The 144179-nt window shown below is 46.0% G+C and overlaps 1 protein-coding gene across 1 annotated transcript; it reads left to right on the top strand.

The window, feature by feature from the left end:
• The first annotated feature begins 53414 nt into the window (after nucleotides 1-53414).
• On the top strand, nucleotides 53415-128428 carry LOC134943812 (NXPE family member 2-like). The gene is made up of 6 exons (XM_063932429.1): nucleotides 53415-53526; nucleotides 105648-105752; nucleotides 123046-123761; nucleotides 125037-125098; nucleotides 126291-126509; nucleotides 126666-128428. Exons 2-6 carry the CDS (start codon nucleotides 105669-105671, stop codon nucleotides 127208-127210), a joined length of 1626 nt encoding a protein of 541 aa, XP_063788499.1. The 5' UTR covers nucleotides 53415-53526; nucleotides 105648-105668; the 3' UTR covers nucleotides 127211-128428.
• The last annotated feature ends 15751 nt before the right edge of the window (nucleotides 128429-144179 follow it).

Raw genomic sequence — 144179 nt, 5'->3', positions numbered from 1 at the left:
GGTTCTTTGACCCCTCGTCAGAGGGGGGGTACTGTTAAGGTCTCCTGCCCTGTGCTGCCACGTCGTCATGGCAACCGGGAGACAAGTGCTAGCGGAGTAACCTGAGCGCAGCTGATACTCCGGTTCGGGTCTTTTGCTGTGCAGTGGTTATAGGCTCTGTGCACGGCAGGGGATCCGGTGCTGGTTTTTGTGCTCACAGTCTGTGAGGTCTGAGTGGGGCGTGGACAGCACCTGCTTTATAAGGCCTCTTCTCAGGGTAAGCAGATGCTGCTGAATCTTTGTTGGTTAGTCAGTTCCTGAAAGTTAACCAGTACTGTGTAGCTTTGTATTTGTTTGTTGCTTACTGCAAATAGGCCTGGGGATTTGGTATTACACTCTGCCAATCCAGACCTAGCAGTAAGACTGGAGTCAGTCGTTTAGCTTGCTGGGGTTCTGTTACTACTCTGTGAACTTAGCAAGTTTGCGGCTGTATTCTAAGACTTGCCTGTTTAATCCTGTCTCACTGTGCTAGGTGTCAGGGGTCAGTTTAGTGGCAGTAAGCTGAACCTGTGCACTGCAAGTGAGAATTAGGATTGTGGAGACTCTCCTTGTGTCTATCATTCCATCTCTGACCAAGGAGTTTACTGCCACACCCGTTGGTAACCCTTTAGGGTTTTGCTGTTGCCCTTAGCAACAGCATTTCGGGTTCTCTACGTATTAAAACACAACATCTTGCTTTTCCCATCTGAGAAGTTCTAATACAAGGGAGATACCCAGTTCCTTAGCCTCTGGGCTTCTCTGTTCACTTTGTGTGTATTTTGTTACCCTATCACCTTCTGTGTACGTTATGTCATATTCCCCAGTCTGTCTGTGAGTCCATTTGTTTTGCATAACAGTTCAAACACCAGTACATTCCTGCAGGCACTGGAGTGCATAACAGTTTTGACACCAGTACTTTCCTGCAGGCACTGGTGTGCATAACATGAAGTATATGAGCAATCATTTTCTTCTCCCACAATACATTGTTCAATACTGTTCAATGGTCAGGAGTCATCATCACCTCTCCCATTAGATTTACTCTGAAATAGAATGTATTGAATACTAATACCCAGAACCTGGAAGTCTAGATCAGATTAGGGTACCCAAGTAGAGCATCCCAAAGTATCACCACCACCACAGGTGGTAATATGAACACATGGACTATAACAGGATCAGATATCCTGTCCAGAGTGTTTGGGAGGTCTATGTCCATATTATTGGAATAACAGTAGGACACTCGGGAACACTGGGAATCTATACACTCTCGCACATATTCATTTACATTTTCTAAACTTATTCAACCAGAATACTTACCAATACTTACTAATATTCATCAAATCCAGATGAGGGATTTTTGACAATTTAATTTATTGATGTGAATACTGTACCCTAGAGGAGACCTGACAACTAGCGGAAATAATATGAACACCTGAATTATAATAGAACCAGACATATTAATAAGTATGGGGGATTATAAATGATCTCACCCCTGAATTTCTGATCTCCTGTGTCTGGTCCTCCCCTGGCGCTTTCAGCCTTTTGTTGCAGTCATTACTGGAGGGACCTTCAGATGTAACTTTCAGGCATCTGTATAGGTGAGGGAGTCCAAACAGCTCCAATCAAGTGGTGCAGAAATGAAATATATTGTTTTTTTTTAAATTCAGGGGTGAGATTATTTATATTCCCCCATACTTATCTGGCCAGATATTACAACGCTGTGTAAAAAGAGACTTTTCAGGATATACCGAACTGAATGTGATCACACATCTGCAGCTAAGATTGAATGCTGTAGAGAGGACTGTGTTTAAACAGCGCTAGCCCCTGAACAGCTAGGGTGGGCTGAACTGACACCTATTGGATACAGGGGCAGATGTATTAACCTGGAGATGGCATAAGGAAGTGATAAACCAGTGAAAAATGCAAGGTGATACACGCACCAGCCAATCAGCTCCTAACTGTTAATTTACATATTGGAGCTGATTGGTTGATGCGTGTATCACCTTCCATTTATCACTGGTTTATCACTTACTTATGCCTTCTCCAGGTTAATACATCTGCCCCACAGTGTATTAAATAAATGACAAACATTCCTGCAGCTGAAGAGAACTGTTGCCAACTTCTTACTGTTAAACAATTTAAATGAGAGGAACTGGTAACAAATAATTACAGTGTCTCCTCATTGATTTAAGTCACAGCAAGGTACAAGAATCTCTTCTTATTAACAAAGACATACTGCTGTGAGTAAGCTGGTTTAAACAAAATCATATAATTATAGGATTAGGGAAGCTAATATTGCTATTATGTGCTTTTAGAAATGAAGCTTTGAATATTTTACTAATATAATATATTATTTTTAGTCGAATTCATCTGATTTGCTGTCTTTACCATATATTATAATATCGACTGGTGGTTGTGGATTATTCGATATAGATTCTGTTTAGAAAATCTTTTAATAAATTATAAACATCAACAATTCCTGTGCGCTGTAATACTTTTATGCTATGTTTCTTGTGCCAACTTTAAGGGTCGAGTAACCCCTTCATTACTGGCTGTACAGGACTTGTTTTGGGGTTAAGCGCTTAATTTTCTGTGTGTGTTTATTCTTTGATAGGGACTCTGCCTGCCGCAATGTGTGATAGGGACTCTTCCTGCCGCAATGTGTGAGACTCTGCCTGCCACAATGTGTGATAGGGACTCTGCCTGCCACAATGTGTGATGGGGCTCTACCTGGCACAATATGTAAAAGGGGACTCTGTTGCCACAATGTGTGATAGGGACTCTGCCTGCCGCAATGTGTGATAGAGACTCTGCCTGCCGCAATGTGTGATGGGGCTCTACCTGGCACAATATGTAAAAGGGGACTCTGCCTGCCGCAATGTGTGATAGGGACTCTTCCTGCCGCAATGTGTGAGACTCTGCCTGCCGCAATGTGTGATAGGGACTCTGCCTGCCACAATGTGTGATGGGGCTCTACCTGGCACAATATGTAAAAGGGGACTCTGTTGCCACAATGTGTGATAGGGACTCTGCCTGCCGCAATGTGTGATAGAGACTCTGCCTGCCGCAATGTGTGATGGGGCTCTACCTGGCACAATATGTAAAAGGGGACTCTGTTGCCGCAATGTGTGATAGGGACTATGCCTGCCGCAATGTGTGATAGAGACTCTGCCTGCCGCAATGTGTGATGGGGCTCTACCTGGCACAATATGTAAAAGGGGACTCTGTTGCCGCAATGTGTGATAGGGACTATGCCTGCCGCAATGTGTGATAGAGACTCTGCCTGCCGCAATGTGTGATGGGGCTCTACCTGGCACAATATGTAAAAGGGGATCTTCCTAGTTTGTATAAGGGGTACTACTGTGTGGTGTATTGTGAATTGGTACTATTCTGCGGCCACATCCCTTCCCGTGGTGCTGGGGGGGGGGGGGGGGGCGGCCAATATCATTGTGACTAGTGGCAGCCTGACCCCTAAATCCGACTCTGTCGAGGGCCTGCTGCATGGAGAAGGGGGGCCCGCTGTGCTGAGGCCGATACTTAATTTGCATAGGGCCACAGCATATTATAAGGAATAGGTCCCAGTCTGTGCGATATTTCCTTTTCCATAATTAGGGTCACCACCCAGGCAGGGATTACAAGCCATTTGGATTCCGGGTAGTCTGGCGGATTTCTGGACTGCTCAGAATCTAAATGGCTTGTAATCCCTGGATCTGTAGTCAGAGATAACGGGTGGTTGACTTATGGATAAGTGATGGGTCCATCCATGAATGTGATGCCACAAAGTCAATTTTCTGTCTTTATTAGAGTGGAAAGAAAACAGTAGAGATGAGCGGGTTCGGTTTCTCTGAATCCGAACCCGCCGAACTTCAGCTTTTTTTACACGGGGCCGAGCAGGCTCGGATCCTCCCGCCTTGCTCGGTTAACCCGAGCGCGCCCGAACGTCATCATCCCGCTGTCGGATTCTCGCGAGGCTCGGATTCTATCGCGAGACTCGGATTCTATATAAGGAGCCGCGCATCGCCACCATTTTTCACACGTGCATTGAGATTGATAGGGAGAGGACGTGGCTGGCGTCCTCTCCGTTTAGAGTGACTAATAGTACTAGAGAGAGAGAGAGACACAAATTTTGGGGAGCATAATATAGGAGGAGTACTACTTGCTGCTGATAGTGTGACCAGTGGCAGTGACCAGTGCCACCAGTTTAATGAATCCGTTCTCTGCCTGAAAAAAAACGATACACAGTGTGACACAGTCACACATACCATATCTGTGCTCAGCCCAGTGTGCTGCATCATATACTGTATATCATTATCTGACTGCTGAGTGCTCACTGCTCACACAGCTTAATTGTGGGGGAGACTGGGGAGCAGTTATAGCAGGAGTACATATTTTAAGTACAGTGCACACTTTTGCTGCCAGAGTGCCACTGCCAGTGTGACTGACCAGTGACCACTAGTATTGTGATTGTCTGCTGACCACCAGTATATTGTGATTGTCTGCTTGAAAAAGTTAAACACTCGTCGTGTGGTGTTTTTATAAACGCATTCTGCAGACAGTGTCCAGCAGGTCCGTCATTACATAATATATACCTGTCCGGCTGCAGTACTAGTGTGATATATATATATATATATTTTAATTTTATCTCATTATCATCCAGTCTATATTAGCAGCAGACACAGTACGGTAGTCCACGGCTGTAGCTACCTCTGTGTCGGCAGTCGCTCGTCCATCCATAATTGTATACCACCTACCCGTGGTTTATTTTTTTTTTCTATCTTCTTGATACTAGTAGCTTACTTTAGGAGTCTGCAGTGCTGAGTCTGACAGACAGTGTCCAGCAGGTCCGTCATTACATAATATATACCTGTCCGGCTGCAGTACTAGTGTGATATATATATATTTTTTAATTTTATCTCATTATCATCCAGTCTATATTAGCAGCAGACACAGTACGGTAGTCCACGGCTGTAGCTACCTCTGTGTCGGCAGTCGCTCGTCCATCCATAATTGTATACCACCTACCCGTGGTTTATTTATTTTTTCTATCTTCTTGATACTAGTAGCTTACTTTAGGAGTCTGCAGTGCTGACAGACAGTGTCCAGCAGGTCCGTCATTACATAATATATACCTGTCCGGCTGCAGTACTAGTGTGATATATATATATATATATATATTTTAATTTTATCTCATTATCATCCAGTCTATATTAGCAGCAGACGCAGTACGGTAGTCCACGGCTGTAGCTACCTCTGTGTCGGCAGTCGCTCGTCCATCCATAATTGTATACCACCTACCCGTGGTTTATTTTTTTTTTCTATCTTCTTGATACTAGTAGCTTACTTTAGGAGTCTGCAGTGCTGACAGACAGTGTCCAGCAGGTCCGTCATTACATAATATATACCTGTCCGGCTGCAGTACTAGTGTGATATATATATATATATATTTTAATTTTATCTCATTATCATCCAGTCTATATTAGCAGCAGACACAGTACGGTAGTCCACGGCTGTAGCTACCTCTGTGTCGGCAGTCGCTCGTCCATCCATAATTGTATACCACCTACCCGTGTTTTTTTTTTTTTTTTCTATCTTCTTGATACTAGTAGCTTACTTTAGGAGTCTGCAGTGCTGACAGACAGTGTCCAGCAGGTCCGTCATTACATAATATATACCTGTCCGGCTGCAGTACTAGTGTGATATATATATATATATATTTTAATTTTATCTCATTATCATCCAGTCTATATAAGCAGCAGACACAGTACGGTAGTCCACGGCTGTAGCTACCTCTGTGTCGGCAGTCGCTCGTCCATCCATAAGTATACTAGTATCCATCCATCTCCATTGTTTACCTGAGGTGCCTTTTAGTTGTGCCTATTAAAATATGGAGAACAAAAATGTTGAGGTTCCAAAATTAGGGAAAGATCAAGATCGACTTCCACCTCGTGCTGAAGCTGCTGCCACTAGTCATGGCCGAGACGATGAAATGCCAGCAACGTCGTCTGCCAAGGCCGATGCCCAATGTCATAATACAGAGCATGTAAAATCCAAAACACCAAATATCAGTAAAAAAAGGACTCAAAAATCTAAAATAAAATTGTCGGAGGAGAAGCGTAAACTTGCCAATATGCCATTTACCACACGGAGTGGCAAGGAACGGCTGAGGCCCTGGCCTATGTTCATGGCTAGTGGTTCAGCTTCACATGAGGATGGAAGCACTCAGCCTCTCGCTAGAAAAATGAAAAGACTCAAGCTGGCAAAAGCACCGCAAAGAACTGTGCGTTCTTCGAAATCCCAAATCCACAAGGAGAGTCCAATTGTGTCGGTTGCGATGCCTGACCTTCCCAACACTGGACGTGAAGAGCATGCGCCTTCCACCATTTGCACGCCCCCTGCAAGTGCTGGAAGGAGCACCCGCAGTCCAGTTCCTGATAGTCAGATTGAAGATGTCAGTGTTGAAGTACACCAGGATGAGAAGGATATGGATGTTGCTGGCGCTGGGGAGGAAATTGACAAGGAGGATTCTGATGGTGAGGTGGTTTGTTTAAGTCAGGCACCCGGGGAGACACCTGTTGTCCGTGGGAGGAATATGGCCGTTGACATGCCTGGTGAAAATACCAAAAAAATCAGCTCTTCGGTGTGGAAGTATTTCAACAGAAATGCGGACAACATTTGTCAAGCCGTGTGTTGCCTTTGTCAAGCTGTAATAAGTTAGGGGTAAGGACGTTAACCATCTCGGAACATCCTCCCTTATACGTCACCTGCAGCGCATTCATAATAAGTCAGTGACAAGTTCAAAAACTTTGGGCGACAGCGGAAGCAGTCCACTGACCAGTAAATCCCTTCCTCTTGTAACCAAGCTCACGCAAACCACCCCACCAACTCCCTCAGTGTCAATTTCCTCCTTCCCCAGGAATGCCAATATTCCTGCAGGCCATGTCACTGGTAATTCTGACGAGTCCTCTCCTGCCTGGGATTCCTCCGATGCATCCTTGCGTGTAACGCCTACTGCTGCTGGCGCTGCTGTTGTTGCTGCTGGGAATCGATGGTCATCCCAGAGGGGAAGTCGTAAGCCCACTTTTACTACTTCCACCAAGCAATTGACTGTCCAACAGTCCTTTGCGAGGAAGATGAAATATCACAGCAGTCATCTTGTTGCAAAGCGGATAACTGAGGCCTTGACAACTATGTTGGTGTTAGACGTGCGTCCGGTATCCGCCGTTAGTTCACAGGGAACTAGACAATTTCTTGAGGTAGTGTGCCCCCGTTACCAAATACCATCTAGGTTCCACTTCTCTAGGCAGGCGATACCGAGAATGTACACGGACGTCAGAAAAAGACTCACCAGTGTCCTAAAAAATGCAGTTGTACCCAATGTCCACTTAACCACGGACATGTGGACAAGTGGAGCAGGGCAGGGTCAGGACTATATGACTGTGACAGCCCACTGGGTAGATGTATGGACTCCCGCCGCAAGAACAGCAGCGGCGGCACCAGTAGCAGCATCTCGCAAACGCCAACTCTTTCCTAGGCAGGCTATGCTTTGTATCACCGGTTTCCAGAATACGCACACAGCTGAAAACCTCTTACGGCAACTGAGGAAGATCATCGCGGAATGGCTTACCCCAATTGGACTCTCCTGTGGATTTGTGGCATCGGACAACGACAGCAATATTGTGTGTGCATTAAATATGGGCAAATTCCAGCACGTCCCATGTTTTGCACATACCTTGAATTTGGTGGTGCAGAATTTTTTAAAAAACGACAGGGGCGTGCAAGAGATGCTGTCGGTGGCCAGAAGGTTTGCGGGACACTTTCGGCGTACAGGCACCACGTACAGAAGACTGGAGCAACACCAAAAACGCCTGAACCTGCCCTGCCATCATCTGAAGCAAGAAGTGGTAACGAGGTGGAATTCAACCCTATATATGCTTCAGAGGTTGGAGGAGCAGCAAAAGGCCATTCAAGCCTATACAATTCAGCACGATATAGGAGGTGGAGTGCACCTGTCTCAAGCACAGTGGAGAATGATTTCAACGTTGTGCAAGGTTCTGCTGCCCTTTGAACTTGCCACAAGTGAAGTCCGTTCATACACTGCCAGCCTGAGTCAGGTCATTCCCCTCATCAGGCTTTTGCAGAAGAAGCTGGAGACATTGAAGGAGGAGCTAACACGGAGCGATTCCGCTAGGCATGTGGGACTTGTGGATGGAGCCCTTAATTTGCTTAACAAGGATTCACGGGTGGTCAATCTGTTGAAATTAGATCACTACATTTTGGCCACCGTGCTCGATCCTAGATTTAAAACCTACCTTGGATCTCTCTTTCCGGCAGACACAAGTCTGCTGGGGTTCAAAGACCTGCTGGTGAGAAAATTGTCAAGTCAAGCGGAACGCGACCTGTCAACATCTCCTCCTTCACATTCTCCCGCAACTGGGGGTGCGAGGAAAAGGCTCAGAATTCCGAGCCCACCCACTGGCGGTGATGCAGGGCAGTCTGGAGCGACTGCTGATGCTGACATCTGGTCCGGACTGAAGGACCTGACAACGATTACGGACATGTCGTCTACTGTCACTGCATATGATTCTCTCCCCATTGAAAGAATGGTGGAGGATTATATGAGTGACCGCATCCAAGTAGGCACGTCAGACAGTCCGTACTTATACTGGCAGGAAAAAGAGGCAATTTGGAGGCCCTTGCACAAACTGGCTTTATTCTACCTAAGTTGCCCTCCCACAAGTGTGTACTCCGAAAGAGTGTTTAGTGCCGCCGCTCACCTTGTCAGCAATCGGCGTACGAGGTTACTTCCAGAAAATGTGGAGAAGATGATGTTCATTAAAATGAATTATAATCAATTCCTCCGTGGAGACATTGACCAGCAGCAATTGCCTCCACAAAGTACACAGGGAGCTGAGATGGTGGATTCCAGTGGGGACGAATTGATAATCTGTGAGGAGGGGGATGTACACGGTGATATATCGGAGGATGATGATGAGGTGGACATCTTGCCTCTGTAGAGCCAGTTTGTGCAAGGAGAGATTAATTGCTTCTTTTTTGGTGGGGGTCCAAACCAACCCATCATTTCAGTCACAGTCGTGTGGCAGACCCTGTCACTGAAATGATGGGTTGGTTAAAGTGTGCATGTCCTGTTTATACAACATAAGGGTGGGTGGGAGGGCCCAAGGACAATTCCATCTTGCACCTCTTTTTTCTTTAATTTTTCTTTGCGTCATGTGCTGTTTGGGGAGTATTTTTTGGAAGGGCCATCCTGCGTGACACTGCAGTGCCACTCCTAGATGGGCCAGGTGTTTGTGTCGGCCACTAGGGTCGCTTATCTTACTCACACAGCTACCTCATTGCGCCTCTTTTTTTCTTTGCGTCATGTGCTGTTTGGGGAGTGTGTTTTGGAAGGGCCATCCTGCGTGACACTGCAGTGCCACTCCTAGATGGGCCAGGTGTTTGTGTCGGCCACTTGGGTCGCTTATCTTAGTCACACAGCTACCTCATTGCGCCTCTTTTTTTCTTTGCGTCATGTGCTGTTTGGGGAGTGTTTTTTGGAAGGGCCATCCTGCGTGACACTGCAGTGCCACTCCTAGATGGGCCAGGTGTTTGTGTCGGCCACTACGGTCGCTTATCTTACTCACACAGCTACCTCATTGCGCCTCTTTTTTTCTTTGCGTCATGTGCTGTTTGGGGAGTGTTTTTTGGAAGGGCCATCCTGCGTGACACTGCAGTGCCACTCCTAGATGGGCCAGGTGTTTGTGTCGGCCACTAGGGTCGCTTATCTTACTCACACAGCTACCTCATTGCGCCTCTTTTTTTCTTTGCGTCATGTGCTGTTTGGGGAGTGTTTTTTGGAAGGGCCATCCTGCGTGACACTGCAGTGCCACTCCTAGATGGGCTAGGTGTTTGTGTCGGCCACTAGGGTCGCTTATCTTACTCACACAGCTACCTCATTGCGCCTCTTTTTTTCTTTGCGTCATGGGCTGTTTGGGGAGTGTTTTTTGGAAGGGCCATCTTGCGTGACACTGCAGTGCCACTCCTAGATGGGCCAGGTGTTTGTGTCGGCCACTAGGGTCGCTTATCTTACTCACACAGCTACCTCATTGCGCCTCTTTTTTTCTTTGCGTCATGTGCTGTTTGGGGAGTGTTTTTTGGAAGGGCCATCCTGCGTGACACTGCAGTGCCACTCCTAGATGGGCTAGGTGTTTGTGTCGGCCACTAGGGTCGCTTATCTTACTCACACAGCTACCTCATTGCGCCTCTTTTTTTCTTTGCGTCATGGGCTGTTTGGGGAGTGTTTTTTGGAAGGGCCATCCTGCGTGACACTGCAGTGCCACTCCTAGATGGGCCAGGTGTTTGTGTCGGCCACTTGGGTTACTTATCTTAGTCACACAGCTACCTCATTGCGCCTCTTTTTTTCTTTGCGTCATGTGCTGTTTGGGGAGTGTTTTTTGGAAGGGCCATCCTGCGTGACACTGCAGTGCCACTCCTAGATGGGCCAGGTGTTTGTGTCGGCCACTAGGGTCGCTTATCTTACTCACACAGCTACCTCATTGCGCCTCTTTTTTTCTTTGCGTCATGTGCTGTTTGGGGAGTGTTTTTTGGAAGGGCCATCCTGCGTGACACTGCAGTGCCACTCCTAGATGGGCTAGGTGTTTGTGTCGGCCACTAGGGTCGCTTATCTTACTCACACAGCTACCTCATTGCGCCTCTTTTTTTCTTTGCGTCATGGGCTGTTTGGGGAGTGTTTTTTGGAAGGGCCATCCTGCGTGACACTGCAGTGCCACTCCTAGATGGGCCAGGTGTTTGTGTCGGCCACTTGGGTTGCTTATCTTAGTCACACAGCTACCTCATTGCGCCTCTTTTTTTCTTTGCGTCATGTGCTGTTTGGGGAGTGTTTTTTGGAAGGGCCATCCTGCGTGACACTGCAGTGCCACTCCTAGATGGGCCAGGTGTTTGTGTCGGCCACTAGGGTCGCTTATCTTACTCACACAGCTACCTCATTGCGCCTCTTTTTTTCTTTGCGTCATGTGCTGTTTGGGGAGTGTTTTTTGGAAGGGCCATCCTGCGTGACACTGCAGTGCCACTCCTAGATGGGCCAGGTGTTTGTGTCGGCCACTAGGGTCGCTTATCTTACTCACACAGCTACCTCATTGCGCCTCTTTTTTTCTTTGCGTCATGTGCTGTTTGGGGAGTGTTTTTTGGAAGGGCCATCCTGCGTGACACTGCAGTGCCACTCCTAGATGGGCCAGGTGTTTGTATCGGCCACTAGGGTCGCTTATCTTACTCACACAGCTACCTCATTGCGCCTCTTTTTTTCTTTGCGTCATGTGCTGTTTGGGGAGTGTTTTTTGGAAGGGCCATCCTGCGTGACACTGCAGTGCCACTCCTAGATGGGCCAGGTGTTTGTGTCGGCCACTAGGGTCGCTTAGCTTAGTCATCCAGCGACCTCGGTGCAATTTTTAGGACTAAAAATAATATTGTGAGGTGTGAGGTATTCAGAATAGACTGAAAATGAGTGGAAATTATGGTTTTTGAGGTTAATAATACTTTGGGATCAAAATGACCCCCAAATTCTATGATTTAAGCTGTTTTTTAGTGTTTTTTGAAAAAAACACCCGAATCCAAAACACACCCGAATCCGACAAAAAAAATTCGGTGAGGTTTTGCCAAAACGCGGTCGAACCCAAAACACGGCCGCGGAACCGAACACAAAACCAAAACACAAAACCCGAAAAATTTCAAGTGCACATCTCTAGAAAACAGGTCAAAGTCCGAAAATAAAAAGTTTGCACTACGGTTTTGGTCACACCTCCTCATTAAACACCCTGTCTGGGAATCTGAAAATAAAAAGGTGGTGATCCTATCCATATTTTTTTTTCCTCTGTCACAAAAAATCTGAAAAATGTCAATAAAGACAGTTTGGTCAAATAAAACCCCAACATTCTAATGTTTCACAGCAGAAATTGGGAGTCGTTACTGACTTGGGGCCTGATTCATGTTTGTATGTAAAGCAAAAAAAACAAGCAAATAACTTTGTGTCTCAAACAAATCATGTTGCCATGCGGGGGGGGGGGGGGGGGGGGGGAGAACCCCGGTGGGCCCCACCGTATGAGGGCCCTCCTCCTCCACTAGGGATCAGGTTCCAAACTGTGCATTTTTAAATATACATATGTTACATTATACTGCACAAAACCGTGGCATGTTTTCTGCAGTGCATTGCTGTCCTGGTACATTATAATGCATGCACTAGCAATATTTACTATATATTTTTATTAAAAAGCCCAGATTATGCACTTTCTAATGGTTACCCAAGCATCTATGGCATACTTACCTACTTTTCTAATCTCCTCTCTCCGGAAGAGTGCCCACTCTTCCGGGGCTGTGGGGGGACTACCCAAGAATCCGGGTGTCTCCCGTAGAATCCAGGAGAGTGGTCAAGTATGCTCTATGGAGTCTGGCCACGCCCCTTCTGGAGGCTGATCATACCCCTAAGTATGGGCCGCTATCATTGCAATCATCCGGTGGGCCCTTCATGCCCCAGTCCAACACTGTTTAGTTTTACACTGCAATTTCGATTTTAGTTTGAACACACCACTCCAAAATGTAAATCTCTCTGCACATGTTACATCTGCCCCACCTGCAGTGCAAACATGGTTTTGCCCAGTTGCTTGCTTTTTTTATATCTTTTCTTACAAGCATGAATCATGCCCTCGGCTGCAATAAGGCTGTGTACATATACTAGCGTTACCTAGACATGTATGTACAACTGGCCTATTGGAGCCATCTAGTGGCCAAATCATTCAACAGCACAATTCAGGTGATTTCACTGCATTCTTCTTCTTCCTCCTCCTCCTCTTCTTCTTATGATTATTATTTTTTTATTATTATTATTATTATTATTATTATTATTATTATTATTACTACAGGAGGGGATTAGTCGGAGGACCTACTGAGTTGCTTCTAAGACTGTGAGTGTGGCAGAACTGCAGTGCAGCTAATGGTCCTGATTCAGATGTGGTCCCCAGTAAAACATTGTGTGCAAGCGCCCAATAGTTTTCTACTGTGCATGTTTTCATGATGCACTGCGCATGTGTCCTGATGCTTACCGATGGGGGACACATATTGGAATTGCATGGAGATCCATGCAATTTCAAAAGCCATTCCAGGGCAGTGACAGGGGGTGGTGGCTAATGGCAGGGGGCTTGCGGTGTCATGGACTACAGTACATTGAAACAGAGCCGGCCCTAACTAATATGATGCCCTAGGCAAGATTTTGGCTGGTGCCCCCTAGCACCGCCGCTAGTTCTGCAGGAGATGCCTGGCATGAGTCAGCTGGCAGCTCTGCTAATGTCGGGCGCCTTTTGTTTATGAAAATGCATCTCATTTGCATTACTTTGTGGCTAGGATGCACAAGCAGCTTCTGCTGATTAAAATGATATGCAGCATGCCTATATTCTGTGTGCGACTGCAGCTGTATCTGCATACAAAATGCTACATTATAGTGATTTCCAGGAATACGCTGTAACGTATGCAGATACAGCCACAGTCACACACAGAATATAGGCATGCCGCATATCATTTTAATCAGCAGGAGCTGCTGGTGCCCATAAGCATACCAAATGCCCTAGGCATTTGCCTAGTTTGCCTATGCCTCTGCATTGAAAGACACAGTTCCTCTGGTACCAGTAGCAATGTTCTGACGGACATTATGAGCAACCATAGGCCGATAGTGCATCCGATTTATGATGGATGGAGAGTCGGATTCACGCTGCGACCGATGGGAATCTCAATAAGATGCCCATCGGCTGTGTCCTTAGCATAAAAATGCAATAGCGGCTGTGACTTTGTCCCATCTGCTTCTGCAAATGCGCCCATTTCTGAATCACCTCCAGTGTCACTAGAGGATTAACTCACTAAACCCAAGACCAGACTATCAGAGATGAAGAGAACAGGACATTTGTGATGGCAGATTCCAGGGAACTCCTATGCTAAGGTCCTACTTGACTACTCTCCCGGAAGTTGTGGAAGACTTGCAATTCTTTAGGCCAGTCTCCTGTACTCCTGTAAGAGTAGGTGGATCACTTGTTTCCTAATGAAGTGGGCAGGATAGGGAGATAGGTAATGGCGCTCTGTAGAGTTCCAACCAAAGATGTGTGTACATTATATAATATGATAATACACTTACAGTAGACCAAATCACTTGTGTTGTGATGAAGGTACTGTAATCCTCTCTTCCTCCTCCTCCTCCCAGAAATGGTTACACTTGTACATACAGAGAGAGAAAAAAACATCGACTCATGGTACAGTATGTCTTAAACAATATTTTGGGCACCCTGGTTATTGTTTGGAATCTATTAGAGTGGTAAAGGATGTAGATAAGAAATAACGATCCCTCTAAAGTGACAGCGTACCAAACTCACAATGGAGTATCACAGATATTCTACTTTGAAGAAGACCCCACGTGAGGTTGAAACGTATTGGCAGAGAGTGCATGGGCTCTTGCTATTTGTTCCAGCCAATTCACATCTCCCTAGTGGTAGGTCCCTGGCCAGCCTTCATCAGGGATGTGCAGTGATGTAAATGGCTCAGGAGGCACTGGCTAGTACCAAAGCCAGATTTACACACAATATATTAGCCAAAGGGTTCATGTGGGCATTGTGCAAAGGTGTACCAGTAGTAGGAAATTTGGTGAGTTTTGATCAGGGATGTGCAGATAAGATAGGCAGAGGGGAGGGGGGGGAGGGAGCACTGCCTCACCTGCAATAGACTTTTTACTCCAGGGTTTTGACTATAAAAATGATTAGAATAATATAAAGAACATATTTCTAACATATTCTTTGGTTTTTTTTCATATACTTTATACAGTCAAAACTCTGGCACAAATATTAGTATGTCAGGAAGGTCTCTTCCTCATCTGCCTCACCCCACCGCACGTCACTGGCCCTTCATGCCACACAGGGACACAGGAGGAAGACAGGATTACAGTACCTTCATCACAACACAAGTGATTTGGTCTAAGGGGGGAATTCAGTGGATATCGCCTCCCAATCTTGCATCTAAAGTGACAGGTGATCGCAGGGGGGTTATTAAATTGATGCCTCTTATCGCACTATCATGCCCATTAGTGTCGGGTTTAGCCGTGTAAAGCAGCTAAACCCGACTAAACTAATGCCGCACGGCATACATAGAGAAGGGGGCTGGCAGAGCGGCTCTACCTCCCGGCACTCTGCTCGGCCAACCGACATACAGAGACAGGGTATCCAGTCTATAGATCTACACTAAAAAGGTCTACAGTGATTAGATTGACCACTAATGGTCAACATGCATTAGGTCCACAGTGTCAAAAGGTTGACGGTCAAAAGGTTGACGCATGTTTTTTATGGTTTTATAAATTTTGCTGCATTTTCTATCCATGTCACAAACTATCACCTTTAGTAACCTTGTGGCAAGCAAAGCAGGGAAGCATTTCTAAAAATTGGGGTAAAAACTGTTCAAAAACACAAAACACCCACATTTTTTGTCAACCTTTTGACCCTGACGACCTTTTGATTGTTGACCTTTTACTGTCGACCTAATGACAGTCTATCTTTTTAATGTCTATTTTCTGTATCAGAACCCGAGAAACGGGGGCTTGCCACGAGACCAGGCCCCCTGTGGCTCATAGCATGTCCCCTTGTCGTGTACAGTATAATGCCAGGGTTCTTTTGGAGCCCCAGTCCGTCCCTGCACTGACACTACCTGCCTAATGATGACACTTCAGATATTTTTAATAGATTGCATTTTTTATTTTTGTATAAGCATTCTGTTGCATTTGTTACTTTATGGAAGATTTGACTTGTTAAAATGTCAATTTAAAATGTATAATAATAATAATAATAATAATTGCAGTGCAAATCTGATGCAGCATCTCCGACCATCAAACCTCTTTTCAGGCTGTCCACTGGTACTTTTACTAAAAGAACTTGCATACAGTAGGTGCCCTACATAGTGCGATGCCCGGATATTGCAGCATGAGGCATGTAAATGACTGCTAGACTTACAGAGACTTTTACTAAGCCTTGGATGGAGATAAAGTGGACGGAGATAAAGTATCAGCCAGTCACCTCATAACTGCCACGTTACAGGCCGAGGGCCAGATGTATTAACCTGTAGAAGGCATAAGGAAGTGATAAACCAGTGATATGTTCAAGGTGATAAAGGCACCAGCCAATCAGTTCCAATATGTAAATTTAACAGTTAGGATCTGATTGGCTGGTGCATTTATCGCCTTGCACATATCACTGGTTTATCACTTCCTTATGCCTCCTCCAGGTTAATACATCTGCCCCTGTGTTTGAAAAATGTCAGTTATGAGCTGATTGGTTGGTACTTTATCTCCACCCAAGGTTTAGTAAATAGACCCCTTAATACTACCCCACTGTCATTTACAAGCTCCGTTCATTTTACATTTGCAATTTAGACCAATTACTTCTGGGAAAAGAACATACATGAATGAGCTATCTGCATGTTACCATTTCTGATAACTGCTAATCTTTTGACTCCAGGATCTCAGTGCCATCGCTTGTATGTTGCTTTTGAATTCATTGGGAACTTATTAACCAACAGGTCTTCCCCACAGTCAAAACTATGTCATTATTATTCTTTTCATGCACCCCCAAAAAGTATGAATACATCCATACAGTACAGTATGTAAACCTTCCTAATGCTTCCCCATTGAGAAACACCTGCAGTCCAGCTATGTATCAGATAGTCAGTCTAGCTTCCCCATAAAACAACGTTTTATGATTGTGCTGCCAGAACAGGTTGAACCTGACATGAATTGTGACTTACGCAGAGTTCTACAGAGCCACACACAGCCAGCGAAAGCAACTTGTAAGACTGGGGAAAGCAAGCTACAGAGGATGTTTATATTCAGAAGAAAATGATGGCAGAATGTTAAGCTGGAATTTCTTTTTTTTTAATGAATAATAAGGTACTGTACTATACTGTATTATTTATTATTATATACATTTTATGCTACATTTATCAAAGGATCCCTGAGTCATTTTTTTACAGCAATAACTTAAGGATTTTAATTTTATTGTATTTATTTATTATACTAATTTCTATTTATGTTAGTGTCTGATCCCACCTCACCCACCTCTTCCCATTACATGGTCTTTGTACCACCCTTGTCGGTTCTATATCCTACAGGTACAGGTTTATGCTCTGCCTTTATCTTGTGTTTATACTGCTTGAAGGTCCTGTACTTAGTCTAAGTGCTTGTATAATGATTTACATACGTCGCTGCAGACTTTGGTGGCACCCTATACATAAAGCCTCACAATGCTTATGCGTAATGGTTATTTTCAAATAAAGAGAAATGTATCAGGGTTATTTATGATCAGATTGCACTTTTATCCAAAATGCCAGTTAGGAGCTGATTGGTTGGTACTTTATCTCCACCCAAGGTTTAGTAAATAGACCCCTTAATACTACCCCACTGTCTTTTACAAGCTCCGTTCCTTTTACATTTGCAATTTAGACCAATTACTTCTGGGAAAAGAACATACATGAATGAGCAATCTGCATGTTACCATTTCTGATAACTGCTAATCTTTTGACTCCAGGATCTCAGTGCCATCGCTTGTATGTTGCAATGACATTTGAGGGTCCTGGAATGATGTAACATGTTTTGACCTTTGCTTCCTATCACTGGTTATTGCTGTAAATACTGTACGTTAGGGATATACTGTAATAAATAAATTTTATCTCTGCATTGTGAGAATACCTTTAGTGAGTGCACCGTTCATATATTATGTATATTTTGAAACCCAAAGCAATGTACTGTATTCAATGATATAGTTTATTTTGGACTAAGGCTTGGCCACTGGCTGTCTCTATATAAATAAAGAACTAGACAGCTATGTTGCTCGAAATCAAGCAAAAAAAGCTACTGTGTGTTCTGCAAGGCGTTCATATAAAGTTTACTGTATCCCGAAAGTTTACTATATACCAAAAGTCAAAACAAACAGGGTGAAGGTGCACTGAGGCCCCTCCCGTCTCCCCACTAATATAAAGTTAGTAATTTAGTATAATTTGCACCTGCTGCAAACCATTAAAAACCAAGTATTGCTGCTTGGTCTAGCTAAAAACATGGAAAACAGATTATGGCAACGCTGGGAAATTAAATGGAATTACACCTGTTCTCAAGGAAGAATTTGATTAGCTTCTCTTTTATAGAATACACAACATTTATTACAAACAATACAAATAGTCTCTTTGAAAAGGAGCTAAGGGCCTAATTCAGACCTAATCGCTGTTGTGCAAAATTGCACAGCGGTGATTATTGAATGAGTGCACATGCGTATGCACCGCAATGCGCAGGCGCAAGCCCCAACAGCGACAGAATGGTGCAAAAATTTAAATCGCTAGACGTATGCAAGGTGATTGACAGGAAGAAGACTTTTGTGGGTGGTAATTGGACATTTTCTGGGAGTGTCAGGAAAAGCGCAGGTGTTCCCAAGCATTTTCAGTGAGGGTGTGTGACGTCAGCTCCGTCCCCGATCAGCCTATTCTCATCGCACTGGAGGAGTAAGTCTTGGGCTGCGCACAGACTAGAAAAATCATTAGATGGTGAGTGAGTTGCGAACGGATTTGCAGATGTCCGCTGTCTGGTGCAGTTTTCGCACGGCGTACACATGCATTCGCACACTTGCACGGGGCGGGTGTTCACTCTATGGGCAGCGGCTATCTGATCGCAGACCTCTGCAATAGGAGCAATCAGGTCTGAATTAGGCACTAAAACCCCTTGCTGTAAATTGAATTTAAACAATACACATACTGTACATATGCAGCAGCATATTTATTGCACATAAAACTTAAAGATACAATGGGTTTTTTGTTTTTTTAAAGTATTAACTTATGGCCAGGAGCTTTAAAAACAATACTAAGGATCCTTCATTTGATTTAAGTGTGCCGGATGTAATGACGCCAGACTTCAGCGGCCATGCGGAATGCCGGCCGAAATTGGACTTTTTTTTAAAGGGGCGATCACTTACAAGGCAAAATCATGCCTTGTAAGTGATTGCCACTTTAAAAAAAAAAAGTCAGAGTTCGGCCGGCATCCCGTACGGCCACCGAAGTCTGGCGTCATTATATCTGTTCCTATGTACCTAGAAGCTCACCAATGGTTTTTAGTTTGTATCACTTAACTCACCACCGGGTTGGAAAAGTCTTTTGTATATTCAGAGTTAGCAGTGGCAGTATAGCAGAGGCGCCACGAGGTGTGGGGCACAAACTGGATCAACATGCTCACGGCTGCACCTAAAGGGGCATGGTTGTATAAAGAGGGGCGTGGCCTCGAGGGGATCCCGAGATCATCACTCTGGAACATGCCATGCTGGGCTGTACTGAGCTGCCCCCGGAGACTGTCTTCCTGCGCTGTCGGCTCCTCATCAATGACAGGAGCCCGGTGCTGTAGGAGACTGTCTCACCTGTCTCCTGTCACTGCGGAGTAGTCGGCATTTTGGTTTCACCCCCTCTGAGCGTGACACCTGGGTGCGGGCTGCACCCCCCTTGTGATGCCACTGCCGTATAGGTATTGCAGCACTGACAGGCTCCGTTGCTTATTGTTAGTGGCAATTGATTTGTAAAAAACCCCGCAGCGCTTGCTTTCCAAATATAGCTGTTAAATCGGCTTCGCCACCTGTTATCTAGTGGATATTTGCAGATGGACTCCAGTCAGGGCCGAACTGCCATCTGGTAAATACCAGAAGTGCCGATGGGCTGGTGGGCCGGTCCTGTTGTGGAAGATCCCCCGCCCCTCTGCCCGTCTCCATGGAAATGGAGGCGTGCTGTGAGTCCACGCCCCCTTGACTTGTGGCATGCCTCCGTCACTAGTGTCCGCGCGCCCTCTTTAACAGCGCGCGCGCCCCTGTCATGTGCATTTCTCCCCCCAGTCCGTCTCTGGTGGTGAATAAAAGTGGTTTCTGCTGGTAGTGGCAATAAAATAAATTCACAGCACGGCTAATGGTACATACTGTACTTGTAGAATACTTATCTAGCTAAATATTAAGCTCTAAACACCATGTACTTGCTTGACACATGAAAAATTAAAAGTTTACTATTTACACAGTAATTTGTTGGCTGTGCAAAAAATATTCATATTACATGGGCACTACGTGTAACTACATTAAAAGGAGATTTATGGTAGACTTACCATTGTTAAATCTCTTTTTGCGAGGTACATTGGTTCCACAGGGAAACATCGGGGGTGTAGAGATGGATCTTGATCCAGGTGGCCAACAGGCTAAAGCTTTAGACTGTCCCAGGATGCATTGGGGCCTCCTCTATAATTCCGCCTCCAGGCACTGTGAGCTCAGTTTCGTTAACCAATCCAATGCGGGAGCAGGTAAAAGAGAAGGTAGATGTTAGTCACATAGAACCAAGTTCTCACGACAGGAGAAGGGACTAGCAGCTAATGCCATAAAAACCCATAGAAGCTAGGTGCGTCAGGGTGGGCGCCCTGTGGAACCAATGTACCTTGCAGAAAGAGATTTAACAATGGTAAGTCTACCATAAATCTCCTTTTCTGCAGTGGGCTACATTGGTTTCCACAGGGAAACATCGGGGGTGTCCTAAAGCAGTTCCTCAAGGGAGGGGATGCGCCGTTGTGGGTATGAGAACCCGGTGTCCAAAGGAAGTATCCTGTGAGGTGGAAGTATCGAAGGCATAGAACCTAATGAATGTGTTCACTGAGCACCACGTAGCCGCCTTGCAAATTGTTCAGCGGACGCGCCTCGGCGGCCCGCCCAAGAAGGTCCCACAGACCGAGTAGAATGCGCTTTAATAGCAGCAAGAGCTGGGAGACCAGCCTGTGCATAGGCATGTGCAATCACCATTCTAATCCATCTGGCCAAGGTCTGCTTATTTCCAGGCAATCCACGTTTGTGAAAACCAAAAAGTACAAAAAGGGTATCTGACCTCCTGATAGAGGCAGTCCTCTCCACGTATATACAGAGAGCATGTACCACATCCAAAGACCGCTCTTTGAAAGACAAACCAGAAGAGATGAGAGCCGGAACCACAATCTCTTGGTTAAGGTGAAAAGATGACACTACCTTAGGTAAATAACCCGGGCGAGTTCTGAGAACCGCCCGGTCACGGTGAAATATCAGAAAGGGTGGACGACAGGACAAAGCGCCTAGGTCTGACACCCCTCTAGCAGAGGCGATAGCCAGTAGGAACAGGACCTTGACCATAAGCCATTTAAGGTCCACTGACTCAAGAGGTTCAAATGGAGACACTTGCAGGGCATTCAGATCAACAGACAGATCCCATGGAGCCACAGGGGGGACATAGGGAGGCTGAATCCGTAAAACACCCTGAGTGAAAGTATGAATGTCAGGAATAGACGCAATTTTTCTCTGAAACCACACCAAGGCAGAGATATGAACTTTGAGGGAGGCCAGACGAAGGCCGAAATCCATGCCTTGTTGTAGAAAAGCCAGAAGTCTGGAAGTACTGAATTTGTAAGCATCGTAATTCTTAGCAGCACACAAGGTGAAGTAAGAAATCCAGACCCTATAATAAATCCTAGCAGAAGCCGGTTTACGGGCCTTTAGCATAGTTTGGATTACCGCCTCAGAAAATCCTTTGGCCCTCAGGAGGGAAGCTTCAAGAGCCACGCCATCAAAGCCAGTCTGGCCAGGTCCGGGTAGACATAAGGGCCCGAATGAGGAGGTCTGGGCGTTGAGGAAGTAGAAGAGGACGCTCTCTCGAAAGACCCTGCAGGTCTGAGAACCAATGCTGTCTTGGCCACGCTGGAGCGACTAGAAGTAGTATTCCTCCTTCTTGTTTGAACTTCCACAGTACCCTGGGCAGGAGTGACACAGGAGGGAACACGTATGGCAGCCGAAAATTCCATGGAATTGCCAGTGTGTCCACGAACGCTGCTTGAGGATCCCTGGTTCTTGATCTGAAGACAGGAACTTTGTGATTGTGTATAGACACCATCAGGTCTACATCTGGTAGGCCCCACTTGTCCACTAGGAGTTGAAAGACTTCCTGATGAAGACTCCATTCTCCGGCGTGCACGTCCTGACGACTGAGAAAATCCGCTTTCCAGTTGAGGACTCCTAGAATGAATGGGTGGTCTTCAGTTTGCCACCTGTCGGGATCCCGGCGCACAGTATACTGGCGCCAGAATCCCGACACCCGGCATACCGACACCTTTTCTCCCTTTTGGGGGTCCACGACCCCCCTGGAGGGAGAATAGATAGCGTGGCACACGTAGCACGCCACCGTGCCTTCAAGGGGTTCATTTGCGCTTGCCCTATTGTTGGTATGCTGGCGATCGGGATTCTGGCGCTGGTATGCTGGCCAACGGGAGCATGGCTGCTGGCATACCATACTACACCTGAATGAACACTGCCGATATTGCTGGCAGATGGCGTTCCGCCCAACAAAGGATTTTTGACACTTCCATCATTGCCATGTGGCTTCGAGTGCCGCATTGATGGTTTATGTACGCCACCGTGGTGGCGTTGTCTGACCGTACTTTAACGGTCTGTTCTGTATCAGGGCAGGGCGAGAGACAAAGCATTGAACACTGCCCGCAATTCCAGACTGTTTATCGGGAGGAGTGATTCCTCCATGGTCCACCGACCCTGGAAAGAGTGTTGCTCCAGCACCACGCCCCAATCCCTCAGGCTGGTGTCCATAGTCAGTAGGACCTAGTTGGCTATCCAGAAGGAACTGCCCCAGCTCAACTGCTGGTCCTGTAGCCACCAGGTCAGCGACAGATGAACTGGAGTCAAGGAGATCATGTGAGACCTGATCCCACTTGGAAAGGATTAACCTCTGCAGAGGGCAGGAATGAAATTGAGCGTACTCTACCATGTCAAACACCGACATCATGAAGCCTAGTACTTGCATCGCTGAGTGTATCGACACTCTTGGGCAAGAGATGAAGTACCTGATCCTGTCCAGAAGTTTCAGGACCTTCTCTGGAGACAGAAACAGCCGTTGACTGTGTGTGTTTAGCAGTGCACCCAGGTGCCCCATACTCCGAGCAGGGACCAGCGAGAACTTCTTCCAGTTGATGAGCCACCCGTGGGCTTGTAGGAAGTCTATAGTCAGTTGTAGATGACTGAGGGGGTCATCGTGGGAGTTTGCCAGAATCAGCAAGTCGTCCAGATATGGCACGATCCTGACTCCCTGGTGACGGAGATGAGCCATCATCACGGCCATAACCACGGTGAAGATCTGAGGGGCCATGGCCAGTCCAAACGGCAGAGCCTGGAATTGATAGTGAAGGTTGCCAATAGCAAACCGCAGATATTGCTGATGCGATATGGCAATAGGTATATGCAGGTAAGCATCTTGTATATCCAGGGATACCATATAATCTCCAGGTTCCATAGCCAGTACAATTGAGCGCAGTGTTTCCATACAGAGCTTGGACGCTCTCACAAACTTGTTCAGTGATTTGAGGTTGAGTATAGGCCGGAAAGACCCATTGGGTTTCGGGACGAGAAACAGGGTCAAGTAGTATCCTCTGCCCCTCTGGGACAGAGGTACTGGCACTACCACTCCTGTATCCAGGAGGGAACGCACAACCAGATGTAGAGCTTGCACCTTCAACAGATCCGAAGGGATAACCGTTGTGCAGAACTGGCGAGGGGGTCATCTCTTGAAAAAGATTGTTAGAGACAACTTCTTGCACCCATGCATCTGAAGTGGTCTTTAACCAGACCTGGGTGAATCGCAGAAGTTGGCCTCCCACCCTGGGGTCGCCCAGGGTGAGGCCCGTCCCGTCATGCAACAGGCTTGTCGTGTTTAGAAGCAGGCTGACGGGCGGCACAGGATTGTTTTGTCTTGGGCTTGGTGGTTTTGGGAGCACGAGATTGTCTCGGGAATGCCTGACCTTTTGCTTTCCCTTGAGGCCGAAAGGAGCGAAAAGTGGTACCTTTTGCTTTCTGTGCATAATGATTAGTATTCGGGAGAAATGCAGTTTTAGCAGCCGCTAAGTCATAGAGATCTTCGCCAAATAGGATGTCTCCCATAAAAGGGAGTACCTCCAAGGTCTTTTTGGAGTCCATGTCCACCTTCCACGACCTTGGCCTTCGATGCCTTGGCCGCTAACACATCTCCTTCAGGGGGCGCCTCCTGTATGTAATAGGCGGTGGTGGTAATGTGAGACAGGTACTCACATTACCACCACCGTCCGTGGATTACCCACCCTTTGTGTTAGACATTTTAGTGAATGTAACCGCAGAGCGTATGTGTACGATGCAGCCAGACAGACTACAATACCTGTGAATCAATCCCCTAGTATGTGACAGCGTACACAGTACACAACACCAGCATCTAAATCTGGTACTATGTGACTGCGCACACAGTACACAACACCAGCGAATAAATCCGTTATCATGTGACTGAGTACACAGTAGAATACACTTGACGGTTTATACTGTGAAGCACTATATATGGACCCTGACGCACCTAGTCCCTTAGGGTACAGAATACAGTGATAGATATAGCTGGGATACACTGAAAGTGAAATCCACACAGCAGATACAGGCACACACAGTCACAGTGACAATGCAGACAATTATTTTAGTAAGAATAAAACTGCACTGGACTAGTATATGTATATATATAACAAACCGGATGTATATATCAGAATACTCGTACAATATATCCTGATACAGGTACACTTGTTCTTAACTAACTGTAGAATACTTAAGTGTCTGTAAAATCATGGCGCTGATGTACAGGTGAATTTATAGAGGAGACCTTGCCCTGCAGTCCCGGAGACCAGTCGCAGCTATTCATAGAAGATGGCTCCCAGCGTCTCAGTCAGGGAGTGAGGGACAGTGTGAGGCAGCTCCAGGGCGGGAACACCAGCAGTAGATGGCACCCGGAGCTGGGGGAGGGGCTACAGGTCAAGCGCCTTCTCCCCTCACCACCTGGTACTATGGAGTCTTAATAAAGAGGATATTGATATATCCGACCTGTACTCCTATGCCCTGCTGGATATAGTGGGGTTCCTGCTCTGTTACAGTGCCCATGCCAGCATCGCAGTACATCTCCTTAGACTGTGACCGGAATGCGATTTAATGGCGGGTCCCGCCTGGGGGACCCTCTTACCTCCTCCCTTCAGTAGCAGCCATGTGAACTGGGAACAGAGCCAGCAGGAGTATGCAACGCTACTGGGGAGGTGATGGAGCCGCAGCATAGAATGTCACCCTGACATGTAAGTGCTGCAGCCTTTGAAGTCTTCTAAAAGATTTTTCAGGGCTGCCCAGTGCAATGTACCCAGCTGCAGAAATATAATGTAACTTTATGCAATGAAAGTGCAGAAAATTAATATTGCAGCAATACATTTTTGCTAGTGCTGTTGCAGAACTAGGCATATTGATGGATTCCTGGTGGGTGGAGTGGTCTGGGCAATTATACACAGGGGTTAAAGTGAGCCGGAACGGGGCAGAACTGCGTTCCGTCAGTTCCACTTGGAGATGGAACGCAGTTCCGCCTCCTCTGGCTCACCTAACCCGATGTGTGCCGGCGCCGCAGGAAGATGTCAGGCGCCCGCTGAGATTCTGTTATCAGCGGGGCCCGGCTCTCCCTGCACTACTAAGCTCCTGCTTCCGGCTCCCGGCTCAGTGCGCACTATGAAGAGAGACGTCATGACATCTCTCTTATAGTGTTGCGGAGCGGAGTGAAGCGGACGCCAGGAGGATCACAGCGGGAGCGGGGATTGGTAAGTATGGGTTTTTTGGGGGTTTTTTTTTAACGTGTGACTACTACTGGGGGGCTAAACTACAGGGGCTAACTACAAGGGGGCAAGCTACTGGGGGCATTACTACATGGGGGCTAAACTACAGAGGCTAACTACAAGGGGGCAAGCTACTGGGGGCATTACTACATGGGGGCTAAACTACAGAGGCTAACTACAAGGGGGCAAGCTACTGGGGGCATTACTACATGGGGGCTAAACTACAGAGGCTAACTACAAGGGGGCAAGCTACTGGGGGCATTACTACATGGGGCAAACTACAGAAGCTAACTACAAGGGGGCAAGCTACTGGGGGCATTACTACATGGGGCAAACTACATGGGACAAATCTACAGAGGCGCATTACTACTAAGGGCATAATTACAGGGGCTCAATACTAGTGGGGGCATAACTACAGGGTCGCATTACTACTGGGGGTATAACTACAGAGGCATTACTACTGGGGGCATTACTATTGGGGGTATTACTACAGGGGCTAAACTACTGCGGGCATTACTACTTGGGGCAAGCTACTGGGGCATTACTACTGGGGACAAACTAAATGGGGCAAACCTACAGGGGCGCATTACTACTGAGGGCATAACTACAGGGGCACATTACTACTGGGGGTATAACAACAGGGGCATTACTACTGGGGCTAAACTACTGGGGGCATTACTACCTGGCGCAAACTACATGGGGCTAAACTCACGGGACGCATTACTACTGGGGGCATAACAACAGGGGCGCATTACTACTGGGAGCATAACTACAGGGGCATTACTAGGGGCAAACTACTGGGGGCAAACTACATGGGGCTAAACTACAGGGGCGCATTACTACTGGGGGCATTACTATTTGGGGCAAACTACATGGGGCTAAACTACATGGGCTGAACGACTGGGGGCATTACTACTGGGGCTAAACGACTGGGGGCATTACTACTGGCGACATTACTACTGGGGGCAATACTACACAGGGGCATTACCATTAAGGGCATTACTAATGGGGGCACTACTAATGAGGGCATTGTAAAGGGGGCACTTCATAAGGGGCATCACTCCTGGGGACATAACGGGCACTACTACTGGGAGCATTGCATAAGCAGCACCACTACTATGGGCTCTATATAAGGGGCACTACCAGTACAGTGGACATTGCATAAGGAGCACTACTACTGTGGGCATTGTAAAAGGGGCGCTACTGCTGCGGGCATTGTGTATTACAGGGTGCTACTACTGTCGGCATTATGGTGGTCTTCCGAGTTGATCACTAGCTGCATTCGTTTGCTGTGCAGCGATGAGGAAAAAAAAACGTCACTTCTGCGCATGCGTATGCTGTGCAATGCGCACGCGCAAAGTACTATTCCAACGAACGATGTAGTTTCACACAGGGTCTAGCGAAGCTTTTCAGTCACACTGCTGACCGCAGAGTGATTGACATGAAGTGGGCGTTTATGGGTGTCAACTGACCGTTTTCAGGGAGTGTTTGGAAAAACGCAGGCGTGCCAGGAAATACGCAGGCGTGGCTAGGCAAACGCAGGGCGTGTTTGTGACATTAAAACAGGATCTGAACAGTCTGAAGTGATCGCAAGCGCTGAGTAGGTTTTAAGCTACTCTGAAACTGCACAGAAAAACTTTGCACGGCTGCTAAAAACTGATAGCGCGCGATCAACTCGGAATGACCACCTATGTGTATTGGGGGTGCTACTACTGTGGGCATTATTACTATTGTGTGATCACGCCTACGGCGCACGCAATACATTTATTGCATGGACGCCAGGGAAGGGGGGGGGGGAGGGGGGAATTCCACCACCTCTCTACGACCACTTTAAGCACTGATTATGCATATAGTAGATTACAGCAGATTAAGGTGCAGAAAACGACTTTACCTGCCATGCACCATTTTGCCAATGGTTTACGTTAGAAATGTGCGGTTCGGTTTTCTTAAATACTAATAGACAGCTAGTAATGTAACTAAGTCAGGACTGAATATAACCCATCTTCCCCGTCACAAGGGAACAAACTGTAGACGCAACCCTTCCCCGCAGCCCGGCCAACAGCCACTACATACTGTACAGCATAAAGGGTGGAATGGAACTATTGCACATTTTTCTACCAACTGTACTTGTTCTGTAAGTGTGTCACTGTTTGTGAATCATTGCCCCAGGGAGAGAATCTGGTATGTGGCTTACCTTGATCATTAGGCATGCATACAGATGGAGCCCTGCTTATCTATCCCTTTAATGGGATTAATTGAACCAGTGCTGTCAGACTTAATCCCCTGCTGTAATGACTTAGGCCCTCATTCCGAGTTGTTCGCTCGCTAGCTGCTTTTAGCAGCCAGGCAAACGTTAAGCCGCCGCCCTCTGGGAGTGTATCTTATCTTAGCAGAAGTGCGACCGAAAGGATCGCAGCGCAGCTACAAAAAAAAGATTGTGCAGTTTCTGAGCATCTCCAGAACTACTCCTAGCTTGCGATCACTTCAGACTATTTAGTTCCTGTTTTGACGTCACGAACACGCCCTGCATTCGGTCAGCCACTCCTGCATTCCCCCGGCACGCCTGCGTTTGTATCTGACACGCCTGCGTTTTCCCACACACTCCCTGAAAACGGTCAGTTACCTCCCAGAATCGCCCACTTCACGTCAATCACTCTGCGGCGAGCAGTGCGACTGAAAAGCGTTGCTATACCTTGTGTAAAACTACTTCGGCTTTTGCGAAAGTACGTCGCGCATGCGCATTGCGCCACATACGCATGCGCAGAAGTGCCACTTTTTTGCCTAACCGCTGTGCTGCGAACGAAAACAGCTAGCGAACAACTCGGAATGACCACCTTAATCCCCTGCTGTATTCTACTGCAGCTGAGAACAATAGATGAAAGGTTTATACTAATAAACCTTGGTGCACCTAGGTGCAGCAGAGAAGGCTAGATGAGCGAGGCTCCATCTGTATGTCTGTAGCACTGTATTGGGGCAGACTGTAGCTTGTTACATGCTAAATATGCATCATTCATGGGCTGGCGACATTCTCTCTAAACGCCCATCATTTGGAAACCCCCATCTAGAAATCCTGCGTTTGCCCATGGACGCGCACGTGATACTCTTTGTTCGTCTGATTAATCACCTCCCAGTCACTACCCAGGAATGCACAGCACATTTGCAAGACACTGATACAAGACCTCGTCGCAATTGCTATTGCGCCTCTGGGGTGCACGCACTGTGTGACTTTTTAGTGACGGCATGTGTGGTTGAAAAACATTGGTCATTGGCATTGCATGCGACTCAGAATCAGGTTTATTGGGTGTATTTAGTTTTCAGAGATGTGCAGCCATCTTTGAGGGGATATTTACTAAACTGTGGTTTGCTGGCTGAAAACTCAAACTTGCTGCATCATGGCAAAGTCACAATCCACATGGTGTTTAGGCCAAAGCACCAGAAACAAGGCTGATTGTTTAGATGTGGTTGTGAGAGGTGGCAACACACGGAGAGCTATCTGGAAAAAATAAGAATTTACTTACCGATAATTCTGTTTCTCGTAGTCCGTAGTGGATGCTGGGGACTCCGTAAGGACCATGGGGAGTAGCGGCTCCGCAGGAGACTGGGCACAAAAGTAAAGCTTTAGAACTACCTGGTGTGCACTGGCTCCTCCCCCTATGACCCTCCTCCAAGCCTCAGTTAGGATACTGTGCCCGGACGAGCGTACACAATAAGGAAGGATTTTGAATCCCGGGTAAGACTCATACCAGCCACACCAATCACACCGTATAACTCGTGATCTAAACCCAGTTAACAGCATGATAACAGAGGAGCCTCTAGAAAAGATGGCTCACTACAGCAATAACCCGATTTTTTTGGTAACAATAACTATGTACCAGTATTGCAGACAATCCGCACTTGGGATGGGCGCCCAGCATCCACTAGGGACTACGAGAAACAGAATTATCGGTAAGTAAATTCTTATTTTCTCTAACGTCCTAAGTGGATGCTGGGGACTCCGTAAGGACCATGGGGATTATACCAAAGCTCCCAAACGGGCGGGAGAGTGCGGATGACTCTGCAGCACCAAATGAGAGAACTCCAGGTCCTCCTCAGCCAGGGTATCAATTTTGTAGAATTTTACAAACGTATTTGCTCCTGACCAAGTAGCTGCTCGGCAAAGTTGTAAAGCCGAGACCCCTCGGGCAGCCGCCCAAGATGAGCCCATCTTCCTTGTGGAGTGGGCATTTACAGATTTTTGGCTGTGGCAGGCCTGCCACAGAATGTGCAAGCTGAATTGTACTACAAATCCAACGAGCAATAGTCTGCTTAGAAGCAGGAGCACCCAGCTTGTTGGGTGCATACAGGATAAACAGCGAGTCAGATTTTCTGACTCCAGCCGTCCTGGAAACATATATTTTCAGGGCCCTGATAACGTCTAGCAACTTGGAGTCCTCCAAGTCCCTAGTAGCCGCAGGCACCACAATTGGTTGGTTCAGGTGAAACGCTGAAACCACCTTAGGGAGAAACTGAGGACGAGTCCTCAATTCCGCCCTGTCCGAATGGAAAATCAGATAAGGGCTTTTACAGGATAAAGCCGCCAATTCTGACACGCGCCTGGCCCAGGCCAGGGCCAACAGCATGACCACTTTCCATGTGAGATATTTTAACTCCACAGATTTAAGTGGTTCAAACCAATGTGACTTTTGGAACCCAAAAACTACATTGAGATCTCAAGGTGCCACTGGAGGCACAAAAAGGAGGCTGTATATGCAGTACCCCTTTTACAACGTCTGAACTTCAGGGACTGAAGCTAGTTCTTTTTGGAAGAAAATTGACAGGGCCGAAATTTGAACCTTAATGGACCCCAATTTCAGGCCCATAGACACTCCTGTTTGCAGGAAATGTAGGAATCGACCCAGTTGAATTTCCTCCGTCGGGCCTTACTGGCCTCGCACCACGCAACATATTTTCGCCAAATGCGGTGATAATGTTTTGCGGTTACATCCTTCCTGGCTTTGATCAGGATAGGGATGACTTCATCCGGAATGCCTTTTTTCCTTCAGGATCCGGCGTTCAACCGCCATGCCGTCAAACGCAGCCGCGGTAAGTCTTGGAACAGACAGGGTCCTTGCTGGAGCAGGTCCCTTCTTAGAGGTAGAGGCCACGGATCCTCCGTGAGCATCTCTTGAAGTTCCGGTTACCAAGTCCTTCTTGGCCAATCCGGAGCCACGAATATAGTGCTTACTCCTCTCCATCTTATCAATCTCAGTACCTTGGGTATGAGAGGCAGATGAGGGAACACATACACTGACTGGTACACCCACGGTGTTACCAGAGCGTCTACAGCTATTGCCTGAGGGTCCCTTGACCTGGCGCAATACCTGTCGAGTTTTTCCCAACGGTTTATAATCATGTGGAAGACTTCTGGGTGAAGTCCCCACTCTCCCGGGTGGAGGTCGTGTCTGCTGAGGAAGTCTGCTTCCCAGTTGTCCACTCCCGGAATTGCTGACAGTGCTATCACATGATTTTCCGCCCAGCGAAGAATCCTTGCAGCTTCTGCCATTGCCCTCCTGCTTCTTGTGCCACCCTGTCTGTTTACGTGGGTGACTGCCGTGATGTTGTCCGACTGGATCAACACCGGCTGACCTTGAAGCAGAGGTCTTGCTAAGCTTAGAGCATTGTAAATGGCCCTTAGCTTCAGGATATTTATGTGAAGTGATGTCTCCAGGCTTGACCATAAGCCCTGGAAATTCCTTCCCTGTGTGACTGCTCCCCAGCCTCGCAGGCTGGCATCAGTGGTCACCAGGACCCAGTCCTGAATGCCGAATCTGCGGCCCTCTAGAAGATGAGCACTCTGCAACCAACACAGGAGGGACACCCTTGTTCTTGGTGACAGGGTTATCCGCTGATGCATCTGAAGATGCGACACGGACCATTTGTCCAGCAGGTCCCACTGGAAAGTTCTTGTGTGGAATCTGCCGAATGGGATTGCTTCGTAGGAAGCCACCATTTTACCCAGAACCCTTGTGCATTGATACACTGAGACTTGGCTCGGTTTTAGGAGGTTCCTGACTAGCTCGGATAACTCCCTGGCTTTCTCCTCCGGGAGAAACACCTTTTTCTGGACTGTGTCCAGGATCATCCCTAGGAACAGAAGACGAGTCGTCGGAACCAGCTGCGATTTTGGAATATTGAGAATCCAATCGTGCTGCCGCAACACTACCTGAGATAGTGCTACACCGACCTCCAACTGTTCCCTGGATCTTACCCTTATCAGGGAATCGTCCAAGTAAGGGATAACTAAAATTCCCTTCCTTCGAAGGAATATCATCATTTCGGCCATTACCTTGGTAAAGACCCGGGGTGCCGTGGACCATCCATACGGCAGCGTCTGAACTGATAGTGACAGTTCTGTACCATAAACCTGAGGTACCCTTGGTGAGAAGGGTAAATTTGGACATGAAGGTAAGCATCCTCGATGTCCCGAGACATCATGTAGTCCCCTTCTTCCAGGTTCGCAATCACTGCTCTGAGTGACTCAATCTTGAATTTGAACCTCTGTATGTAAGTGTTCAAAGATTTTAGATTTAGAATCGGTCTCACCGAGCCGTCCGGCTTCGGTACCACAACAGTGTGGAATAATACCCCGTTCCCTGTTGCAGGAGGGGTACCTTGATTATCACCAGCTGGGAATACAGCTTGTGAATGGCTTCCAAAACTGTCTCCCTGTCAGAAGGAGACATCGGTAAAGCCGACTTTAGGAAACGGCAAGGGGGAGACGTCTCGAATTCCAATTTGTACCCCTGAGATATCACCTGAAGGATCCAGGGGTCTACTTGCGAGTGAGCCCACTGCGCGCTGAAATTCATTGAGACGGGCCCCCCACCGTGCCTGATTCTGCTTGTAAAGCCCCAGCGTCATACTGAGGGCTTGGCAGAGGCGGGAGAGGGTTTCTGTTCCTGGGAACTGGCTGATTTCTGCAGCCTTTTTCCTCTCCCTCTGTCACGGGGCAGAAATGAGGAACCTTTTGCCCGCTTGTCCACGAAAAGACTGCGCCTGATAATACGGCGTCTTCTCATGTTCCAAATGCCGTTTGAAAACCGCATCACCTGACCACTGTCGTGTCCATAACCCTCTACTGGTAGAAATGGACAACGCACTTAGACTTGATGCCAGTCGGCAAATATTCCGCTGTGCATCACGCATATATAGAAATGCATCTTTTAAATGCTCTATAGGCAAAAATATACTGTCCCTATCTAGGGTATCAATATTTTCAGTCAGGGAATCCGACCACGCCAACCCAGCACTGCACATCCAGGCTGAGGCGATTGCTGGTCGCAGTATAACACCAGTATGTGTGTAAATACATTTTAGGATACCCTCCTACTTTCTATCAGCAGGATCCTTAAGGGCGGCCATCTCAGGAGAGGGTAGAGCCCTTACAAGCGTGTGAGCGCTTTATCCACCCTAGGGGGTGTTTCCCAACGCACCCTAACCTCTGGCGGGAAAGGATATAATGCCAATAACATTTTAGAAATTATCAGTTGTTATCAGGGGAAACCCACGCATCATCACACACCTCATTTAATTTCTCAGATTCAGGAAAACTACAGGTAGTTTTTCCTCACCGAACATAATACCCCTTTTTGGTGGTACTCGTATTATCAGAAATGTGTAAAACATTTTTCATTGCCTCCATCATGTAACGTGTGGCCCTACTGGAAGTCACATTTGTCTCTTCACCGTCGACACTGGAGTCAGTATCCGTGTCGGCGTCTATATCTGCCATCTGAGGTAACGGGCGCTTTAGAGCCCCTGACGGCCTATGAGACGTCTGGACAGGCACAAGCTGAGTAGCCGGCTGTCTCATGTCAACCACTGTCTTTTATACAGAGCTGACACTGTCACGTAATTCCTTCCAACAGTTCATCCACTCAGGTGTCGACCCCCTAGGGGGTGACATCACTATTACAGGCAATCTGCTCCGTCTCCACATCATTTTTCTCCTCATACATGTCGACGCAAACGTACCGACATACAGCACACACACAGGGAATGCTCTGATAGAGGACAGGACCCCACTAGCCCTTTGGGGAGACAGAGGGAGAGTTTGCCAGCACACACCAGAGCGCTATATATATACAGGGATAACCTTATATAAGTGTTTTTCCCCTTATAGCTGCTGTATCTTTAATACTGCGCGTAATTAGTGCCCCCCCCCTCTCTTTTTTAACCCTTTCTGTAGTGTAGTGACTGCAGGGGAGAGCCAGGGAGCTTCCCTCCAACGGAGCTGTGAGGGAAAATGGTGCCAGTGTGCTGAGGAGATAGGCTCCGCCCCCTTATCGGCGGCCTTATCTCCCGTTTTTCTATGTATTCTGGCAGGGGTTAAATGCATCCATATAGCCCAGGAGCTATAGTGATGCATTTTTTTTTTTTGCCATCCAAGGTGTTTTTATTGCGTCTCAGGGCGCCCCCCCCCAGCGCCCTGCACCCTCAGTGACCGGAGTGTGAAGTGTGCTGAGAGCAATGGCGCACAGCTGCAGTGCTGTGCGCTACCTTGTTGAAGACAGGACGTCTTCTGCCGCCGATTTTCCGGACCTCTTCTGTCTTCTGGCTCTGTAAGGGGGCCGGCGGCGCGGCTCTGGGACCCATCCATGGCTGGGCCTGTGATCGTCCCTCTGGAGCTAATGTCCAGTAGCCTAAGAAGCCCAATCCACTCTGCACGCAGGTGAGTTCGCTTCTTCTCCCCTTAGTCCCTCGATGCAGTGAGCCTGTTGCCAGCAGGTCTCACTGAAAATAAAAAACCTAAAACTAAACTTTTCACTAAGCAGCTCAGGAGAGCCACCTAGTGTGCACCCTTCTCGTTCGGGCACAAAATCTTAACTGAGGCTTGGAGGAGGGTCATAGGGGGAGGAGCCAGTGCACACCAGGTAGTTCTAAAGCTTTACTTTTGTGCCCAGTCTCCTGCGGAGCCGCTATTCCCCATGGTCCTTACGGAGTCCCCAGCATCCACTTAGGACGTTAGAGAAATAATAAGGTATGTGTTTATTAGAGACACCACATTCAGGTGCAGATGTGCTAAGCATTGAAAAGTGATAAAGTGGAGAGTGATAAACTACCAACCAACCAGCTGCTGTCCGTTTTCAAGTACAGCCTGCGCCATGGTAGGTAGCAGCTGATTGGCTGGTACATTATCTCTCTCTACTTTATCACTTTTCAATGCTTAGTACATCTGCCCCCTACTTTTAGTTATGGAGGCAATTATTATTTCTCTACTAAGAAGTCAATATTATTATTATATTTTCTTTTTATATTAATAAAGAGACAATCATTATTTTAGTACATTGCAATTTTAATTCTAAACACCCTATAGGCATATTTCAGATGGGAACCAGGCTGCAAGTAACTTAACATTACTAACACCTTATCTAAAATGAAGACATATGGCATTAAAATTTAAAACTGGTCAACCTTTTATTCTAAAGTTCCAAAAACTTACGGTAGCAAAATAAAGAATGGCCGCTAATCAGTAGTAACTAGCCTTATGCCAACAAGATGACAATAACATACTTGCAGGGCCAATTCCTCTTCTCAACGGCAAGTGCCAGGTTACAAACTCCTCCTCCCATACAACACAAAATGGTCCAGCCATAAAGCCATTACCACTGACCCAGTAGGGTGGAGTCAGCTTAATTATTGTATTGAAAGGGAGCAGACCTAGATGGAGTGCAGTGAGATAGCCACTAGACTGATGATCTTTTCAGCTATGCACGGCCACCCGTGTCCTCCACCATGAAACTAGACCATCTAAAACTCCAGAAAATACTATTTCAAAACAAAACCACATCCTCATCTGTCAAATGAATCCCATTCTGTCTGGACAAATGGGAATCAACTAAAAGGGAGTAAATGTTCTCCATAACTAGAGATGAGCGGGTTCGGTTCCTCGAGATCCGAACCCCCCCGAACTTCACCCATTTTACATGGTTCAGAGGCAGCCTCGGATCTTCCCGCCTTGCTCGGTTAACCAGAACGCCCCCGAACGTCATCATCCCGCTGTTGGATTCTCACGAGATTCGTATTCTATATAAGGAGCCGCGCGTCGCCGCCATTTTCACTCGTGCTTTGGAGATGATCGCGAGAGGACGTGGCTGCATTTTCTCAGTTTCTGTGTTCACTGTTCAGTGTGCTGCAAATATCTGTTCTCAGTGTGCTGCAAATATCTACGTTCTCTGCCTGAAAACGCTCCATATCTGTGCTGCATTGTAGGAGGACAGTGCAGAATTTTGCTGACCACCAGTATATATATAGCAGTACGGTACATTAGTCCATTACTCTACCTCTGTGTTGTCAAGTATACTATCCATATCTGTGCTGCATTGTAGTTGTGCGCAGTATATAGTAGGAGGATAGTGCAGAATTTTGCTGACCACCAGTATATATATAGCAGTACGGTACATTAGTCCATTACTCTACCTCTGTGTTGTCAAGTATACTATCCATATCTGTGCTGCATTGTAGTTGTGCGCAGTATATAGTAGGAGGATAGTGCAGAATTTTGCTGACCACCAGTATATATATAGCAGTACGGTACATTAGTCCATTACTCTACCTCTGTGTTGTCAAGTATACTATCCATATCTGTGCTGCATTGTAGTTGTGCGCAGTATATAGTAGGAGGACAGTGCAGAATTTTGCTGACCACCAGTATATATACATAGCAGTACGGTACAGTAGTCCAGGGCCGTTACTAGGTGTGTGCCGATGGTGCCTTGCCCACAGCGCACTTGCACTGAAGGCGCACCATCGGCAGCACCCAAACCGACCCCAAATCCCCCCCCCCCTCCCGCCACGGTCGCAGCTACTGTCACTACTCACTACAGCGCTGCCGCCTGTCATCTGCTGCTGCAGGAGCCGCCGCCGCTGAAGTCATGTGAGCTCCGCGTTCCCCCCAGCATAGCCACAGTGCCGCCTGTCTCCCGTCATCTGCCGCCCGCCGGAGCCACCGCCGCTGATGTCCTGTGAGCTCCGCGTTCCCCCCAGCATAACCACAGTGCCGCCTGTCTCCCGTCATCTGCCGTCCACCGGAGCCGCCACATCTGATGGGACTCTGAGCGCCGTGCTCTGAGTCCTGCCAGCGCCTGTCTCCTCTCACCGCCTCTGAAGGGGACACAGGAGCGCTGCAATCAGCTCCCGGGTCTCTGCCTCTCTCAACAGCCAGCCTGCCGAATTAACACAGCAGATGGATGCCAGGTCACAGGTGAGTGTCTCTCTCTCTCTCTCTCTTCCCCACCCCCCTCTCATAAAAAAGGAGACTGCTGTCATCATGTGTAAAAAAACAACAACAACAAAAACAACGGGGACTGCCTGCCGTAATGGGTTTTTTTTTAAATGGAGACTGCCTGCCATAATGTTTTTAAAAAAAAATGGGGACTGCCTGCTATAATGTGCAAATAGGGGGATTGCCTGCCATAATGTTTTTTAAAAAAAAAATGAGGACAGCCTGCTACAATGTGCAAATAGGGGGATTGCCTGCCATAATGTTTTGTTTTTTTTAAATAGGGGACTCTGCCTGCCTAATGTGTAAAAAAGGGCACTCTGTCTGCTTAATGTGTAAAAAAACAAAAACAACCCCTTCCCCATGAAGCCACGCCCCTGTATTTTTTGCGTGCACCTTAGGCGCGCACTGGCCCTTATTTATGTGTGTGTGTGTGTGTGGGGGGGGGTGTCGATGCGGTTTCTTGCACACAGCGCTAAAATGTCTAGTTACAGCACTGCAGTAGTCCATTGCTCTACCTCTGTGTCGTCAAGTATACTACCCATATCTGTGCTGCATTGTAGTTGTGCGCAGTATATATAGTAGGAGGACAGTGCAGAATTTTGCTGACCACCAGTATATAGCAGTAAGGTATATTAGTCCATTGCTCTAACTCTGTCGTAAAGTATACTATCCATATCTGTGCTGCATTGTAGTTGTGCGCAGTATATAGTAACATAGAAACATAGAATGTGACGGCAGATAAGAACCACTTGGCCCATCTAGTCTACCCCTTTTTTTACCATATTTCTATCTCAGACCTTATGTGTGATCATTATTTCTTTATAAGGATATCCTTATGTTTATCCCATGCATGTTTAAATAAGATTTTACTCACCGGTAAATCTATTTCTCGTAGTCCGTAGTGGATGCTGGGAACTCCGTAAGGACCATGGGGAATAGACGGGCTCCGCAGGAGACTGGGCACTCTAAAAGAAAGATTAGGTACTATCTGGTGTGCACTGGCTCCTCCCACTATGACCCTCCTCCAGACCTCAGTTAGGATACTGTGCCCGGAAGAGCTGACACAATAAGGAAGGATTTTGAATCTCGGGTAAGACTCATACCAGCCACACCAATCACACCGTATAACTCGTGATACTATACCCAGTTAACAGTATGAAATATAACTGAGCCTCTCAACAGATGGCTCAACAATAACCCTTAGTTAGGCAATAACTACATACAAGTATTGCAGACAATCCGCACTTGGGATGTGCGCCCAGCATCCACTACGGACTACGAGAAAAAGATTTACCGGTGAGTAAAATCTTATTTTCTCTGACGTCCTAGTGGATGCTGGGAACTCCGTAAGGACCATGGGGATTATACCAAAGCTCCCAAACGGGCGGGAGAATGCGGATGACTCTGCAGCACCGAATGAGAGAACTCAAGGTCCTCCTCAGCCAGGGTATCAAACTTGTAGAATTTAGCAAACGTGTTTGCGCCTGACCAAGTTGCAGCTCGGCAAAGTTGTAAAGCCGAGACCCCTCGGGCAGCCGCCCAAGATGAGCCCACTTTCCTCGTGGAATGGGCTTTTACTGATTTAGGATGCGGCAATCCAGCCGCAGAATGCTCCAGCTGAATTGTGCTACAAATTCAGCGAGCAATAGTCTGCTTAGAAGCAGGAGCACCTATTTTGTTGGGTGCCTACAGGATAAAAAGCGAGTCAGTTTTCCTGTCTCCAGCCGTCCTGGAAATATACATTTTTAAGGCCCTGACTACGTCCAGTAACTTGGAATCTTCCAAGTCCCTAGTAGCCGCAGGCACTACAATAGGTTGGTTCAAGTGAAAAGCTGATACCACCTTAGGGAGAAACTGGGGACGAGTCCTCAATTCTGCCCTATCCATATGGAAAATCAGATAAGGGCTTTTACATGACAAAGCCGCCAATTCTGACACACGCCTGGCCGAAGCCAAGGCCAATAACATGACCACTTTCCACGTGAGATATTTCAAATCCTGTCTGAGCGGTAGAGGCCATGGGTCCTCTGATAACATTTCTTGAAGTTCTGGGTACCAAGCTCTTCTTGGCCCATCCGGAACCACGAGTATCGTTCTTACTCCTCATTTTCTTATTATTCTCAGTACCTTTGGTATGAGAGGCAGAGGAGGGAATACATAAACCGACTGGTACACCCACGGTGTCACTAGAGCGTCCACAGCTATTGCCTGAGGGTCCCTTGACCTGGCGCAATATCTAGTTTTTTGTTTAGGCGGGACGCCATCATGTCCACCTGTGGCCTTTCCCAACAGTTTAACAACAGTTGGAAGACTTCTGGATGAAGTCCCCACTCTCCCGGGTGTAGGTCGTGTCTGCTGAGGAAGTCTGCTTCCCAGTTGTCCACTCCCGGAATGAACACTGCTGACAGTGCTAAGACGTGATTTTCCGCCCATCGGAGAATCCTTGTGGCTTCTGCCATCGCCATCCTGCTTCTTGTGCCGCCCTGTCGGTTTACATGGGCGACTGCCGTGATGTTGTCTGATTGGATCAGTACCGGCTGGTTTTGAAGCAGAGGCCTTGCCAGACTTAGGGCATTGTAAATGGCCCTCAGTTCCAGAATATTTATGTGTAGGGACGACTCCTGACTTGACCAAAGTCCTTGGAAATTTCTTCCCTGTGTGACTGCCCCCCAGCCTCGAAGGCTGGCATCCGTGGTTATCAGGACCCAGTCCTGTATGCCGAATCTGCGGCCCTCTTGAAGATGAGCACTCTGCAGCCACCACAGTAGAGATACCCTGGTCCTTGGAGACAGGGTTATCAGCCGATGCATCTGAAGATGCGATCCCGACCACTTGTCCAAGAGGTCCCACTGAAAGGTTCTTGCATGGAACCTGCCGAATGGAATTTTGCTGCGTAAGAAGCTACCATTTTTCCCAGGACTCGTGTGCAGTGATGCACCGATACCTGTTTTGGTTTCAGGAGGTCTCTGACTAGAGATGACAGCTCCTTGGCTTTCTCCTGCGGGAGAAACACTTTTCTCTGTTCTGTGTCCAGAACCATCCCCAGGAACAGTAGGCGTGTGGTAGGAACCAGCTGTGACTTTGGAATGTATAGAATCCATCCGTGCTGTTGTAGCACTTCCCGAGATAGTGCTACTCCGACCAACAACTGCTCCTTGGATCCTCGCCTTTATAAGGAGATCGTCCAAGTACGGGATAATTAAAACTCCCTTTTTTCGAAGGAGTATCATCATTTCTGCCATTACCTTGGTAAAGACCCTCGGTGCCGTGGACAGTCCAAACGGCAGTGTTTGGAATTGGTAATGGCAATCCTGTACCACAAATCTGAGGTACTCCTGGTGAGGATGGTAAATGGGGACATGTAGGTAAGCATCCTTGTAATCCCCCTCCTCCAGGCTTGCAATAACCGCCCTGAGCGATTCCATCTTGAAGTTGAATTTTTTTATGTATGTGTTCAAGGATTTCAAATTTAAAATGGGTCTCACTGAACCGTCCGGTTTCGGTACCACAAACAGTGTGGAATAGTAACCCCGTCCTTGTTGAAGTAGGGGCACCTTGACTATCACCTGCTGGGAATACAGCTTGTGAATTGCCTCTAGCACAGCCTCCCTGCCTGAGGGAGTTGTCGTCAAGGCAGATTTGAGGAAACGGCGGGGGGGGAGACGCCTCGAATTCCAGCTTGTACCCCTGAGATACTACTTGAAGGATCCAGGGATCCACCTGTGAGCGAGCCCACTGATCGCTGAAATTTTTGAGGCGGCCCCCCACCGTACCTGGCTACGCCTGTGGAGCCCCCGCGTCATGCGGTGGACTCAGAGGAAGCGGGGGAAGAATTTTGATTCTGGGAACTGGCTGACTGGTGCAGCTTTTTCCCTCTTCCCTCGTCTCTGTGCAGAAAGGAAGCGCCTTTGACCTGCTTGCTTTTCTGAAGCCGAAAGGACTGTACCTGATAATACAGTGCTTTCTTAGGCTGTGAGGAAACCTGAGGTAAAAAATTTTCTTCCCAGCTGTTGCTGTGGATACGAGGTCCCAGAGACCATCCCCAAACAATTCCTCACCCTTATAAGGCTCTATGTGCCTTTTAAAGTCAGCATCACCTGTCCAGTGTCGGGTCTATAATACCCTCCTGACAGAATGGACATTGCATTAATTCTGGATGCCAGCCGGCAAAATATCCCTCTGTGCATCCCTCATATATAAGACGATGTCTTTAATATGCTCTTATGTTCGCAAAATAGTATCCCTGTTTGACAGGGTCACAGACCACGCTGCAGCAGCACTATCTGCAGGTCTCAGTCTAGTACCTGAGTGTGTAAATACAGACTTCAGGATAGCCTCCTGCTTTTTATCAGCAGGTACCTTCAAAGTGGCCGTATCCTAAGACGGCAGTGCCACCTTTTTTGACAAACGTGTGAGCGCCTTATCCACCCTAGGGGATATCTCCCAGCGTAACTTATCCTCTGGCGGGAAAGGGTACGCCATCAGTAACTTTTTAGAAATTACCAGTTTCTTATCGGGGGAACCCACGCTTTTTCACACTTCATTCACTCATTTGATGGGGGAACAAAACACTGCCTGCTTTTTCTCCCCAAACATAAAACCCTTTTTTTTTTCTTTTTTAGTGGTACTTGGGTTAATGTCAGAAATGTGTAACACATTTTTTATTGCCGGGATCATGTAACGGATGTTCCTAGTGGATTGTGTATATGTCTCCACCTCGTCGACACTGGAGTCAGACTCCGTGTCGACATCTGTGTCTGCCATCTGAGGGAGCGGGCGTTTTTGAGCCCCTGATGGCCTTTGAGATGCCAGGGCAGGCACGGGCTGAGAAGCCGGCTGTCCCACAGCTGTTACGTCATCCAGCCTTTTTGTAAGGAGTTGACACTGTCGGTTTATACCTTCCACCTATCCATCCACTCTGGTGTCGGCCCCACAGGGGGCGACATCACATTTATCGGCATCTGCTCTGCCACCACATAAGCCTCCTCATCAAACGTGTTGACACAGCCGTACCGACACACCGCACACACACAGGGAATGCTCTGACTGAGGACAGGACCCCACACAGCCCTTTGGGGAGACAGAGAGAGAGTATGCCAGCACACACCAGAGCGCTATATAATTTAGGGATTAACACTATATTGAGTGAATTTTTCCCAATAGCTGCTTATACAATATTGCGCCTAAATTTAGTGCCCCCCCCCTCTCTTTTTAACCCTTTGAGCCTGCAAACTACAGGGGAGAGCCTGGGGAGCTGTCTTCCAGCTGCACTGTGAAGAGAAAATGGCGCCAGTGTGCTGAGGGAGATAGCTCCGCCCCTTTTTCGCGGACTTTTCTCCCGCTTTTTTATGGATTCTGGCAGGGGTATTTATCACATATATAGCCTCTGGGGCTATATATTGTGATATATTTGCCAGCCAAGGTGTTTTTATTGCTGCTCAGGGCGCCCCCCCCCCCAGCGCCCTGCACCCTCAGTGACCGGAGTGTGAAGTGTGTATGAGGAGCAATGGCGCACAGCTGCAGTGCTGTGCGCTACCTTGGTGAAGACTGATGTCTTCTGCCGCCGATTTTCCGGACCTCTTCTTGCTTCTGGCTCTGTAAGGGGGACGGGCCGGGAACGAACACCAAGGCCAGTTCCATGCGGTCGATCCCTCTGGAGCTAATGGTGTCCAGTAGCCTAAGAAGCCCAAGCTAGCTGCAAGCAGGTAGGTTCGCTTCTTCTCCCCTTAGTCCCTCGATGCAGTGAGCCTGTTGCCAGCAGGTCTCACTGTAAAATAAAAAACCTAAAATAAACTTTCTTTCTAGGAGCTCAGGAGAGCCCCTAGTGTGCATCCAGCTCGGCCGGGCACAGAAATCTAACAGAGGTCTGGAGGAGGGTCATAGTGGGAGGAGCCAGTGCACACCAGATAGTACCTAATCTTTCTTTTAGAGTGCCCAGTCTCCTGCGGAGCCCGTCTATTCCCCATGGTCCTTACGGAATTCCCAGCATCCACTAGGACGTCAGAGAAAATTGCTCTACTGTCTTAGCCTCTACCACCTCTGATGGGAGGCTATTCCACTTGTCCACTACCCTTTCTGTGAAGTAATTTTTCCTCATATTTCCCCTGAACCTCCCCCCTCCAGTCTCAGTGCATGTCCTCGTGTCCTATTGCTTCTCTTCATTTGGAGAATGTTTCCCTCCTGGACTTTGTTAAAACCCTTGATATATTTGAAAGTTTCTATCATGTCCCCCCTTTCCCTTCTCTGCTCCAAACTATACATATTGAGATTTCTTAGTCTTTGGGTATGTTTTGTGATGTAGGCCATGCACCATTTTAGTTGCCCTTCTTTGTACAGTCTCTAATGTATTGATATCCTTCTGAAGATATGACCTCCAGAATTTACCACATTATTCTAGATGAGGCCGTACCAATGACATATACAGTGGCATTATTACTTTTTTCTTTCTGCTGCTGATTCCTCTCAGGGCCGGCCCAAGCTTATTTTTTTTGGTAAGCGAAAATACATTTTGGCGCCCCATGATGGGATCCACTTTTTACAGGGACAGCGCACATGTTGCCGCAAAAAAAGGCTGTGATTTGACAAGGAAAGGGTGTGGCCACACAACAGTTCCCCAATGGGTACATTGAGATAGTGGGTGACTGGGGTGGCAGGAGTGACTGGGAGATAGTTGGTGACTGGGGTGGCAGAGGTGGCAGGGATTTAGTGGGTGACTGGAGAGGCAGGGGTGACAGGGAGATAGTGTGTGAGTGGGGAGGCAGGAGTGACAGGGAGATAGTGGGTGACTGAGGAGGCAGGAGTGACAGGTGGTTAGTGAGTGACAGGTGAGGCAGGAGTGACAGGTGGATAGTGACTGGGGAGGCAGGAGTGACAGGTGGATAGTGACTGAGGAGGCAGGAGTGACAGGTGGTTAGTGAGTGACAGGTGAGGCAGGAGTGACAGGTGGATAGTGACTGGGGAGGCAGGAGTGACAGGTGGATAGTGACTGGGGAGGCAGGAGTGACAGGTGGATAGTGGGTGACTGGGAAGGCAAGAGTGACCGGGAGATAGTTGGTGATTGGGGAGACAGGAGTGATAGGTGGATAGTGAGTGACTTGGGAGGCAGGAGCAGTGATCGCGTGGAGCGAAAAAAAAAGTGGGGCCCAGGGACCCCTTACTTTAGAAATTTGGGGTCCTACTCCACTTTTTCTGGATTCCAACACAATTTATGCTTTTGAGCTCCCCTTATGTCCACCCCACATGCCCTACACAAATTGGGATTGAAATACTGGCGGTCAAAATCCAGACAGGCGGAAGGCGAGTATACTTACCTTGCCCCAATGGCCTCCTAACCCTCCCTTCCAGCAGCCTAAACCTACCCCCCGCCCCTCCATCCCCACGTAACCCTTCTCGGGGGTGTCTAAACCTAACACCCCCCTCCTCGCATCCCAACCTTCCACCCCCTGCAACCTAACCCTAACACCCCCTTCCCCACAGCCTAAACATAACCCCCCATCCCCGCAACCTAACCCTCCCACCACGGCTTAAACCTAACCTCCCCCTGCAGCTTACCTATCAGATGGGCCAGGCTTGCTCACTGTAACAGAGTCCTCGTTGTCACGGTAACCACACTCCCCAGCAGCAACTTAAGTCTTCTAGCTGCTCCCAGTCTGAGTAGTAGTGGCATCAGTGACAGTGGTATCCCTGTAACACAGTAAGCGCCCAGTGTCCCTCACTTTCTGTAGCGTATATTTTGAGATCACTGGCATAGGTAGCTGCATAAATTATATGATTAAAAGGGATGTAGTTATCATTCCGGCAGTCGGGATCCCAGTGGTCAGCATACTGACACCGGAACCCCGGCTACAGGAATGCCAGCAGGGGGCCAAAGGCTATCCCCACTCGTGGTTGTCTATGACACCCATAGAGTGGGAATAGAACCTGTAGTGAGCGCAGCGAGCCCGCAAGGGTCTTCGTTGCGCTCACCACTCTGCTGACTGGGATCCTGGCGTTGGTATGCTGACTTCCGGGATCCTGGCTACTGGTCAAACATACCCAACGTGATAAAAAAAAAAACAGGACAATAAAATTTTTTAAAACACATTATTAAATAAATTATATGTAATGAATTATGGTGCTACTATGACGGGTGCCGCAGGCTGGATTTACACTACAAAAGTGTTACACAAGGTGATGGGGCGAGAGGGTGACAATGCTGCTGGGTGTGTAGCATACATGACACTCAGTACAGACACTGGGATTTGAGTCATGTTGCCTGGAATTTATGTGCCGAGTGCAGTTACCAGTAAAAGCAGACAGCACAGTGAGTGTCACTGAAGTTGAACACCCAACACATAAATTCCAGGCAGCATGACTCAAATCCCATATGGCTGTGCTGAGTGTCCTGTATGCTACACACCCAGCAGCATTGTCACCCTCTCGCCCCTCACCTTGTGTAACACTTTTGTAGTGTTTTCCAGCGCCATGCGGTCACTATCTCCGCCTTCTTACCATCGGAGGTCACCAACTCTGAGGTGCCGATGTATCCCTTTCTGGAGCGATATGATGAGCAGCCTCCCCAGCCGTCACCCCCCACAGCACATATCATATGACATATGCAGTTACCTCCAGGCCGCAGCACATACGCCGTCACATCCCGCCCCGCAGCACATAAGACAGCCTAGCGCAGGACCTCTTCACACTCAGCCCGGCCCCCGGGAAGCCAAGCCCGTGGCCCACGTGGATGGAGGGGGGGGGGGGCTAGCGCGGTCACTAGGGCCAGGATGGGCCCAGCCCACCAGCAAATGGTCACAAGGTCCCTCTGGGCCAATCCACCCCTGCTAATTTATATCCCCTGCGGTAGGGACAGCAGCCCACTGTCTCCCTCCCCCTGTTTCCTGTCATTGCCGGAGGGCAGGGAGCCAGGAGTATGCACGGCTGCAAGCTTATCAAAAAGGAGTTTTGTGTCCAGGGCGGGTGGCCGCGGCGGTGTAGTGAGTGACTTTCTCACTCTCTGCAGCAGCGCCCTTTACATATTGGCGCTCTACACGGCCGCGTACCCCGCGTATGCGTCGGGCCGGCCCTGATTCCTCTCCCAATGCAACCAAGCATCTGACTAGCCCTCCTTGTTGCTTTGTTACATTGCTTACCTGCCTTTAAGTCACCTGAAATAGTGACTCCTAGATCCCTTTCCTCCTCGGTAGTTTCCAGTATAGTGTCATTAATTCTATATTTAGCATTTGGATTTTTGAGACCCAAGTGCATGATTTTGTATTTTTTGGCATTAAACTAATTACCACACTCTTGACCATTCCTCTAGTCCACAGGTTCTCAAACTCGGTCCTCAGGACCCCACACAGTGCATATTTTGCAGGTCTCCTCACAGAATCACAAGTGGAACAATTAGCTTCACCTGTGGACCTTTTAAAATGTGTCAGTGAGTAATGAATACACCTGTGCACTTGCTGAGTTACCTGCAAAACATGCACTGTGTGGGGTCCTGAGGACCGAGTTTGAGAACCCGTGCTCTAGTCTACCTGGATCCTCAATCATTAGTTTTACCCCACCTGGTGTCATCTGCAAAAAGGCATACTTTCCCTTTAATGCCATTTGCAATGCCACCAATAAAGATATTAAAAAGCACCTGTCCAAGTACAGATCCCTGGGGTACTGGTAACACACAACATACTGCATGGCGTGCCAGCCTGGCATGCCATGCAGCAAGCCGTGTTGCAGCATGCTGCTTTGCAGTAAGATGAGCAAGGCTACATCTGTATTTGGCTCTTGACTGACAGGGGAGCATCACTGTAAGGGGTAACTATGTTTAGCACATACTGGCCAAGCAACTTATTCTCATTTTAGGTACATTTTACCTCTTGTGCCATAGGAATCCCCCAAATGGCCTAAATAACTGCAATAGGTTCTTCCTTTTACTTCTGTAGAATGTATGAACAAAAAGATGATGGAATTCTGAGCAAATTATTATTGCCATTGATTTGTTAGGTGCCATGGTGCTCCATAGCGCCGAATAGTGGTGAAAAACGGCATAAATGAAAATAAGAACACACATAGTAGTAGTAATAATAATAATAATAATAATCAGAGCCGGCCCTAACCAATATGATGCCCTCTGCAAGATTTTGGCTGGTGCCCCCTAGCACCACCGCTGGTTCCACCTCGGACCTTGCACCTCTTTCCCAGCACCATCACCCCTCACCTATAACAGTCCTTATTTTGGTGTTTGTACCCTGTATATTTTAAATAGGAACAGTTCGCACATTTGGCGTACAGCCCAAAAAGGGGTGCGTTTTTGCTGGCGAGGGGCATGGCCACACAATAGTAACCCCAATTCCAATTCCACTCTGGCACTCTGGCGGATGGGATTCCGGCGTGGGCATGCTGACCGCCGGTGTCCCGACCGCAGCGATCATGACCACATTCCATCTTCAGACCCAAGTATTACCCAGGTCTCACTTCGGGGCGGATTCCGTGTCACACACAAAGTGGAAGCTGTGGAGGCCTGCTTTACGACCTTATGCTAATATGGGTATCCATAGGATAAGTGTGCTATTGAAATGAACACACACACACAGTCCTAAGAATCCGGCACTCAGGAAGTCTTAGGTCAGGACTGTTTCTGCTCTCGGTCCACATATGTTTATTTTTACAAGGATAGACTTTTTCATTTTGTGATCAGAGTCCTACTCTAAGTCCTGGGGCTAGAGATCCATAGAACTCTGCTTTCCCTGTGTGCCTAATTATCCCCTGGATGTCCTGCTCCACCACTGCAGATATTTTTTTAAGTGCAAATAAAAAAAACTTTAATATTGGTGAAAATATCAGTTAGTGACAAGGAATTACAGCTCAATGACTCAATTCAATCACATAGGCAACCACACGCATACAAATCCACAATACAATGTAGCTACACCATGTCCAGAACGTGAAAATAGGATTTTAATTACCTACCGGTAAATCCTTTTCTCGTAGTCCATAAGGGATATTGGGGAATCCAGCATGATTAGGAGTAGGAGGACAGTGCAGAATTTTGCTTACCACCAGTATATAGCAGTACGGTACATTAGTCCATTGCTCTACCTCTGTGTCGTCAAGTATACTATCCATATCTGTGCTGCATTGTAGTTGTGCGCAGTATATAGTAGGAGGACAGTGCAGAATTTTGCTGACCACCAATATATATATATATAGCAGTACGGTACATTAGTCCATTGCTCTACCTCTGTGTCGTCAAGTATACTATCCATATCTGTGCTGCATTGTAGTTGTGCGCAGTATATAGTAGGAGGACAGTGCAGAATTTTGCTGGCATATAATTCCACACATTAAAAGATGGAGAACAAAAATGTGGAGGGAGGCCGGCCACTTGGGTCGCTTAGCTTAGCCATCCAGCAACCTTGGTGCACCTCTTTTTTTCTTTGCATCATGTGCTGTTTGGGGACAATTTTTTTAAGTGCCATCCTGTCTGACACTGCAGTGCCACTCCTAGATGGGCCAGGTGTTTGTGTCGGCCACTTGGATCGCTTAGCTTAGCCATCCAGTGACCTTGGTGCACCTCTTTTTTTTCTTTGCATCATGTGCTGTTTGGGGACTATTTTTTTAAGTGCCATCCTGTCTGACACTGCAGTGCCACTCCTACATGGGCCAGGTGTTTGTGTCGGTCACTTGGGTCGCTTAGCTTAGTCACACAGCTACCTCATTGCGCCTCTTTTTTTCTTTGCATCATGTGCTGTTTGGGGACTATTTTTCTAAGTGCCATCCTGTCTGACACTGCAGTGCCACTCCTAGATGGGCCAGGTGTTTGTGCCGGCCACTTGGGTCGCTTAGCTTAGTCATCCAGCGACCTCGGGTCAAATTTTAGGACTAAAAATAATATTGTGAGGTGTGAATTGTTCAGAATAGACTGGAAATGAGTGGAAATTATGGTTATTGAGGTTAATAATACTATGGGATAAAAATGACCCCCAAATTCTATGATTTAAGCCCTTTTTGAAGGTTTTTTTTTTTTTTTTTTTTTAAACACCCGAATCCAAAACACACCTGAATCCGACAAACAATTTTCAGGGAGGTTTTGCCAAAACGCTTCCGAATCCAAAACACAGCCACGGAACCGAATCCAAAACCAAAACACAAAACCCGAAAAATTTCCGGTGCACATCTCTATCCATAACCTATACCTCCAATGCCAAAACCATCTCATAAACCAGAGCGCAATCCTTCCTCCCAAGAAACAACCAGGACAACATTCAAGGCATTCACGTCCCAAACATGTCTAGGTATAATGGTTGACCAAACAATTGAACACCAGGGCCACCAACTGGCAACCTCCCCAATATCCCTGGCTATGGCAAACCAATAAAAGGACAAACTGGACCCCATATCATTACTCCCAACTCAGCAGGCCAAAGGACTCTGCAGCTGATACCAAAGAAGCTAGGAGAGACCGCAGCATATACCATGCTGACCTGACCAGCTGATCCAATCTGTAACTAGAAACAAACTGGGGTTAATGGCCAAAAGCGACCTGAGTCTGAGGAAAAACCTGAAAAACCTGCCAGAAGAACAAAAGCTAATCTGTTTCAATGATTCAGGGGGGAAAAAAAAAAAAAAGCAAAATCCCTTGAGGCCCCCGCCGCTAACAATGACAGAAATAACATCTCCAATCTGACAAGTGTGGGAACCAAAATCCGCAAGGGGTAAACCGAGAGAGCGGATACAATGCAGAAATATGCATCAAAATCACCACACATCGTCAACTCCGTCAACAGAGAACCACCAACGAAGTACAACAACTACTGGTCCACTTTAGAGCGCCATGTCTGATGGAAAAACTGAAGCAGGAAAAAAAAACATGGTACCGCAACAATACCCACTCGTCATTAACTTAGGGTCTAATTCAGTAAGAGTAGCAGATTCTGTTTTTAAGCCCATTGCAGGGCAAGGCCTCCCAGCATGCTACCAGCCGCCCACCAACTGCGATCACGCTCTAACTGCGATCGCTCTGCAAATAAAGTGTGGTCACAGAAACTATGGAAGCCTCCTGCCGGCGCAGCCTGGCTGCAACGGCAGGAGCCCCGCCACCATCTTTTCGATCGGGGCGGCTGCGTGCCACCCTGAAAATACCGTTGACACCCCCTCCCCCCTGTTTCCCCAACGCCGCCCCAAAATCGCTCTATTGTCAATCAGGCAGAGGCTTTTGCAGCTAATGCGGGCCGACCGCATTAACTGCTCACGCACGGGCAGGACGGGATCTGCGCGTGCGAACAGCGGGCCTGTTGCTGAAATTGCGGTGGCATCGTGTTTGCGATGCGACCGCAATTTCAGTGACAGGCCTGCTGTGCGCATGCAAAGACCATTAAATTAACAGCTAGACTCTGTTCAACTAGAACCCAGTATCGTATGCTTTGTGCCAAGGTCTATTGGTCAAGCCAGCAATACAATAAAAAGCAGCCTAGTAATGATAGTCCAACCACACTGAATTAATTGCACCTCCTTTATATGAAAGTGCAGATATGTAATAAATATTAAGCTAGGGATCTGTTATAACCAGTGGCGTTTGCTCTGGTGGGGCTGCCTCCAAAATTTAAATAGGTGGTGGGGGCAGCCTTCAGGCATGAGGAAGCGCATTTACGTACAGCCACAGTGCTGGCATACACATGCCATGTAGCATCTGTGTACTGAGATGGTACAGGTCATACTTGTCTGCTCTACCAGAAGATGTGAGAGACTCCTGCACCCCTGGAAGAGTAGGTGTCTCTCCCAAATCCCACTTGATTCCTAGTGAAGCCGGCAGGATGGGGAGATAATCACTGGAATCCCAGCACCGTATGGAGGGGTGGGGCTAAATGCAATAAATTGTAGAATTTTGACATGATGGGGGAGGGGCCTAATGGCATGAGAGTCAGGCCCCGCCTCCTGAAGTGGCCAGCAGTGTCTCCTCTCCTCTTCTCCCAGAGAGGAGACACAAAAAGTTGGCAATTATGATACAGGCATAGATCTGCAGGGTCAAGGCAAATAAAAGTAAAAAGGAGGAAGCAAATGCTTCCACTGCCTCTGGGACTTATGCAGGGCCGGTTCAAGGGCGCATAGCGCCCCGGGCAGGAAAGGGGGCGTGGCCTAATACAGGGGGCGTGGTCAGTTACGCCCCCTGTACATTCTAGCGCCGCTTGATTGCTGAGCGATGCGCGATGACGTCATCGCGCACCGCTCAGCAAAGTTACTCTCCACGAAGGGAAACTAGACGCATAGCGTCTAGTTCCCTTCACAGGGGACGGCAGCGGGCAGCGGGCATTTGAGGCGGACGGGGGACACAGCGGGCAGCAGTGGCGGATCTTGCCACGGTGCGGCGCCCTCCGGATGGCGCCAGCGCCCTCCGGAAGGCGGCGCCCCGGGCAAAAGTCCTGCTTGCCCGTGGCAAGATCCGCTACTGGACTTATGCCACCGTGTGAAGGGAAAGAGGAGAAAAAGTGAATGAAAACAGGTACGGGAAAGCCACAAGCAGTGGCAGTGTAAAGTTACTTTCCTGTCAGCAGCAAAAAAATAGGCAGAGCACTTCCTAAACTGCACTAAACCAGCTTTGCATTTCATAAACATTTCCCTACAACATTATAATTGTGTAAAGGGCCCTAAATGAATTAACCCAAAAGGGAAATTAGGGCCTTAGCAAGCCAAAAAAAGTTAGCAATTGGGCAAAACCATGGCCCTCATTCCGAGTTGTTCGCTCGCAAGGCGATTTTAGCAGTATTGCACACGCTAAGCCGCCGCCTACTGGGAGTGAATCTTAGCTTCTTAAAATTGCAAACGAAAGATTCGCAATATTGCGATTACACATCTCGTAGCAGTTTCAGAGTAGCTTCAGACTTACTCGGCATCTGCGATCAGTTCAGTGCTTATCGTTCCTGGTTTGACGTCACAAACACACCCAGCGTTCGCCCAGACACTCCTCCGTTTCTCCAGCCACTCCCGCGTTTTTTCCGGAAACGGTAGCGTTTTTTCCCACACGCCCATAAAACGGCCTGTTTCCGCCCAGTAACACCCATTTCCTGTCAATCACACTACGATCGCCTGAGCGAAGAAAAAGCCGTGAGTAAAAATCCAAACTTCATAGCAAATTTACTTGGCGCAGTCGCAGTGCGGACATTGCGCATGCGCACTAAGTGGAAAAACGCTGCGATGCGAAGAAATTTTCTGAGCGAACGACTCGGAATGACCTCCCATGTGCAGTGCAGATGGGGCAGATGTAACATGTGCAGAGAGAGTTAGATTTGGGTGTGGTGTGTTCAAACTGAAATCTTAATTACAGTGTATAAATAAAGCAGCCAGTATTTACCCTGCACAGAAACAATACAACCCCCCCAAATCTAACTCTCTCTGCACATGTTACATCTGCCCAACCTGTAGTGCAACATGGTTATGTCCAATTGCAAACCTGAATAACCCCCTTAATCACTAAATCTGAAAACTGCCTACGTGATTATAAGTTCTCCTGCAAATGAAGTACACTCGTTCCTCATTCTTTTATTATGCGGTTAATATTGATATATTATTTGATTTGCAAAGGAGGCAGTGAGAAATTATGAAACTTGTCATTTTTAGATAGGGCACCATTTATAGTCCTCCATTGTTGCATTACAAGTATCAGCGTGCATTGGGACAGATGGAAGTGCAGATTTGCTTTAAGTAAATGATCTCACCATTTACAACCGTCACATAATCCACCAACAAACATTCTGTTATACAAAACTGCACTTTAGTACAGTTAGTCTCTCCCTATGGCCTGAAATACATGAGCCCCTTCCTCATAAATATTTATAATTACTAAAGTGTGGGTTTAAAGCAACCAATCAGATTCTACTTGTCATTTATCTAGCACCTTCTAGAGGATTATAGCAAGTATCTGATTGGTTACTATGGGCAACATCTCCACTTCTATAAAGCAGCACTTTCGTAAATAATAAATATGCCAGAGGCGTAACTAGGGTTTTTGGAGCCCAGGGCAAGATGTAAAATGCCCCCCCCCCCCCCCCCCACCCAAAAAAAAAAGCACACAAAAAAGAAGCATTTGGGCGCTCCGAAGGCGCGCGCGGCGGAAAAAAGGGGTGTGGCCACGCTCCAGAAGGGGTGTGGCCACTGAAAATAGCCCACAGTGCCAGTTACAATGCCCCACAGTCAGGCCCGGCGCTACCCGCTCAGCGAAGGGATGCAGTGCAGGGAGGCGCTGGGAGGAAGAGGCGCTCCCCCTGCTCTGCATTCCTTCCCTGCGCTGCGCCGTCCTGACACCCGTGCTGCTGCCAGCTGCTGTGCGGCGCTGGCAGCATGAAAAGCCCACTCCCCCCCTCCCCTCACCTGTGTGTCAGTGGCTCGGTAAGTATCAAAGGAGGGGGCGGAGCTACATGGACCGGAATGGGCGGAGCTAAACGGGACAGAAGGGGCGGAGCTACACGGACCAGGCTGCTGCAGTGCTGTACTGAGGGAGACAGTGGCTTAGGTAAGTGGAGGGTGACAGAGAAATGTGTGTGTGTATATATGGTGGGTGTGTATGTGTGTGTCTATGTGTGTGAATTGTGTGTGTGCGCACACGTTTTATGGACGCTAACTACAGGGGGGGCATTACATATAATGACGCTACTACTACTGGGGGGCATTACGTATAACGACTCTACTACTACTGGGGGGCATCACATGTAAGGACGCTACTACTACTGGGGGGGCCATTACGTGTAAGGACGCTACTACTACTGGGGGGGCATTACGTATAAGGACGCTACTACAGGGGGGCATTACGTATAACGCTACTACTACTGGCGGGCGTTACATGTAAGGACGCTACTACTACTGGGGGGCATTATGTATGAGGATGTTACTACTACTGGGGGTGCATTACGTATAAGGATGCTACTACTACTGGGGGGGCCATTACTTTTAAGGACGCTACTACTACTACTGGGGGGGGGGCATTACATATAAGGACGCTACTACTACTGGGGGTGCACTATGTATAAGGACGCTACTACTACTTGGAGTGCACTACGTATAAGGACGCTACTACAACTGGGGGGGGCATTACGTATAAGGATGCTGCTACTACTGGGGGGGCCATTACATGTAAGGACGCTACTACTACTACTGGGGGGGGGCATTACATATAAGGACGCTACTACAACTGGGGGGGCATTACGTATAAGGATGCTACTACTACTTGGGGGGCCATTACGTGTAAGGACGCTACTACTACTACTGGGGGGGGGGGGGCATTGCATATAAGTACGATACTACTACTGGGGGTGCACTACGTATAAGGATGCTACTACTACTTGGGGGGCCATTACGTGTAAGGACGCTACTACTACTACTGGGGGGGGGGGCATTGCATATAAGGACGATACTACTACTGGGGGTGCACTACGTATAAGGATGCTACTACTACTTGGAGTGCACTACGTATAAGGACGCTACTACTACTGGGGGGGCCATTACGTGTAAGGACGCTACTACTACTGGAAGGGGCATTATGTATAAGGACGCTAATACTACTGGGGAGGCATTATGTATAAGGACGCTAATACCACTGGGGGGGGCATTATGCATAAGGACGTTAATACCACTGGGGAGGCATTATGCATAAGGACGCTAATACCACTGGGGAGGCATTATGCATAAGGACGCTAATACCACTGGGGAGGCATTATGTATAAGGACGCTAATACCACTGGGGGGGGCATTATGTATAAGGACGCTACTACTACTGGGGGGGGCATTATGCATAAGAACGCTACTACTACGGGTGGGGCATTACGTATAAGATAAATAAGATTGTGCTACATTTTGGCGTAATTTTAAATGGGGGTACTATTGTTTTGCCATGCCCCTTACTTGTGAGACCACACCCCTTTTCCCGGCGCGCGCCAAAGGATTATGGGAGGGCGCAAATTTATAGTTTGCAGGGGGGCGCCGAACACCCTAGCACCGGCCCTGCCCACAGTGCCAGTTACAATGCCCCACAGTGCCAGTTACAATGCCCCACAGTGCCAGTTACATGCCCCGCAGTGCCGGATACATGCCCCACAGTGCCAATTACATTGCCCCACAGTGCCAGTTACATTGCCCCACTGTGTCAGATACATGCCCCACAGTGCCAGTTACATTGCCCCACAGTGCTAGATACATGCCCCACAGTGCCAGATACATGCCCCACAGTGCCAGATACATTGCCCCACAGTGCCAATTACATTGCCCCACTGTGCCAGTTACATGCCCCACAGTGCCAGATACATGCCCCACAGTGCCAGATACATGCCCCACAGTGCCAGTTACATTGCCCCACAGTGCCAGATACAATGCCACACAGTGCCGGATACAATGCCCCACAGTGCCGGATACATGCCCCACAGTGCCAGTTACATTGCCCCACAGTGCCAGTTACATTGCCCCACTGTGTCAGATGCATGCCCCACAGTGCCAGTTACATTGCCCCACTGTGCCAGATACATGCCCCACAGTGCCAGTTAAATTGCCCCACAGTGCCAGATACAATGCCCCACAGTGCCGGATACATGCCCCACAGTGCCAGTTACATTGCCCTACTGTGTCAGATACATGCCCCACAGTGCCAGTTACATTGCCCCACTGTGCCAGATACATGCCCCACTGTGCCAGATACATGCCCCACAGTGCCAGATACATGCCCCACAGTGCCAGGCCCCACTCAGTGCCAGATACATGCACCACTGTGCCAGATACATGCCCCACAGTGCCAGGTCCCACTCTGTGTCAGATACATGCCCCACAGTGCCAGGCCCCGCTCAGTGCCAGATACATGCCCCACTGTGCCAGATACATGCCCCACAGTGCCAGGCCCCACTCAGTGCCAGATACATGCCCCACTGTGCCAGATACATGCCCCACAGTGCCAGGTCCCACTCAGTGCCAGATACATGCCCCACTGTGCCAGATACATGCCCCACAGTGCCAGGCCCCGCTCAGTGCCAGATACATGCCCCACTGTGCCAGATACATGCCCCACAGTGCCAGGCCCCACTCAGTGCCAGATACATGCCCCACTGTGCCAGATACATGCCCCACTGTGCCTGTGCCCCCCCCCCCCCCCCCGTTCACTTACCTGCCGCTTATGTGAGGGGAGGAGAGCGCAGCGCCTCTCTCCTCACCGCTCCATCCAGGTCTCCCGTCCCGTCTCCGGCGGCTGTGTCTGGCGCCGGTTCGCTAGCCAATCAGAGCTCGCGGACCGGCAGCCAATCAGGAGCCGGTCTGCAAGCTCTGATTGGCTAACGCCGGAGACCGGACACAGCAGCACTGCTGGCAGTGCTGCTAGTGCTGGCAGCGGCGGTGAGGGGAGTAAGAGACGCTGCGCTCTCCTCCCCTCACATTTAGGGTTGACGGGGGCGAGTGGCGCATAATGCCCTGGCCGGCGGCGCCCCCCTCTCCTGGGCCTGCCAAGGCGCCCAGGGCACGTGCCCCGCTCGCCCTACCCTAGATACGCCTCTGAAATATGCCCCTTGGTGTGGCCAAGAGGATTACGTAATTTCTGCACTGAGCATGCAAACAAAAAATGCAATTGCCACCGTCTAATGGAAGCTGTGGACATGTGTCACACTCCCAACTCCTTCACATAAATGTGGCTGAGTCAATACTAGAGAGAGCCACATACAGTATATGCTTGTCAGGTGACATATCTATTGCTGCAGTAACCCCTGATGATGGATGTATAGTATGCATCAGAGCTTTTATATCATTATTTAGGTTCATTGCCCTTGGACATGGCATAGAACTATTCTGTGGACATAAGGCCTGATGCTGAGTTGGGAATGAAGCAAGGAAGAGTAAGTAACTGTGCACCTGGACAAACCATGTTGCAATGCAAGGGGAGCAAATACATTTATTATTTTTGCATTCAGAATAAATACTGGCTGCTTTTGCATGTAGCCCACACTTGCTGGACAACTTTATTTTTACATTACAATGTAGATTTCCGTTTGGACACAAATTTCTAATATCCAACTCTCTCTGCACGTTACATCTGCCCCACCTGCAGTGCAGAATGGTTTTATCAAGGTGCGTGGTTTCCTTGTGCTTAAGTGTATCAAACCTTTGAGAGAGATAAAGTTGGGATGTTGCCCATAGCAGCCAATCAGTTTACATCTCCATTTTATCTCCCTCAAAGGTTTGATACATCTCCCTTATAATTCTTTAATATGGACACCCCATGACCCATACTACTTTATATTCTATTATTTTATATTCACTTTTTAGCAATGTGACCAAATAACAGTGGCGTCACAAGGCGGGTGCAGGGGGTGCGGCCCGCACCCGGGTGTGATGCCTGGAAGGGGTGACACCAAACTGTGAGCTCCTCCGCAGTGACAGGAGTCAGGTGCTGCAGTGTGAAGGTCTGCTACAGCACCCGACTCCTGTCATAAAATAGGAGCTGACAGCGCTGCAGATAGTCTCCGGGGCAGCCCAGTACAGCTCAGCATCTCCCGGAGTGACGATTTCGCAAAGCCACGCCCCCTTTATATGCCCTCTTTTTGCCGCGAGTGCACCCCAGGCACACTGGGATATTAAAGGTGCGCACCGGGTGTCCCCACACCCGGTAACGCCGCTGCCATTTAATAATATATTAGTAAAATAAACATGTCACAATATAAAGCTACTAGTACCAGTACATAACTGTATTACTAAAAACATTTCAGAAACCCAATTAGGTACTAACATAACATGTAATGTACATTAAACTGGATGTGTGGTGATTATATGGGTGTGGTCTACAGTTTGTTCTTTTGTAAATTAACTTACTTGTTAGATAGTGTAAGTTTATAGGCTGTAAAATGTTTTTTTTAATAGAGCAAGAAAAACTTTCATAGACAGAAGCTGCTGCACCAAACTTCTCTGCAGGGGTCTCCGCGAGGTTCCACGGTAGGGGGCAGCCAGGCAGGCGGTATGGGGGAGAGGTGCTACGATTACATCATTGTGGCTCCTCGCCCCACTTTACAGAACTGGTATACTTGGCTTTGTAAGCCATCAGGACCACCCACATCATTAAGCCATCAGGACTACCCACATCACTCATGAAGTAAGTGGATAGAGGGCAGCAACGTCATATTCCAGGAGACTTGCCTACTGTTGCTGGAATCTGCGAGATTCTGCCCATGCCCCTGAGGAATACGGTGTCTTTTCTGGCTTATATTCATATTAGCCATACCTTTATTAATTGTACCTGTAGTTCTATTGTTTGCTTTGGTGATTGCTTTTCCTAAGTAGAACTTCACTAATGTTTGTCTGTTTTTATGTTTGTATCCTCAAGAATCTTATTAAAGAAGAATTGTTTAAACATAGAAGCATAGAATTTGACGGCAGATAAGAACCACTTGGCCCATCTAGTCTGCCCTTTTTTTTTTTTATCCTTTAGGTAATCCCAACCCTTTTTGAACCTTAATTCTTTAAGCTTTATCATTCTCACATACTGGTACAGGGCAACTTTATTTTGAAGTTCTTGCACTTTGGTGATTTTGATACGTTATTGCACATGGAGATGCCCTTGTATTCTTTATTTTATAGAAAAATAGTAAAATTCAAATATATCAAATTAGAGATGAGCCAGCTCTGTTTCTGGAAAACTGAGCCCACCCAAACTTCAGGGTTCCGAGGGAATCCAAGTGCCGGCTTGGGTTTTCCAGCCTTGCTCGGATTCCAAATCGAGGCAAAATGTCATCATCCCTGTGTCGGATTCTCGCAGATTTTGGATTCAATAAAAGTCCCTACTGCAATGGTACGTGCACCATTTCACACAGGACCGCCGGAGAGCTGTGCGCACTGATGGTCTATGTTGACTCCAACCTGACTCCACTACAGTGGCTGAGCTGAATTATCTGTCCCCTCCAATGTTGCTGAGCTGACCTAATTGTCCAGTGTCCATCCACTCCAGTGCTGAGCTGACCTGACCTATCTGTCCATCCACTCCAGTGCTGTACTGACCTATCTGTCCAATGTCCATCCACTCCAGTGCTGAGCTGACCTGACCTATCTGTCTAATGTCCATCCACTCCAGTGCTGAGCTGACCTGACCTATCTGTCCATCCACTCCAGTGCTGAGCTGACCTGACCTATCTGTCCATCCACTCCAGTGCTGTACTGACCTATCTGTCCAATGTCCATCCACTCCAGTGCTGTACTGACCTATCTGTCCAATGTCCATCCACTCCAGTGCTGTACTGACCTATCTGTCCAATGTCCATCCACTCCAGTGCTGAGCTGACCTGACCTATCTGTCCATCCACTCCAGTGCTGTACTGACCTATCTGTCCAATGTCCATCCACTCCAGTGCTGTACTGACCTATCTGTCCAATGTCCATCCACTCCAGTGCTGTACTGACCTATCTGTCCAATGTCCATCCACTCCAGTGCTGAGCTGACCTGACCTATCTGTCCATCCACTCCAGTGCTGTACTGACCTATCTGTCCATCCACTCCAGTGCTGAGCTGACCTGACCTATCTGTCCATCCACTCCAGTGCTGTACTGACCTATCTGTCCAATGTCCATCCACTCCAGTGCTGTACTGACCTATCTGTCCAATGTCCATCCACTCCAGTGCTGAGCTGACCTGACCTATCTGTCCATCCACTCCAGTGCTGTACTGACCTATCTGTCCATCCACTCCAGTGCTGAGCTGACCTGACCTATCTGTCCATCCACTCCAGTGCTGAGCTGACCTGACCTATCTGTCCATCCACTCCAGTGCTGTACTGACCTATCTGTCCAATGTCCATCCACTCCAGTGCTGTACTGACCTATCTGTCCAATGTCCATCCACTCCAGTGCTGTACTGACCTATCTGTCCAATGTCCATCCACTCCAGTGCTGAGCTGACCTGACCTATCTGTCCATCCACTCCAGTGCTGTACTGACCTATCTGTCCATCCACTCCAGTGCTGAGCTGACCTGACCTATCTGTCCATCCACTCCAGTGCTGTACTGACCTATCTGTCCAATGTCCATCCACTCCAGTGCTGTACTGACCTATCTGTCCAATGTCCATCCACTCCAGTGCTGAGCTGACCTGACCTATCTGTCCATCCACTCCAGTGCTGTACTGACCTATCTGTCCATCCACTCCAGTGCTGAGCTGACCTGACCTATCTGTCCATCCACTCCAGTGCTGAGCTGACCTGACCTATCTGTCCATCCACTCCAGTGCTGTACTGACCTATCTGTCCAATGTCCATCCTGTCAGGAATCGACTTACCAGGCTGACATCCGTCCGCCGCTGCGGACTCCGTCCTGGCTCCCTGCGGTCACCTGTCACCTATGCCCCTGCCATGGGACATCATCAAGGGCCTGGGAACACTCCTGAGACAGCGGGCGTGTAGCGCGCCGCGTCCCCGCTAGGCCGCGGCGTGGGCGCCGCCATGACAGTCTGCAAACAGCCAGTATACTGCGGCCAATCCGGTGCTTGGCCGCACCCACTTTCCTTCACTCACCCAATCCCTGTGCACCATGGGGTACATAAGAGACTGCAGGATCAGTCTGCAGGCATCCTGGACTTTGTGTCACTCCAGCGACCCATGAGAAAGGATCTGTTCCTGTTCCTCCTGTGTTCCTGGTTCTCTGGTTAAGAACTTGTACTCCTGGTTACTCTGCACAGCTCCGTGGAACTTCAAGGCCCAGCAATACCTGCAACCTGCAAACAAGGCTTCACACTCATCACCACCTTGTGTGCTTCAGCCTGCAGTTGAAGACTGACTCCAGGTGTGTTTCATTCCTCCACCTGTGATACAGCTTGCTGCTGCCAGTGCCTCATCACCTGCACTGTGAAGTCAGACTCCTGCCTCTGCTCAGGTTTGCCATTTCCACCTTGCTGCCTAAGTTTCCTGTTTTAAAACCTGCACTGGTTTCCAAACCAGAACCATTTCACAAACACTTGTTCTTCTGTTTATATATTACCGGATATTATTTTCTCAAGTCATCTGTCATCCATTGCCATAGACTTTCAGTTATCATACTGAGTGATTGACTTTATTCATCTGTTATTATTGTTTCTGCTACCATTCTGTATTATATCATCTGCCAAATAAAATACCATTGCGCTCATGCGCAGGAACGTTATCCAGCCTCCTCGTTTTCTCCCATCTACCTCCACTGACCCACTAGCGCCCCCTCCGGGGACACAGCCCAAACACAATCTGACAGTAAGTCCAGGATCGATGGACTCGGATGGTGGACGGAGTGTGGGGTCAGAGGCCTTGCAAAATCTGGTCTCCCGTCTGGATGGTCAAGAGGTTGCGCAGCAGCAGATGCTTCAATTCCTGCAAGGGATGTCCTCCCGATTAGATACACTACAGCAATCCCTGCCTAGTGTACTCTCTCCTACTGTTCCTGTTACTCCAGCACCTGCCAGTGCTGTGAGTTCTTCTATGCCGGCTGCATCAGCTCCAGTGTCACGTCTGCACCTGCCCGTGCCGAGCAAGTATGATGGCAGTCCAAAGTTATGTCGCGGGTTTCTCAACCAATGTGAAATACAGTTTGAGTTATTGCCACATAATTTCCCCACGCCAAGATCCAAGGTTGCCTACATCATCTCCTTACTCTCTGGATCTGCTCTGAGTTGGGTGTCTCCTCTGTGGGAACGTGCTGACCCTCTGATTAACAACTATACAGACTTCGTGTCAACCTTCAGACGGATCTTTGACGAGCCTGGTCGTGCAACATCAGCTTCGGCAGACCTGATCCAACTTCGTCAAGGTACCCGAAGCATGGGACAATATGTCATCCAGTTCCAGACGTTGGCTGCAGAGATTCAGTGGAACAACCAAGCTCTGGTAGCAGCTTTCTGGCACGGACTCTCGGATCGGATCAAGGATGAACTGGCGACCCGTGACATTCCTGTTCAACTGTCTAATTTGATCTCCCTGTGCATTAAGTTGGACTCTCGCATCCGCGAACGCAATAATGAACGCGCTCGGAGTGAGCCACGCAGATCAAGGTTCATACCTTCTGTACAGTTCCAGTCTCCCTCTTCTGACGAGCCTATGCAGATAAATAGGTCCCGCCTAACTCCTGAAGAGCGGGCAAGAAGAATACGTGAGAGACTCTGCCTATACTGTGCTGCTGCGGGCCATCAGATTAACTCCTGCACGGTGCGTTCGGGAAACGCCAGATCCTGACTTGTAAGGGAGGAGTCAAGTTAGGATCTTTCAGTCAAGCTCCTTCTCAACAAGACCTCATCCTTCCAGTGACGCTAGAGACTTCAGTTGGGCTCCAGTCTGCGTCAGCATTAGTGGACTGCGGTGCTGCAGGAAACTTTATCACCCAAGCTGCGGTAAACAAATTTTGCCTATCTACCTGTGAACTTTCTTGTCCAGTTTACATCACTGCTGTGGATGGTAGTCGAATCTCCAAGGGGAACATTTCTCATCAAACTGCCCCAGTGGTTCTGGGAGTTGGATTTCTCCATTCTGAACTGATTAAGTTCCTGGTCATCCCTCAAGCCACCCAGGAGATTGTCTTGGGCATGCCCTGGCTCCAGCTACATAATCCACAGTTTGACTGGTCAACGTTGCAGCTTACCTCATGGGGTTCACATTGTCATCAATCCTGCTTAGCCCAAGTGTGTCCCATAAAGTCTACCGAAGTAAAGACACAGTCAAGTCTCCCAGCAGCTTATCAAGACTTCTCAGACGTCTTCTGTGAAAAGGCTGCTGATATCCTGCCGCCCCATAGGGAATGGGATTGTCCCATCGATCTCCTTCCTGGCAAGAAGCCACCTAGGGGGCGCACCTACCCGTTGTCTGTTCCTGAAACTGAGGCGATGAGTGATTACATCAGAGAGAATCTTCAGAAGGGATTCATCCGTCCGTCATCATCACCCGCTGGTGCAGGTTTCTTCTTTGTTAAAAAGAAGGATGGAGGACTGCGTCCATGCATTGACTATCGGGGTCTCAATGACATTACCATCAAGAATAGTTATCCATTACCACTCATTACCGAATTATTTGACAGAGTTAAAGGAGCCCGCATCTTCACCAAGTTAGATCTCCGCGGTGCCTATAATCTCATCAGAATCCGGAGTGGTGACGAGTGGAAAACAGCTTTCAACACTCGAGATGGCCATTATGAATACCTGGTAATGCCATTTGGGTTGAGTAATGCTCCAGCAGTGTTCCAACACTTTGTGAACGAAATCTTTCGTGATGTCCTGTATAAGTACCTCGTTGTTTACTTAGATGATATCCTTATCTTCTCCCAAGACCTTCCATCTCATCGTCTACAAGTCTGTGAAGTTCTCCGACGTCTTCGTGAGAACCGGCTCTACGGGAAACTATCTAAATGCACCTTTGAAGTTCCCTCTATACCCTTCCTGGGTTATATAATTTCCGGATCGGATCTTCAGATGGACCCGACAAAATTGGAAGCTATTGCCAATTGGTCCATTCCAAATTCTCTCAAGTCTATCCAGCGGTTCCTGGGTTTCGCCAACTACTATAGAAAATTTATTCGAGGATTCTCCACTCTCATCGCTCCTATTACCAACCTGACTCGGAAAGGGGCAGACCATTCCAACTGGTCAGAAGAAGCCTTGGCAGCCTTCCAGAAGATCAAGCTAGCCTTTATGTCTGCTCCAGTGCTGTCTCAGCCAGATGTCAACAGACCGTTCGAGTTGGAGGTAGATGCCTCTACAGTTGGGGTTGGAGCTGTTCTCTCTCAGAAGGGATCCGATGGGAAAGTCCACCCTTGTGGATTTTATTCTCGCAAGTTTCTTCCTGCAGAAGCTAACTACTCCGTGGGAGATCAAGAACTACTGGCGATCAAGCTGGCTCTCGAGGAATGGAGATATCTCCTAGAAGGGGCCAAACATCCGTTTAACATCTACACGGATCATAAAAACCTGCTATATTTAAAGGCAGCTCAGTGCCTTAACCCTCGCCAGTCCAGGTGGGCTATGTTTTTCTCACGTTTTAATTTCAAGCTTCATTTCCGCCCAGGTTCGCAGAATGTGAAAGCCGACGCGTTATCCCGATCCATGGAATCTGAAGAAGGAACATCTGACTCAGTGCCACATTCCATCCTGAGTCCCGTGGTTTTCGCTGCATCTCAAGTCTCCCCAGCTCCTCCTCCTGGTAAGACTTTTGTTTCCCCAGAACTCCGTCCCAAGTTGCTATCTTGGGCCCATCAATCCAAGTTCACTGGTCATCCTGGTGTCCTGAAGACCTTCAAGTTCCTTTCTGCGACATATTGGTGGCCAAAGATGAAAATGGACATCCAGGATTTCGTGGCATCCTGTCCTAAATGTGTGCAGCACAAGACTCCTCGTCAGTCTCCAGCAGGTCAGTTACAACCACTGTCTGTCCCTAGTCGTCCCTGGTCACACCTGTCCATGGATTTTATCACCGACCTTCCTCCTTCTCAAGGACATAATACCATTTGGGTTGTAGTGGACAGATTCACCAAGATGGCTCATTTTGTTCCTCTCCAGGGTCTCCCTTCTGCCCCAAAACTTGCCCAAATCTTCCTACGGGAGATTTTCCGCTTACATGGTTTACCCTCAGAAATAATATCTGACCGGGGGGTACAGTTTGTAGCGAGGTTTTGGAGGGCCCTCTGTTCTGCCATGCAGGTCAAACTGAAGTTTTCGTCATCATACCATCCTCAGACGAATGGGCAGACAGAGAGGGTCAATCAAGAACTTGAGACTTTTTTAAGATTATATGTTTCATCTTCCCAGGATGACTGGTTCGATCTGCTCCCATGGGCCGAGTTTGCCCACAACTTTCGATACCATACTGCTACTGAAACGACACCATTCTTTGCAGTATATGGGCAACATCCCCGTGTACCTGATTTCCAAGAACTCCCTCATATGGATGTTCCTGCTGCCACTACTGCTCTGACTCAGTTTTCATCTATTTGGAGAAAAATTCACGTTTCCCTCAAAAAGGCCTCCAGTCGGTACAAGTTCTTTGCCGACCGCAAGAGACGTGCGGTTCCTCATTTGAAACCTGGGGACAAGGTTTGGCTATCAACCCGTAACCTCCGTCTCAGGGTCCCATCCATGAAGTTTGCACCACGCTTCATTGGTCCTTACCCTGTCGAAAGAGTCATCAACCCAGTGGCCTACAAATTGAAGTTACCATCTTCCCTTCGTATACCTAACGCTTTTCATGTTTCTCTCCTCAGACCTCTAGTCCTAAACCGCTTTCAGAATACTCTTCCAGTAGGTCCCAAGGTTCGAACTCAGCGGGGCGTGGAATTCGAGATCAACAAAATTCTGGACTCCCGTTGTCGGTATGGACGTCTCCAGTACCTGGTCGATTGGTCCGGTTATGGCCCAGAGGAGAGAAGTTGGGTGAATTCGTCCGATGTCCATGCTCCTAGGTTGGTCCGTGTCTTCCACAGCACTCATCCCTCCAAGCCACGTGGGTGTTCGGTGTCCACCCCTAAAGGAGGGGGTACTGTCAGGAATCGACTTACCAGGCTGACATCCGTCCGCCGCTGCGGACTCCGTCCTGGCTCCCTGCGGTCACCTGTCACCTATGCCCCTGCCATGGGACATCATCAAGGGCCTGGGAACACTCCTGAGACAGCGGGCGTGTAGCGCGCCGCGTCCCCGCTAGGCCGCGGCGTGGGCGCCGCCATGACAGTCTGCAAACAGCCAGTATACTGCGGCCAATCCGGTGCTTGGCCGCACCCACTTTCCTTCACTCACCCAATCCCTGTGCACCATGGGGTACATAAGAGACTGCAGGATCAGTCTGCAGGCATCCTGGACTTTGTGTCACTCCAGCGACCCATGAGAAAGGATCTGTTCCTGTTCCTCCTGTGTTCCTGGTTCTCTGGTTAAGAACTTGTACTCCTGGTTACTCTGCACAGCTCCGTGGAACTTCAAGGCCCAGCAATACCTGCAACCTGCAAACAAGGCTTCACACTCATCACCACCTTGTGTGCTTCAGCCTGCAGTTGAAGACTGACTCCAGGTGTGTTTCATTCCTCCACCTGTGATACAGCTTGCTGCTGCCAGTGCCTCATCACCTGCACTGTGAAGTCAGACTCCTGCCTCTGCTCAGGTTTGCCATTTCCACCTTGCTGCCTAAGTTTCCTGTTTTAAAACCTGCACTGGTTTCCAAACCAGAACCATTTCACAAACACTTGTTCTTCTGTTTATATATTACCGGATATTATTTTCTCAAGTCATCTGTCATCCATTGCCATAGACTTTCAGTTATCATACTGAGTGATTGACTTTATTCATCTGTTATTATTGTTTCTGCTACCATTCTGTATTATATCATCTGCCAAATAAAATACCATTGCGCTCATGCGCAGGAACGTTATCCAGCCTCCTCGTTTTCTCCCATCTACCTCCACTGACCCACTAGCGCCCCCTCCGGGGACACAGCCCAAACACAATCTGACACATCCACTCCAGTGCTGCTTAGCTGACCTATCTCTCCAGTTCCCTCAGGCTCCTTAGTGTTATTGATATTGGCTGAGCTAGATTAGCATGTAGTTGTTTATTATTTTTTATAGTGCGGGAACTTTGTTACACCTGTTGTCTAAAGGGGGGTACTCACAGAGAGATCCATGCTTAAAATCAAAGCAATCTGACTAGATTGCTTAGATTTTAAGCACAGATCACTCGTGTATACCCCCCTCAGCGATAGCGATGCGTAGCCCCGCACATCGCTATCGCTGGTGCTAGATTGGCCTGCATGCAGGCCAATCTAGCACGTCGCTCATTTCACCCGCTGGGTGAAATAAGTGGCCCCCCGTCCTCCCCCGCATCGCTCAGCACACATCACGCTGTGCTGAGCGGCGGGAGAGATGTGTACTGAGCGGTTCGCTCAGCACACATCTCTCCCGTCTATATGGTCCGTCTATATGGGCCTTAAGTGTGTCACACTGGTGCTTCACTGTGACTCCACAGGTCATACCCCACTGCATTCACATAAATAATATAAACACTGTGACTCTGCAGTGTGAGTTGTCATTTGCAAAATGTAAAAAAAAACTTTTAAAAAGTAAAAATAAAATTGTTGTTTTTTTTTTTTTTATAACTTGTGTGTGCTGTATTCCACTGCATATATATATATATATATATATATATATATATAATCAGTGCAACTCTGCAGTGTGAGTTGTCATTTGCCCAAAAAGTTTCAAAACAAGTATAATAAAAGTAAAAAAAGTCTTTAAAAAATGTATTTTTTTACAACATGTGTGCACTGTTTAAAAAAAAGTTTAAAAAAGTCTTTACATTTTTTTTACAACCTGTGTGCACTGTACCCCATTGTGAATTTGTGCAAAAAAATATAAGCAGTGTGAAAAAGTAAAAATAAATAAAATTCTTTTGTTTGTGCAACTCGTGTGTGTTCATCAATATGGATAATGATAAGTCAAGAAAAAAGCAGGAGCAGTAACTAAATACTAGTACTGCAGCTGCTGCCACCATTCATGATGACACTAGTCCTTCAAAGTCATCTACTAAAGCCGATTCGCATGGGCACAGAAGGTTTAAGTCAGGGTATCTAAAATCCTCACTAATGATTGTAGGTAGTCCTGCATCCAATTTGATAAGGCTAGGTGATTCCTCCCCTCTCCAGGATACCTCAGAAGAATCCTTGAGAGCTAGGCCTGCTGCTGCTGCTGCTGCTCAGGGTGGATCTTCATCCCAGAAGGGGACCAAGAAGACTACTAGTAGTTTTAAACAACAATTGACTGTTAAACAATCCTTTGCAAGAGGAAGCAAGTATGACAGCTCCACCCCAGTCACACAGTGGATCACTGACGCCATGGCCACTGTGTTAGTATTAGATCTGCATACAAAATTCGCCATTAATGCAGCAGGTTTTAGATTGTTAATTGAGGTCCTGTGTCTCTACTACCAAATTCCATTTTACTAGAAATGGAATTCCTCGCATGTACCAGTGTACCAGGACATTAAAAAAAAAACTGTTGGCCTGCATAATGCTATTGTACCCATTGTCCACTTAACCACAGATATATGGACAAGTGGAACTGGGTAAACTAAAGCAGCGGTTTTCAACCGCTGTGCCGCGGCACACTAGTGTGCCGTGAGCGATATCTAGGTGTGCTGCCGCCAGAGATGCTCCCCGCTGCTGCCCGCCAGGCAGATCTATCGGCGCCTGCCAACCAGAGAGCCTCCGCCCGCCGCAATCAATAGCCGGCTCGGGCAGCGCTGTGCTGTTCGCACTTCCGCGTGCGTGACCTATGAGCCATGTACACGGAAGTGCACACTGCATAGCGCTGCCCGAGCCGGCTATTGATTGCGGGGGGCGGCAGCTCTCTGGTTGGCCACGTCTTATTCCTGCCTACAGTGCCTGCTTGCCCACTAACTGGCCACTCCACGTCGCATTCCTGCCTGGAGTGCCCATCCGTCCACTGACCACTGCAGCTCCTCCATCCATGCTGCCATCACAGCTCAGCTGCAGGTTTTACATTTAAAATAAAAAATGTATTTATTTATGTAAGCAATGTTTGGAATCGGGGGGGGGGGGAGATGTGAACAGCAGCAATTATTATGGGGGCAGTGAGTGGAATTACTGGGGGGACAGCATGTGGCATTATTAAGGATTCAGGAATATATATGTTTTACTGACAAACGGGATGTTGGCTGTCAGTATACCGACAGCGGCATCCCGTCTGTTTAATTACTGTGGGGACCAATGTGTTTTTTTTCCCTGTGGCGCACTGATGGTGTGCCTTGGCAATTTAAAAATCTTATGAGTGTGCCGCGAATTGAAAAAGGTTGAAAATCACTGAACTAAAGATTACATGACTTTGACAGCCTACTGGGTGGGTGAATCGCCTTCAGCAACATGAACAGCAGCAGTATCTAACAAACAACACCAGATCATTCAGAGGCAGGCTATTCTCTGTATCACCAGATTCACTAAGAGGCATACCGCTGACAACCTGTTAGAAAAACTAAAGGGCTATACACACTAGATGATATTTTCTGCAGATTTGAACGATAACGACGATTGTGAATGATATATCGCTCACATCATCTAGTGTGTATGGTCCTGCAATCAACGATGCGCGCACCCGCACTCATTGATTGCAGGTTGGCGGTCGCCCGTGCAGCATGCTTAATGTGAGCAATGTCACTTGTGACATTGCTCATCACGGCATGTGTGTACGGAGCCGCGATGAGCGATGTTCACGATGTGACATTGCTCCCATCCCCAGCAGTGGCTCACCTCCCTGGCAGCGGCAGCAGTGGCTCACCTCCCCGGCAGCGACGGCAGTGGCTCACCTCCCCGGCAGCGGCTCACCTTCTCATCAGTGGCTCCCTCCCCGGAAGTGGAACCTTTCTAGCTGAGCCGCTGACGGGAGCCGCTGAGCGTCTCTGTATTAATTTCTCCCACTGCCCCACCAATTAAGTTTTTTCACCCACTGTGTCACCAACTTAACAAAAAAATAACTATAATGGGTTCATAAAAGTAGTAATAATATATATATATATATATAGCAGCTGGTATCGGATCGGCACTCTCCTGGATACAATTAAAGTGCTCAGGTGCCTTCTGGAGAAATTCATGCAGATGAGTAACTGTAGTACAGACAGCGGCACTCAGAGACTGACACAGCCAAATGGAGGTAAAGTGCTGGTGCTATTTATTCCATAAAACAGGCTAAGTGTTCCAACGTTTCGGGGCACGCAAGCCCCTTTGTCAAGGAGAGCCAAATACAGAGTATTCTGTATTTGGCTCACCCTAACAAAGGGGCTTGCGTGCCCCGAAACGTTGGAATACTTAGCCTGTTTTATGGAATAAATAGCACCAGCACTTTACCTCCATTTGGCTGTGTCAGTCTCTGAGTGCCGCTGTCTGTACTACAGTTACTCATCTATATATATATATATATATATAGATGTCGTAGTGGTGTCCGGCACTCAAAGCAATTGAGTGGTAAAGTGCTGCGGTGCCCTCCTTGAGGGAATGGTGTCCCACTATATAATTCCAAGGATAAAGCAGGCGGCACTCAGCAGTCTGGATTCCTTTTAAACTTTTATTGTTCAATAAAAGTTTAAAAGGAATCCAGACTGCTGAGTGCCGCCTGCTTTATCCTTGGAATTATATATATATATATATATATATATATATATATATATAATTTATGAACCCATTATAATTAATTTTTTATTAAGCTGGTGGCACAGTGGAAATATAATTGGTGGGGCAGTGGGTGAAAAAAACTTAATTGGTTCCCCCTTCTTCAGCCCTGCCCACACACCCAGAAATGCCTCCCCAATATTAAAATATGTAATACCCCTTTCACACTGCCTGAAGCGGGTCGCACCCGGGAGCCTGACACAGCAGCTCCCAGGGTGCGACCCGCCTCAGGCACCTTTCACACTGCAGTTAGCAGCCCGGCATATTGCTGGGTTGCTGACATCAGCGGTGACGCGGCGGGGGCGGCACATGCTGATCACATGATCTCCAAGTGCCGCCTATACATAGAGAGTGAACGGGAAACGGGTCGCATCGACTCGGCTCCCCTTCACACCACACAGAGCAGGGTTGAAATACCGGGTCACTCGACCTGGTATTTTAACCCTGGACACCTTTCACACCGCACATGAACACAGGTTTTGCGAGTTCATGTGCCAAAAACCTGTGTTTAGGGGTGCTGGTGTGAAAGGGGTATAAAAAAGCTGCCAATTCCAAAGATATCTTTCGTCTTTCAAATTGTTTGAAAAATTGCTTAGTGTGTACGCTCAATTTAGTTTGTCAGGTTTCTGGGAAGTTCAAGGGAAAATGCTCATCTTCCACATTGTTCATCTTTCACATTGGTCATGTCTTCTAGTGTGTAGGGCCCTTGTTATAGGAAAATAGCTTACCCTGCTTGAACTCTCCACAGGTTTCGTGATTTCTGATAACGCCACAGATATTTTGAGAGCATTACAGCTGGGTGAAATCAAACACTCCCATGTTTTGCTCTCACAATCAACTTGGTGACACAGAGATTTTTAAGAAATGACAGGGACATGTAGGAGATACTATCTGGTGCACAAAATATTTCAAGACATTTTTATCATTCAGCAACAGCATGTACTGTAGGAAATTGCAGTGGCTGCAAGAACAGTTCAATTTGCCCTGCCACCAACTAAAGCAAGAGGTGGTAACAGTGTGGAATACCACCCCTTTACATGCTTCAGCAGATGGAGGAATGGCAACAAGCCATCCAAAGCTACACAACTATGGTGGACAATACCGGGATCAGGATCAGCGGGATTCTGGGATTTTGGACAAAAATTGTCCAGGATTCAATCCAGGGATTGGGGATTTCCGGGGATTTCAGGATTAGCCAGCCCCCTTGTTTTTTTTATGCCAGGCAGCATTGAGCGTCCTCAGGAGGCTCAGACACTGCCCGGCCCACCTACCTCCAGCTGTGTGCACTGCGCAGTGTGACGTGAAGTTAGAGGTCATGCCGCGCAGCCAGCCGCCTGCCATCCAGCCGCCTGCCATCCAAACCTCATTGCCTGCACTGCCTTGCACCTCACGGCCCTGCAGGAAGTGTACCCCCCACAGCCGTGAGTTGTGTGGGCTAGGCAGAGCAAGGGGGAATGACACATTGAAACAAACCAAACCCAGGTATGCAGGGGTTGATAATTTTTTAAAACCCCGATTCCCAGGATTGAAAAAATGGACCAGAATTGGCCACCCTATACACAACAAACAATGACATTGGAAAGGATAGGGAGTTAGCCCAGTGCAGTAGAGAATACTTTCCCTGTTGTGCATTTGAAGTAGTCACCTGTGAAGTGAGTTCAGACACTGCTAGCTTGAGTCAGGTGATATCCCTAATTAGACTTCTGGAAAAACAGCTCGAGAAATTTAAGGAGGAGATGAAACAAAGAGATTTTGCTTAGTATGTCATGTCCTTTATTTGCTTCACCAGTATCCAAGGGTTGTAAACATGATGAAATTGGATCACTGCATTTTAGTGACCGTGCTTGATCCTAGGTTTAAGTCATATGTTATGTCTTTCTTTCCAATTGACCCAGATCTTAAGAGATGCAAAGAGCTCCTGGTGAGAAAGTTGTTAGCTCAAGTGGTACATGACATGACGATGTCTCCTCCTTCAGTGTCTCCAGCAACTGCTGCTGCTCACAGTGGTGATGCAGATGAGTCTAAACAACATTTTGACATCTGGTTAGGTATAAAAGATTTGCCCAAAATTTGTGAAATCTCTAACTCCATCTCATATGGTCAACATCCAAAAAATGGTGGAGGATTATTTTAATGACAGCGTACAAATAGGCATGTCACAGAGTCTCTTTGACTACTGGAAGGGGAAAAAAAGCAATTTGGAGGCCCTTGTACAAACTTGCTTTTTGCATTACTTAAGCTGCCTATCCTCCAGTGTGTACTCAGAAAGAGTTGTCAGTACAGTTGGGAACCTTGTCAGAGGTCAGCATAGGAAGTTACTTCCTCAAATTGTGGAAAAGGGGATGTTCATCAAAATGAACTACAAATTCCACGAGGAAGACCTTTACATCAAAGTACTTCTTTAGTGGTTAATTCCTGCAGGCATAAATTAATATTATGTGTGGATGATGTAAACAGTGGTGAGGGTGAGGATGATAATGAAAATGACATCTAACCACTATAAAGATAATTGAAAGCACTGTTACCTTAGCTGCCTTAAGCCCATTGGTAGCTTATTTTGTGGGGGCTCAAACAAACCAAGGACTTCAGCCACAAAAGTGGCAGTTCCTGGCACTGAGGTGCTCGGTTTGTTAAACTGTTGTTGTCCTTTCTTAATATCAAGCAAGGGTGGGTGTGAGGCAAATACAATTCAATCTTGCTGTGCAGTTTTCTGCTACTGCTGTGTGGCAAGGTTTCATTGATGTGCTATAAACCAGCCAGCTTGCTGCAGCCTTTTGCCTAAACTGGATGAAAACAAAATTGTCAGCTGTGAGGTGGTCAAAATTAACTGAAAATTAATGTTGTTGAGGTTAATAATACTGTAGGATAAAAACTAGTCCAAGTTATGTGATTTTAGCAGTTTTTAGTAATAAAAAAAAAATGCTGATCCAAAACCGAAACACGTGAGAGCATTTTTGGCAAAACCAAACCCAAAACATAAGTTAATACAAATTCAAAACCAAAACACGGGGCTGGCACAAATCTCTAATTCAAATTCAAATACAGTATTAACATTCAAATGCATGTGTACTGTGTTATCCTTCCACTTTCAGTATGCTTGCAATATCTGAAAACTCTAATGGTCTCAGTCCTCAAATCATCACCATTTTTGGCCAGACTCACCGAGTAATATTATAGCAAGTTCTTTAACAGAAGCTTTTTTCCTAATCTTTCCAGACAGAGATGATCATAGATATCAAACCAGATACATCAGCTGTAATCAGAGACTACAGTGCTAAAGAGAGACTACACGCGAAACCAGTGCTATATAAACATAAGGTCAAAGTATCTATATTACTTCTGGTTGCACAAAAAAATGCAAAGACTGGGCATAACATGCGTGAATGAAGCTTCTGTATTATTTTAGACCATGCTAGTGCCTCTCAAATCCCTTCTCATACACTCTTAATGCATCACTAATATTGTGGACACTACTATCAGGTGAATGCAAACTGTCTTCCATAGTCAATTAATTACCCCCACCCCACTATAGCATTAATTTAATAGTCCCATCACCCCACCACCACAAACCTACAGTACCATGATCCCACCACTAAATTAATAGTTTGCACCTAACACCAATACATGATAACCCTCACCTCATCATTAAATTATTTACCAAGCTCCTCCACCCCTTCATCTTACTTGTGTGTATGAAAATAGACACCACCATACTGCGCCTTTGCCAATGAAGAGGGTCCTGCTCGTAAGAGCTTACATTCTAAAGGCGAAGGGTAGACAGGTAGTGGTGATAAAGAGGAGAGAGACAGTGAGCAAGGAGCATGGGGCTGTGGGTTAGCTTGAGATCTGGAGGGCTTTGATAAAGAAGTGGGTTTGAGGGAGTGAGTTCCAGAGGTAGTGAGCAACATAAGTAATATCTTGGAGGAGGGCGTGAGAGGAAGTAATCAGTTGGCAGAAGAGGCAGTGGGCATTTGTAGAGTGAAGTGGGCAGGTATGAAGAGAAAGGAGGACAGAGATGTAAAAAGGAGAGGATTGGGTGAGGGATCTGTGAGTGAGAAGCCTGAATTGGGTTCTGAACTGCTGTGTGATTTCCTCTTACTACTGTACTGTGAGGCACTAGACACTGTATGAAATGTATCTAAGGGCCTGATTCAGAGTTGCACACAGATGATTTTCAATTGAGTTTTGCAGGCAGCGGATCTGCGATAATATGCTAATGACGCTGCCGCAGGGATTTGTCACAGATGCCTGCTAATGGTGGCTCTGATCTGCCATCAGTTGCATGTCGGTTGTATCATTGGACCTCTGATCGAACCTATGGTTGCTGAGAGTGTCCATTGCTAATAAGACACCAAAGCCTGTATGAATTTGCAGTTACTGGCACAGACATGCCCCCGAAATGGTCACGACGCCCCTGCATTTTTTAACTAGACCCCCCCATTACTTCCCACAAATGGCCACTACCTGTCACTCAAACCTCACTGCGTCCACCGTTGTTAAATAATTGCCGCACCTGCACACTGCACAGTCAAATAAAACTGCTCAACTTTAGCATCTCGATGTTACACAACAAGTCATTTGCATCTATTACTACTGTATATACTGAAGAGCACTGCCTGAGCTATTACTACTGTATATACTGAAGAGCACTGCCTGAGCTATTACTACTGTATATACTGAAGAGCACTGCCTGAGCTATTACTACTGTATATACTGAAGAGCACTGCCTGAGCTATTACTACTGTATATACTGAAGAGCACTGCCTGAGCTATTACTACTGTATATACTGAAGAGCACTGCCTGAGCTATTACTACTGTATATACTGAAGAGCACTGCCTGAGCTATTACTACTGTATATACTGAAGAGCACTGCCTGAGCTATTACTACTGTATATACTGAAGAGCACTGCCTGAGCTATTAATATTGTAGCTTTATTGACACTTTTAAAATGCAGAATTCGTTGACAGTAAGCTGCCAGTGGTGAATAAGCCACCACCATCCAGCAGCCGTGGCCGCACATACCAGCAGAAGAAGCCTGGTGGTGACAGCGTTGACATGTACTAAGCCTTGGAGAGTGATAAAGTGGAGAGAGAGAAAGTACCAGTTAATCAACTGCCATGTTACAGGCTGTGTTTGGAAAAATGACCGTTAGAGCTGATTGGCTGGCACATTATCTCTCTCCACTTTATCACTCCTAAAGGCTTACTACATCTGCCCCATATGAGAAATGCACTGTTATATAACAGACGTGAGATCTAAATACTATTCTAGGGGAGCCACTTACTGGAGGGCAGCACTCCAACAAAATATTAAGGGGCATATTCATCATGAAAAAAATCGCGCAATGAGAATTTTTAGTTCTCAATTCTCATTGCATTCTCCCACAATTTTTTTCATGATTCATCATGCCAGCAGGAGAAAATGATCACTTCCGAAAAACTGTCCTTTTTCAGAAGACAGTTTTTCAGAAAGTGATAACTTTCCCCTCTGCAGCCGTGGCCCCCTCACTTCCCCGCCAGGACATCATTAAATGTCTCTGGCTGCAGAGTCCCCCACATCCCCTGCTGGGGCATCAATGCCGCTCTCTGGCTGCAGAGGACCCACACCCCACCGCTCTGCAGCCACGCGCCCCCCTTTGCCCCGCGGGCATGTTCTTGCCGGGCTACAGAAGTGCTGGCTGCTGATGCTCCTCCCTCCCTATCCGCTTCTGGCACTTACATGTCCCGACCGCGATACACTTTTGTGTGCATCCACCGTGGCATGTGTGCCATGGCAGCTCTTTTCCCCCTGCAAGCACTTTGAACGCAGCAGCACCCCCCCACTCGCATCATACTGGTGGGGCTGCAGCAGCGGCATCTCCCCTGGGCAGCTACTAATCGCAGGGGCAGCATGGCTGCAGAAAGGATCACTGCAGCTGCGGCTCCCCTCTTCATCCCCCCACTCCGGCACCTTACATGGGGCTGCCCTGCTGCAGAGATCACACTGCTGCCGCGGCACCCCTTCTTCCCTCTGCTGCATGAAGGGATTAGGGGGCTCTCCGCCATCTCGGGATGGTGAACAGTTTCCCGATCAAACTCCGAAAAATATGCTCTTTCGAAGTTTGATGAATGTCACAATTTCTACATCTCCTGCAGAGTATAGAAATTGTGACATTTTAAGGATGATGAATAGACCCCTAAGTAACTACTAAATATTACCACTGTTATGTACTGGGGGCCTGATTCAGAGATGTACACACATGTCGGTGCAGCTGTGATGCCGTACACAGCGGCTGTGCGAAAATATGCAAATGTCTCGATTGCTGGATCTGCCACTTGTGTATGAAGATGCAACCTTCTTAAAATGTGTATCATTCATACTACAGTGACAGGGACACACAAGGAGACTGTGCTGAGTAATGTGATATATGACACTTGCATAACTGTGTGTGACTAAGAGGTATATTCATAAAGAAAACGAAAAATGAATTGATACTTATCACTATACATTGCATCAGTTCGATGCGATGTATAGCTGTTGTAAGTAGCAATTCATGTATACTCACCTTTCTGGTGAAGCGATGAGTTGTACCGTGTTCCAGCGATGCTCTCTTCTCCAGCGGTCCCACTCTGCGGTCCTGAAGTCAGCCAGCGGGTCCTTCTGCGCATGCGCCGCCAGCTGACCTCACAGAAAGGCTGTAGAGGCTGATGGGAGGTCAGGGGACGGAGCCAGCGCCGGGTGTGAACAGAGAACAGGGAAGCATTGAGCTTCCCTGCAGTTAGTGCACTGCAGTTCAGGTTACACCATCCTGACATGGCGAATCTGAACTCCATGGAGAAGCGAAATGAATCGCACTCACCATACTAAAGTATAGTGATTAGAGATGAGCGCCTGAAATTTTTCGGGTTTTGTGTTTTGGTTTTGGGTTCGGTTCCGCGGCCGTGTTTTGGGTTCGAACGCGTTTTGGCAAAACCTCACCGAATTTTTTTTGTCGGATTCGGGTGTGTTTTGGATTCGGGTGTTTTTTTCAAAAAACACTAAAAAACAGCTTAAATCATAGAATTTGGGGGTCATTTTGATCCCAAAGTATTATTAACCTCAAAAACCATAATTTACACTCATTTTCAGTCTATTCTGAATACCTCACACCTCACAATATTATTTTTAGTCCTAAAATTTGCACCGAGGTCGCTGTGTGAGTAAGATAAGCGACCCTAGTGGCCGACACAAACACCGGGCCCATCTAGGAGTGGCACTGCAGTGTCACGCAGGATGTCCCTTCCAAAAAACCCTCCCCAAACAGCACATGACGCAAAGAAAAAAAGAGGCTTTTTACTGATATTTGGTGTTTTGGATTTGACATGCTCTGTACTATGACATTGGGCATCGGCCTTGGCAGACGACGTTGCTGGCATTTCATCGTCTCGGCCATGACTAGTGGCAGCAGCTTCAGCACGAGGTGGAAGTGGATCTTGATCTTTCCCTAATTTTGGAACCTCAACATTTTTGTTCTCCATATTTTAATAGGCACAACTAAAAGGCACCTCAGGTAAACAATGGAGATGGATGGATTGGATACTAGTATACAATTATGGACGGGCTGCCGAGTGCCGACACAGAGGTAGCCACAGCCGTGAACTACCGCACTGTACTGTGTCTGCTGCTAATATATAGACTGGTTGATAAAGAGATAGTATACTCGTAACTAGTATGTATGTATAAAGAAAGAAAAAAAAACCACGGTTAGGTGGTATATACAATTATGGACGGGCTGCCGAGTGCCGACACAGAGGTAGCCACAGCCGTGAACTACCGCACTGTACTGTGTCTGCTGCTAATATATAGACTGGTTGATAAAGAGATAGTATACTCGTAACTAGTATGTATGTATAAAGAAAGAAAAAAAAACCACGGTTAGGTGGTATATACAATTATGGACGGGCTGCCGAGTGCCGACACAGAGGTAGCCACAGCCGTGAACTACCGCACTGTACTGTGTCTGCTGCTAATATATAGACTGGTTGATAAAGAGATAGTATACTCGTAACTAGTATGTATGTATAAAGAAAGAAAAAAAAACCACGGTTAGGTGGTATATACAATTATGGACGGGCTGCCGAGTGCCGACACAGAGGTAGCCACAGCCGTGAACTACCGCACTGTACTGTGTCTGCTGCTAATATATAGACTGGTTGATAAAGAGATAGTATACTCGTAACTAGTATGTATGTATAAAGAAAGAAAAAAAAACCACGGTTAGGTGGTATATACAATTATGGACGGGCTGCCGAGTGCCGACACAGAGGTAGCCACAGCCGTGAACTACCGCACTGTACTGTGTCTGCTGCTAATATATAGACTGGTTGATAAAGAGATAGTATACTCGTAACTAGTATGTATGTATAAAGAAAGAAAAAAAAACCACGGTTAGGTGGTATATACAATTATGGACGGGCTGCCGAGTGCCGACACAGAGGTAGCCACAGCCGTGAACTACCGCACTGTACTGTGTCTGCTGCTAATATATAGACTGGTTGATAAAGAGATAGTATACTCGTAACTAGTATGTATGTATAAAGAAAGAAAAAAAAACCACGGTTAGGTGGTATATACAATTATGGACGGGCTGCCGAGTGCCGACACAGAGGTAGCCACAGCCGTGAACTACCGCACTGTACTGTGTCTGCTGCTAATATATAGACTGGTTGATAAAGAGATAGTATACTCGTAACTAGTATGTATGTATAAAGAAAGAAAAAAAAACCACGGTTAGGTGGTATATACAATTATGGACGGGCTGCCGAGTGCCGACACAGAGGTAGCCACAGCCGTGAACTACCGCACTGTACTGTGTCTGCTGCTAATATATAGACTGGTTGATAAAGAGATAGTATACTCGTAACTAGTATGTATGTATAAAGAAAGAAAAAAAAACCACGGTTAGGTGGTATATACAATTATGGACGGGCTGCCGAGTGCCGACACAGAGGTAGCCACAGCCGTGAACTACCGCACTGTACTGTGTCTGCTGCTAATATATAGACTGGTTGATAAAGAGATAGTATACTCGTAACTAGTATGTATGTATAAAGAAAAAAAAAAAAACCACGGTTAGGTGGTATATACAATTATGGACGGGCTGCCGAGTGCCGACACAGAGGTAGCCACAGCCGTGAACTACCGCACTGTACTGTGTCTGCTGCTAATATATAGACTGGTTGATAAAGAGATAGTATACTCGTAACTAGTATGTATGTATAAAGAAAGAAAAAAAAACCACGGTTAGGTGGTATATACAATTATGGACGGGCTGCCGAGTGCCGACACAGAGGTAGCCACAGCCGTGAACTACCGCACTGTACTGTGTCTGCTGCTAATATATAGACTGGTTGATAAAGAGATAGTATACTCGTAACTAGTATGTATGTATAAAGAAAGAAAAAAAAACCACGGTTAGGTGGTATATACAATTATGGACGGGCTGCCGAGTGCCGACACAGAGGTAGCCACAGCCGTGAACTACCGCACTGTACTGTGTCTGCTGCTAATATAGACTGGTTGATAAAGAGATAGTATACTACTAATATTATATATACTGGTGGTCAGGTCACTGGTCACTAGTCACACTGGCAGTGGCACTCCTGCAGCAAAAGTGTGCACTGTTTAATTTTAATATAATATTATGTACTCCTGGCTCCTGCTATAACCTATAACTGGCACTGCAGTTGTGCTCCCCAGTCTCCCCCACAATTATAAGCTGTGTGAGCTGAGCAGTCAGACAGATATATAATATATATAGATGATGCAGCACACTGGTCTGAGCCTGAGCAGTGCACACAGATATGGTATGTGACTGACTGAGTCACTGTGTGTATCGCTTTTTTCAGGCAGAGAACGGATATATTAAATAAACTGCACTGTGTGTCTGGTGGTCACTCACTATATAATATATTATGTACTCCTGGCTCCTGCTATAACCTATAACTGGCACTGCAGTAGTGCTCCCCAGTCTCCCCCACAATTATAAGCTGTGTGAGCTGAGCAGTCAGACAGATATATATAATATTATATATAGATAATAGATGATGCAGCACACTGGCCTGAGCCTGAGCAGTGCACACAGATATGGTATGTGACTGAGTCACTGTGTGCTGTGTATCGCTTTTTTCAGGCAGAGAACGGATTATAAAGTAAACTGCACTGTCCTCACTAGTAAACTCTCTCCACTCAGTCTCTACACTTCTACAGTAACAGTACTCCTCCTAGTCAGCTCCAGTAAATCTCTCTCAGTCTCTTATAATCTAAATGGAGAGGACGCCAGCCACGTCCTCTCCCTATCAATCTCAATGCACGTGTGAAAATGGCGGCGACGCGCGGCTCCTTATATAGAATCCGAGTCTCGCGATAGAATCCGAGCCTCGCGAGAATCCGACAGCGTCATGATGACGTTCGGGCGCACTCGGGTTAACCGAGCAAGGCGGGAAGATCCGAGTCGCTCGGACCCGTGAAAAAAAACATGAAGTTCTGGCGGGTTCGGATTCAGAGAAACCGAACCCGCTCATCTCTAATAGTGATGCGATTCAGGCACGGAGCAGGGGTGCCGCTGGAGAAGTCTGGGACTTCTCAGATGGTAGCCTGCTACATGAATTACACAAAGCAGAAAAAAGCCCTGTTTTCTGCAAAATAGGGCTTTTTCCGGCTTTATGAATAGACCCCTGAGTCTCTGAATCTGTACACTATAGAATGGTTGAACCGGATGGACAATTGTCTTTTTTCAACCTTAGATACTATGAATCCTGTTCCAATTCTCACTGGTTCCGGCCTGGCCTGAATTAAGTCTATTCAAGTTATTATTCACCACACTCCTCTGGTCAGTTGGTCTCAATTCCAGCCTGTTCTATTTACATACCAGTACACATTATATTGAGACCTTCCCAAGAGTTCACTCCATTACTCCATACCAGAATCCTGTCTGCTGTCTCCCTGTGCCTTGTCCACCTCATGCACAACAGTTATCTATGCCCAGCTACTATAGCTTCCGGCGTCAAGTGCGCTCTACTGATCCTGCGCCGGTATCCAACATGAGTCCACAAGAAACAACGAACCTGACAGAGCTAAGGCATATGTACCCTTCCCCCATTTATTTTTTCCAATAGTGCTGGGCAGTATTGTCTGGTGGTCACAGGTGATCACCAGACATTAGCTGCTAAAGGGGCCACATATTTTGAAAGAGGGGGATTCTCCACTGGCTCACTTCTCCACTCTTTTCTCTGCTTCATGAATAGACCCCATAGTGCTCTTTGTGCTATGTATGGAAAACATGTTTTCTGTAGTGCAGCGTAACACTGTCAGGTGATCACCAGTAGAAATGCTAAAAAGACCCAATATTTGAAAGATTCCATGATTTTTCTGTAGTGTAGGGGGATTTGCCTGGTGATCACACTGATCACCAGCCAAAAATCTCTATGGGGGCAAACATTTTGAAGGAGGTACTCTTTCAAACAAGGGTTCCCCCATCTATTTACTGTAGGTGCCAGGATTAGGGAGATAAGGGGTCTATTTACTAAGCCTTGGATTGAGATAAAGTAGACAGAGATAAAGTACCAGACAATCAGCTCCTATCTGCCATGCCACAGACTATGTTTGAAAAATGACAGTTAGGAGCTGATTGACTGGTACTTTATCTCTGTCTACTTTATCTCCATCCAAGGCTTAGTAAATAGACCCCTAAATGTCCAACTGGCAATACTCTGGCAATACTTTTATAGTTATTTGTTAAAAAAAATTAAGCATATATGCCGTCACTGCTCCAGGGCCGGTCTCAATTATCCCCTGGACTCCCCACCGGTGATTAGTGCCAGTGGGGAAGAGGGTAAGTAATCTGTCAGCACTTTGCTTCAGACGACGAGTGGGACTTGGAGGTCTATTCATGAAGTAGAGAAAACAGCGGAGAAAAGGACCAGTGGAGAAGTTGCCCATGACAACCAATCAGCTTTGAAGGAAGCATTTATCAAGTACATTTTATAAAATGTAAGTGAGATGCTGATTGGTTGCCATGGGCAAATTCTCCACTGGTCTGTTTCTCCACTGTTTTCATGGCTTCATAAATAGAGCCCTTGTTATCTGCAGTTTTAAAGTATATGCGGATGATGAGCCCCACTTGTCCACCCAAAGCAAAGGGACTTACAGTATTTCATGACTATCACAGTAGAAGTTATGGTGCGCATACATATGTGCGAATGTCCGCAATGAGATATCGCGCTGTGATTTCCCTTGACGCCACCCGTGCGATAAATCGCATCTGAAGTGCTTTTTTTGGGCATTCGAGTGCATACGATCATGCGATAAATTGCATGTCCCTTGGGACCTGAAATCGGGTGATCGAATGGTGGACAGGGTGCGGCCAGCGTAACGGTGGGCAGGGTGCAGCCAGCATAATAATACATTGGTGGGCAGTGGGCCAGCATAATAAAACATTGGTGATCAGTGGGGTAGCCGGTATACCTTGTTTGGCAGACAGCAGAGCAGAGCAGCGTGAGTCCTCCTTCTTCCAGTATAAACTTCAGCACAAGGTGGATGATAGTGTCCAGGAAATGAGGTCAAAACAGTACAGATAGCACATCGTAGTGCGATAAATCGCATGTGTTTAAAAACCACATGCGATTGGATAAATATTATGTGCAGCACATAATATCTTGAAATGCGACATACGACCAGCGTGCCCGCCCATTGCGTTGATGTGCGATACATGCAATTTATCGCAAACGCATGATAGTACCCGATATCTCACAAGTGTATGGCCAGCATAACAAAGAGAATTTTAACAGCAGATAAGAATCACTTGGCCCATCCAGCCTGCCCATGTACACACACATGCACAGTAGGGTCAATTTTTTGTTAGGAGCCAATTAACCTACCAGTATGTTTTTGGATTGTGGGAGGAAACCGGAGTACCCGGAGGAAACCCACGCAAGTACAGGGAGAATATACAAACTCCACACAGTTTTGACCATGGTGGGAATCAAACCCATAACCTCAGTGCTGTGAGGCAGTAATGCTAACCATTACACTATCCGTGCTGCTCTAAAGGTCTTTTCCTTTGCTCATTTTGCCATGCAGGACATTAGCAAGCAGGACCTGATTAAGGAATTCAGGTGCCCAAGGCTAATACACTTGTAGCGTCTAGTAATGTTGCTAAACACAGAACACAGTGTTCAGGAAATCGCCATTCATACTGCGCAGGTAGCGAATGGTAGACAACTAACATGTTTGATTTTGGCTTCTACTGATCTTCTGATGTTTATGAAATGTAAATTAGATTTTGGCTTCTGGGAATTACAAGGAAACTGAAGATAATCACATGCAGCTCAGGCTACCATATTGCGCTGTAGGACAATGTATAAAAGGTAATGATATTTATTATTTGCAATAAATTTTTATTAAACAGTGACAAAATACAGTTCACAAGCAACAACTTGTGTGATATTTAGTGTGTCAAAAGCAAACAATAGAGGTAAATAATTCAATAGAATCAGGAACTTGGAAAGAAAAAGAATAAGGCTAAATGCAAGTAAAGCAAAGTAAGAGAGAGAACTGGAGGAGGGAAGAGGAAAAAGAAAGAGGTGCCACAGCTGATGCAGGAGGTACAAGCAGGATCATGCAGGGAATCCACGTGACAAATTGGGGTGCCGTGGCCAACACAAGGACAGACAGGATTGCAGCAGGGATGCTGCCTGAGTGTCACCATGATCCAGACTGAGCGGCGCAGCAATAAGTGGTGGGTTGCAAGTCTCAGTGGGGTGCAAGACCGACGCCAGAATTCCGACAGCTGATGAAATACAGACAGTCAGAATGCTTGGTATACCCCTCGGCTGGTGGGTCCATGCCACCAACCAAGGGGGAATATCATAGTGTGGCGGGAAAAGCAAGCCCCTGGTCCCGAAGTGTGGCCGGGATCCCGACCGTCAGGAAATCATACCAAATATGCAACAACTCCTCCCCCGAGTCTCAGTTCAAATCTTCCCGCTATTCGGGATTCGAAACCCATGATAGATACATATGCCACTGATTGCAGACCAACAACACACCCTACACGTATCACACATTTCACAGACATGGAGTGATCCTCCATGCAGCTGCAGAGGGACAGTGTCGGACTGGGGCATGTAGGGCCCACCAGGGGGAATACAGTGGTAGAGGCCCATGTTTAGGGGTGTGGCCAGTCTCTAGAGGGGGTGTGCCCAGCCGCCTCATTGGTTTACCTAACCATTTTGCATGGGTTGGTCCCCTAGATAAATATATACAGTAAATACTGTAGTGAATGCAAGATAATGTACTAAATTAGTAATAGCACAGTCTGGAACCTGATACCTAGAGGAGGGGGTGGGAACCCAGGCAGTAGGGCCCACCGGTGGTTTACCCTGTACCCCTGTGGGCCAGTCCAACCCTACAGAGGGATAAATCTTCTGGCTCCCACGTCTCTATGTCACCCTGCAGAGCTTGGCATGGTGACTTTACTGGGTGGAAAAAAACATGGAATAAGCAACATTACTTAGTTTGTATGCACCCTAAACCCTAATGCTGTAGCGTCATCTACTGTAGCTTCCTTTCTTGTTGACAGTCCTGTCTGTACACTTCAAGTTTGTGCATTCGGTGAAAAAATATATCAAAACTTTCAGGATTGTTTTCCTGTCCTGCTATTAAAAAAAAAAAAACATTTACACAATCATAGGGGGGTATTCATTTGTGTGTGAAAATAGCGAATTGCTGTTGCCATGGTGTTTAAACGCAGGCAACAGCAGCCTGAGTCACACCCTTCACCCAGCAGATTTGCACCCCCATTCGCTCAAAAGTGCTCGCTACCCTATGGGGTTCTGAAAACTTTTGAGTGAGATTCCATCGCAATACAGTGAGGTGGGTGTCATGTCATGAGTAATCAGGTCACCGACAATTGAATTCTCCTCTTAGGGGTATATTTAATTGAAGTTGAAAGCTGCCGTCTGTCGAAAAGACGGCAGTTTTCAGCTTTTTTTTAGGTCGGAAGGGGTTCCGACCTATTCAGTCTAACCCCAAATTATTTGACAAGTCGAGGAATTCGACTTGTCGAAAAGCACGTGGATCGGCGAAATAGCTGCCGATCCGCATGCTTGTGTCAAAAATGGGGCCAAAACGACAGGTTTTGGCCCCCTTTTTCGACCATCTCAATTCGACTTTAAAAAAAGTCGAAGTGAGATACGGGAGCAGAGACGGGGAGAGCTTCGGGCAGACGGGGAGAGCAGCGCCGGAGGATGTATCACAGCTGCAGCTCACAGCAGTGTCCACCCGGCTCCAGCAAGCGAGACCTCGCTTGCTGGAGCCGGATGAACGCTGCCATGAGCGGCGACTGTGATGCGGGGATGGGGAGAGGCAGAGATGGGCGGGGAGACGGGGAGAGCCGCGGGCAGATGGGGTCGAGCAGCGCTACAGCAGCGACTATATAGCCCCTGCTGTGGAGCTGCTCTCCCCCGTCTGCCCGCGGCTCTCCCCCGTCTCCCCTCCCGCATCTCAATTCTACTTTTTTTAAAGTCGAATTAAGAATGCATTGAATAGCCCAGGTCGGATCCATTCCAACAAATGAATGTCGGAATGGATCGGACTTCAACTGAATATATCCCTTAGTATCATTTACTTGTACATACTACTACAAGACTCTGTATTAAGACAAAAACCAATGAAACTGTTTTCAATAAATGTTTACTGACAAATTATATTACTGAATGTATAGACTTATACTACTGAATGTATAGAATTATATTACTGAATGTACAGACTTATACTACTGAATGTATAGAATTATATTACTGAATGTATAGAATTATATTACTGAATGTATAGAATTATACTACTGAATGTATAGACTTATACTACTGAATGTATAGAATTATATTACTGAATGTATAGAATTATACTAATGAATGTATAGAATTATACTACTGAATGTATAGAATTATATTACTGAATGTATAGACTTATACTACTGAATGTATAGACTTATATTACTGAATGTATAGAATTATACTACTGAATGTACAGAATTATACTACTGAATGTATAGAATTATATTACTGAATGTATAGAATTATATTACTGAATGTACAGAATTATACTACTGAATGTATAGAATTATATTACTGAATGTATAGAATTATACAAATGAATGTATAGAATTATATTACTGAATGTATATACTTATACTAATGAATGTATAGAATTATACTACTGAATGATTAGACTTATATTACTGAATGTATAGAATTATATTACTGAATGTATAGAATTATATTACTGAATGTATAGAATTATACTACTGAATGTATAGACTTATACTACTGAATGTATAGAATTATATTACTGAATGTATAGAATTATATTACTGAATGTATATACTTGTACTAATGAATGTATAGAATTATACTACTGAATGTATAGAATTATATTACTGAATGTATAGACTTATACTAATGAATGTATAGAATTATATTACTGAATGTATAGAATTATATTACTGAATGTATAGACTTATACTACTGAATGTATAGACTTATATTACTGAATGTATAGAATTATACTACTGAATGTATAGAATTATACTACTGAATGTATAGAATTATACTACTGAATGTACAGAATTATATTACTGAATGTATAGAATTATACTACTGAATGTACAGAATTATACTACTGAATGTATAGAATTATACTACTGAATGTACAGAATTATACTACTGAATGTATAGAATTATATTACTGAATGTATAGAATTATATTACTGAATGTATAGAATTATACTAATGAATGTATAGAATTATATTACTGAATGTATAGAATTATATTACTGAATGTATATACTTATACTAATGAATGTATAGAATTATACTACTGAATGTATAGAATTATATTACTGAATGTATAGACTTATATTACTGAATGTATAGAATTATATTACTGAATGTATAGACTTATATTAATGAATGTATAGAATTATATTACTGAATGTATAGAATTATACTAATGAATGTATATAATTATACTACTGAATGTATAGAATTATATTACTGAAAGTATAGACTTATATTACTGAATATATAGAATTATACTAATGAATGTATAGAATTATATTACTGAATGTATAGAATTATACTACTGAATGTATAGAATTATATTACTGAATGTATAGACTTATATTACTGAATGTATAGAATTATACTAATGAATGTATAGACTTATATTACTGAATGTATAGAATTATACTACTGAATGTATAGAATTATATTACTGAATGTATAGACTTATATTACTGAATGTATAGAATTATATTACTGAATGTATAGACTTATATTACTGAATGTATAGAATTATATTACTGAATGTATAGAATTATACTAATGAATGTATAGAATTATACTACTGAATGTATAGAATTATACTAATGAATGTATAGAATTATATTACTGAATGTATAGAATTATATTACTGAATGTATATAATTATACTACTGAATGTATAGACTTATATTACTGAATGTATAGAATTATATTACTGAATGTATAGAATTATACTACTGAATGTATAGAATTATACTAATGAATGTATAGAATTATACTACTGAATGTATAGAATTATACTACTGAATGTATAGAATTATATTACTGAATGTACAGAATTATACTAATGAATGTATAGAATTATATTACTGAATGTATAGAATTATACTAATGAATATATAGAATTATATTACTGAATGTATAGAATTATACTACTGAATGTATAGAATTATATTACTGAATGTATAAAATTATACTACTGAATGTATAGAATTATATTACTGAATGTATAGAATTATACTACTGAATGTATAGAATTATATTACTGAATGTATAGAATTATACTACTGAATGTACAGAATTATATTACTGAATGTATAGAATTATGCTACTGAATGTATAGAATTATATTACTGAATGTATAGAATTATACTACTGAATGTATAGAATTATACTACTGAATGTATAGAATTATATTACTGAATGTATAGAATTATACTAATGAATGTATAGAATTATACTACTGAATGTATAGAATTATACTAATGAATGTATAGAATTATATTACTGAATGTATAGAATTATACTACTGAATGTATAGAATTATATTACTGAATGTATAGACTTATATTACTGAATGTATATAATTATACTACTGAATGTATAGACTTATATTACTGAATGTATAGAATTATATTACTGAATGTATAGAATTATACTACTGAATGTATAGAATTATACTACTGAATGTATAGAATTATATTACTGAATGTATAGAATTATACTACTGAATGTATAGAATTATATTACTGAATGTACAGAATTATACTAATGAATGTATAGAATTATATTACTGAATGTATAGAATTATACTAATGAATGTATAGAATTATACTACTGAATGTATAGAATTATATTACTGAATGTATAGAATTATGCTACTGAATGTATAGAATTATATTACTGAATGTATAGAATTATACTACTGAATGTATAGAATTATATTACTGAATGTATAGAATTATATTGCTGAATGTATAGAATTATATTACTGAATGTATAGAATTATATTACTGAATGTATAGAATTATACTACTGAATGTATAGAATTATATTACTGAATGTATAGAATTATACTACTGAATGTATAGAATTATACTACTGAATGTATAGAATTATATTACTGAATGTATAGAATTATACTACTGAATGTATAGAATTTTATACTACTGAATGTATAGAATTATATTACTGAATGTATAGAATTATATTACTGAATGTATAGCACTTTCTGCGTTGTTTTAGTGGGACTGGAAAAGTCAGTTTTTGCTATTGTTGAATTTATCCTTTGCTGTGTTAGTGTCACATTCCTTAGTAACAAAACCATTTACTCAGCCTTCTCCAAAAGCGATTTATTATACTCCCTCAGGTATGCATTTAACTTGCCGGCTGTCAGGATCCCAGCGGGCAGGATACCGACGTCAGAATCCCGACAGCCGACAATGCCGACAGCCGGAATACCGGCGCATCGGGGCTATTCCCACTTGTGGGTGTCCACGACACCCATAGAGTGGGAAAAGATCCTGTGGCGAGAGCCACCGAGCCTGCAGCGTGGTGAGGGCAGTGAGCCCGCAAGTGGACTCTTAGCGCTCGCCCCATTCTGGTGGGCGGGATGCCGCTGCTGGGATACTGACAGCCGGAATCCCATCCGCCGGCAAATCATATGTAATCTCTCCCTCACGTGTCTATACAGGTAGACATGTAGCGCTGGAAAAAGTTGTAATCCTTATGCTAAGACTTTTCTGCATATTTCATGCTGGATCATTTCACTATCTGCAAGGAGACTCTCCTGATATTAACATGCTATCAGCGATGAGCTCTAAGGGTCGGAATGTGTAGGTAGGCAATACGCCCCAGCATTGTAGGTAATAATAGCCCTACAACAGCCTTTTTATGAATAAAGTATCAGAGAAAGGGCTGTCTTTGAGAAAAATATGGTGTTACTGTATACAGGGTCGGCAACAGACATTTTGGAGCACCATACACTAATATCTTTGGGGGCCCCCTACCCCCTCAACTCCGCCCCCCTTGATATGTACTATACATATATGCCTCCTACGTTTTAGGACTGTACCTGTCGCCAGGGGTAGGATATAATGCTACAAAGTAAAATTTATAGATACAAATACAAAGACATAATTACATAGTAACATAGTAACATAGTATCTGAGGTTGAAAAAAGACAATTGTCCATCGAGTTCAACCTATTTGTGGTCTCCTATGCATGATGATTTGACTAAAATTTCTGACTGATGCTGCTGTCAGCCATTGCATTTTATCCCTATTTATAGTAACTAATGCATGACTATGCACCATACCCCTGGATATCCTTATCCATTAGGAATTTATCTAACCCTTTCTTAAAGGTGTTGACAGAGTCCGCCATTACAAATCCCTCAGGCAGGGAATTCCAAACACGTATTGTCCTTACCGTGAAAAAGCCTTTACGCCGTATTGTGCGGAATCTCCTCTCCTTTAACCTGAGCGAGTGTCCACGAGTCCTCTGTGTTGATCCAACCAAAAACAGGTCCCGCGCAAGCTCTGTGTACCTGATCCAGTGCAACTGGGATCTCCTGCCATCAGACGCTCACTGAGACATGCTGGCTGGCAACCCTATTACTTCCAGTGGCGTCATCCGGTCACGCAAACTAGAAGCGCCCTGTGCCCATTACTGGAGCGCTAACACATATACACACATAGATACATATACACACATATGCAAACATATATATATATATATATACTGTATATACATATACATATATATATATATATATATATATATAGAAAAAAGAGATTCTCATGGGAGCTAGACCACCTCAGATGTCACAAACAGATGTGTTTATTTTTAAAATTTAACAGCAAAAACTGTAACCATATAAATAAACATCAGTAAAACATACACATGGCTTTGTACTATAAATGAACAATACAGACTGATAGTTATCTTGATGAATTTTGTATTGGTGATATCCACAATTGAATCCAATATCAATTCTTCCAATAAAGCGTTAAGATGTATGTTCAATTCACAAATGCGTGAATGCCCAACGCGTTTCGTCCATACAGGACTTCATCAGGGGTCGTAATCAATAAGGTCAAAGTTTGTAAGATTCAATATCCCATCCAGCTTTTGCCGTGGGTGTGTGCAATATTCTCAAAGATAGAAGATATTCCAATATTCGTGTCTATCATATAAAGTTCACCAATGTATATAAAAAGAAGAAAAATTGCTGTGACAGTGACCTTTTGGGTGTAAATTGACAAATCCAATTCTGAATGAGTATACTATAGTAGACTCAAACTGAGTCAATATCCCTAGTGCTCTCTCAGGATTCTCATTCACAGCTATATATATATATATATATATATATATATATATAGCTGTGAATGAGAATCCTGAGAGAGCACTAGGGATATTGACTCAGTTTGAGTCTACTATAGTATACTCATTCAGAATTGGATTTGTCAATTTACACCCAAAAGGTCACTGTCACAGCAATTTTTCTTCTTTTTATATACATTGGTGAACTTTATATGATAGACACGAATATTGGAATATCTTCTATCTTTGAGAATATTGCACACACCCACGGCAAAAGCTGGATGGGATATTGAATCTTACAAACTTTGACCTTATTGATTACGACCCCTGATGAAGTCCTGTATGGACGAAACGCGTTGGGCATTCACGCATTTGTGAATTGAACATACATCTGAACGCTTTATTGGAAGAATTGATATTGGATTCAATTGTGGATATCACCAATACAAAATTCATCAAGATAACTATCAGTCTGTATTGTTCATTTATAGTACAAAGCCATGTGTATGTTTTACTGATGTTTTTTTATATGGTTACAGTTTTTGCTGTTAAATTTTAAAAATAAACACATCTGTTTGTGACATCTGAGGTGGTCTAGCTCCCATGAGAATCTCTTTTTTCTATTCCCAATTCTGTGCCTTGTCTGACAGGAGGCATTTCTCAGTGGTACGAGCTTTATTGTATATTAGCGCAAAAAAAGGGTACTTTATCTTTTGGTTTGATATATATATATATATATATATATATACACATACATACACACACACACACACATAAAAACATACCTATGCACACATACATGTACAGATACTATACGCACACAAACATGCTTACATATATAAACACTGACCCACAGACTGTCACAACGGTGAGGAAGATTGCCAGGACCGAGGAGGGACCAATCTCAGACGCAACTGCAGCAAAAGACGCAAGAAAGGCTGCAAGTGCATACAATCAGGACCTATGAGGAGGAATCCCACCCCCCTCAACAGACCCCCTCCCCTCACCACACTGCTCCCCCTTTAGCGCTGCTTCCATAAATTTCCCGGGCTGGTTTTCTATCCCAATCCACCCCTGACCAACTCTGACTACAGCCAGGGTGTGTAGGGACAGCACATCGGTGAGGCTGCGGGCGGCTGCTGTCTGACAGTTACTATCAGTGTGCCCGGCAGTGCTGTGCCACTGCTCAGCTCCTCTGAGCTGGCGGCAGCTGCAGGGACAGGGACAGGCTCATTCCTTATGACGCCTCACTGCCGGCATTACAGCACAGTACCATATCAGAACAAGTGACGAGGTAAGGGATGGGGGATGTTTGTGTAGGGAGATCATTGTGTTTTAATTAATTTGTGGGCGGCCCAGAGCACACGGAGCCCACAGCATTCTTAGGCGCTGCGGACCCATTTTATCTGCCCCTGATGCTCGGGGCCCTCCTGATCCTCGAGGCCCCGTACGGGAGTCCCCTTTGACCCCCGTCGCCAGGCCTGACTGTATATAAATCCCAATCACAGACAGAGCCGATGTTCACAGAGTTGAGCTTTTTTTTTTTGCTACTAAGTGATTGTGAAAGTCCTTAAAAACACCTGCTGCGCATATGTTATGTATAGTACACGCACAAAGGCACTTTTGCGATTAAGATACACAAAATCAGAAATGTCTTGTGCTGGGAATTCCTGGGAGGTGGTTAAAGATTCACAAGGAGATGGTCCGTGCTATGGGCATGATATGGGAATGACGGTGGCATGTCACTGTCGTGGTTGGGTATGTAGGTACTCAATCATTCATACTGGAAGCCATACTCAGATGGCAAACGTGAAACTACCACAGGGCTAGCACAAGTTTTGACAGTGTGACTAATGGTGGCATCTAAACCTGCACCAGGTGGTCTAACAGCATCTACGGACGCGCATAGTGGGCATCTCAGTCCTTGCACATTCATACACAAGAGTGTATACCAGAGAATGGCTTTGTAGTGGCATTTGCATAAAGTTGCAACAGATGATGCAGCTGCGGGCACACCTGTGTTCACTTTTTATTATACAGTACCAGTATAACAATTGGTCCTGGAGTTGGAGGGTAAAGGTTTGGTTACAACAACTCTGTAAGGTTACTCCCCATACCCCATGGTCCACATACATAGAGACAGAATACAACATGTATGTGAACTTTTTCTATCAAAGCAGTGCTTTAAGTATGGGAGGAGCTTATTTTTCAAACCCAGTCTGTGACACGGCTGTTAGAAGCTGATTGGCTGGTACTTTATCTCTATCCACTTTATCTTCTAACAAGGGTTAGTAAATAGACCCCTAGATGTACTTTAGGTGCAGCTGCTATGGGGCCAGGAACTGAGAGGGCCCACCTTCCCTGTCAAAGTAACATGTGTAATACACATTTTTCACGAGTGGATGTTCCTTAGGGATGCCCTGGACCTACTCATTGCATACCTCCCAACTCTTATCCATTGTGGATCGGGACCTGCGCGGTCGCAAAGGGGTGTGGCCTCGAGAGGAGTCGGTAAGGCCTAGGAAGGAGTGGGCAGGGACTAGCACCGCGGCCCCCATTTTCATCATTTTGCAGTGTGCCCCCGGCTAACCCTCAGTGCACTGATAAATGGGTGGGTGTACGGCATCTATTCAGTGATCACCGGCTGCTTTGCAGAGCAGAGCAATAGTGATCACTGGCTCTCCCAATCTGACCCCCACCCGCGGGACACATCGACCCATGGGAGGGACAGCAAGACAGTGTCCAATTAGTAGGACCGTCCTGCTGTATTCGGGAGAGTTGGGAGGTATGCTCATTGTAATGTGATATAAAATTAAGTGGAAGGCATTATAATGTGTCATAAAATGAACTAGGGCACTATTATGGTGCATAAAATTAACTGCTACGGAGAGGTGTCTCTCTAGAAGCACTGGGACAGGGGCCCCTTCAAAATGCTGCTATGGGACCCACAGAGTTCTGGCTACACCACTGCCCCTAGGCAGTGCTGTAAGTAGACATATTAGCGCTGTGTGCAAGAAACAGCATATTTAAAATAAAGCTGAAAGTGCGCATCAAAAATATAGGGGTGTAGCTTGATGGGGAAGGGGTGTGGCCACAAAATAATACCAATTCATATTACGCTGCACAGTAGTCTCGCTTATTCAAATTACACTGCACAGTAGCACCTCTTACACACATTACATCAGGTAGAGCCTCTGTCACATTACGGCAGGTAGAGTCCCCCTTTTACACATTATGGCAGGTAGAGTCCCCTTTTACGCAGTACGGCAGGCAGAGTCCCCTTTTACACATTGCGGCAGGGAGAGTCCCTTTTTACACAGTAGAGCAGGTAGAGTCCCCTCTTTTACACAGTATGGCAAGTAGAGTCCCCTCTTTTACACAGTACGGCAGGTAGAGTCCCCTTTTAAACAGTACGGCAGATAGAGTCGCCTTTTGCACAATACGGTAGGTAGAGTCCCTTTTTACACAGTACAGCAGGTAGAGTCCCCTTTTAGACAGTACGGCAGGTAGAGTCCCCTTTTACGCAGTACGGCAGGCAGAGTCCCCTTTTACACATTGCGGCAGGTAGAGTCCCCTTTTACACAGTAGGGCAGGTAGAGTCCCCTCTTTTACACAGTATGGCAAGTAGAGTTCCCATCTTTTACACAGTATGGCAGGTAGAGTCCCCTTTTATACAGTACGGCAGGTAGAGTCCCCTTTTACACAGTACGGCAGGTAGATTCCCCTCTTTTACATGGTACGGCAGTTAGAGTCCCCTTTTAAACAGTACGGCAGGTAGAGTCCCCTTTTGCACAGTACGGTAGGTAGAGTCCCCTTTTACACAGTACGGCAGGTAGAGTCCCCTCTTTTACACAGTATGGCAGGTATAGTCCCCTCTTTTACACAGTACGGCAGGTAGAGTCCCCTCTTTTACACAGTACGGCAGGTATAGCCCCATTTTACGCATTACGCAGGGTAGATGTGCGCCCACAGCGCAAATGCACTGTGTGCGAAACACCATCCGCCACAGCTCGTTATAACCCTGATCGCTATACAGTCACTACCGAGGAAACGCAGAAAATAAACAGTATGATGCTGGAGGTAAAAATAAGTTATTTCTTTAGAAAATTGCTAAGTCCTACTTGATATAAGTGTTTCCCAATATAAGTAATGCACCAATGTCAGAATAAAGCAGACTCTCCCACAAACATTGTGCTCCTCTCTCATAAAATTGCAGCAGGAGAAGGAGCAGGGAGGAGAGCATCACAGAGAAAGACACAGAGGTCAGGGTGAGGAGCAGAAGGTGAAGAATGTACAGAAGATTTACGCTGACCTTTCCCGCCACCTCTGTGGTCACATACTGCCTCTCCCTCCTCCTTAGCAGCTACACTGTGGCTCACTTCACTTGTGCTCACTGCTCAGTTTTAGCTCCTGGTTCCAGTAATTGGAAGTCCCTTTACAGACACAGCAGGAAAGGAGGGGGCGGATTACATTGCAGAGAGACAGACCCAACAGCCCATCACTGCCAGCTGTAATGTATATTAGCAAGAGTGTGCCCGGCAGAGAAGGAGCCAGGCGCAACACTACTCTTATACATTGCACCTGGCAGCGCCGGCGGCTACTCGGGGTGGATGCAGATGGTGCACACAGAGCACAAATGCGCTGTGTGCGAAGAACCATCTGCCCACACCTAGTTACGGCACTGCCCCTAGGTACCACGGGGCACTTGGAGGAGTGCCTTGGGATGGTGGTCCAGGATCAAATCAAATTATATATGGTCCTACCCAACTCCTACTTTTTCAGATACCTTCAACTTCGTAATGCCCTCCAGTCCCAATTTGCTGAGTCCCCCCCACAAATCCTCCTATTTCCCATCAAGACCTTTGTGACTACATTGGGTCGAGTTAAGATGGTTTCCCTCGCGTATGGATATCTTCTTACCAAACTCCATACGGAACCTTTGACACGTCTCCGTGGAAAGTGGGAGGAGGATATGGGTCTAATAACTGAGGAGGACTGGGCCCTTGCTCTGGAATATCCTGCTACAGTCACCAAGTCTCTCAGGTATCAGCAAATTCAATTCTTCATTCTACATAGAACATATATGACTCCAGTTAGACTGGCCACTTTTGGGACTGGCGGGTCTAGCCTCTGCCCTAAGTGCGGGGTGGAGGTGGGAACATTTTGGCATCTAATATGGGACTGCCCGAGGCTGCGGGTGTTCTGGTCGGGGGTCAGGTCGATTCTGGAGAGTACAGGAGTGACTGGCGGCTTGCTTACCCCACAATTTTGTATTTTGGGGATGGGATGCTCTGCTTCTGTGCCTGATCCGGCGGGTCTATATGTTCGCAATGTATGTGCCTTGGCTAAGGTATGCATTGCAAGGCTCTGGATGGCCCCTGGTGGCCCTTTAGTTTCTGCGTTCAAGACCCTAGTTAATGATACAATATCCAAGGAACGATATATATATATATGAAACAAAACGCATCAGCCAAATTTGAAAGAGTCTGGTCTCCATGGCTGGAATCTCCCCACTCCCGCCTGGTCCCTCAACCATAGAGGGCACTGAAGTGCTATCGTGTCATGAATTAATGTTTAATGATGTATGCTCAGTTGTTTGGCTGCTGAGCTCTGCGTGCTCGCCTAACTACATGCACGGCTGAAGAGGTCCTGAGTAAGGTGATTCCTCCTTATTATGCTTCTTTCTATGTTTTTCTCTCTTTCCTTTTTCTTTTCTTGTACTCTTTTTCTGGGTTAGTTTACGGGTGAAAAACAAAAAGGTTAATGGGGATTTATATATTGGTTGCGGATCTTGCAAGTCCAAATACTATGAACAATTGTATATCTTTGCTCATTTCATCAAAGACACAGCTGGCTACTTCACTGCTGTAAACTATGTCTCATAAATGAAAATGTGATTTGTTTGATATATGTGATATGCCGTTGATATGCAATTTCTGTAACTTTATCTCCATTCTCTTGAATAAAAATTACTTTATTAAAAAAAAATTATATATGGTCAGTGTGATAGGCAAAACCAGAGTTGGTGGATGCCAATCATAAAATATGTGGACATACAGAAACACAACCCTGCCCAACACCACATAACTGAGCGTAAGGATGGCAGGAGCACAGTTTACTGAATTTAATCATTTTTTCTGAATTTCTCAATAAGAAACATTTGGCCTAGGGGTTCTGTGAAAAAATTCTAATACGCTATGACACCATGATTCACAAAAGTTTGGGAACCACTGCCATGCTGTCGCTTTTCTAACTTCAAACAAAAATGCCCGTCCTTTATTCATTATGCTTAACATGGTCACTAAGACAATCTTGCTTCTTGGTAATCTTGGTACTTCCCAGACACCTAGATTCCACATCTTGTGGTCTACTATGACATTTCATGTCTGCGTCAATTGCTATGAATTGACATAATGTCAAAATGCATTAGGTAGACAGTGACAAAAAAGTGAATACACGAAAAGGTCAACACAAAAAAGGTTGTCACAACATTTTTTAAATTTTTTGGTGTTGTTTTCACCGTCAGAGCACAGACAACCCTAATTAGTGTACCACATTCTCTTGCATGGCTCGCCCAGGTTACTATTCCCAATCGTAGTCCACGTGGATGGAAAAGTATGAATAATATGTAAAAAAATGCAAAAACCAAAAGTTGTGTCAACATGTGTCAACCATATGTATGTCGTCCATTGCCATGTCAACCATTTGAACCTGTCAACCTTTTGTCAGTGTTGACCTAATGCATTTCAACCATATGGGGTATTGACTTTTGACCTAGACATTGTCTGTCTATACATTGGAACCCATCCTATTTAAGCATTCAGAGGGCTGTCATCATGTTTTTATGGCAGAATAACCTAAATCTCATCATTAGGAATAGGAATACGGATATGGAGAATTCAGTGTAATCAATCCTTTGTTGCTCCTTATGTACACTGTTACAATATTTTTGGGACAAAGTATTAGCATTTCTGAGAGGGTTAACAGTGGTTTAGTAAAGATCTCTGGAACTGTCTCTTCACTTATGGTGCCAGAAAGCTACAAAGTGGTGGCAAGCACAGTTAAATTACCTCTGTGCCCTGGAAGCCAGTGGCAAACGTTACCTATAGGCTTTGTGCGATCAGGTCGGAATGACCCCCCTAATTCAGAGTTGATCACAGCAGCAAATTTGTTAGCAGTTGGCCAAAACCACGGGGGTCATTCTGAGTTGATCGCTCGCTATCTGTTTTTAGCAGCTGTGCAAACACATGCCGCCCAAAGGGGAGTGTATTTTAGCTGTGCAAGTGTGCGAACGCTTGTGTAGCCGAGCAGTACAAAAACAGTTTGTGCAGTTTGTGCAGTTTCTGAGTAGGTCTGAACTTACTCAGCCGCTGCGATCACTTCAGCCTGTCCGGTCCCGGCATTGACGTCAGACACCCGCCCTGCAGACACTTGGACACGCCTGCGTTTTTCCAAACACACCCAGAAAACGGTCAGTTGCGCCTGTGCATTGCGGTGCATACGCATGCGCAATAGTGACCTGATCGCTGTGCTGCAAAAAATGGCAGCGTGTGATTAGGTCGGAATGACCCCCCCATGTGCACCGTGGGAGGGGGGGGGGGGTAGATATAACATGTGCAGATAGAGTTAGATTTGGGTGGGGGGTGTTCAAAACTTCAAACTGAAATGTAAATTGCAGTGTAAAAATAAAGCAGCCAGTATTTATCCTGCACAGAAACAATATAACCCACCCAAATCCAACTCTCTCTGCACATGTTATATCTGCCACACCTGCAGTGCACATGGGGGGTCATTCTGAGCCGATCGCATGCTGCAGTTTTTCACAGCGTAGCGATCGGGTCAGAACCGCGCATGCCCGTCATTGCGCTACGATCGCCTCTGCCTGATTGACAGGCGCTACGATCGCCTCTGCCTGATTGACAGGCAGAGGCGGTCAATGGGCGGGAGGGGGCGAAATGGCTGCATTTGGCCGCCGTTTCATTGGCGTGGTCCCGCCAACGCAGGCGTGGCCGGACTGTGCGGGGAGTGGCCTGCAGTGGCTGCATGACGTCACACGCAGCCGCTGCGGGCCGGGGAGCGATGAGTAGCTCCCAGCCGGCACGCTAAAGCTGTGCTGGCCGGGAGCTACTCTTGAAGTGCAAAGGCATCGCCGCTATGCGATGCCTTTGCACTTCTGTGGGGGGGGGGGCGGCACTGACATGCGGGGCGAGCTAGCCCTGTGCTGGGCGTCCCCCCGCATGTCTGAGTTCATGATCGCAGCTACGAATAACTCGGAATGACCCCCATGGTTCTGCCCAACTGCTATCAAATTTGCTACTGCAATCAACTCTGAATTACCCCCCATAGATTTGCTCAGCTGCAATGCTGATAGTTTTTTCACAAAGTACAAGGAAAGCTTAAAATAGTTAGACTTCTCTAGCTTTCTATGCAAGGGCATATACAGGGCTGGTGCTACTGTGTACAGCGCCCCCCTGCAAACTATAAATTTGCTTCACAAAGGGTCAGCGCATAATGCCCCCCTCAGTAGTAGCGTCCATATATGTAATGCCCACAGAAGTGCCGCTTATACATAATGCCCCCCAGTAGTGGCTTAGTGGCATCCTTATACATAATGCCCACAGAAGCGCTGCTTTTACATAGTTCCTCCCAGTTAGGGGCGGATTCAGAAGACAATGAAAGGGGGGGCACCATGATAGGGGAATGGTAATAGTTATATTTACATTAGAGATGAGCGGGTTCGGTTCGTCAAGATCCGAACCCCCTCCCCCCCCCCCGAACTTCACGTGGTTTATACGGGTCCGAGGCAGCCTCGGTTCTTCCCGCCTAACACGCAAAACCCGAACGGGGGAAAATGTCATCATCCCGCTGTCGGATTCTTGCGAGATTCGGATTCCATATAAAAAGCCATGCGTTGCAGCCATTTTCACTCGTGCATTGTCGATTGAGCGGAGAGGACGTGGCTACGTTCTCTGCCTGAAAAGCTCAATATCTGTGCTCAGTGTGCTGCATTGTGGGGACCAGGTTATAGTAGTACAGTGCTGTATTGTGGTGACCACCAGTATATAGTAGTACAGTACAGTTGTCCATTGCTGTATCTTGCAGCTCTGTGTCAGACTCAGTTCTAATTCTCCGGATCAGTGCTCAATATCTGTGCTGCATTGTGGGGACCAGTATATAGTAGTACAGTGCTGCATTGTGGTGACCACCAGTATATAGTAGTACAGTACGGTTGTCCATTGCTGTATCTTGCAGCTCCGTGTCAGACTCAGTTCTATTCTCCGGATCAGTGCTCAATATCTTTGCTGCATTGTGGGGACCAGTATACTATAGTACAATAGTCCAGTGCTGTTCTCGCTGCTCAGTGTCAGTTCTCCGTAGTATCATCAGTGATCAGTATAATCAGTTCTCAGTATAATCAGTGCGCTGTTAGACGTGCGCCCGTTTTCCTCCATTAGTGCATTGGGATTTAGACAATTGATGAAGTTATTGTGTCCCCGGTACAAAATCCCATCTAGATTCCACTTCACTAGGCAGGCGATAGCGAGATTTTACCAATTAATATCAGTGATTTATAATTATGAATTACAGTGATCTTGCCAAATAATTCCAGTGATTTTGTCATTTTCTTCCAGAGATTTGGACCAATAATACCATTGATTAAAACGAATAATTCCTGTGATTTTGTCATTTTCTTCCAGTGATTTGGACCAATAATACCATTGATTAGAACGAATAATTCCTGTGATATTGAGGTGTTTGTGTCGCTTAGCTTAGCCATCCAGCGACCACAGTGCACCTCTTTTTCTCTTTTCTTTGCATCATGTGCTGTTTGGGGACTATTTTTTTAAGTGCCATCCTGTCTGACACTGCAGTGCCACTCCTAGATGCGCCAGGTGTTTATGCCAGCCACTTGGGTCGCTTAGCTTAGTCATCCAGCGACCTTGGTGCAAATTTTAGGACTAAAATAGACTGGAAATTAGTGGAAATTATGGTTATTGAGGTTAATAATACTATGGGAACAAAATTACCCCCAAATTCTATGATTTAAGCTGTTTTTGAGGGGGTTTTGAAAAAAAACCCCACCCGAATCCAAAACACACCCGAATCCGACAAAAAAATTTAAGGGAGGTTTTGGCAAAACGCGTCCGAATCCAAAATACGGCCGCGGAACCGAATCCAAAACCCGAAAAATTTCCGGTGCACATCTCTAAATTACATGCACCTTAGGCACGTGTGCTCCCAGATAAGAGGAGTGGTATCACAGGGGGTGTGGCCTCACATAATACACTATCAGGTAATGATTGGCTGTAGGAGTGCATCGTGGTTTATTGCCAATGTTTCACCCTGATGAAAAGACTGACTGGGCCTTGAAATGTTGGTCACCTGTTCCATTAGTTATGGGAGCCTGGAAGTCACCCCAGCACTATATAATTATTATAGTTTTTAGTTGGTGGTGGCAGGTGCAGCATACCTTGTTTTGGGCACTGCACTGAGATTCAGACTGCAGGACATGAACTGCCCATCTTTATTTAGCAGAAGCAGCCAGCTGGATCTCCAACAAGCAGCATAAGATATCAGCAGGACAGCCATGTCACAGTCACACGGGCCACCTTCTCAAAGCTGAGGCTAAGTGTGACTGCACCTAGCATGGTGGTAAAGGAAGTGGAGGAGGAAGCGCTGGGAAACTGTGCGGTGCAGTGAGGGCTGATGAAGCCTTCTGCGCCATCATAAGTAACAGTCTTACTCCATGCTGGCATTTGAACCCCGCACCTGGGCTGGACTCTGGCTGGCTGGCAGTGGGGGAGGTAGGTTGCGGTGAGAGCAGGGGGCCTCCCCATTGGTTACCACACTGACTTGCTGTTAGAGCCGCAGCGGGTCTTTTATCAAATCCAACTGATGGAAATAGCAGTAGTGCTGCTGCTGTTCTCCTTTTGAAACAAAAAAGAAGTCAGAAATGACGGGGGGCACGAGCCTGAGTGCCCCCCCCCTGGATCCGCCTATGCTCCCAGTAGTAGCGTCCTTATATGTAATGCCCACAGAAGTGCTGCTTATACATCATGCCGCCCAGCAGTAGCGTTCTTGTACATAAATGCCACCTAGTGGTAACGTCATTATACATAATGCCCACAGATGTGCCACGTATACATAATGCGCCCCAGTAGTAGCGTTTTTATGCATAATGCCCACAGAAGTGCCACTTTTACATAATGCCTCCCAGTAGTAGTATCCTTATACACTATGCCCGCCAGTAGTAGCGTCCTTATACATAATGCCAGCCAGTAGTAGCATCGTTATACGTAATCCCCCCCGGAGGTGCCGCTTATACATAATGCCTCCCAATAGTAGCATCCTTATACCCACAGAAGTGCCGCTTATACATAATGCCCCCTAGTAGTAGTGTCCTTATATGTAATGCTCCCCATAGTAGTGTCCTTATACGTAATGCCCATCAGTAGTAGCGTCCTTAATGCACGCACACATACACACCTCACGCATACACACCTCACACACACCATACACACATACACAGTCCACACACACACACACACACATTTCTCTCTCACCCTCCATTTACCTAGTCTGGCTGGCCACCACTGTTTACTCTTCTCCTGTTCAGCTGCCTGGTCCCATGTAGCTCTGCCTTCTCCATCTCGAGGAGCCCCGCCCCTCGTGTCGGTGTAGCTCCGCCCCCTCTTTGGCACCCGCACTGCACACAGCCGCTGTTACAGGTGAGGGGGGAGTAGGCTTTTTCATGCTGCCGGTGCCGCTGCATGTAACACAGTGACAGGCGCAGCAGCTGGCAGCAGCAGGGAGGGATGTAGAGCAGGGAGAGCACCTCTCCAGTCTGGCACCTTCCTGCTATGCATTCCTTCGCTGAGCGGGTAGCACTGGGTCTGGGCATATAGCTCAATGAATAGATTGTCTAAATGCAATGGCACTGGCAATGACTTCGAATCCCAGGTATGTCAGCATCTTGCAATTTAATAAAAGACAGTGTGACTGAATAATAAAGAAATCTCAAGTTGAGTTCATTAATGTTGTATAGGTATTAGTGACAGAAGGGGTCAGGGTAGGAGACAGTGGCGGTCAGGAGATGCTGGGCTTCAAAAAGTGGGGAAGCTGCAAGTGAAAGTAACTAAAACAGATAATTGACAAGAGCCGCCAACAGCGCCCCCTACCCTGCAGTGCTACAGTATGTGCGGTGCCCCCTCCGCACACACCTAGTTACGGCCCTGGAGGAATATGTGTCGAATGTAGAATGCACGAAACATATTCTGCTGGATTGTACCTTTAAAATACATGTATGCAAAGATGTTTTTGTGCCTCTTGTTTCTCTGACTCAATCACTTGGTTTGGATTTATGGATTAATCAGATGAGTTAATTATTTTAATTTGTGTACTTTAGCCTACTTAGTATAGAACTTAAATATCAGATCTGAATGTTGCCGTGTAACTTAGGATGGTACCAGGGCTTAAAATGGTCCTGGAGAGGTGGAGGAACTCATTTACCCCGCCATCAACCCCCACCCCCCTCACATTAAGCAAAGTCAGGGACAGTGCTAGTGTAAACTATAAATTAGTGCCCTACTTCCCATACTTTATAAAGGGACATTGATCTCACAAAGAAACAGCGTGGTCACATAATAGTACCCCTTATTCAAATTACACTACACTGTAGCACAATCTTATTTACATTACACTGCATGTAGCGCTCCTGATTCATAGTACACCACATAGTGATTCCCCTTATTCTGGTTACGTCACTCAGTAGTGCCCTTTATTAACATTGTGTTACACAATGGTACCCTTTATACATGTTATGCCACACAGTAGTGCCCCTTATATACAATGCCCACAGTAGTGCCCATTCCACACTTTTTTTACAGTAGTTCCCCTTACACATAATGCCCACAGTTGTAGTGCCCCTTACAAATAATTACCACAGTAGTGCCACTTATACACATAATTCCCACAGAAGTGCCGCTTATACACAAAATGCCCACAGTAGTAGTGCCGCTTATGTGCAGGATGCCCACAGTAGTAGTGCCCCTTACACATAATGCCCACAATAATAGTGCCACATACATATGACCACAGTAGTGACGCTTATATTCATAATGCCCACAGTAGTGCCCCTTATACACATCTCTGCCTCTTACTCCAGCAGCTCACCGCCTGTCCCCCCCCCCCAGTAGCTTAATTCACTGTATCCCCCCAGCAGCTTCTCCACCTCTATTGTCCCTCCAGCCCCTTCTCATCTTGTCTTCAAGATGCACAGAGCCTGCTCCTCTTCATGGCTCTTCCTCACTTTAGTAGATGTGACAGCATGACATCACATACACCGTGCCGGAATAGGAAGCCACTGGGACCAGAGGAGGTAATAAATGCTGTCCAACAGACACAGCCTCTGTGAGTACCAGGAGGGGTGGGATGTACATGGAGGAGGACCAGGACCTAAGGAAGGGGGAGATGGCTGCAGCTAATCAGTAACACTAGCGCCGCCTTCATCAATGACTGACATAGGTGATGGGGTGGGGTTTTCTGTTGGAATTACTGTGCAGAGCAATGGAGGTGGTGGAACTAGTTCCCCCTACCATTACTGGTGGTGGAACTCAGTTCCACCTCGTTCCCCCACACTTTAACCCCTGGATGGTACGATGATTTGGAAAGTAAATGCAGCAATGGGTGTAGGGTGAGCTGCGTAGGACCTTCCTTGACCCATGAGCCCATGCGCACTGCACACCTGTACCCATTGTAGATGCGCCACTGAAAGTTCAGGGGGAAGAGGCAGTCCTGATAAATACCAACATATCCAGACTGCGGGTAATGCAGATAAGGATATTAAGGGGGGAATTCAAATGTTTGAAAAGTCGGGTTAGTGTCTGTTTTTTCCTGTCTATTAGATAGGAAAAAACAGACACCCAACTGAATTTTCAAACATTTGAATTTCCCCCTTAATGTCACATAAGAACTTACTGTGGCCAGAGACATCAAGTGGTTCATTGGCATCACTGGTAACTCATCATTACTATGTCCAAAAAGTAATGTATTCCCTGGAGTTGGGTGTTGGTCTGTTAAAGTGATTGAATTATAGAAACCTGCAAAGTAGAGCAAGCAACTTATCAGACAACAAGGAATGCACTTGGAGTATTGGAATCTATGTTTTAGTCTATTGACAATGATGTTTTCATGTGGGCTGCTACACACAATGAAGGCAGCCATTTTGTGGGCAGAACCCATATTCATCCTACCAATTCACACGGCAGTTCTACCACCATGGAGGTGCGAGGCACACAGTAACCACCATGGAGGTACAAGGCACACAGTAACCACCATGGAGGTGCAAGGCACACAGTAACCACCATGGAGCTGCAAAGCACACAGTAACCACCATGGAGGTGCGAGGCACACAGTAACCACCATGTAAAATAAAAAAAATAAAAAAAGATTTAAAAAAAACAGATCGCAAATTCACAAAATACATAAGATTTTCTTTCTTTCCTCTCTAATTCAGGAGACTTCTGCACCATACAGGATGAAGATATCTTTCAGATCTGTGGTGGCTGTGGCAGTCATAGCTTCCATCCTTCTCATGGCAATTCGGCAGAATAGAGTGCAGGTACCAACAAAGTTAATTTATAGAAAATCTCTCTCCTATCCTGCTGTGCCTTAAGTATAAAGCAATGTAACTGGTGTGGTCATGGGATGTGACAGCAGCCAGATGGAGTGTTTCCTCCTGCTCTGCCCCACAGTGTTTTAGGAGGAAATCTGTTCTGAACATGGACCCCAAGGCCCTTAAAGTTGTATTTCTGCTGTGGAGATGGTGACACATGGCCAAGGGATGGAGGAATTGGGGGAGTGCCACAATTGGGACCTATGGACACTGAATGCCAGTGGGAATCTATTACCACTAGGGAGCAGAAGGTAATGCCACTGGGAGGGTTTTGGGTAATGTTACAGTGGGGGCACATGGACACAGAACTTGCTAGAGACCACCTAGATATATTCCCCCCCCCCCACTAAAATAGGCAAAAATGTTTTAAAACAATATGTTTTTGAATTAAATTCGTGAAAAAAATTACAATTGTTGAAATAATAATTGTCACTTAAGAAGATAAAGGGGGTCTGTTTATCCGTGGTCGATCACATCATTTAAAGCCACCAACTGGGAAGGTTTTGAGGATGTCATTTACTTAAATGGGAGGTGATAACTTGGTACTGACATCCAATCAAATGCCGCAGACTGGCTTTTCTACTGTGCAGATTCCAGTCCTCCGGTCAGGCTTCATGCCTTATCCCAAGATGGCCACCAAGAGCACTAGTGAACATGTGCAGGGGCCATCTTGTTCTTTACTGTGTTAGATTATCACAGTGGAAGATACATGTCTACCATTTAGCTCCAGAGAGACCTTTGATTACCTGCAATTCACATGCATGCCAGTGTTCCTGCACCACTATCCAATGTTGGGATCCGGCCAGCATACCGGGATTCGTGACTCTGGCAGTCTGAAAACCAACACTGATCAGAAGACCGACGCCAGAATCCCGACATGGATCACAATGCTGGCACCAGAATCCCAATAACTGGCATCCCGATCGTAAGTATGCCGGGTGTGTTAGGGTCAGGCTGGTGGGAGAAGGGGGATAGGTTTAGGCTGTGTGTGTGTGTGTGTGGGGGGGGGGGGGTTAGGGTTAGGCACTAAGAAGGTGGGATTAGGGTTAGGCTCTAAGGAGTGAGGGTTAGGGTTAGGCTGCAAGGGGGAAGGTTAGGGTTAGACTGCAGGAAGGGAGGGACAGGGGGGTCGATGGGGAGCATTATAGAGATGAGCGCCTGAAATTTTTCGGGTTTTGTGTTTTGGTTTTGGGTTCGGTTCCGCGGCCGTGTTTTGGGTTCGAACGCGTTTTGGCAAAACCTCACCGAATTTTTTTTGTCGGATTCGGGTGTGTTTTGGATTCGGGTGTTTTTTTCAAAAAACACTAAAAAACAGCTTAAATCATAGAATTTGGGGGTCATTTTGATCCCAAAGTATTATTAACCTCAAAAACCATAATTTACACTCATTTTCAGTCTATTCTGAATACCTCACAATATTATTTTTAGTCCTAAAATTTGCACCGAGGTCGCTGTGTGAGTAAGATAAGCGACCCTAGTGGCCGACACAAACACCGGGCCCATCTAGGAGTGGCACTGCAGTGTCACGCAGGATGTCCCTTCCAAAAAACCCTCCCCAAACAGCACATGACGCAAAGAAAAAAAGAGGCGCAATGAGGTAGCTGTGTGAGTAAGATTAGCGACCCTAGTGGCCGACACAAACACCGGGCCCATCTAGGAGTGGCACTGCAGTGTCACGCAGGATGGCCCTTCCAAAAAACCCTCCCCAAACAGCACATGACGCAAAGAAAAAAAGAGGCGTAATGAGGTAGCTGTGTGAGTAAGATTAGCGACCCTAGTGGCCGACACAAACACCGGGCCCATCTAGGAGTGGCACTGCAGTGTCACGCAGGATGTCCCTTCCAAAAAACCCACCCCAAACAGCACATGACGCAAAGAAAAAAAGAGGCGCAATGAGGTAGCTGTGTGAGTAAGATTAGCGACCCTAGTGGCCGACACAAACACCGGGCCCATCTAGGAGTGGCACTGCAGTGTCACGCAGGATGTCCCTTCCAAAAAACCCTCCCCAATCAGCACATGATGCAAAGAAAAAGAAAAGAAAAAAGAGGTGCAAGATGGAATTGTCCTTGGGCCCTCCCACCCACCCTTATGTTGTATAAACAAAACAGGACATGCACACTTTAACCAACCCATCATTTCAGTGACAGGGTCTGCCACACGACTGTGACTGATATGACGGGTTGGTTTGGACCCCCCCCAAAAAAGAAGCAATTAATCTCTCCTTGCACAAACTGGCTCTACAGAGGCAAGATGTCCACCTCATCTTCACCCTCCGATATATCACCGTGTACATCCCCCTCCTCACAGATTATCAATTCGTCCCCACTGGAATCCACCATCTCAGCTCCCTGTGTACTTTGTGGAGGCAATTGCTGCTGGTCAATGTCTCCGCGGAGGAATTGATTATAATTCATTTTAATGAACATCATCTTCTCCACATTTTCTGGATGTAACCTCGTACGCCGATTGCTGACAAGGTGAGCGGCGGCACTAAACACTCTTTCGGAGTACACACTTGTGGGAGGGCAACTTAGGTAGAATAAAGCCAGTTTGTGCAAGGGCCTCCAAATTGCCTCTTTTTCCTGCCAGTATAAGTACGGACTGTGTGACGTGCCTACTTGGATGCGGTCACTCATATAATCCTCCACCATTCTATCAATGTTGAGAGAATCATATGCAGTGACAGTAGACGACATGTCCGTAATCGTTGTCAGGTCCTTCAGTCCGGACCAGATGTCAGCATCAGCAGTCGCTCCAGACTGCCCTGCATCACCGCCAGCGGGTGGGCTCGGAATTCTGAGCCTTTTCCTCGCACCCCCAGTTGCGGGAGAATGTGAAGGAGGAGATGTTGACAGGTCGCGTTCCGCTTGACTTGACAATTTTGTCACCAGCAGGTCTTTCAACCCCAGCAGACCTGTGTCTGCCGGAAAGAGAGATCCAAGGTAGGCTTTAAATCTAGGATCGAGCACGGTGGCCAAAATGTAGTGCTCTGATTTCAACAGATTGACCACCCGTGAATCCTTGTTAAGCGAATTAAGGGCTGCATCCACAAGTCCCACATGCCTAGCGGAATCGCTCCCTTTTAGCTCCTTCTTCAATGCCTCCAGCTTCTTCTGCAAAAGCCTGATGAGGGGAATGACCTGACTCAGGCTGGCAGTGTCTGAACTGACTTCACGTGTGGCAAGTTCAAAGGGCATCAGAACCTTGCACAACGTTGAAATCATTCTCCACTGCACTTGAGACAGGTGCATTCCACCTCCTATATCGTGCTCAATTGTATAGGCTTGAATGGCCTTTTGCTGCTCCTCCAACCTCTGAAGCATATAGAGGGTTGAATTCCACCTCGTTACCACTTCTTGCTTCAGATGATGGCAGGGCAGGTTCAGTAGTTTTTGGTGGTGCTCCAGTCTTCTGTACGTGGTGCCTGTACGCCGAAAGTGTCCCGCAATTTTTCTGGCCACCGACAGCATCTCTTGCACGCCCCTGTCGTTTTTTAAAAAATTCTGCACCACCAAATTCAAGGTATGTGCAAAACATGGGACGTGCTGGAATTTGCCCATATTTAATGCACACACAATATTGCTGGCGTTGTCCGATGCCACAAATCCACAGGAGAGTCCAATTGGGGTAAGCCATTCCGCGATGATCTTCCTCAGTTGCCGTAAGAGGTTTTCAGCTGTGTGCGTATTCTGGAAAGCGGTGATACAAAGCGTAGCCTGCCTAGGAAAGAGTTGGCGTTTGCGAGATGCTGCTACTGGTGCCGCCGCTGCTGTTCTTGCGGCGGGAGTCCATACATCTACCCAGTGGGCTGTCACAGTCATATAGTCCTGACCCTGCCCTGCTCCACTTGTCCACATGTCCGTGGTTAAGTGGACATTGGGTACAACTGCATTTTTTAGGACACTGGTGAGTCTTTTTCTGACGTCCGTGTACATTCTCGGTATCGCCTGCCTAGAGAAGTGGAACCTAGATGGTATTTGGTAACGGGGCACACTGCCTCAATAAATTGTCTAGTTCCCTGTGAACTAACGGCGGATACCGGACGCACGTCTAACACCAACATAGTTGTCAAGGACTCAGTTATCCGCTTTGCAGTAGGATGACTGCTGTGATATTTCATCTTCCTCGCAAAGGACTGTTGAACAGTCAATTGCTTACTGGAAGTAGTACAAGTGGGCTTACGACTTCCCCTCTGGGATGACCATCGACTCCCAGCGGCAACAACAGCAGCGCCAGCAGCAGTAGGCGTTACACGCAAGGATGCATCGGAGGAATCCCAGGCAGGAGAGGACTCGTCAGAATTGCCAGTGACATGGCCTGCAGGACTATTGGCATTCCTGGGGAAGGAGGAAATTGACACTGAGGGAGTTGGTGGGGTGGTTTGCGTGAGCTTGGTTACAAGAGGAAGGGATTTACTGGTCAGTGGACTGCTTCCGCTGTCACCCAAAGTTTTTGAACTTGTCACTGACTTATTATGAATGCGCTGCAGGTGACGTATAAGGGAGGATGTTCCGAGGTGGTTAACGTCCTTACCCCTACTTATTACAGCTTGACAAAGGGAACACACGGCTTGACACCTGTTGTCCGCATTTCTGGTGAAATACCTCCACACCGAAGAGCTGATTTTTTTGGTATTTTCACCTGGCATGTCAACGGCCATATTCCTCCCACGGACAACAGGTGTCTCCCCGGGTGCCTGACTTAAACAAACCACCTCACCATCAGAATCCTCCTGGTCAATTTCCTCCCCAGCGCCAGCAACACCCATATCCTCCTCATCCTGGTGTACTTCAACACTGACATCTTCAATCTGACTATCAGGAACTGGACTGCGGGTGCTCCTTCCAGCACTTGCAGGGGGCGTGCAAATGGTGGAAGGCGCATGCTCTTCACGTCCAGTGTTGGGAAGGTCAGGCATCGCAACCGACACAATTGGACTCTCCTTGTGGATTTGGGATTTCGAAGAATGCACAGTTCTTTGCTGTGCTGCTTTTGCCAGCTTGAGTCTTTTCATTTTTCTAGCGAGAGGCTGAGTGCTTCCATCCTCATGTGAAGCTGAACCACTAGCCATGAACATAGGCCAGGGCCTCAGCCGTTCCTTGCCACTCCGTGTGGTAAATGGCATATTGGCAAGTTTACGCTTCTCCTCCGACAATTTTATTTTAGGTTTTGGAGTCCTTTTTTTACTGATATTTGGTGTTTTGGATTTGACATGCTCTGTACTATGACATTGGGCATCGGCCTTGGCAGACGACGTTGCTGGCATTTCATCGTCTCGGCCATGACTAGTGGCAGCAGCTTCAGCACGAGGTGGAAGTGGATCTTGATCTTTCCCTAATTTTGGAACCTCAACATTTTTGTTCTCCATATTTTAATAGGCACAACTAAAAGGCACCTCAGGTAAACAATGGAGATGGATGGATTGGATACTAGTATACAATTATGGACGGGCTGCCGAGTGCCGACACAGAGGTAGCCACAGCCGTGAACTACCGCACTGTACTGTGTCTGCTGCTAATATATAGACTGGTTGATAAAGAGATAGTATACTCGTAACTAGTATGTATGTATAAAGAAAGAAAAAAAAACCACGGTTAGGTGGTATATACAATTATGGACGGGCTGCCGAGTGCCGACACAGAGGTAGCCACAGCCGTGAACTACCGCACTGTACTGTGTCTGCTGCTAATATATAGACTGGTTGATAAAGAGATAGTATACTCGTAACTAGTATGTATGTATAAAGAAAGAAAAAAAAACCACGGTTAGGTGGTATATACAATTATGGACGGGCTGCCGAGTGCCGACACAGAGGTAGCCACAGCCGTGAACTACCGCACTGTACTGTGTCTGCTGCTAATATATAGACTGGTTGATAAAGAGATAGTATACTCGTAACTAGTATGTATGTATAAAGAAAGAAAAAAAAAACCACGGTTAGGTGGTATATACAATTATGGACGGGCTGCCGAGTGCCGACACAGAGGTAGCCACAGCCGTGAACTACCGCACTGTACTGTGTCTGCTGCTAATATATAGACTGGTTGATAAAGAGATAGTATACTCGTAACTAGTATGTATGTATAAAGAAAGAAAAAAAAACCACGGTTAGGTGGTATATACAATTATGGACGGGCTGCCGAGTGCCGACACAGAGGTAGCCACAGCCGTGAACTACCGCACTGTACTGTGTCTGCTGCTAATATAGACTGGTTGATAAAGAGATAGTATACTCGTAACTAGTATGTATGTATAAAGAAAGAAAAAAAAACCACGGTTAGGTGGTATATACAATTATGGACGGGCTGCCGAGTGCCGACACAGAGGTAGCCACAGCCGTGAACTACCGCACTGTACTGTGTCTGCTGCTAATATATAGACTGGTTGATAAAGAGATAGTATACTCGTAACTAGTATGTATGTATAAAGAAAGAAAAAAAAACCACGGTTAGGTGGTATATACAATTATGGACGGGCTGCCGAGTGCCGACACAGAGGTAGCCACAGCCGTGAACTACCGCACTGTACTGTGTCTGCTGCTAATATAGACTGGTTGATAAAGAGATAGTATACTCGTAACTAGTATGTATGTATAAAGAAAGAAAAAAAAACCACGGTTAGGTGGTATATACAATTATGGACGGGCTGCCGAGTGCCGACACAGAGGTAGCCACAGCCGTGAACTACCGCACTGTACTGTGTCTGCTGCTAATATATAGACTGGTTGATAAAGAGATAGTATACTCGTAACTAGTATGTATGTATAAAGAAAGAAAAAAAAACCACGGTTAGGTGGTATATACAATTATGGACGGGCTGCCGAGTGCCGACACAGAGGTAGCCACAGCCGTGAACTACCGCACTGTACTGTGTCTGCTGCTAATATAGACTGGTTGATAAAGAGATAGTATACTCGTAACTAGTATGTATGTATAAAGAAAGAAAAAAAAACCACGGTTAGGTGGTATATACAATTATGGACGGGCTGCCGAGTGCCGACACAGAGGTAGCCACAGCCGTGAACTACCGCACTGTACTGTGTCTGCTGCTAATATAGACTGGTTGATAAAGAGATAGTATACTACTAATATTATATATACTGGTGGTCAGGTCACTGGTCACTAGTCACACTGGCAGTGGCACTCCTGCAGCAAAAGTGTGCACTGTTTAATTTTAATATAATATTATGTACTCCTGGCTCCTGCTATAACCTATAACTGGCACTGCAGTAGTGCTCCCCAGTCTCCCCCACAATTATAAGCTGTGTGAGCTGAGCAGTCAGACAGATATATAATATATATAGATGATGCAGCACACTGGCCTGAGCCTGAGCAGTGCACACAGATATGGTATGTGACTGACTGAGTCACTGTGTGTATCGCTTTTTTCAGGCAGAGAACGGATATATTAAATAAACTGCACTGTGTGTCTGGTGGTCACTCACTATATAATATATTATGTACTCCTGGCTCCTGCTATAACCTATAACTGGCACTGCAGTAGTGCTCCCCAGTCTCCCCCACAATTATAAGCTGTGTGAGCTGAGCAGTCAGACAGATATATATAATATTATATATAGATAATAGATGATGCAGCACACTGGCCTGAGCCTGAGCAGTGCACACAGATATGGTATGTGACTGAGGGGTACATTTACTAAGCAGTGATAAGAGTGGAGAAGTGAGCCAGTGGAGAAATTTCCCCATCAACCAATCAGCAGCTCTGTATCATTTTATAGTATGCAAATTATAGATGTTACTTCAGTGCTGATTGGTTGCCGTGGGCAACCTCTCCACTGGCTCACTTCTCCGCTCTTATCACTGCTTAGTAAATGTACCCCTGAGTCACTGTGTGCTGTGTATCGCTTTTTTCAGGCAGAGAACGGATTATAAAGTAAACTGCACTGTCCTCACTAGTAAACTCTCTCCACTCAGTCTCTACACTTCTACAGTAACAGTACTCCTCCTAGTCAGCTCCAGTAAATCTCTCTCAGTCTCTTATAATCTAAATGGAGAGGACGCCAGCCACGTCCTCTCCCTATCAATCTCAATGCACGTGTGAAAATGGCGGCGACGCGCGGCTCCTTATATAGAATCCGAGTCTCGCGATAGAATCCGAGCCTCGCGAGAATCCGACAGCGTCATGATGACGTTCGGGCGCGCTCGGGTTAACCGAGCAAGGCGGGAAGATCCGAGTCGCTCGGACCCGTGAAAAAAAACATGAAGTTCTGGCGGGTTCGGATTCAGAGAAACCGAACCCGCTCATCTCTAGAGCATTATACCACTTTTATTCAAAATAGGATGAATAACCTTTCATTTCTGAGATGATGGAGGTTACCGACTGTGTGAGCAGTGCAATGACTTATGGTTGCCCCTTGATTTAAATGGAAAGGTGATAAAAAGCTCTATGACTGGCGAAAACACTGGTGACATTTTTACCCACATTTTGTCAAAGGTACAAAAGAGTGCACCATCGTGACGACTGTCTTTACATAATACACACCAAGAATGTAGGAGCACAGTAGAGGCACATCATAATCACAATACCACACACCAATATGCCATACAGTAGCTGCCTACTGGAAACTGTCCCAGAGAGTAGCTAAGCCACTTGGATCTATGGCGCAATTCACGGAAAGTTGCAGCACCCTTCCCTGGTGCCACAAATTGCAGCATTGCGCAGCGGAGGGCAGGGCTGCCATGACGCCTTTTTCCGCACCATGTCTCTTGTTAACATTCTAATTATTACCTCTCACCTTGGTAACACTCTGAACACACAGCTGCTGCTTCTTACTAATGTAACACTTGTTAGCACTGTAATTATTAATTATTACCTCTCACCTAGGTAACACTCTCAACACACTATTGTGATGCCTTGGGGCGGCTGCCTTGTGCTGGCCCGGGGGGTACCGTGCCCTGGACTTGAACCTTACTGTTAGAGACCCTCCAGATGAGGTCATAAAGTTGCAGTTTAGTGGGCCCATATTTTTGGCCAAAATCATGCTAAGCACCTCAAATTTCCTTGCCAGCCTTCCTGGATCTACCAGTGGCCCCTAGTAGAATGTCGGCAAGTGTGCAATATAATAGTTAAAATAAACATGAGGTTTCATAGGGGGGTTATTAATCAAAGCATGGAGGGTGATAAAGTTGAGAGATCTAAAGCACTAACCAATCAGCTTCTAACGCTCATTGTACATGCTGTGTTTGAAAAATGACAGGAGCTGACTGGTTGGTACTTTATCTCCATCCACTTTATTAGTCTCCATGCTTTGATAAATACCCTCTTAGTGCACAATTTGACTATATTGTGAGTGCCCGCCTACCTACTGACCTCATTCAGATGGGTACATACAATAACAATTAATATTATAACAAGCAGGGGCGGAACTCTGGGAGACAATGGAGTCATTTGCCGCCGGGCTCCTGGCCTGAAGGGGCACTGCCTCCATTGTCTCCCCATTCCGTGTCCTTGCTACTTTAATGAAGAGCCATCACAGTACAATGGTGAGGGCAAGCTTTTGTAGGGGGTGGGTTTCCTTGCCAGGGGCGGAACTCTGGGAGACAATGGAGTCATTTGCCGCCGGGCTCCTGGCCTGAAGGGGCACTGCCTCCATTGTCTCCCCATTCCGTGTCCTTGCTACTTTAATGAAGAGCCATCACAGTACAATGGTGAGGGCAAGCTTTTGTAGGGGGTGGGTTTCCTTGCCGGTGGAGGATTCAGCAGTGCGGGCATGTGATCTTAGTACAGCCTATCTCCTGCAGGGCTACGGAAGCTCTGTGTGTTCATACTTTGTCTCATAGCAGAGTGAACAATATGCAGTATGTTGTATGCGCTATGCGGGGCTGACAGGGCAGCCGTCCGGGAGCCCTCACACATTTCTCCCGGCTCACTCTGCCCCTGCCTGTCCAACTCCCGAGTCCTCGGCAGCAGCCAGCAATGCAATTCAGTTCCGCAATTGTGATTGGGTGAAGGTGGCAGGTCAGTGGTGAACTGGCAGGGTGTTAAATGCCCCCCCGCGCTGGCCATACTTTCATCTCCTCGGTCCGGCTGCCACCACTGAAATACACTGTCACACTTGGCCGCGCACTACCTATTACCGTAATTAGGCAGCGCGCAGCCACATTACATTACACAGCCCCGGTCTCAACTCGTTTTATTCAGATGCCCAGTCCCTGCCATTGACTCCACCCCTCCTCTCTCTGATTAGCTAGACTGCATAACGAATCTTACACTGCTGCTGTGCTTGCCCAGTATGCTGCTCTGATGGGGGCTGCACAGGAGGCGTTACCAGCATGAATAGGTAAGTGATCTCCACAGTTGCTTTCCGTCTAGCCACACATTGTCCTAACTGCACTGCATTCCCCCCACAGCCCACTCCTGTTTCTTCTACCCCTACATGTTTATCTCTCATACCAACAGTCAGTGTCTGCCCCCCTCCCCCTCCCAGTGTGCCTGTGGATGTCTCTCACTGTCTCTGCCTTTGTTTTCCCCCTATATCATTGCCCGACCAATGTGTGCCTCTCCCTACCAATGTGTGCCTCTCCCTACTCATGTCTGCCTCTTCCCGTAACCCATGTGTGCCTCTGCCCATAACCTATGTGTGCCTTTGCCCGTACCCATGTGTGTGTCTCCTTACCCATGTGTGCCTCTGCCCCTGACTATGTGTATACTTGCATTTTTGTATTTTTCGCATAACCATAAGTCAGGTTTAAATTTGTTCTGATAACAAGGGTACAATCCGTTCATCTCTCGGTTACATCTGCGCTGAGGTTACATACAGTATAATGCTAGCAGGACCTACAGTAGCTGCAACTCATTAATTAAAAACACCTGCTATGAAAAGGAGGAGGGTGGGGTGGATGAGTATGACAAGACAGAACTAGGATGCAGGAACCCATTTACACTACACATCTGCTAATCTGTGGTGTTAGTCAGTCACCGCTCTGATGCACCTTTTCATACATTTGACAAATTAGAGTGGGTAGACTGTCTTTTACTTTACTATAAAGTAGCTGCCTTCCCTTTGAGTCAGCACTCCACCCAGCTATTCCTAGGAGTTTCTAGTTTGTGCAGCTGTCTAACTATGCTAGCATTGCATTGTGGGCTTAACTCAGCAATGGGTTGTAGTTGTAGAAAAACTGTACAACTACAACCCTTTACACTATCATGTGGGGGGACACCCAGCACAGGGCAAGTGCGCCCAGCATGCCGGGCCCCCACCACCCACCCCCGCTAACATGTAAACGATTCACTCAGCAGCGAATCGGTGGCATGTTAAGGGTAGCCCTCTGTCAGCGCACCCTAGCTGCGAAAGCAGAAAGCTACCTGCCATGCTTAGGTTCGCAGCGGCTGCGTGTTACGTCACGCAGCCACCATTTTCCGTTGTATCTCACTGTTTGCGCACACGATCACTGTCATGGGAGGAGGGGGTGGAGGACGGCTTCAAGCTGCCAGGGCTGGCTGCTGCCTGTCATACACTACAGTGACAGCCGTCAGCAGCAGAGGGGACATTGTGGCGCAGCAGCAGGGATGCAAAGCAGGGAGAGCGCCTCTCCTGCCTGGCGCCTACCTGCTTTGCATCCCTTTGCTGAGCGGGTAGCTCCGGGCCTACTCACAAGGTACCAGGTGAGGCTGCCATCTTGGACGCATCACATAGGTGGAATAGGTACCAGGTGAGGCAGCCATCTTGGGCGCACCCTGGGTGGAATAGGTTACACCTAGAAGACATGACAAAAAACGGATGGTTGCAGCGTCCTAACTCGGATACAACTATCAAGTCCATGTATTTTTCATCCCATCCTCAAGAATACCAGATGAGGCAGCCATGTTGGGTGCACTACGAAGGTTACACTGTGGGAGGTGAGCCATACAATGGCCCAAGGCAGATATGGGAAAACTGACACTTTTGCATCCTGCTGCGTATGAACCATCTGAGGCAACCATCTGAGGTGCACTGCATAGATTGCCGCTGACAGGGTGTACAGTCATTAGAGGTACACATTAAAGAAATACCACACAGTGGGGCTGAAGTACGCTTGAGGGGTGAGCCCGGAGGCATTCCTGATGTTCTCAGCTGGAGGGGTGAGGAGAGGCCACATAATGATCCTGAGCTGCAGTGTTTGTAAAAATTGTTCCATTTTCGAATCTAGAGTAGACCAAAGTCCAAATCCATTTCAAAATCCGGTTCCAACTGCATCCTTGAAAAGACATCCTTAACAAATGCACGTCAAGACAATACCTGTTCTGCAGGGTTTGGTATGATCTGTTGAAAGTCAGAATGTTGATAGAATTTTGACAGTGTAATGTTGGCCAGAGAATACCAATATGGTTGTAATTTTGTTAAAATCATTTCAACCATGTATTTATTTTATTATCAGGTTAAACGCAATACCTGACCATCATGTTTAGAGTTATAATGTCAACACTATTAAACTGCTGTAAGTAACATTACTACCTTACTATGTCAGCATTATCTGTTCAACATTACAGTGTCAACATTCTGACTGTCGGCTAATTAGTTACTACCCTTCTGACAGTCTTAGGTGGACAAGGTTCGTCATGCAGGGTGGGTCCTTTGTGTACACACATTGGTGCTGAGAGAGGGGGGGAGAAGGGACACATTACCAGGGCCCAGGTCTGATGGAGGGGCCCAGTGAGGGCCAGGGTTTCCTCCCCATTACCTGGCAGCAGCAGCTACAGCTCTTCTCCTAAACGCAGCACACGCTGCTGTGTACTGTGCTGCAATGTGGCCATGGTGGTGCTTACATTACAATACAATTTTTTTCTGTATTTTTTCAAAGAGTGTATGGCCACACCTCCTGTGAATAAGCCACGGCCCCTGAAAAGTACCTTGGCCCAGCCAGGCTCTCTACCTGCCTTGTATGTGTGTGTGTAATATCTATCTATGGCCCTCATTCAGAGTTGTTTGCTCGCTAGCTGCTTTTAGCAGCATTGCACACGCTAGGCCGCCGCCCTCTGGGAGTGTATCTTAGCTTAGCAGAATTGCGAACGAAAGATTAGCAGAACTGCTACTAAATAATTCCTTGCAGTTTCTGAGTAGCTCCAGACCTACTCCTACACTGCGATCACCTCAGTCCGTTTAGTTCCTGGTTTGACGTCACAAACACGCCCTGCGTTCGGCCAGCCACTCCCCCGTTTCTCCAGCCACTCCTGCGTTTTTACCTGACACACCTGGGTTTTTTAGCACACGCCCTTTAGCACACACAGTTTCCGCCCAGAAACACCCACTTCCTGTCAATCACACTACGATCACTCGAGCGATGAAAAAACATCACTCGAGCTTGTGTAAATCTACAAAGTTTTGTGTGAAAGTACTTAGCGCATGCGCGCTGCGTACCATGCGCATGCGCATTTTTGCTGTTTTTTCACTTGATCGCTGCACTGCGAAAATCGTCAGCGAGCGAACCACTCGGAATGACCACCTATATACAGTATATACGTGTGTGTGTGTGTCTGTGTGTGTATCCCGGCATTTAGGTGGCCGGCGGGGGGAGCGAGTGCAACGAAGCCCCTGGCGGGCTCGCTGAACTCACCACAGGTTTTATTCCCACTCTATGGGTGTCATGGACACCGACAAGTGGGAATAGTCCCTGTTGGTCAGCATGCCGACTGGCGGGATGTTCAGGTTTCGGGATCCCTGTGTATTGTGACCGGCGGTCTCCTGACTGCCGGTCACATGACCGCATCCCTGTGTGTATATATCTATCTGTCTATATATGTCATGGCTGGCACCCTGTTCAAAATACCGCACAACTGCAAGTCAACATTTCAGTTTATTCAACTTTCAACACTTTTGTCCCAACTGCTGGGAGGTATGTCATGCTCCTGTGAGTGGGTACTTCTCGTGTTCTAGACATGCTCCCAAAGTGGTGCAGCCATGCAACTAACAGGTTGGGGCCACACCCCCTGCAGGGGGGCCCTGGGAAGTTACTGTACCGGGGCCCAGGATTTCTCTTGGCAGCCCTGTGAACACATAGTTATCCACTAAGACAGGAAACGCGTGATTCACCAGGGCTTGTTCCTGTAAACAAGCATTGGCGAAACGCGCATCTCCTTTCTCAGGTGGTATATTTGTGCGCACAAAGGACCTCACCCATACTGTGAGCCACATCCACCTCACGACCATTGAACAGGTACTCAATTCTATGATTCACTCACAAAACTATCATTACTATATACTATCATATACTGTATACATCTTGCACCAACCATGTAATTCTTTCTTGTTTCTCGTTGCACATATAAAGCTTCTCCATTGTTGTGGCTGTACGTATTCAGCTTTTCAGCTGAAGCTTGTGGCCAAATGTAATAGCTTGCAATTTGTGGAAACCAACAAAGTCACTAGATTAAAAGCGCCAATTAGTTTAAAGGCAAAACCAACCTGGTTTTGCCTTTAAACTAATTATTGCTTTACATATTTAATTTTATGGTGAAAGAGCATTAAATATTAGATAAAGGGGTTTATAGGGTGCCTAGTTAGAGAAGTTATTAGTTTTGGTAAATAGTCATTTTTCTCTGTGTTAAAGTACTTTTGCAGCGGGTTTGACCACAATGAAACACGTCAGTAAAGCTAATTTGGGACTCCCTCTTTACAGATTTTTCAACATCCTCAGTTTAGTTATAACATTGTTAAGTTCGGTTAAATTACAAGGAAAAGCAATACATTATTACACTGTGGTTTGAGCCGCTGCGACCGCTACATATAAATATAACCGCTAAAATGTGTCTATATGTTGCATATGCACGCCGACATGTTATGCGCACAACATAGCGACACGTGTGGCTGAATACACCTTACCCAAAACAAGAATGGAATGCGACACCTGTAGTTAAATGTAATGTTGTGGTCCAACGCATCAACAGTATTTACTTAAGAATATACAGATAAAAAGGTACAACAATATAGAGAGAAGCGCTACAACCAATAATACATACGTTTAAACGCGAGCGCTCCTGGATCCAGGTCTCAGTCAGTCTCGGAGAGATGACCTCAGAGAATTAGGCACTGCAGCCTGGATCAGGAGGCCTCTCTTTTATACAATCATGCAGGGACGTGCAGTCAGGGGAGGCAGGGGAAGCAGTGCCTCCCCTGTAATTCATGATTAAAATAATACAAAAAAGATACTTATGACACATATTCTGTGTCATAAGTATCTGTATTAGCCTCTATATTATTTTAATCATATTTAGCTTTGAAAAAAAAAAGTTTAAATAGTGTTTTGGAGGCACCGAGAGCGGTGCCTCCCGCTGTCAATATTAAAGGAGCGGAAGCGGGGGGCGGGGCCTAACATCGGGCAGTAAAAGCCCATTCAAAAAATCAATGAAAGCGGCACTAGTAGAAGTGCCTCTTTGACAGGGGCGTGCTTTCATCCCATATGAAAGCACGCCCCTGTCCATAAGAAAGATGTGATAGGGCAGCGGCAGCTTTGGGGGAGACACCAAGGCACAGGTGTCCACCCTGTCATTTTTTTTTTCTCTTACCATATGGAAGAACCGTCCCCGCCCGCCAGCCCTCCACGTCCCCGTGCACCGTGGCAGAAGAGGGCGCCGCCGGCCAGACAAGTAGCTGCGGAGAAATTTCCCTGAGGTCCCCCAGTCCCAGAGTCGGCCCGAGCCACTATGCGGATCTTCTGATAGGTGAGCAGGAAAGAGGAAAAGACCGGCTGTGCCTGTGCCGCTACGCTGCATCCACTGATTCCCCTGCGATGGGAGGGGGAAGGAGAGTGGGCCGCCCATGCTGCAGAGACAGAGTCATCTTCTGTGACTGCGGGGGGGGGGGGGGGGATTGGGGGGGGGGGGATCTGCCTAAATAGTGGGAGGCATCCCTTGTGAATTGTGGGAGTAGTAGGCTATCTGTGCTGCTGGGATGCCCCCTGTGATGGGATGGGGGGGGGGGTTGTTTGAGGAGCCTGGCTGTAGTGTACCCTGTCACCCACTACCTCCATCACCCACTATGTCACCCACTATCTCCCTGTCACCCTGACCATGTCACCCACTCCCTCCCTGTCACCCTAACCATGTCACCCACTATCTTCCTGTCACCCAATGTCTCCCTGTCACCCTCTATCTCCCTGTCACCCACTGTCATCCTGACCATGTCACCCACTACCTCCATCACCCACTATCTCTCTGTCACCCTAACCATGTCACCCGCTATATCCCTGTCACCCTTACCATGTCACCCACTATCTCCCTGTCACCCTAACCATGTCACCCCTATCTCCCTGTCACCCTGACCATGTCACCCACTACCTCCATCACCCACTATCTCCCTGTCACCCGCTCGGTGGCATCGGACTTGTACTGTATGCGAATTAGTGACGGGGGTCGGGGCATTTGATGGTGGGTGATTTTGTAATCCATTGGTGGGGGTGGTGGCCATTAGTGGCGGGGGTAGCGGACATCAGGGAAGGTGACAGTAGTAAACATCGGCTCAGGGGCAGTAGTGACCATTGGCTCGGCGGCAGTAGGGATCATCAGCGGGACTTGGCAGACATTATGGCTCTAGTGCCTCACCAGCCACTGATCTCACCGCACGCCACTGATACAATGTGTCCAAATACAGTACAATGGGAAATGTAAGCTCTTCTTTGATAGGTCAGAGGGCAAGTTATTTACAGTACATGAGGGGTCATAGGTTGGTTTGAATCAGTGGGCGATGCTTGGTCCAGGGTGCACTTGCAGGTGTTTGCCTCTCGTTTCCCGCCGAATAGCCTGAGTAGAGTATCATAGCAGTTTGCGAATATTACAATTCTGCGTATATCTACACACAGAAACATGCAATAAACTGTAAATAGCCACCAGAATGTAGATCATAAAATACTGCACATCTGGATACCAAACACTAAGTCCTAACACTGCTCCATCCCCTCACACCATGTAAAGATGAATATCTCCGTTGTTTTGCCTTTAAAGTGTATACAAGTCACTGACAATGTATATGGAGACTGTGTAAATTATGCACTATGTGAATAGAGTATTGAATATGTCTTTGTAGCTTTTCTGAGCGAATGCGTATGCTACCGTATATACTCTTGCCATGCGTTAAAACGCGTGGCGAACCTGTGTACGTAACTTGCGTGTATGCATACGCATGACGGTAACGCGCACGCACAGAGGCCACTCTTTTTGGAGTTTACATGTTGTGTGTATGTAATATTTTTGACTTTAACAACATATAAAGGTATACTGAGTATCTACGTCTACTTTGTTGTTTCAGATCCCTAAAATAAACATGCTTCAATTGTGTAACTGTCAAGCACAAAAAGAATCATGTGACACGATCTCTCCCCTAAGCCCTATGGAAACAGATGAGACAATTGAGGACATTTTCAACAGGATGGAGAAACTCATCCCCCAGAACAGCATAGATCGCATAGAAGAGGCAACTAGTGCAGAAGAAACAAAGGCAACTATCATTGACACTAAGGAAACGTATTGTCTCGGGAATCAGCTGCATGTAACAGTAGAGGCTTATGATTATTCTGGTAAAAGGAAATCTTACGGTGGAGACTATTTAAGAGCCAGAATATATTCACCAACTACAAACAGTAGCGCAAGTGGGAGCGTTGTAGATAATAATGATGGGTCTTACTTGATAAAGTTCACTTTATTTTGGGAGGGTTCTGTGCACATATCTATTTTACTAATGCACCCGAGTGAGGCTGTTTCTGCCTTATGGAGAGGAAGGAATCAGGGCTTTGCAAATATTAAGTACACTGGGAATTTTACCAGTGCCACCGAGTACGTGAACAGCGAATGTGGCTTTCAGCTGGACACAGAGAGAGAGGTCTGCCGGTATATGGACAAAAGGGATCGAGAGGCTTTTTACTGCATTAAACCCCAAGATTTCCCTTGCGAGGCCCTGACCCATATGAATTCTGTCAATCGGGACCATTCGTATCTTACAGAGGTGGAGCAGATTCTTCTTAACAGGTACAGTCTGATGTTAACAGCCTATATTGTACATATCACAACTGATAAAACATGTTCCTTTTACAAGAGGTCAATGAAACATTATTAAAATGAAGTCAGAACACTGGGAAAGGATGTAATTGCATTTGTTGCTGGGGAACAAATTATTTTGGAGGACAACGAAAGAGTTGTAATAAAGTGAGACCAATCAGGGCTAAGGACCCAGGGCGATGTTGTAATTAGTCCACCAATGACTGCATCTGTGGTAATCAGTGGTGGAACTATTGCCACTGCGGAGGCCGGAGGATGGTCCAGTCCAAGGATGCCTGGACATACCCCTGAAGTCCAGGTTCTCCTCTTAGAACAGCAGAGTGAGAGGCCCTTTTAAACAAGTGCCAGTAGGGGCATTTAGGTTAAACTCTCCCATGGTCAAAAGAGGCCCCTATCCTTGAGACCAGAGTGAGGGCTGGTGAGTCTGGATTAGTATCAACCTGGAACTCAGTCATGTAGTTTTCCTGCTGAAGATCATATACAAATGTAAATTTGGATGGTTGGGAAAACGTATTGAAGTTTTGAATCAGAATTTTTTTTTTTACAGTATTCCCCCCCCCCCCCCCTTGCTAATCACCTGACGGCCTGTATAGTTATAGGGACACAGTGGTGGACTTACTGTACATTTTTGAGACCCTGAAGCTTGAACTGTTATGCTGCAGATGCAGAAAGATACAGGGGTCTATTCAAGAAGCAGGGAAAAGTGTGGAGAAGTGGGCCAGTGGAGAAGTTTCCCATGGCGACAAATCAGCATTGAAGTAACATTTATAATTTGCATTCTATACAATTGTACAGAGCAGCTGATTGGTTGCCATAGGCAACTTCTGCACAGGCTCACTTCTCCACTCTTTACTCTGCTTCGTGAATAGACCCCACAGTATTACAAAGAATATACAGAAGCAAACTGATGGCTGGAATACATGTGATCCCTGTGAAATGCAGTGCTAGATAGCGGGGTTATGTATCAAGCAGTGAAAAGACTGGAGAAGTGGGCCAGTGGAGAAGTTGCCCATAGCAACCGATCAAGTTCAAGGTAGTATTTATCAAGTTCTGTATGTTCTAGAAAAGAAGTTGATTGGTTGCTATAGGCAAGTTCTCCACTCATCAATTTCTCCACTCTTTTCACTGCTTGAAGTTGATATATCTCCCCTTTATCATGGTGGGAGGGCATGTATTGACTTGAGTTTTTATATTCATTAGGTAACTATTATGATAATGCATAAAATATTTAATTCTGTGTTGTAGGTCAAATATTGGTTTAGAGATTTCCAAACTTTTAAAGCCAATCAAAGTTATCAGCTGCGGCAGTAAGTATTTCCTATAGTTATGTCAACTTCTGTAGGCATAGGGGGATATTTAGCAAAGCTTGGAGAGACATAAAGTAGATAGAGATAAAGTACCAACCAATCAGCTTCTTTCATTTTCCAAACACAGCCTGTAAAAGGATAGTTACACAGGAGGAGCTGTCTCTCAGCAAGCTTTGATAAATCTCCCCCACAATATCGATAAAGGCAGCAAATGCTAAATATCTTAAGCTTCTGTAGGTCCAACACAACTGAAACAAATAATTCATATGTGCCAGCAAATGATGCCAACTTGGATAGGGAGTGTCCAACTTCAAGGGCTAAATTCCTAAGCAATATTTTTCAAAGCCATCGCCTTTTCAGCCAACTGGATTTAGAGTATCAATAAAAGCAAAACCCAAAACACACCTGAATTTAATATCATTGCCCCTTTAAAATAGAGAAGTGTGGTTCAGTCCTTCAGTAATCCGAATTCACCCAAAATTTGTGGATCTGAACTGAACCGAGTTCAATTTAGATCTTCCTGCCATTTGGAATTAGGATTTTAAATCCTAATTTTGGGTTTTGGATTGCAAAAAAAATAACATAATTTTAGCTGTTTTTATGTATTTTCAAGAAATACAAACCCCAAGATTCGGATTTTACATCCAAATTCCAAACCAAAACACTTGAGGGTGGTTTTGCAAAACCAAAACATGAGGATGAAATTATAACCAAAACCAAAACACATGGATGAAATTAGAACCAAAACACGACACTCTGCGCAAATCTTTACATTAATTCCAGCTTCTGGAACTTTGGAAGGTGCAAAGACTTTATGGATATACTTGCACAGCACTGAAATACTGTATATAGGCCTAGGCCAAACCATTTGACACTTCTGTCTATTCAGCTGTGGTAAAACTGTAGGAGAGAGTTCATGGCGCTGATTATTCATCACACGCAATGCAGATATTTGCGCAAATGTCCAATGTTTTTCAGCTGTCTTTGTGTTTAAGTTACTAATAAGTCTATGCACATGCATCACCTAGGTGTAGTTGCAATTGAGACACATGGGCGCTGCAGTGTCTGACTCAGCCTGTATATCTGTGCGTGATCTTACGATGGGTCATCACCATACATTGGACTGGCATTAGCAGGTAGCAGGAATTTTGTGTGCTAGTTGCAAATTGTTCTGTGGTTTCTTTCTCTACAGAGAAACAAGTTTCACCAAATGGAAGGTGCAGGATGGGTTCTTATCACCCTATGCCTAGTGGTTATTTCCACTACAACGTGTGGAATCCCATACACTGTAAAATGACACAATTCACTGAAAATGACAATCTGAAAGCCTTTCTCAAGGGCAAAAAGCTGTTCCTTTTAGGAGATTCTACTGTCCGCCAATATATAAGACACTTTGCAGAAAATATTAACAGTAAGTATTTTTTATTTTACATGTTTTATCTTGCTGTTCATTTTGGGTAAAAATCAACCAAGAATTTTCAAAGTTGATTAATGAACAAGTGAAAGATGGATAAATTATAGTTGCCTGATACATAACTAGTTTCTTCCACTTCTTTTCTTCTGTCAGTTGTGGATTATTTCAACCACACAGAAGACGAGATGCAGTCCTGGCAAAAGACTCTTCTAGCAATTAACCTGGAGAAGTTTATTTATGTCCAGTGGAAGAAGCATACTTTTCCATTTGTCAGCAAGACCTTCTACTCCATCAAAGAGGATGCCTACATGGCCAGGCAGATTGACCAAATCGGTGGAGGAGTGAACACCATCATCGTCCTCACCTTGGGACAGCACTTTAGGCCTTTCCCACTCCGTACTTTCATCAGGTCCGTGATAAACGTTCGCAAGGCCATAGAGAGGCTCTTCCTCCGAAGCCCGCGCACTAGGGTGATTATCAAGGAAGAGAATGCCCGAGACATGGACATCGATATGGAGAGGTTCAGTGACTTCCATGGTCATGTCCAGTATCTGGTACTCAGGGAAATTTTCAATGGTTTGAATGTTGGGTTTGTAGATGGCTTGGATATGAGCATCGCTTATGCATGCAATGTCATCCACCCTCCATTAGAAGTTCTAGAGAACCTTATCAGCATGTCCTTCACACAAGCTTTATAAATAGGATCATAGTAGAGGACTTCCGACCAGGGGCATAACTTAATTCCAGATGCCCTTAGGCAAGTTGGAATTTGTTGCCATCCTTATTTTTTTAATTTATTTTTTTAAAGAGGGAAAACAAATGTGGTGTGTGTGTGTGTGTGTGTGTGTGTGTGTGTGTGTGTGTATGTGTGCGTGCGTGTGCGTGCGTGTGTGTGTGTGTGTGTGTGTGTGTGTGTGTGTGTGTATAAACACACATGACCTACATAATTATATAGATAGCACTCTCACCTGGTCTACAAAGACAGGATCTCGCAGTGAATTGGCAGGACTCCAGCTACACTGTGTGACAATTGCTGGTGGGTCAGGTCTCGCTGTCCAGCAGCAGCGGTGGGTGCACCATCACAGGCTGAGTGGTAACAGGCAGGGGCCATCCTGTGCCATAGTGCAGGTGTTAGCAGGGCTCCTGAGACAGAGCAGATTAACTCTGCAGCAGCATCAGGTGCACTGCAGAGCACCACTGGAAGAGCAGCGGACACACTTGGATCCCGCTGTGAACCACAAAGGCTCTGCCTTCAGGGCTCGGAGCCCGGAGGCAGGTGTCTTCATTGCCTCTGAGAGTTACACCCCCTGCTTCCTGCCTAGATGATTTATTATTGGCAGAATAATGTTTTGGCAGACCGTATGGGTGGATGTGATTGCTATGTCAGGTTACATAAATATCATAGTATTCTACATCCACTCCCAAGATAAAACCAACCCTTCCTTACTGGTACAATTCTATTCAGGTACAAAGGTTTCAATTGTGATTAGAAACTTATGAAATGGAGACAGATATAAAGTGAACATGACTGTGTAAAGAATTTTCATGTGTATAAAGGGACTGTAATAAAATGCATATATTTATTATTTGACTTTAAAGGCCAATGATTATAACTGTAGAACATACTGTACATACTCTAAAGTACACTACAGTGGTCAGTGAGAGTTTCAGGGTTGCAGCTGCAAAACAAGAACATTCTCTTATGTACGTTTAGTAGTGCTACAGCTCCATCTTGTGACAGTTTCATATTACTGCAGGCTAAGAACCTCAACTGGACTAAAATAACTTTGAAATCAAACAATACAAGTGGAAAACAAACTGAATAAACAGAACTTTTGAACGACCACCAAAGTTTGTATTAGAAAGTATTTTGATTACTGTGTAACTTCTTATCTATTATTTTGTTTTCTTGCAAATGCAACATACAGTAGGATATGTTCTGTTTATTGCATTGTTTATAGTTTGTGGATATATTTAACAAGTAAATATACAGATGTTTATCACTAATTGATTGTGTATTCAAAGTTGCACCGTGTTTTTAAATATTGGCATTGCATTTCAATTGATTAACATGAGTATGGAATCTGCAACCCACCAGCTGGAGCCGAGAGCAGGGTGCTGGGCATATTCTGCAATAGGCATCCCCTTAGCCGTATGCACCACCCGGAACAGGATGCAACTCTGGCTACATGGACAGGACACTACCATGATGCGCCTGTGAAACGGATATATACACAAACTTATTTATTATTTATTACCAGTTACCTATATAGCGCACACATATATTCTGCAGTGCTTTTACAGAGAATATTTGGCCATTAACATCAGTCCCTGCCCCAGTGGAGCTTACAATCTATTTCATTCCATTTACAACATAAATGGAATGAAATAATTTTAATAAAGAAGAGTGTTTGCATAAGGGCAGATCCCAAACCAGACCAAGCTATGTATGCGCAGGGTTGTGTAATAACACACGTGTGCGTGTGGCACTAAACACGTTATATCAGCGCACTCAGCTACTCCTGTACATGTGAGAAGGACTTACTTAGGCGAGTTGGACATTTCTTTCAGAGCCGCCACCGCACCTTCAATAGGGTCCAAATCTAAGAAGAAATTCCTGGATTCCCAGATACTGACGGCTTTCTCCTGCAGAAATAAATGCTGACATATTACATATATTAGAGAATGTTGCGCATTTAAGACACCATCTTAATTGAGTACCAGTCACACCTCAACCACACATCACTCAGAATTGAATGGACCCCTAATAGTCTAAACTGTTGGATAAAAACACAAACTGGATTTGCATCGCAACACGCCTTATCTAGGTGCAAATGTTCACCCTTTAGCTGGATCCGCTCCTAAGCATACATGAGGCCCAATCATCATTGCTGCAGTCATGTTAAACATCCCTTCTAGTCACACCTGGGGGGTAATTCAGACCTGATCACAGCTGTGCCTTTTCTCACAGCGGGCGAGCAGATCCACACTGTGCATGCGTATGCCCCGCGATGCTCAGGCACGACGGACGGCTGCAAAGCGATGGGTTTGTGTGAAGGATATATTCACACAGGTGTTTGCAAGGAGATTGACAGGAAGAGGGTGTCTGTGGGTGGCAACTGATCGTTTTCAGGGAGTGTCTGGAAAAACGCAGGCGTGTCCAAGCATTTGCAGGGCGGGTGTCTGACGTCAAATCTGGTCCTGAACAGGCTGATGTGATCGCAGCGGCTGAGTAAGTCCTGGGCTGTGCAAAGACTGCACAAAATCAGTTTGTACATCTCTGCTACACATGCGATCATACACGTGCACAGCTAAAATACACTCCCCCCATAGGCGGCGATTATCTGAACACAGGGCTGCAAAAATCGCTTGCTAGTGATCAGATCTGAATTACCCCTCTAGTCGCGAGTACAGCAATATTGGTAGATAGCATTTTCATGGCAGGAAAATTTCATTTTATCGCGTACTGTAGGTCTTGCAGTGAAGCGTAGTGGGCCTAATTTATGTTTGTATGCTACCGCCAATGTTCACGCAACGGAGAGATTATCGTCAGACTGAACATGTGCTGCGATCGCAAGGCGCCTCTCACTCGCAATCAGATTTTCATGGAAAAGTGATTGACAGGAACCTTTTTGAGATGTTAGCAGGGAGTTTATGGAGAGTTGTTGCAAAAACGCAGGCGTGTCATGGACGTTTTTTGGGGCGTGTATCTGCCGTCAACTGTGAGCTCATACGTCCAAAAACATGGCACCTGCGTCGATACTTCCGTGTCCATTCTGCATAGCCAAAGACCAACCCTTAGCTCCGATGTTGTGTGTAAATCGTGAATGTGCACTCAGCTGCGAATGAGTATGCAATGGACCCGGCTGACGTCTGATTTCAGTGCTGTGCGGCAGCTTCACTTGCTAATGTTAGCAGCTCCGTAGCTTAGAAAATCGCAGTTCCATTTGCGTACAAACATGAATGAGGCCCAGTGTTATATTTATATAGCGCACACATATTCCACAGTGCATTTCACAGAGAACATATTAAACCTTCGAGAGAGATAAAGCGGAGAAGTTGCCTCAATTTTACCACCTGGAAGGATTGATCCGGCTCTGCACGTGCATGGAAATCTGCAAATACTATTTTCCAGAGTAATTTACACCCATTTCGTGTCAGTCTTACAAATAATAGGACATTTTTTGACTTAGGCAGAGTCCTAGCTTTAATTGACCGGACTTTTCTGATACCCAGAATCCGCGGTAGTCTTCCAACTCAATGTAAGGCTCTTTGGGGTAACGAGTCCTGTACTTCTTTGAAAAACCACCCTTATAATCCGCCAGCACCAATAGCCGCAAGCGCCTGGCAGAGGGGGAGGAGCAGGACCTGCAGCTCTGGAGTCCAGCAGAGAGGGCGCCGCCCCCGCGGAGCAGCTTTTGTAGGGACATGTTGTCAGGAGAACTAGGCGTGCATTGTGCAGGACATATAGGCACAGCCCATGTGTTCATAGAGCATCAGCTCCACAGCTGTCACCAAGAAGGAGTCCACTATAATCATGTTTAATAGACGCTCTCACAGGGTCTCTGAGAATTATGCGTGTGCATTAGGGCTGTTTCACACGCGTCGGTTTTGCCCTGATGGCAAAAAGTCGTACAAAGTTTGTCCAGCTGTTTGCCAGCCGGCAGTGTCTTCACACACAACAGCTTTGAGCGTGTTTAATGCTGTGCACATGCGCAGCAGCAGGGGTGGCTTGAAAAAAACCCATTGTGTGTGAAAGCTCCCATTCACACACGATTCACTGCCTACAAGGATGGCACGGCCCCGGCAGCTGGACTTTTCAGTGGATATTTGCCGTGCTGTGTGAAAGGACCCTTAGGACCCCAGCCAAGGTTCATAGTCATTTATCCACAGGGAGTTCCCTCTCTTGGCAGTCAATTCAGCTGCAGCCAGGTCCTCAAGGGCTGTGGGAAGGTCCCAGTCTGTGACCGTGTAATCATTCTGTAAGGATAATATGTAACTTGCAGCCCAAAACTGGTCCATTCCATGTCACTGTGCAGATTGAACTCATGGACATACTTACCAACTTTGTGGCTGCTCTCTCCGGGAGAGAGCAGCCAGGTCGGTTCAGCAGGGGTCGGGGCAGGACAATGATGGGCAGAGGGGGCGGAGGCGGAGGTAGAACGGGGGTGGGATGGAGGCGGCATGGGGGTCTGGTTGGCGAGGTGCGTCATTTAAGCCACCCCCCCCCCCCCACTCTGTAAAGCAGATATTACAGGCATTATACTGCATGGGGCATGGCTATGATGACGCAATTCAACATGAATCGCGTTGACTGTCCAGACCGCCCACTTTACTCACTAAGTGGGCGGCCGGCCAGAGGGGACCGCAAAAATTGGGAGCCTTGCCTGCTCTTCCGGCGGGACGGGAGGGTCACACGGTTTTCGGGAGCCTCCTGGCCATTCCGGGAGTGTAGGTAAGTATGCTCATGGAGCATATAGAGGAGCCCAGCAGTGGTGCAGTGTGAGCAGCTGTGCTGCGAGGAGTTGCTGTGCCAGGATAAATGCCCTGCTGTATCAGGATTACATAGCAGTCTGATGCAGAGAATGCATCTCCTGGCCCTCTGCAGCTCAATATCCACACACAGCACTGAGGGTCTAATTCACACCTGATCATAGATGTGCTACATTTAGCACATCTACGATCAGCCACACTGACATGCAGGGGGATGTGCAGCCCAGGGCTAGTCCACCCCGAATGTCAGGCCCTACCCCCCCACAGAAGTACAAAAGCATCGCACAGAAAATCCCTCTCTTCAAACAGGCCTTAGTTAGCTGTCCTCTCCCGGAAGAGTTATGTAACATGTGGGAAAATTCACCGCCGGTGGATTCTCATGTCACCCGCCTAGTGGTGTCATCCTCTCTGCCTGTCACCACTGTCACTTCACTGAAAGAACCAACAGAAAAGCGTGTGGTGGGATACCTGGAATCTATTTACTCCCTGATAGGTGTTGTACATAGACCCACTATTGCTGCCACCTGGGCTGCTAAAGATATTGAAGCATGGGTTCAGGCATTAGAGGGAGAGCTGCCCAAGGATATATTTGACACTGCCAGACAGTACCTGTTTCAGATCACCACCACCTCTTATTATATTCAAGAGGAGTCCTCTGAGGCTGTGTGTTGGTGGCCAAGGCATCAACTACATCTGTCCTGGCTCACCACATTCTGTGGTTGAGGTCATGGAAGGTGGACCCGGACTCCAAAAAGACCTTGGAAGTACTCCCTTTTAAGGGAGACTTCTTGTTTGGAGAAGACTTAAATAAAATTGTGTCTGAACTGGCGGCTGCTAAGACTGCCTTTCTCCCAAATTTTAATCCTTCTGCACAGAAGGCAAAAGGTACCACTTTTCGTTCTTTTTGACCTAAAGGGAAAGCAAAAGGCCAGTCATACCTGAGACAATCTTGTGCTTCCAAAACCACTAAGCCCAAGGCTAAGCAGTCCTGGGTGGCCCATCAGCCTGCTTCTATACAAGACAAGCCTGCCACATGATGGGGAAGGCCAGAGCCGGCCCTAGGCATAGGCAAACTTAACAATTGCCTAGTGCATCTGGTATGCCTTGGGGCACATGCAGCTTCTGCTGATTAAAATGATATGCGGCATGCCTATATTCTGTTTGTAGCATTTTGTATTGAGATACAGCCACAGTCACACACAGTATATAGGCATGCCACATATTTTAATCAGCAGAAGCTGCTTGTGCATAAATGCATTACCAATGTGTGGCATTATGTGTATAAGGTGCTCTACAGTGTGGCGTAACGTATAGAAAGGGCACTACTGTGTGGTCTAATGTGAATAAAGAGCAATATGGTGTGGTGTAATGTGAATAAGGAGCAATATGGTGTGGTGTAATGAGAATAAAGAGCAATATGGTGTAGTGTAATGTGAATAAGGAGCAATTCAGTATGATGTTATGTGAATGAGGGGCACTACTGTGAGGAGTAACGTATATAAGGTAAAGTGGTACTACTGTGTGATGTAATGTGAATAAGGGATACTATCGCATGATAAATTGTGAATAAAGTTGCACTACAGTGAGGCATAATTTGAATTGGGGGTACTATTGTGTGGCCATGCACCTTGCCAGCAAAAACACATACCTTTTGGGGCTGTGCGCCGAATGTGCACACCATTATTTAAATTACAGGGGGTAGGAAAACAAAAAAAAGGACTGCTATGCGTGGGGGGTGATGGTGCTGGGAAAGGGGTGCAGGGTCAGAGGCGGAACTAGCGGTGGTGTTAGTGGACACCAGACAAAATCTTGCCTAGGGTATCATATTGATTAGGGCCGGCGATGTTGCACTCAATTGTGATGGCGATGGAACCCGGAGACTATATGGTATCCCTGGATATTCAGAATGCGTTCCTGCATATACGTATTGCCAAGTCACATCAGCAGTATCTGCGGTTTGCTATTGGCAACCTACACTATCAGTTCCAGGCTCTGCCATTTGGACTGGCTACAGCTCCTTGGATCTTCACCAAGGTCATGGCCGTAATGACAGCACATCTCTGTCGCCAGGGAGTCAGGATCCTACCATATCTGGATGACTTGCTGATCCTAGAAAACTCCCACGATGTCCTCCTCAGTCATCTACAACTGACGGTAAGCTTCCTACAAGCCCACGGATGGCTCATCAATTGGAAGAAATCCTCGCTGGTCTCAGCTCAGAGCTTGGTGCACCTGGGGGCACTCCTGGACACAAACAGTTAATGTTTGTTCCTGTCTCCGGAGAAAGTCCTGAAGCTTCAGGACAGGATAAGATGCTTCCTCTGTTGCCACAGAGTGTCAATACACTTGGCGATGCAAGTAACTTGGCCTGATGGTGTCGACATTCAACATGGTAGAATACACTCAATTTAATTCCCGCCCTCTGCAGAGGTTAATCCTTTCCAAGTGGGATGGCCTACATCATCAGATCAGATCTCACATGATTACCTTGACTCCGGAGGTTCGTCAATTGCTAACCTGGTGGCTCTAGGACCAGCGATTGAGCAGGAGCCATCTCTTCTGGATCCCTGACTGGGTCCTGCTGATGATGGATGCCAGTCTGTGGGGATTGGGAGCGGTGTTGGAACAACACTGTTTCCAGGGTCGTTAGATCAAGGAGGAGTCCCTCCTCCTGATAAACATTCTGGGATTGCGGGAGGATTTCAATGCATTATCTCTCGCCCTGCCTCTGGTACAGAACAGGCCTGTTCAAGTATGGTCAGACAATGCCAACATGGTGGCATACATCAACTATCAAGGCAACACTCGAAAACGGATGGCAATATTGGAAGTGTCAAAAATCCTTCAATGGGCAGAACGCTATCTACCAGCAATATCGGCAGTGTTCATTCTGGGGGTCCTAAAGTGGGAAGCGGACTTTCTCAGTCGTTAGGACGTACACGCCAGAGAGTGGATTCTTCATCTGGAAGTCTTTCAACTCTTTGTGGACATATGGGGCCTACCAGATGTAGACCTGATGGCGTCTCGACACAATCACAAAGTTCCAGTCAAGGACCAGGGATCCTCAAGCAGTGTTTGCAAATGCACTATCCTTTCCATGGAACTTTCAGCTGCCTTATGTGTTCCTTCCAGTGTCACTCCTGCCCAGGGTCCTGCGGAAGTTCAAGCAAGAAGGATTAATACTACTTCTAGTCGCTCCGGCGTGGCCCAGACGGCATTGGTTCTCAGACCCACAGGGTCTATCGACATAGCGTCCTCTTCTACTTCCTCAACAACCAGACTTCCTCGTACAGGGCCCTTGTCTCTATCTAGACTTGCAAAGAAAGAAAGGTTGCACAGACACTTATAATCTCAATATAAATATACTAGTATCATACATATGTCCTTTCCCATTTCTTATATTTATAAAATATTATGTTCCTCAGGAGGTGCTCCTGGAATAAAGTTAAACATATGAGGCCAAAAGAAAAAAGTATTCCCTACAATGGGCACACTCGGACAATTATGCTCATACAATTAACTAAAGTCAAATATCTTTTGAATATATGACCAATAATTATATTATATAACTTTTATTTCTTATCATAAAATGTATGCAAAATATAGTGCAAGTGAAGTAGTGAAAAAGTTTTATTAAAGTGAAATAAAATGCTTGACCACTGTTATATATTTACTATCTCTAGTTTCATTCTCAAATGTTTCATTATTTGTAGCAATTCTGTTGCTAAACCCTTTTTCAAATGCTAATAAAATACAATAGTAGCAATCAAGGTTGTAACTTTATTGTGTGACAACTATATCTTTCCTGATCTCACTCAAGGTCTGAATTGATATCAGTATTGTTCCTTTAAGTGCTGGCAGTGGCCCTCATTCCGAGTTGTTCGCTCTGTAATTTTCTTCGCATCGCAGCGATTTTCCGCTAATTGCGCATGCGCAATGTTCGCACTGCGACTGCGCCAAGTAAATTTGCTATGAAGATTGGTATTTTACTTACGGCATTACGAGGTTTTTTCTTCGTTCTGGAGATCGGAGTGTGATTGACAGGAAGTGGGTGTTTCTGGGCGGAAACTGGACGTTTTATGGGAGTGTTTGAAAAAACGCTACCGTTTCTGGGAAAAACGCGGGAGTGGCTGGAGAAATGGAGGAGTGTCTGGGCGAACGCTGGGTGTGTTTGTGACGTCAAACCAGGAACGACAAGCACTGAACTGATCGCACTGGAAGAGTAAGTCTCAAGCTACTCAGAAACTGCACAGAGAAGTCTTTTCACAATATTGCAAATCTTTCGTTCGCAATTTTGATAAGCTAAGATTCACTCGCAGTAGGCGGCGGCTTAGCGTGTGCAAAGCTGCTAAAAGCAGCTTGCGAGCGAACAACTCGGAATTACCACCAGTGGGCGCATCACTGCACCATTATACACCCACTGTAATTGCCAATGATAATATAATAAAGACCTTTTTATCGCGAGTTCCTTATTGTGCCGTATACAACAGCTTGAGACAATTAGCTGTAAGCGGTTGATATTACCCTCTTTCTATCCATTTATTGATTCTTGAAATAAATGTATGTTCTTAAATAGTGGGAAATCTGGAGTGGCTGCTGTCTGTATATAACACACTCTTATATAATTCAATATGAGTCAGTTATTATGATGGTATATTGGAATCCCCTTTCAATGTAACAGTGCTCTACTAATGTTAATGATCTCATATCCATATATATTTCTTAAAGATTACTCCAAATACAGTAATAGTGACACTGGATCATACACCCCAATGAAATTAACTTTTGCTAATTATGAGATTAGTCTACTCTCAATGTAATAGCAAAATCATTAATAGGGGTCCGTAGGTTTACTTTCATATACCTTATATTTTGTACTCATAAATGGTTCACTTTATGGATACTGACACAGTATGTTATTATAATAATTTCCCATATACCGTATTTGCCGGCGTATAAGACGACTGGGCGTATAAGACGACCCCCAACATTTCCACTCAAAATATAGAGTTTGTTATATACTCGCCGTATAAGACTACCCCCTTCCACACACCAAATAAAACGTAAAAGAACATCAGATTTGTGACATACTGTATGTTATGACCTGATAAGAGATTTGTATAGGGAGTATTTATCAAGGTATGCATAATAAGGGGGGAGGGGGCGAGGAGAAAGTTGTAAAATGTATAAAAGTATACCCCTGTGTGCATTTAGTGTTACCGGTTTCACATGAGTGCCATTAGTATTAGTATTAGTGCCATTACAGTACCTGTCATTGTCACCATTGTACGGCCACAACGCGACTGCAGCGCCTCCGGCAAGTCCCTGCATCTCCCTGTAATTGGCACTAGTGACCCGACGCGGCCGCACTGGATATAGCGCGATACTGGATGGTGAGTAGAATGAGGTGGGCGGGCATCGGGAGGCCACTATGGGCACCGGGCGAGTATCGGAAGGCCACTATGGCAGCTATGTCTATCCCAACTGAAGTGCACCCGGCGTATAAGACGACCCCCCCACTTGGAGGCATGTTTTTCAGGGCAAAAAAGTAGTCTTATACGCCAGCAAATACTGTAATTAATCAATAATTCCTCTGAGTGGCATCACTCTGCAGTCCTAATACTACGTATCTCGGTGATACCCGCTGGTCGCAGATACTGTTTTCGGGACCACTGCATATTTTTTATAGCGGGTTCGGTTTTACTCGGTTTTACTCGGATTTACCCGAATCCCCTTATTGGCTATCAGACGTCACATGTTTTGCTTAGCCAATAAGAAAAAATCAGAAAATAAGAAATGGCGATAATTCTGGCGTAAAGAACCGAGTAAATCCGAACCCGCTCATCTCTAATACAGGTTGAGTATCCCTTATCCAAAATGCTTGGGACCAGAGGTATTTTGGATATCGGATTTTTCCGTATTATGGAATAATTGCATACCATAATGAGATATCATGGTGATGGGACCTAAATCTAAGCACAGAATACATTTATGTTTTATATACATCTTATACACACACAGCCTGAAGGTAATTTTATCCAATATTTTTTTATAACTTTGTGCATTAAACAAAGTGTGTCTACATTCACACAATTCATTTATGTTTCATATACACCTTATACACACAGCCTGAAGGTCATTTAATACAATATTTTTAATAACTTTGTGTATTAAACAAAGTTTGTGTACATTGAGCCATCAAAAAACAAAGGTTTCACTATCTCACTCTCACTCAAAAAAGTCCATATTTCAGAATATTCCGTATTTCGGAATATTTGGATATGGGATACTCAACCTGTATTTTTATTCATGTCTCCTAATGTAATGCCATCTCCGATATACAAATAGAGACAGCAGTGGTTTAATTGAGATAGTCTGACTGTCCATTACCTAGATGTTTCAGTCTCTGTCCACAAAAATAATCTGTATTCTGAAGTATACCATAAACCGATGGATAAAAATATGCTATTACGGGCTAACAGTCATCACCCCAGATCATTGAAAAAGGGTCTTCCTAGGTCCCAAATGATTAGAACGGCGAGGAATACTAGTGATCCCACAAAATTGGATGAGGCCCTCATGGAAGAAGTAATAAGTTTTGCAGCCTGAGGATATGATCACAACCTATTGTTACAATCTAAAAATGAAATAAAGTCCATCCCTAGAGGTAATTTCTTAAATCAAAAGCCCAAGGACAAGAGGGGAGTGATCCCATTTATAAGCAAGTGTGACACCTCCAGTCCAGTGATTCCTCGAGCTCTCAAAGCCTTGGGGCCTATAGTTACAACCGATGTTATTGTGTCAGCAACCACGAGTGCCATACCGCCCGCCAGCTTGTATCTTATCATGTACGGGCACCCGCTATTTAGTAATGGGAGAGCTGGACCTGTTGTGCTGCATATATATACATAGATAGATAGATAGATAGATAGATAGATAGATAGATAGATAGATAGATAGATATGTAATCAGGTAACAAAGACATTATTAGATGGAGTAATACATTTATAGTCCTGGCTTTCCGATGCGTACCATATGTGCTTAGTTATGCATTCATGATGCAGGCTGCCTATGGCTACAAGTTCAGGAGTAGTCTGCCAGCTGAGTGCAAGCATGGTGGTCCTTGTAGTCCCACAACACCTGGAGAGCCAGAGTTGTCAACTATAAATGTAGGAAAATGTAAATAGAGGGAATAACAGATATGATGAGGTTTTCATATTGGGAAATTACATTTAATTGGACCTTGCAAAGTATTTATCTATTTTTTATTAAAAATTGTATTGTTGAAGATGTATTTGCAGTGTCTTTAGTCTGCTTTACTTCCAGATTACAGATGATGTAAAATGCTTCTTTATGTAGAAAAGAGGATTTGCAGTTGGTGTGTAAAGCTGGCTACACACCCGATCTGGTGGATTGGACCAACATGTGGCTCACACTGGGGCATATGGGGCAATGTGTATGCCCGACATGTGGGTGTGCATGGTGTCTAGCAACGTTGTCAGTTTGGGTACACGTCAGCAGCAGCAGCGCCTCACAAAGATGGCTGCTACTTAGCTCAGCAGTGTTCCAAATGCCCTTTATGATGTCAGAGATTGCTGTAGTAGGCAAAGGCCCTTTGTGATGTCACAGATCAGCAGAAGGGTTTAGACTACTCGGCTGCATCAGCTGTCTTCATTCTGAGTTCGAACAGTATTGCTGCAGGTGTTGCTGCCATCATGGCTGCATTTTCTGATGCAATGGAAGAACTGTGTGATCTGATGGACTTCCTAACTTTCGAAGATCTGCCATCACCTGGTGAGCGAGCCCTTGTTGTCATAGCTTTCCCCGCTACTAGTAGGCGAGCTGTGTTGCACTGTACATGTGCGCGGGCTGATTATTTGTACTTTTTTATTTGTACAGTTACTTGTGCTTCCTATTTATTTAAATTTGTTATACCATTTAGATTTTGGTGATGAGATTACTGTTATATTGTTCCGTAATTTTGACCGCTGCTAACTAGTGTTTAATAAAGTTGTAATGGGAGTTTTAATGAGTTGTTCAATTAAACACTATTAGGAAACTGTGCATCTATGTGCTTTGACAAAAAGATGCAAACATTGGGGCACACCAGAGTAATTTGTTAACAATATCTTGGATTATATCTTATAGTTTCTAAATGTTCCACATACAGTTATATTGTATGTTCATCATATAGTAATTAACATTCCAATCGTGTGTTCAAAACTGTTCATCTGTGAAAGCGTGCCCAGGGTTTATGTACCTTCCATATGTGAGAGAATAAACATTGCTTTCCTGTGGAAACGTGGTTAATGTGGCTGCTGGCAGGGAACTTCCCATGGGATATAGCATCAATGATATTTGTTAAGAGAAAGTAATTTACTGATGACACGGATACAAAATAAAAAAAATCCATATCATTCTATAGGGCCACTCCAATGAGTGTACACTACAGCAGGTTATTATACATGTGCGGCCTCACACGCTGCCACTGGGGGCGCATGGTAGCAGCAGAAGCGCCTCCCAAAGATGGCTGCTGCTTAGCTCAGCAGTGTTCCAAATGCCCTTTATGATGTCACTGATGGTTGTAGTGGGCAAAGGCCCTTTGTGATGTCACAGATCAGCAGAAGGGTTTAGACTACTCGGCTGCATCAGCTGTCATCATTCTGAGTTCGAACAGTATTGCTGCAGGTGTTGCTGCCATCATGGCTGAATTTTCAGACGCAATGGAAGAACTGTGCGACCTGATGGACTTCCTAACATTCGAAGACTTGCCATCACCTGGTGAGGGAGCCATTGTTGTTATAGCTTTCCCCACTACTAGTGGGTGAGCTGTGTGGCACTGTATGTGTGTGCGCGCTGATTATTCGTACTTTTTTATTTGTACGGTTACTTGTGCTTCCTATTTATTTATATGTTGTATGCGGGATTTTTTTCTTTAAATTATCTAAAATCATCTGATGAATTTAGCTGTCACATCATACCAATTATAACTATTTAGTGCTAGTAATAAAAGTTGTTGCTTAGCAGCATGCTGCATATTTATATTGCATTTTGCTTATTTACTTTTCTGTTTGCTGCAGATGAACTTAGAACTGACATGGTGCCAAAGCAATCTGAGGCCAGAGGTACGTATTTATATTTCAGCCTGTATTACCCCACTGTCAGTCTTTCCACACAAGGGCAATGCTGATATTCTCCAGTGTATACTTGTTTTCTTCTTTCCTAATACCTGATGTATTTTAGCATTATGGACCTGATTCAGTAATGACTGCAAATTCCGCTAAGTAGCAAAATTTACAATACTTTGGATTGCATGCTGAGGGCCGCCCATCACATCACACTGAAATTGCGGTCATAGCATACACTCCAACATGACCCATTCCATTAGGTACAAAATGCTCTGTTCCTGGATTTCCTTTTTAGTGGCAGTTACAGAGGTGGGGCTGCAGCACAGACCAAAATTCAAATAGGGGAGCCACACAACTGCCATTGAGTCCTTGCAGGCAATGTTTGGCAGTTGGTGTGGCTCCCCTATCTGAATTTTGGACTGTGCTAACACTGGAAAGGAAGTCCAGGAACAGAGCATTTTGTACCTGCTGGAATGGGTCATGTTGTAGGGTATGTCATAGTCTGTAACTGAAGGGGGTCACCAAAGCCTCATTTTGTTGTAAGAATGGAACATGGGATATCTGTGACATGTCAATAATCTCCAGCTTTTACTGCTTTCATCCATCATGCATGTTATAGGCTGTCAGAATCCTAAGGAAAGACACTTTTATGATGGTTGTATTTGTCACGTAGGTGCAGAGAAAAAAACGGATGGAATGATTCCATCGAGCACTCAACCAGCCCTCCCAGTGCAAAACATAACACCTGGGATCAGTGCTGTGCCCAGACCCTGTGCCGCCCCTCAGGACCTGAGGGAGCTTCTTAATGCGCGCCGGAGCCGAGGCAATGATGGGTAAGCTGGATGAAAAGCATAGGTTATATTATGGTTCATTATAAAAGTATGCCAGGACAACTAAGATTATAATTACATTGCTTTATTACTAGAAACAGGATATTTGCATACACACTGGTCACATGACAATCCCCATACATTTACCTGGCAAACACAAGAAAGCACTGACCTAAATTATCCAAATAGGGTCTTGGGCTGTCTTACCCACCAGTCCGACCTCAGTGCTCTGTGTCATCAGTTGTAAGCGTCTCTCAGGGGTGTACTCAATAGCTGTTGGAAGCTGCCGTCTTGTCGGAAAGACGGCAGCTTCTGACAGATTTTGGTCGGATGGGGTTCATCCTATTAAAAAAATGCATTCTTCCCGACAAGTCAGGAATTCCCAACTTGTCGGAAAACATGTGGATCGGCAGAATAGCCACTGCTCCACATGCTTCTGTAGGAAATGGGACCAAATCTGACAGGTTTTGGCCCCCTTTCCGACAATCTCAATTTGACTATAAAAAAAAGTCGGATTGAGGTGAAGAGATGGGGAGAGGTGCGGCGGGCTTCTTGGGAGCAGGGATGAGAGGTACTTTGATGGCCATCTCCTGGCCAGGCACCTCTCTCCCTGCAGCATGCACTGGGCGGCCATGATGTTCAGCTCTAGCAGCTCCCTGTGTTCTCACACACGGGGAGCTGCTGACAGCCGCACGGACACCGGCCAGATCCGACAATCGAATTAAGCTCAAATCCGACAGTCGTATTTGGCCACTCTATTCAATAGGGGTTGTCGGATCTATTCCGACAAATGCATGTCAGAATGGATCCGACTCTTATTGAAAATACCCCTTAATCTCTGAAGGGAGATGTCACCATTAATTGTATGTTTTGGTGAAGCTGGAAAATGCTGACTACCTCAGTAACATAGTAACATAGTTATTGAGGTGGAAAAAGACAAAATGTCCATCTAGTTTAACCTTTTTTATAATTCATACACTAATCTGTGTTTTACACTATTTTACTATACTGACCCAGAGGAAGTTAAGTGATTAAGTCTAACACTATAAATCATGCTTTTTCTAAAATACACTCACTTTAAGTGCTACATGCTTGGAGAGTCCACCATTACTACCTTCTCAGGCAATTAATTCTAAATTCTTACTGCCCTTACAGTGAAGAGAGCTTTCCTTCATAGTGTATGACATTTTCTTTCCTCTAGCCTCAGATTGTGTCCAAGAGTCCTTTATAGAGATTTTTCAATGAACAAATCTCCTGATAGATCTTTGTATTGTCCCTTTATATAATTGTAAATATTAATAATGTCCCCTCTCTTACTCCTCTTTTCGAGTGTGAACATATTAAACCTAGTAAGCCTTTCCTCATAATCCAGTGCCTCTAAACCCTTAATCAATTTGGTGGCTCACCTCTGAACCCTTTCAAGTTCCAAGATGTCTTTTTTGTGGAGCGTTGACCAGAACTGAACACAATATTCAGGGTGCAGCCATCTCAATGATTTATACAGTGGCAGGATTACACTCTCATCCCTTGTTTCAATTCTCCACTTTATGCATGCTAACACCTTATTTGCTTTTGATGTTGCACTATGACACTGGGTACTGCAACTAAGTGTATTATCAATGAGCACCCCCAAATCCTTTTCAGCTACCATTTCCCCTACATTTTTCCCATTTAGTTTATAGGTTGAATGATTGTTTTTAGTCCCAAAGTGCATAACTTTGCATTTTTCTATATTGAACCTCATTCTCCAATTATCTGCCCAAGCTTCCAATTTAAATTGGTCATTCTGTAGAGACTCAATATGTCTGAATTAATTATTCTACACAGTTTCCAGACTTTCCAGACTTTCTCCTAGTGGCCCAAGTACGGACCCTAGCAGTATTCCACTGAGTACTGGGGCCCAGTCAGATAACATCCTATTAACTAGAGATGAGCGGATTCGGTTTTACTCGGTTTTACTCGGTTCTCAAAACCGAATCTTATTGGCTATCCAAAACACGTGACATCCGTGAGCCAATAAGATGTCGTTTTGAGAACCGAGTAAAACCGAGTAAAACCGAATCCGCTCATCTCTACCATTAACCACCACTCACTGTTCCCTGTTATCCAGCCAATTACTTACCCAAGTACAAATATTGGTTCCTTAACCAAGGTCCTTTAATTTGAAAATCAGTCTTATAAGTGGCACTGTGTCGAACGCTTTTGCAAAATCTAAA

This window comes from Pseudophryne corroboree, chromosome 7, assembly GCF_028390025.1.
Source record: "Pseudophryne corroboree isolate aPseCor3 chromosome 7, aPseCor3.hap2, whole genome shotgun sequence".
NCBI lineage: Eukaryota > Metazoa > Chordata > Amphibia > Anura > Myobatrachidae > Pseudophryne > Pseudophryne corroboree.
The sequence above is the reverse complement of the archived record's forward strand: the minus strand, read 5'-3'. Positions and strand labels throughout refer to the sequence as shown.

What these genes read in the sequence shown, in the direction of transcription:
- LOC134943812 (XM_063932429.1), top strand. Translation starts at nt 105,669, where the DNA reads ATGAAGATATCTTTCAGATCTGTGGTGGCTGTGGCAGTCATAGCTTCC. An exon ending in TTCGGCAGAATAGAGTGCAG is followed by an intron (nt 105,753 to 123,045) that starts GTACCAACAAAG and finishes TTGTTGTTTCAG; the next exon opens with ATCCCTAAAATAAACATGCT. An exon ending in CTTTGCAGAAAATATTAACA is followed by an intron (nt 126,510 to 126,665) that starts GTAAGTATTTTT and finishes TTCTTCTGTCAG; the next exon opens with TTGTGGATTATTTCAACCAC.